Source organism: Lates calcarifer, linkage group LG3 (genome assembly GCF_001640805.2).
Source record: "Lates calcarifer isolate ASB-BC8 linkage group LG3, TLL_Latcal_v3, whole genome shotgun sequence".
Lineage (NCBI taxonomy): Eukaryota > Metazoa > Chordata > Actinopteri > Centropomidae > Lates > Lates calcarifer.
In genome coordinates this window covers 9804577-9926472 of record NC_066835.1, presented here as the reverse complement: position 1 = coordinate 9926472, position 121896 = coordinate 9804577, and the positions used below count along the sequence as shown (strand labels likewise).

General features: G+C 41.0%; 8 protein-coding genes across 14 annotated transcripts in view; 3 read left to right on the top strand and 5 right to left on the bottom strand.

The window, feature by feature from the left end:
• The first annotated feature begins 367 nt into the window (after positions 1–367).
• Positions 368–46938, top strand: ctnnal1 (catenin (cadherin-associated protein), alpha-like 1). 2 transcript variants are annotated; one of them, XM_018697574.2, is made up of 19 exons: positions 368–740; positions 27168–27357; positions 30988–31175; positions 31989–32108; positions 33558–33647; positions 33921–34091; positions 34931–35131; positions 36130–36216; positions 36562–36720; positions 37379–37471; positions 38907–39057; positions 40118–40182; positions 40272–40322; positions 40680–40834; positions 41184–41232; positions 41858–41914; positions 43320–43439; positions 44194–44277; positions 45213–46938. In XM_018697574.2, the coding sequence occupies exons 1-19, from the start codon at positions 645–647 to the stop codon at positions 45381–45383; spliced, it is 2298 nt and encodes a 765-aa protein (XP_018553090.1). In that variant the 5' UTR covers positions 368–644; the 3' UTR covers positions 45384–46938. The 2 variants fall into 2 exon arrangements, with proteins under 2 accessions (XP_018553090.1, XP_018553091.1); XM_018697575.2 differs by having other exon boundaries at positions 369–740; positions 40145–40182.
• abitram (actin binding transcription modulator) lies at positions 46769–49531 on the bottom strand. Its single transcript, XM_018697576.2, has 6 exons — positions 49180–49531; positions 48961–49012; positions 47944–48073; positions 47734–47801; positions 47581–47650; positions 46769–47475 (listed from the first exon to the last, which is right to left on the bottom strand). The coding sequence occupies exons 1-6, from the start codon at positions 49259–49261 to the stop codon at positions 47338–47340; spliced, it is 540 nt and encodes a 179-aa protein (XP_018553092.1). The 5' UTR covers positions 49262–49531; the 3' UTR covers positions 46769–47337.
• An 8720-nt stretch (positions 49532–58251) lies between these two features.
• On the bottom strand, positions 58252–62713 carry sla1a (Src like adaptor 1a). 2 transcript variants are annotated; one of them, XM_018697634.2, is made up of 8 exons: positions 62525–62713; positions 61916–62012; positions 61441–61543; positions 61150–61236; positions 60912–61015; positions 59742–59873; positions 59181–59310; positions 58252–58877 (listed from the first exon to the last, which is right to left on the bottom strand). In XM_018697634.2, exons 2-8 carry the CDS (start codon positions 61986–61988, stop codon positions 58676–58678), a joined length of 831 nt encoding a protein of 276 aa, XP_018553150.1. In that variant the 5' UTR covers positions 61989–62012; positions 62525–62713; the 3' UTR covers positions 58252–58675. The 2 variants fall into 2 exon arrangements, with proteins under 2 accessions (XP_018553150.1, XP_018553151.1); XM_018697635.2 differs by having other exon boundaries at positions 61441–61540; positions 62525–62712.
• Positions 62714–78086: 15373 nt separating this feature from the next.
• ccn4a (cellular communication network factor 4a) lies at positions 78087–85734 on the top strand. Its single transcript, XM_018697573.2, has 5 exons — positions 78087–78393; positions 81790–82078; positions 83328–83582; positions 84609–84802; positions 84894–85734. Exons 1-5 carry the CDS (start codon positions 78346–78348, stop codon positions 85191–85193), a joined length of 1086 nt encoding a protein of 361 aa, XP_018553089.1. The 5' UTR covers positions 78087–78345; the 3' UTR covers positions 85194–85734.
• Positions 85735–85736: 2 nt separating this feature from the next.
• ndrg1a (N-myc downstream regulated 1a) lies at positions 85737–99486 on the bottom strand. Its single transcript, XM_018697572.2, has 16 exons — positions 99322–99486; positions 94978–95052; positions 94146–94181; positions 91710–91815; positions 91256–91376; positions 90836–90898; positions 90673–90733; positions 90056–90142; positions 89850–89906; positions 89628–89731; positions 89379–89435; positions 89227–89278; positions 88813–88860; positions 88276–88311; positions 87862–87913; positions 85737–87399 (listed from the first exon to the last, which is right to left on the bottom strand). The coding sequence occupies exons 2-16, from the start codon at positions 95032–95034 to the stop codon at positions 87140–87142; spliced, it is 1197 nt and encodes a 398-aa protein (XP_018553088.1). The 5' UTR covers positions 95035–95052; positions 99322–99486; the 3' UTR covers positions 85737–87139.
• Positions 99487–109215: 9729 nt separating this feature from the next.
• On the bottom strand, positions 109216–111682 carry si:rp71-45k5.2 (uncharacterized protein LOC560783 homolog). Of its 3 annotated transcripts, XM_051066348.1 has the most exons (5): positions 111566–111682; positions 111291–111356; positions 110411–110635; positions 110210–110305; positions 109216–110086 (listed from the first exon to the last, which is right to left on the bottom strand). In XM_051066348.1, the coding sequence occupies exons 3-5, from the start codon at positions 110540–110542 to the stop codon at positions 109478–109480; spliced, it is 837 nt and encodes a 278-aa protein (XP_050922305.1). In that variant the 5' UTR covers positions 110543–110635; positions 111291–111356; positions 111566–111682; the 3' UTR covers positions 109216–109477. The 3 variants fall into 3 exon arrangements, with proteins under 3 accessions (XP_050922305.1, XP_050922303.1, XP_050922311.1); XM_051066346.1 differs by lacking the exon at positions 111291–111356; XM_051066354.1 differs by lacking the exon at positions 111566–111682 and having other exon boundaries at positions 111291–111558.
• A 1894-nt stretch (positions 111683–113576) lies between these two features.
• LOC108897841 (forkhead box protein H1) lies at positions 113577–115059 on the top strand. The gene is made up of 3 exons (XM_018697640.2): positions 113577–114008; positions 114115–114210; positions 114334–115059. The coding sequence occupies exons 1-3, from the start codon at positions 113877–113879 to the stop codon at positions 114961–114963; spliced, it is 858 nt and encodes a 285-aa protein (XP_018553156.1). The 5' UTR covers positions 113577–113876; the 3' UTR covers positions 114964–115059.
• Positions 115060–119292: 4233 nt separating this feature from the next.
• Positions 119293–121896, bottom strand: part of LOC108897809 (catenin beta-1) — an 8902-nt gene continuing 6298 nt past the window's right edge. For all 3 annotated transcript variants that reach the window (XM_018697599.2, XM_018697600.2, XM_018697601.2), the window contains exons 11-17: positions 121825–121896; positions 121610–121729; positions 121333–121483; positions 121121–121242; positions 120820–120880; positions 120347–120542; positions 119293–120238 (exon numbers count right to left, since the gene is read on the bottom strand). The exon at positions 121825–121896 is cut by the window's right edge and continues 87 nt beyond it. In XM_018697599.2, the coding sequence (XP_018553115.1) occupies positions 120352–120542; positions 120820–120880; positions 121121–121242; positions 121333–121483; positions 121610–121729; positions 121825–121896 (717 nt within the window). In that variant the 3' untranslated portion in view covers positions 119293–120238; positions 120347–120351. The remainder of the gene's footprint in view (positions 120239–120346; positions 120543–120819; positions 120881–121120; positions 121243–121332; positions 121484–121609; positions 121730–121824) is intronic.

The window sequence follows — 121896 nt, the reverse complement described above, 5'->3', positions numbered from 1 at the left end:
CAAAACTCCTGTATAAAATCCTCTAAAATTTGCATGAATGGGTGACACATTTTTAAACTCCTATCAACATCAAATCTTCTTTTTTGCACACTGTAGTCTAAGTGATAGATGAATTGTAGACCACTGGTGTTTTTTCAAAAACTGTATCCAGATGTGTTTTTGCTTTGGCTCATACTGTTTTGACTTGATTTGTATAACTGCTGTAGTGAGTAAACAGAGCGATTAAATGAAAGTAATCATCCTGGTTGTCACTGTGCAAAAAATAAATAATAATAAATAAAAAAGATGAACCACAGCCAGCAGCTAAACCTCAAGGTGTGTGTGCGTGCTGTGGTGCGTGTGTGTGGTTGCCCACAGTGGTGTGCTGCAGTCCGCTCCCTGCCGTAGTTGAGTAAACTACATGGACATTAGCGGGCGCAGCGGCACAACCACCGAGCCAGAGTGGATTAAAGCGGCGTGCGTGTGTGGAGAGCCACTTCGTTGAACGACTGGGTAACCGAGTGAAAAACCCCCGGTGTGTAATAGCAAGTCTATCACGCCAGTTTTGCAGCTGCGAAACGGCAAAGGAAAAACAAAAAGGGGGGATCTCGGTGAACTCAGTTAGTGCCGTGTATTGTGTGTCAGGCAGGGAGAGCTCGGCGGGAATGGCTTCATCTCCGTGCGGCAACAGTAACTTTGATTCCGGTCTGGAAATCAAAACTCGCTCGGTGGAGCAGACGCTTATTCCTTTAGTATCGCAGGTGAGTACCCCGTTAACGCAAAACAAGACCGCACATTGTATTTTCTGAATCTATTGTACTTTTAAAACATACTTTGGCTACCACAGTAGCTGCCGGGTTCGGACTCGTGGGACTAACTTTGATTCTCGTGTTTACCTGTTTGTATGCAGGTGATTGCGTGTTTCCTTCTCGTGCTGTGGTTAAAGACTGTCCCGTGTGGACAATTTCACAACGAGTTGCTACATAGTAACTACTATGGTGTAGCTGATACCAATAATAGTACTGCGTTATAGCCTATTACTTCCAAGTCAACTTGTTATACACTGCACCCAGCAGAGTCTGTGGAACATAAATGACTCAAACTTTGAACATGTAAGGCATCCACAGAGATACACATGAGAGTCAAGACACTGATTTTGTTGTTGTTAGGCAGAAGTTGGTAGGCTACAGAATTACATAACAGGCTACACTGTACTGTAAAAGGAGAAATCAAAATGGGAACAATTAAGCCCATGACCAGCCATCCATAAAATAATGAAATAATCTGCATGTTAATCTTCTTATTTTGCTGGAGATCACTAGAAACTCTCCTTAAAGTCCTCAGATTCCACTCTGAGAAAATCAAGAGAGCATTTAAAAGTTTTCCCACAAGGTTTTATGCATGCTCCCCTTTTGCCAGTCCTGAGCTACACAGTGACTCCCACTTCTTTAATTGGGCCACTTTGTGGCACGTGTTTTGTTTTTCAATAAACAGAAGAAGATGAAAGACCCACTTAAAGCCACTGCACTCTTTCAGCAGCCCCTCTCCTGCACATTCAAAACAGTAGTCCCAGCTTTAAAAGAAAGGAGTTTAGGTCAATGAGTTAATTCATCATGTTGCTGTGTAGTGCAACAAAGTAACAGAGTAATGACAAACTCCAAGGTGTTTTTGTTATTCTTTTTAAACATTAATGCCATTTTAGGCAGTAAATTTCCATTTTAGGAAAAATAACAGATGATTCATTTAAAGCTTCTGCTTTGAACATGAGTATGACTGTTTTTCCACTGTCGCTTTTTGCATGGTCACATAGGGGTGGGAGGGGGGTTGCATGTCCTGAATAGAAGAATGACCACCAGTCTTATAAATGCTAATATCCTCTCGTTGTGCAGGAGGCTGAAGTGGCAGAGACCTGTAAATATTCTGTTGTTTCCACTGAGAGACAGTGGAAGAGAGAGGCACCTCATCAGTGGCTTAACAGAGTCTGGACAATGCCATGATGGAAGGTCCCTGACACTGCCCCCCTCCACCCCCACCCCCCTTGTGAATGCTGAAAGCCTGCTTCCTCCCTCTCATTGCACTGGCTCATTTGAAAGATATAAGGTCACGCTGTACTGAATGGATATGGGTTTGTTATCAGAAAAGAACATCTGTTAAGGGCTGTGCTCTTCATGTCAGCTGTTCATTTTAAATGATTTTGACTCTCAGTCATGCGTAAGTACACCAAAAAGAAAATTTAGTAGTTTGGCTGTACTGTATGAAAACTCAAGGGTATATCTGTGTAAGCTTTAACCTTTGATTCAAACAGTCACTGTAAGAATATTTATAGTAAGCACTGCTGTTATATTGAGCAAAATCATACAGTAAATCTGCTGCACTCTGCTTTATCTTAATAATATTTAGGCTGCAGCAAACTTATTGTGCACCCCTGCCCGCTGTGAAAGACTGGCTGTGCTCCAGTCTATAGCATAGACGAATGTGCTGTATACTGTAACGGGATTCAGCATATTTCAGTCCACTGTTGAATAGCAGGCCTCAAGGACAATGTTTCCTAACTTTTTTTTTCTCAGTGTGAGGCATGTCCCCATAGCAACGGAGCTCTGCAATGCTGAAAGAATTTCCAAGGACCGTTACCTCCATATATAACGTTTTGTTGTTGTTGTTGTGATGTCATCAGAAGGACAAGGCCAGTCAGGGCTGACCGCTACATTAGTTTTATTTGCTGTGAATACTTTTCATCCAGCATGGTTACACGCACACACATAACTTCATTTTGGCAAATATGCAGAGCTTGTAGAGCTGAAACAAATGGGCGATTAATAAGTTAGTTGACTGACATGTACAGCAGCAATTGTGATAATTTATTCATTTAGAAAATAATTTATCAGGAAAAATGCTTAAAGTTGGTGGTTCCAGCTGCTCAAATGTGAATAGACCTCACTATTAACTATTAACTTTGGGAGCATGAAATGAACCTTTTTTGCTGTTTGTGGAAATTCTATAGACCAAACAATTAACTGCTTAATCTCTTAATCCAGAAAATAATTGGTAGATTATTTAATAATATATATAATAAGTGTTAGTTGTAGCACCTAATGGATTTAACATAATAATAAAGTACAGGAGTTGTATGATACTGGCTATGGAATATAATAGGAAAACAGAGGGACTTTGCTGGTATTTACTGTTTTTTGCATCTACAAAATCAATCTATCAATTGATCAAATCTTCAAAAAGGAAATCTGTCTGACTCTGCCAGTAGTCATTAGCAAGACTGACGTTAAAGCAAGCGGTGGTGCCCTGGTTACTGCCTTAATGTGAGAAAGATAACTCAGTTAGAAGGTTTATGTGGTGGCGGTTCCGAGAATCAGTATTGCATTACATGGGTTTTAATTGAATTATTAAGGTCAGTGTAAACACACGACTGTGTGGGCTGCGTTGTGTGGATTTTCTTAAGGAGCTTTATATGTATTGTGTGTGTTTGTGTGCGTATATGCATGCTCATGTGTTGTAGGGGTCTTTAGATAACTATCAAGGAGGAAATGAAAAAGCAGTGTCAGTGGGAAAAGCTGGTGTCTGATAAGGTATCATGTTGTTCACTATCCCCTTCTTTTATTATGTATCTCCTTCCTCTCCTCTCCTCTCCTCTCCTCCCTCTACTCTCCTCGCTATGACGTTGTTATCCTCAGGCCTCTGTTATCAGCTTCACTCCCACCAGGGTGTAATTATAGGCCTTGGAGACTCCCAGCCTTGCACTGCCACACACACACACACACACACACACACACACACTAAACAGACACATGCACACAGTCCCACCCACATCTTTTCATGCTTATATGTTCACCTGTCATACTGATTCCTTGTGTATGCATTTATCTGTTTGACAGCAAGTCTGAATGTCAACTTCATTCCCAAAGTTACTGCTGCTCTGAGTTTTTGCAATTTAAATTCTGTTTAAATGTGTCTGAGTACTGTTTTCATAATGTGGCCACCTGGATGTTTTCTAGCTGCATCCTCCATCATTCTGACCATTCACTTCACTCTTTTTCGAAACAGAAGGGGCCTTTTCCTAATTTAGCGGAAGCACTTTCCTCAGCTAGGAATTTGCTAATGTGCTTTACTTCACCTTTTCTCCTACTGCCATCTCCATACCAATGGACTTGCATTGTGAGGGTAATGAATTGCTCCGGTGGTGGTCAAAAATGTAATGGGCATCAAGCAGAGAGAAGGGAACCTAAGCAAAATGTGTCTGCTGTTGTGCATGTTCTACCTGCGACATGGTTTGCAGCCAGCTGGAAGGCAATTAGTGATAATCTGGCCGCTTTTTCCTTGAGATGTGATTCCTGTTTTGAAGTTGTAATTAGTGAAATAACAGTCCTTCCTTTATAATTGAGGTGTGTTCCTAGTAAAAACACAGCAGCCCTGTCTGGGTACGGACATGGTGGTCCTCAGACTGACGAGGTGTAAGGTTGTTGTTTTGAGGGAAAGATGTGTGGGAACGAATAAGGGGCGAGGAAGTATTATCTGAGACTTTGATCAAATCGGTGAACCTTTAAACACTTGTGACACACCGGCCTCGTGATTACGTAGCTATGCCGGCTCCATCATTTTTCTGCAAGAACAAGCCAGGAGTTTTGTAAAAGATTTTCAGCTATAATTGGGCTTGGAAAATCAGTTCTCTGTCCAAGTTTGTTAGCATCGACGTTGTCATGCTTCCAGGGGTTCTGTGGTGCTTGCAGTTTTGCCTTTGGATGTGTTAAAAAGGACTGGGTAAAAGAAGCTTTTCCCTGTTCACTTTACTCAAAATTGGATTGAAATGGCATATTCATTACCCAAACAAAAGCTCAGTGGCAGGTTTGCGGATGTGATTTGCTCAGAACATTAGCATTTTGTCACATAAATTCCACGTTAAACAAAACGCTGACAAAAAAGCTCTCCAGAAACACACTCCTCACTTAACAGCTCGGTAAGCACGGCCATCAGTCAGATTTTCATCCCTCTTTCTGGAAATATTGGGAAATGGATCTTTATTGAGGTAAGAGGCACTATTTCCCTCTTAATGTTCCTGATCCTTCGGTGGGGGTGACATGACAAACGTCCAGGTAGTGAAGCTGTTTTTTATACCCAGACAGAGAGGCATTACCGTTGCCACGAGCCCTAACAGATCCGCTTCCTCCAGTCGTATGATGATAATGAAGACAAATGGGTCCCTGGCATGAAGGTGAAACCACATGAGGATTACAGTGCGCCACAAGCATGCACACACACTCACAGAGCAAAATATATTTACCTCCTGGAAATGGGACAAAATAAGCCTTTATTGTCTGTATTAGCGTGTGTGCTCGGGAGAAGGGTGGGGGATTCCCGTGTGATTTGTAGGCCTTTGTATCAGCACACTTTGGTATGTGTGATTGTTTGCTTGCGGATGACAGAAACTAAACAAATCTGTGGTGCCAGTGTTAAACGTGCAGTCACCTGCATTTTTTGTGGCCACCGAGACTTGTCACCTTATCAGCCTTCAAGCCTTTGAGGCCCCGACCAAAACAACACAGAGTCCGATAACACTGTTTCAGCGCAGGTCAGACTGGCACCAAGGGGCCACCCTTTTTCCCTGTTGTGCCATTATCAGTGGAAGATTTTGAAGACTGGCCAATGTTTACACCAACACACACTGTCTCATTTGCCAACAGCATATTTATCTTTCTTCCTCTTAAGTGTGAGACAGGCAGAGCAGGCGTTTTAGTGTTTTGTTTCAGTGGATAGCCCCTGGTTCAAACATCACATACTGTATATGAATCACAGTGAGCCTGACTCACTTTATTGTTGAGAAAATGGGGGTCTGAAGCAAGCTCTCGCTCAGTGTTAGTTTACACAGGCAGTCAACAATGTTGTGTCATCAAATTGAAATGAGATGTAATTCCACTCAACTACCCTTATTTTCTAGTAGAGTGGTTGCATTAGTCAGTTAACTTCATCAGTTTAAAGAATTCATATTCTCTCTTTTGATGATTGCACTTCTTAAACCTCCCACCTTCCCTCATTCTCTCTCAGTCCATTTTTTGTGTATCTCTCTGACACACACACACACACACACACACACACACACACAAAACCCCACACGTGCAAGGCTTGCATGACCACTGTTCACCCCTTCTCCTCCCTCCTTCGCTCTTCTCACTATTGCCATCAGGGGAGTCATTACAGATCGCTGTTCTCTGTAAGTGCCGATAAAAGGGTCTGTCTCACATGTCGATCCATTGACCTCTCCCTGGCTAATATACTTCCAGATGAGAAAGGTGTGTATTTGTGTGTGTGTGGTTGCCGAGGGGGGGGCCGAAACCTCTGAATAACCCATGCATCCCCTAAAGGGATCAGTCACCTAGAGAGAACTGCAGAGTTAACTTAATGGTGAAAAAAGCTATCTCAACCTCTCGCCATTTAAGTTGTCTGACGGCTGTTGCTAATAGTGATAACCGCTTTTAATTGTCTCAAGGAAAGGTTCTGTCTCGCACTGAGATGTATTGCTATAGCTGGGAGGTTGATAATGTATTGATTAAACATCCCCACCATTAACAGAGTGGCATTACCTGCACTCACATAGCTCAAAGTCATGCATTCTCTGTCAACTGAAAATGGAAAGCAATTCCAGGGACCTGTTCCCTAGAAGGTCCTTTAGCAGTGTTCAGTCAGGAAATAGTTTGGTTTTGAGATATCTAGCACTAAGATTTCTGACAAAGAAATAGTCCCTAAAAACTGAGTGAGTGAGTTCTTATCCTAACTTACCAGAACATTATCTCTGTAAAGATATGACTCAATTTTGTAATGTTTTGTTAATTCTGATTTTGATTCTGTTATCGCATCAAACAGAATTCAGTTCACCTCAGCTCCCTGCTAAAATAATCCTTTAGCCCATATGTATCTATATGTGAAAGGCCCTCCAAACCCTGCAAAGGCTATTAGAGGCTCAGCATTCTTGTGAAGTATTAGATGGCTCTCTGGCCCATTACCAGCCTGTGTTTACAGTATATTCTTAGTTTATGATGATGAGATAGTGATGAGACGTTTCATAAGTGTTGGCACATGGGAAAAGATTTCTATCAGTGGGGATGTGGTGACTAATGTAGCGTGGTGTTTTGTGTTGTCCAGCTTCACTGGAAGCACCCTGTGGATTAAAAGAGATGCATAAACACACGCCCAGAAGCACAGACAAGGACATACTTATTGACATGAATTACTCTGTAGGCGCACAGAGGCCATCTGCAAACTTATGGGAAAACAGAACAACAGTTTCCCTGCCTATCCCTCTATCCCTCTGTGGTTGTACATGATGTACCTTACATATGGACGTTTTTATGAAAGTAATGAGTATTGTGTCTTTATCTGGTGTCCTCTCTACAGCACTGAAAGCAGGTACAGAGATAAAAAGATGGACAGAAACATTAGGTGTCACTGTTCGTCCTGTCAGAACAGAGGAGACAGAAGAGCGTGACAGGACAGCCCACTTGCTATAATCTTGCAGGCATGTACTCACCCACTCCTCTTGTCATGTATTGCCAGAGATATCACTCGATGGATCTATATTGTCTGCTGCCTGGACAACCGCAGGTAAACAGATCAGTGTTTGGCAGGCAGCTGTTTGTCTCCCATTGCTTTTCTGTTGGTGGCTTCTTGGCTCGGTGTAGTGATAATTCCAGTCTTGAGCACATGACATTGACTGTGACAGTTGTTTGTGATGTGGGGTCCAGGCCTTACTAGGGAAAGCTCACAAATCCTGACAAAGACAGGAAACCTCGCCAATTGTGAGGATGCCTGAAAAAAAGAGTCACAACACAGCAGTAACCTAATTACTATGTGATTTACGGGATAATAATTCTCGAAATCTTGGAACTGCAGTTCCCATAATGCTTTGGGAGGCATGAATAGAAAGTATAAGGTTGCCATGGAGTCAGCTAATTAGCAGGCTTCAACTAGGGCCCTGATTCTTAGTCTAGATTGGTTTACTTTTTGGCAAATTGCCACCATTAGAAGCATAGCTGTTATTGTTAGCAGTTTCTGTTTACAAAGTAGACATGCATGTACATATAATTATCACTGAATTACTTCAATACTGAAGAAAACGTAAAAACATAATGGAGGATTTATGGATATCTGATCGCAATGAACATCAGATATAATCCTTGTCACGCTGAATCTAAAAATCTGTGTATCATACCTGTGTAGTCACATTTCACCAAGTTATGATTCTGGCAAGAAGTTCAAATTTTGACAATATTGCAGCAGTTGCTAAGGGTTTTAGTACCTAAATTGCCTTTCACTGCACGCACTATCTTTGCCTCACATCTCTCTGTTGTTGGATACTGTTGCTGTGGATCTGACTACTGTATGAATTCAAAGTGTCGCTGTCTAATGATTTCCATCTTTTAAGGTCATACAAAACAGGAATATCTGACGTACATCCCGAAGCTCTCCAAGTTGTCATGTTTGCTCTTTGTTCCCTCTCCAGCAGCAACATTGCTGACTGTACCACCGAGGAATCCTTCAGTCTGGCTTGTATGTGTTAATTGCTTTCTTCGAGCGACTTTGAACTTCTCCCCTCTCGATAATGAGTTCTTTTAAAGAGATGAGGTTTGACATGACAGAACAAAAAGAGTGTGAAGGACACAGAGAACACGGAATACCAAACATTTCTTATCTTTTCTAATTCAGAATAGTCAGAAATTTCAAATATTCAACATTTACAATGTCACTGTCAAATATGAAGGCACTCCAATCCTCTGCGCATTGTATGACTTACAGTATCTGCTGTATATGAGAATGTATTGTTTCTATTCTATTTCTATTACAAAGTTTACCAAAATAGTTTGATTAGCAGTTATCTGATAAATTATACATCACAGTGTCACCTTTGACCTGTCAGTGCAATAGTTCAGTTTCAGGCCATAAAACCCATGCCAGGAATCTTTTACCTTATGATGTGAGTTCAAGATTTTGGTGTGAGGAAGTATCAGTATGTAAGATACTATAGCACCTTCTTTGTATGCCCTCCACCCTTTCTCTGTTGCACTACCCAATTTCACGATTCTGTTTTCCTGTCACACACCTTACTCTCTTGCTCTTTCATTCTCTGTCTTCAGCCTAGTGCTCAGTTTCTCCCCATCTCTCTCCACTTACCCCCCCCCCCCCCCGTTTTCTCACTTTTAATCTCAACCTCTCCAGAGAGTCCAGTGTCCCTGGATCACCTCATTAATTATGCAGCCTACTGAAAACCTAGCCAGGCTACAGGTACTGCACAAAGCTGAAAAGCCCAGCCTCACTATTTCTCGTAGGTACTTTTCCTTTTTCTTCTGTGTTGTAAACTGAGACATAATCCTTGGACCTGCACCTATTCTGAACAGTAACGGGAACAGCATGTAACTAGCTGAGCCAGATTTGGCTGTCCCTTTCTTTGACACAATATACCCGAGGGTGATCAAGATGATGGTATTCTTGCTGTCTTTTGTCTGACCGTCACATATCTTCAGGGGAAATGTTTTTGGAAGCCAGTGCAATGTTGAAAGCACAATTGTAAGCAGATAGGATCTTAAACATTGTGAAAAGACTTAGTGTCCAAGAATAGGACAATATCATTTTAACTTGGTACTGATAAGAATACACAGAGGTTGTATGCTGTTTCTGGAAAACTTGTTTTTGCTCAAATGCCCTGTCAGGATGAAGCTGTATTTAAAGCAGTCAGATTCACAGGCTATTTTAAAGTTGTATTTTCAAATGATAGCTTTAGTAGGGGTATAAGTAACAGGTCAGTAACTGGGAAGAAAAGATGAAGCATCACAAATCCTCTTAAGATTGTCAAAAAAATATGAATTAATTCACCAGTTTTTCTTGCAGAGATTCTTTGCGTTTGCATTTTATGGTTTAAATGCTGATGAGGCAGAAATATAAAGACCAGGCCTGACCCCAGTGATTCTCATTCCTGATCAATAACCTGAAAGTAACCAGATACCTAGCCCTATCAGTATGGGAAGGGCGTTCTCATCTTGTCACTGCTTCTGGTTGACTGGAGCCAGTGGGTGACAGCTGGGGGCCAGCCAGCTGGGAAACACAGCCCAATGTGTGTGTGTATTTAAACACACACACACACGCAGTGCTAACCCCTATAAATAAGTTAAAGTCACTCACCTACTATAAATAAAGTTCCGGTTGTTCTGGATGTTCAAGCGTGTCTGTTATCTGAAGGGCTTGAAGGAGCTTTTTGAGGTGCTGATGATAGGAAAAGTTTACTTGTGTTTGAATGTGAGAACTTACTGATTAGAATAATATGAGTATTTATTATGGGTGGGACTTTATTTTTGTGTTTACATTGGATTGCTGCTTATGTATGTAGAGCCAAGCACAGCTAAAATAATGGTTTTGAGTGTTAATAAAAGACTAATACAACTCCAAACACTTCAAGACATAAATATGTGCCATGTAGTGAAGGCATGTTCCCTAAGCCCTCATGAATGTGTTAGAAAGAGTCAGAGGAGTGTCACAACACAGGCCATTATGCAGTCTAAAGTCAGGGGGGCTGCATTCCTTCAAGGGTTCATGTTTCGAGCTCCTACAATGTGTATCGGTGTGAGCACTGTCTGAAATTGTGTCTATGTATTCTTTATAGGGGCATTGCGGCTAGGGTCAAAAGTCAAAGTCTCAAAGGGTCAGACCTTTACGCACTCTATACTGGCTGGTATGCATGAGTTAGTCCCCCCCCCGAAGGCTTGAACTTCGCCTCGCTCCACTCACTTACCACTTTCATCAGTGAATCATCCTTCTCAGCCACTATCTCTCTGCATTGAGGGTTTTGATGTTTGCTTTGACACGCTTCATTGATTTATTAATGCAGTCATTCACTTTTTAAATCCCTTTCTTCTCAAATGTCAAACCTCCAAGACCACATTCTTAGAAATGCCTTTTTTTCTGCTTCTGGGTGAGGATTTGTCTCACTCTGAGGGTAGTTTGCAGTCATGTTGACTTTCTTCCACACCTGACGTCTTATCTTCCCATCTCCCTCCTTTCATCTGCAAAGAATTTTCAGGGGCTTGGAACCTGGGAGGGCAAAAATCCTAAAGGTAGCTTGTGAGAATCATTTCGGCACTTTCATCAGACACTTGTGTTTGTATTTGATTCAAACCTCAATAGGTGACTCAGAAACAAAACCCATTTTTCTTTGTCACTTTTCTTCTTCATTCAACAAAAACAAGCCGTATTAGTTTAGAGGCAAGCCAGTGCATTTGTGTCAGGTGTATTTGGTCAGGGTCCTCCCAGCAGCCACTGCAGTCGTTTCTTTATTCTCCTAACAGAACATGCCACCGCTGTGGGAGGCTGTCACAGAGCCTGGTTAAGCCACTTTCACACGCTGTTCACCACACACTATTATTTGTCCATTACTTGTAATTACCCATCATGATGACTGATGGAATGTTTTCGAGGCTCAGTTGGCAAGCAGTTAGGATTATCCTGTTGAGGACTTTATATAATTAGCCAGTCATTAAACACAGCTCAGTGTGAAGTCAACCTGAGGGGGGCGTCTTACAAATGGCTCGGATGTTGCGTTCGTACCTCCAGGTTGTTGGGGCAGCCTCTTGTCACGCTATGTTGCATCCAAGAAAGTGACTTGGGGACAGATGTTGTTTGAGCAATGGCTGTAGTCCACAGTCATCAAGACCAGACTGACTGAATGCTTTTCTTTGGAGTTAAAAAATCTGTGACACTGGTATTTCACTCTCAGGATAATGCTTTGCAAGGCCTGTTTTACAAACTAAGCTGATGATGATGAGGAGGAGAGGATGTAAGCTCTAATTGTCTTGATTGCTTTGGATCCGGCTTGTGATTTCATTTGAATGAAGCTGGGTGATGATAGATCTGGGGATAGTCCTCCGACAGGTTGCATTGACTTACAGTTCCGCCTCTTTGGGTTTGGCCCAGGTACTCATCAGTCTTTACTGACGACCTAGAGCAGTCTTACTGAGATAATTGAGAAACAGAATGAAAAATACAATAAGGGAACATCAGGAGCTGCAGTCTGCCCTTTTCAAGTGCTTTCATATCAAGTTTCAACAACACAAAGAAATCGTTGAGGGGCACAATCAAAGTTTGGAGTCAGATAGCAATAGCAGTATGAACAGTGCTCTGGGCCACATTGTGTGTATTTGGCAGGGTCCAGGGGTTTCAAAGAGAAAGATTTGTTACAGCATATGTAAATTTTTTACTGTTTTTTCTTGTTTCTTTTGAAGGTACTTCATGTCACGAGGTGAGACTGATCTAAATTATTCAAAAATTGAATTTCATTGCTGAAAATTGCTTTCATGGTTGACTTTGTGGATCTTGTGTCTGTTCTTATACCCAATACAGAATGTCATGCGCCTTGTGATTGTAGGATTTAGTCTCTCATTAATTGCAAATTTTGGTCTGTTTATGCGACCTAACAACAGGCCATGTCAGCAAATGAACCCTCCACTGAAATGTTTTTGTTTGTTTTCTTCGCCTCTTCTCTTCCTGGAATGGGACCACTTGCCTAACACAATTATATGAATATTCTATTACAGAGCTGCAAGTCTTATTCAATTAGTGAAACGAAATATGACTTCAGTATCCAGGCAAAGGCTTTCTTATGAGGCATTCTGCTTGGAAGTTATAAACTTTCCCCTGAATGTTGCCAGCAGCCGAATCAGATGGAGAGATTGGAGACCTCACATATAGATGTAATATGTGATGTCTCAGTGTTTTCTCCTGCTGTGTTTTGCTTCCTTTGTTAGTTTCCCTTGCCAAATTAAACAACTGCCATCTCCTTGTAAAAGGGAGAAGTATGAAGCATACGTCCCTATGAAATAACTGGGGCTTCTATGGAACAAAGAGCCCAGTGTAGCCTGGAGAAATTTGTAACTGCATACGGTGTATATTTCCAAATGGGTGGGATCTCATCTGCATTGCCCCGCTGCCTGGGCCAGAGATGTCTTTGATATTTTGTCTTGGATGTTTTGCAAAAACTTGCTTAGATCAAAGATGAGCTGTCAGACTGGCTGCCTTGGTTTCACTATTATAACGGTTTATATCCATGTTAAAACAGATCAAAGTAAAAAAAATTCTGCGTGGTGTCAGTATTCTCTGTTCAATCTGTCTATTTTGTATTTGTTACAAGCTGACATGACTCTAAGACCCTGATAATCTCCCCCTGACTATGGCTACTATGATTTACCTCCTGTGCGGAGCTTTTTACGGTATTACATGGTATTTTACTGAACTATTTGTTACACCCTCAATTGAGACGTTGTCAGTGGTATTCAGCTGCCAGCAGATGCCCACCATTCCAGGTGCTTCATTATTATCATCACCCACACACTGGTAGGAAGCATATAGGCTGGAACTACACTAATGAAACACTGAGGGAAATGTGTTTGATTTAATGATTTATCATTTATTTGACAGCAGAATCGACCCTGTTTGGTGTTTTGCTGTTTTGTGTGGTTCATGTGTACATCTTGAACTAAACAATCGTACATCCCTGTTTAACTCCAGATAAATCTATTCACTTTTCACACTTCATTCTACATCTGCTGCTTTGTGTAAGATACTGCAGAGATGTTACTAGATTATGTCACAGAAGAGGTAGTTTGACATTTTGGAAAATGTACCATTTTAAATATATTTATTTTCTGCCAAGCGTTAGGTAAGTATTGATACCACTCTCATCTCTCTCTGGTAAATGTGAAGGGTTGATCTAGTGAATTTTGTTATCTTTGAGCATAGCAAGGGTTACTGTTACCCCCTGTTTCCAGTCTTTTTGCTAAGCTAACTGGATGCAGTGATGCAGTTCTGCGGTTCCGTCTTCCTGTTTTTTAGAACAAGATTGTGGACGTTTGTATCACAGTTTCAGTCTCGTTTTCAGACTCATGGCTCTTCAATCATGCTCATGTGTGCTTCACCTTTGCATTCCTCTTGTGTTTAGTTCATAACTATTAGATTAGACATAATCAGATTTTTTAATTCACTATCCTCCCACCAGCAACTGTAAAGGGTTTTTATAGAGAAACAAGGTTGGTGAACCACAACAGTAGTTTGGGTCATGGTCTGGTGCTCTCCAAACAGTGGATCGATTCCCTCTGCTCCCCCTCTCATCTTAGTTAACCTTGGCTTGTGGTTAACAGAGCAAAAATTGATCCACAGCCATGTTGTGTTTGTCTACCCCCCAGCAAGGACCATTGAATCAGAGGTCAGTCTCACTCACACAGTCTCATCTCGTATCCCTAACGTCCCTCTTAACTGAAAGAGAGCAATTTCTTTAAGAGTTCTTAGATACAGTAAAGTGAGCTGGTAAAGACTCATTTTCCTTTGTTTCCTGCGTAGCTCCTCTTAGCTGTGCCCTCTGATTTTCTCCATCTCAGCTGTCCTCCCTCTTTCCTTATTTACTGTATGCCCTCTGCCATTCTCCCGTCTATCTCTCCATCACAGCTGTCTGTCTGTTTTTCTCCCAGGTTTATCATTCTCTCTTATCAGCTGCTGCTGGTTCCTCTAGGCTTCCTGCACCTCATATCAGTCTGACTGATTACACTGTAGCAATGCTCTACTTTCAAGAGAGATTATATGTTATTGTCACTGCACTAACAAACCAGGTCAGCAGGGTCATATAATGCGATTTTTATTTAAATGAATAATACTTCCAGTCAAATATGAAGTAAGGCGTTCATGCACATGAGAACCAAACATTTAAATGAAAGCACACTGTGCATTAGTAATAAAAGATGAATGTTTAGATAAAGATTGATTTGATTTGGCTTGTCAGAATTTGTCATACGGTATACTACACCTGGCTCAGGTCAGAGTGACACTGGAGAGCTCTCTGCTCAGCACACTCAGTGGGCCCACTTAAGACTTGATAGATTTCCCATTATTTTTAGACAGCCATGATGGAGCACCAGGTAGCACACAGCCTGTCCTGTTTTCCTTTCAGCTTCTACTTCCTGAGTGGAAACACTAGCCTGCTATGGCATACGAATGGTAAACCAGCCTGCTACCAAGCCCTGGAGATGAATACCTCTCTTCATGTGAAACAATCACAAAAATGTAATCTGGAAACCCTGGGCCATGTTTCCATCCCTCTGTTTGGAAATCTGTCTCGGAGAGGTTTCAAAGAGGCTGTGAACACTTGAACCATGGCAGAGCACCAAGGATCGATGCCAAGCCGTAATACCAGGCAATAAGTGGGATTATATTTGTCGTTTATTTGACAGCGAATGGTCCCTTGGAAAATATGAGCTGAGTTTATTGGTTTGTCTACTGTGTGCCAACCTTACAATCTATTCTGTTGTGTCGTCTTGGCCTCTCTGCATACACGTGGGTAAACAGAGCAGACTGATGGTTAGATTGCTGTAATATGGAGCCAACTGCCCTTCACAATCACAGCAGTTGCAAAAGAAGCATCTGAAGGCCTCAGAACAGATTTACAATATATTTATTTCTAACATTTGACTTACTGTCATTTTTCTATTATTTATATACCCCTCAAAGAAATCAACTTTTGACATTGTTCTAAAGTCTGAGCCAGAAAAAGTTAGGGCATTAGTCTCCATTGTCAGCATTAAACATATTTTGATTGATGTACTCATTGCTAAATTGGTTTAAGTGCTTTGTCCAGTGAAACAAATCTGCATTTCCCATTATTTTCAAAGGGGCTCCCTGGTGAGTCAGCTAATCTGGCCAAGCTTGGGTTCCTCACACAAAAAAATGATGATGCACGCTGCAGCAGTACTGGCCGCTGTGCCACGGTGCGACAAAAGCTGGAACCGGAGAGAAAAGAGTATAGCGTTTGACACGTTGCCGCGCCATGAGTCAAACAAGGAGCCCGGAGCAAACATTTCAGTTGACTACTCAAGGGTTAGATGCCACCTCAGCTTTAATGGGGGGAAAGTCACAATCACCTGTAGAGATTTAACTGCAAAGAGAACAGATGTGACAGTTTAGTTTACAAATTGTGCTATTCCTATGACTGCACAGTGAGAGCTGCTGAAATCTCAGTTCCTATACCAGAATAGTGATTAAAAAGTTTCTTCACTTTGTCCTTGGGGTGTCATGGCTGTGACTCTGATTAGCACCTCAACACCTCGAGTCCTCACCAAAACGTGTCCAATTTTGAAAACTGCCAAATATCTAACGCATGGCCAGATTTTCAGGAACAGTTGCTAATTTTAGACTTTGACTTGGTCTTGATTGGTTGTCTGTGCTAAATAGACTTTGAGAAAGTATACAGTACATAATGCACCAGTGGGTCAGATTCTTCAGTAGAGTAAATGCTTAGGGCACAGAGGAGACGCTGTTAGAGCATAAAGAGCTCAGAGCATGTAGGTGTCAAGGCCCAGGTGAGCCACTGCCTCGGGGTGCTCTGTATCTGATGATGACCCCGACAGTATATTCCAGTATGCGTCCCCAGGTACTCCGCAGATGGGGCAGGTGAACAGTGGAGACAACCAGAGGGAGTTTGACCCGGCAGTCACGTTGCGTTCAGGGCTCTCTATCTCTCCTCTCCTTGGTTGACCCCCTCTCTGACTTTCTCTTTGTCTCTCTCTGTCTGTGTCTCTCTCTGTCTCCCTCCCACCTACTATCCAGAGAATTACGTGAGCAAGAAGGAATGAAAAGAGGTATTGTGCTCTGTTGAATGCAAGCTGTGTGTGTGTGTGCGTGCGTGTCAGTGGCTGTATTTTCTCTACCCTGGTGCTGTGTAACTATGCAGACATCACAGCCTTGGCGTGCCACAGTGGTCAGAGGAGCAAGGAGCATGTTTTTACCAGCATCATATTTACCGTCTTTTCCATATTTCAGAATCCAACCTCAACATACACAAAGCAGGTTTCTACAACATCAGCTCCAATGAAAAAGTTGATTTCCAGAAGTCAGAGAAAGTTGTAACATTCTTACTTGTACACAAATATTTTTACTCTCTGAATAATACTCAGCGGTAGAATGTAGCCTAGTAAAACTGCACTGTACATAATTTCCACATAGTACTGGCCCTTCATAATGTTTTGGAACAGAGCCCAGTATCACAATACCGTGTCCACTAACACACTATTTAGATAGCAGTGCCCATGTGTGGCCTCTTTCTGTAGAGCACGCAAGTAGAGACATGTGACTGTTCACAGTGAGAATGAAGACTTATTTCATTATACCCCCCAACATGAGTCTGAATAGAGGAAGAATACAGATCAAAGGTTGTGTGTTCCTAACCCAAAAACTTTTTTTGAGTAAGAAAATATGAATAGCATGGACTAGTGGGGCTGGGTATTAAAATCCTCTATACTCATTTGGTACTGAAAAAATGGTAAATAAAAAACAGTTAAAATAAAAACTAATACAGTTTATGTATGACTATTTTATGTCGGGAATGTGCTTGTGTGGCTGTTTGTGTTCACACAACATTGCACTTTTAAGAAAATGGATTTCTTTTGTTGAATAAAAAGAAACACTGCGCTGCCATAACTGGCACAAGTCATCACTGTGCTGATATTGACTAGTTTTGACTGAAATTTCTTTCGGCTCTTTCTGAAAGGCCTCTACAGTGCATCTAAGAGACTCACTGTGTATTATTCAGAGTCACTAAAAGAGACGTGATACTTGTTGGTCATTGTCCCTTTTGAGTAGTTGGTTGTACGCAGCGGGACACAGCTAGTTATTATTCATCAGCGATAACCTTTCTCGCTGATGTTTGCCGTGGATTCAATCTGCCTGTCCACATATTCAAATGTCATCTCTGATTGCTGAGCCAGAGCTCGAAGGCCAAACAGTGCCCTTTTCTCGTACGACTCCAATGGGGTACAATCTGATAAAAATCCCAAACTCATTCAGCTGCTAGCACGTATGCCATTCAGGCTGTCTTTACTGTCCATCAGCCCTTCTCTCTGTTTGCCTCCGTGTGCCTGCTAGCCAGAGCGCCTGCTTACACACCCCCACTTCCCTCTGTCTACCTCCATCAGCGTCCGCCTGCTTGTCTGTCTCATCGGCTGCGTGTCTGTTGGTGCACACAAGCGAGTGGGCTAAGGTTCATGTCATGTGCTCGTAGTCTGATCTGTAACCTTTGTCACATGTCGCCCTCTTCCTCACGCACCATGTTTGTCGTGTCTGTCCGCTGTCCGGACTTTAGTCGAACAAAGTGAAAACTTGCCCAGAACATTAGATAGTCACAAAATGTAAAATGACCTGAGGCCTCAGGAAACAAAAATCTGTAATGTAATGTAATCAAATTCTTAATCTGAGGGTTTATAGGTTTACAGTTTTCATGTGGAAATTAGTTTAGTAGTAGTTTAGTAGTTTAGTATTGGTTTCAATGCTGCAATAATTATGACAAAGAAGAGAAAACCTGAAAAACTAAAAGCAGTGTTCTCATGCAACTAGAGTTAAAGTTCAATAAGCAGCCAATGAAAATCTTACAAGCACACGGAGATGCTTGCCCTTTGGGCATAAATACACCAGAATGCTAATCTGTTTGTTGGCTACACGACATGTCTGTCAGCTTGCCTGTCTGTTGGCCTCTGCAGTCTTCCCACATCCATCACCTCCTCTGTGTGCTGTGGCCTTCTCTCACTTCCCCACCTCCACCACCACCCCTCTGCTTCTCTCTTTGGAAATCAGCTGGTATTATCCCTGTCATCTTGTGGCTGTATAGGCACGGACTGATTTGACTATCTTTTCTCTGGAATTATCTGCCTTACTGGGTAAAACCATCTGTGTTCAATCATCTGCAGCGGCTGTTACTGCCAAATCACTGCACTCTCTATCTTTATCTCTGGGAAATTTGGTGCTTCAGCTAGATACTAGGTGTGTGTGTATGTGTGTGTGTGTGTGTGTGTGCACAAGAAAAAGACAGAGAGAAAGGGTGTTTCACTAGTTGGATGTAGACTTAGAATGTCTTTGCAAGCATCCCCCAAATCAGAGTGATCTAAGGTCGGTTTGTCCCAGGAAAAGGTTTCAAAGAGCCCAAAGCTGGCGCTCTCTGTGTGACCCACATAAGTTCATTACAACAACCATAGCCTCTCTACTGATAAGATATAACTTTCTCTCTCACTTTCTATTCCTCTGTCACTCTGCCTTCTCTCCCCACACATACTCACTAGTTGACCAGAGGGTAACCTCTCTAAAAAACTTTTTGTGTATCTTTACTGTGTGTGTTAAAGACTGTGTGTGTGTCTAATGTCTTGTGTATAAGTGAGAAAATAACGGCATATCACATAAATAACAGCAAACTTGCCTTTAGGATGTCTCATGTTTGATTCTCGGGGTTGTTTGCTTCCTTAAGCAGGCGACTTCTTCACTTTCTGCTTTTTTTCTGTTACTTCCCAGAATTCATAAGTGGTGCTGGCATGGTGTCAATGCCTATAAGTTTTTAGAAACTGTATAAAGATTAAAATTTACACTTATTCCTCAGGGTGGCAGCCCAAATGGATCTGTGCTGGGTGTGAATATTTCTGAAGGTATATATATATATATATATATATATATATATATATATATATATATATATGTGTGTGTGTGTGTGTGTGAGAGAGAGAGAGAGAGAGAGAGAGAGAGAGAGAAAGAGAGGGAGGGAGTGCCGAATGAAAAATAACTGCATATGCAATCTAATTCCTAAAGAATGCATGACCAGTCAAGGCTGCATATGAATGTGGTTCAGCTTATAGCAACTAAATTGAGCTGCTGCCTTGTGGTTCTAATTTAACAAGGTACACCAGAAAACGTGCATTCTGCTCCCATTAGCTGACTCATTGTGTCTGTAGGCAGCTGAAAGAGCATAAAACGAGTTCAGCTTACATTTGCTAGATGAGGGCATGACACATTGTTGTAGGATATGGCTGTAAATTGGCTGCTGGCCCAGTATGTTTTACTAATGTTTTTGTTTGGTAATGACCAACTGGTGTACAACTTTGCATCCAGAGAACTGGCCAATTTCAGTCTGGACCAATTTGTCAATTCGTTCAAGTTAGGACCCTTGAACTTTATTCATTTCACTGGGGAATGAAATGGCATATGTTCTCTGATTAATAAGTTTTTGCAGTGTAAGAGTTGGATGGTGCAGCAGCTCTACTCTTTCATATTTCTGCTGGTCTGTGCACACACTCGTACAGTATACCCTAAAGGATGCAGCTTAAACATCACAAGCTGTTACTGTACTATACCACGCTGTGCTGTACTGCAGCAGCCTGGCTCAAGGGACAAACTTGAATCACTTACCACACATAGAAGAATGCTAGAGGAGAGGTGGATAAAGGTAGGAGAGGAGATGGAAACTGCTAAAGTCACAAGGGAGGGAAGTTTGAAAGAGAGAAGGACGACGCTAAGATACACAGTGAGGAAGAAACAAGACATGGTAAAGTGTGATGTAGATGACATGTCCTATTCTTTCTTCTCTCCCTCCTTTCACCTCTCCTTATCTTTCTGTATCTCCTAACTCCCTCGTTTCTCTTTTCATCTCCTTGTATCACTTCTCCAGTCTGGCTGTCAACCAGCGCGGCATCGAACTCCCTGTCTGCTCGGGCCAATTTGGAAGGAATTTGCTCGCCCATTAAAGTGCATGTTCAGTGCTACTTTCATCCTTTTCCTCTTATGTTTTTTTTTTTCTCGCGCAGTCCCCCAGCGAACACCCCGCCACTTCTCGCCTCGCATCAATAAAGAACAAACAGAAACTCTACTTTTTCAAGGGCACCACAGTTCAGATTTCTGTGGAAGACAAAAATAATGTCTGGAAACCTCCAGGAGAAACTCACATGGATAAGACAAACATCCAGACTGTCCTTTTTTTGGGGGGGGGGCCTTTCTCCCTGCGACAATGATCCCTTTGTGCTGTAATGGGCCAAGACCTGGAAGTGTTCCTTTTCCCTGTTCCCTGTTTAACAAAGTGATCCATATGCTGTAGAGTTTGTGTAATGAGAGGGACAATCTGATGTACACACAAACAGGAGGCGAGCAAAGTTAACACAGACGGAGATTTTTCTTTTTCATGCTAACAAGGACAAACATGAAAACTCACATGCACGCACAAAATAATGCTGACAGTTTTCATCTGAACGCGACCAAGACATTAAACCTCCCTTTTTCTTTCTCTTTGCCTTCTCTTTCACACTGCCCAATTATTCCCTGCCCATACACAGAACAATTATTCAAACACATTTACACAGCAGCTCTGCAGTAAAGTAAAAATTTGTATCTCTGCACAGACACACACTTAAATAGACAAAAAAAATGAGCTGTGCTGTCACCATAGATGGATGGATAAAGCCTCTTCTTTGATTTACACCCCCAAGTTCACACATATGAAATCCTTGTCCTTGACTACTGATGGATGAATGTGACTCTAGTTCCTTTGCTTGGATTCTGTTTCTAATCTAAACTCTACATTCAGTCTTTTTGCTCCTGAGGGGGTGGGGGGTCAGTTTGAGTTGTTACTCTCGTCAGCAGGCCAAGTCAAGCTTAAAAGGAATCAGAGATATAAATTAGACAAATAAGCAGGCCAACGTAACACTTGCCAAGCAAGTAATTATAGTGATGAATGGTCACAATGTGTGTTTAATAAAAGCCCCATCAGGCCTCTAGGATGAGCTCGTTTCACACTCGCTTTTATTTCGCTGGCTTTGTGTTGATTTTTTGCAGTTATTAAATGACGGGAATGTTGCAAATTTGCCTCCGGAAAAAAGACTTGATCTGTATAGATTTTTCTTCCACAAACACAATAATTTATCCGCACATTTATACAACCGTACACTACCAGAATCAGAGAGAGAGAGAGAGAGAGAGAGAGAGGCAGAGAAAGAATGACTCTGATAATGTCAAACTTTCCCTCAGCGTTGCCATTCAGTCAAACTGAGTCAGTAGCCATGGGAGGCAGCCACAAATGTTTCCAGCTTTTGTTACCCGCTGATTTATAGTCGGTCACTGTGTCCTTGAGGTGTTAGTCTAGATTTCCTGCTAACCAATGGGTGGGCTCAGTTTGTGTATTGTGTTGCTCAGAGTAAGCTGCTGATGCGATTTTTATGGCCTTGTAATTGTCCTCCTAATTATGGACAACAAAGAGATGCGAGGTGAATGGTTGGGAATTGACTGGTTGTGTGCCAGGGGAGAAAGTAACAAGGAGGGGATGGGCAGCACGATGGGGCCTCTGCTGTGCCTCAAGTATGAGCAAAAAAGAGATACTGACACATTGTGATATTACATATAAGACTGCAAATGTAGAAGCGGGGTTCCCGCAGGGTCAGCGCGTTTGATAAATTCGTCTTCAGAACGTAAAGGAGTAACTGGGACAAATGGGCCACTTCACAAACATGTACCTCCACTGTACATTCCAACTTGGCTCCTGCATTCATCACATTAGATAGAGGTAGATTAAACCATTTTTCTCCAGAGGAAACCCTTCTGCGTCCAAGTTGATATACTATAGGGGACACAAGCAAACCAGGAGGGAGTAAGGCTTTATTTAGGTTGTGGAAGCGTTTGGTTTGTCCTGTCAATAAATAAATCTGTTGGAGGTCCGACTTTGCATCTAAAGCAAATGTGCTTATTTCACGGATTTCACATCATATGTAAATCCTCAGTGGGTTTTGGAGGTTTTGGGCCGGATGCTGCTTAGTTGGTAATGCTCATTGGCATTCAAACACTGCTGGAGTGCAACAGAGCACAGCAGCCTGGTATAGAGAGTGTGTGTGTGTGTGTGTGTGAAACAGAGAAATGAAGAATGACCAAAGATAAGACATTTTAAATAGACAGACTGTGGTGAAATACAGAGTAAATTCCTAACCTCTGGCCTGAAGGCAGCATCAATTATTGAGCAGCTGTCTATAAGGAGTAGAGCAGGGTATTGAACCTCTGTACTTTGATAGTATCAGTATTGATGACAGTATTGTATCAGCAGTCTTGTATGCTGTATGTATTCACTGATCAGATATTTCTTGATTTAATTAGTTATTTAACCATTTAGGCAGAGTTTCTGAAAAGTTGTTGTTGTGTACACCCAGCAAAGCAGGGACCTATTGGAAAAAAACATAGTGCTACTAGTACCTTTAAATGAAAAAGGTTTTGCAGACAAAGACATTTTTTGATCAAGAAACTCGGGTATTATCTTGGCAGGCCTATTTGAAAAATTTCCATCAATAGTTCCATAAAAAGTTATGAATGGTGTTATGATGTTATGTGTGTGTTATGATATGGTGTTAAAATCTTAAGGGGTTATCACAAATGTAGAATGACTGTGCACTTTTCTCTGTTTCTGCACAATAAGACTGACACAAGTTCCTTTCCTATGCACACAAACACAAAGTCCTGTCTCTAGTGATGGCACTGTATCAGTATTATGTTCTCTCCACCCTGCTCTGTTCCTGTTTGCACAGCCCAGTAAATGTACCCACCTAGTAATTCCTCATGGAGGAAATCCCAGGCAGTGGTTATTCTCTTCTCTTCTCTCTCTCTCTTTCTTTCTCTCCCCTGCTCTCTCTTTGTAATTCACAGGGACTCTTTCTCTCTGTTTGTCTTTCACAGGCAGGTCGTCTTCAACTTGTTAAACTAACTTCACCCTCATCAGCTGTCGCAGTGTAGAAGAAGCCTTTTCACACAGGAAGAGCTGTAATTAGGTTTTCTCTTGGTGTCACTTTTGACCCTCTTCTGTTTCTCTGCCTCTGCCTCTGATGCAATCTCTGTCACTTTCTCTTCCTCTCCTCTCTTGGCAAGACTTTTTTTCTTTTTTTTTTTTTTTTGGTGCTGGTGTTTGTATACCTACACACATGCACACACTTAACAGGCTAGCTTCTTCCCTCATGGTCTCACCCAACCTTGGACACTGCCAGCCTGTGAGTGTTCATGAGTGTCACCATTTGCTTGCACAAGTCCCATGGGAAAACATGAATTTAGCTTTCTCTGCAATCAGACTTGCAGGCACCCAGCAAACATAAAAAAACAAACATGTGCAATGCCTTGCATATACACTTACATTTGTACAAACACCCACACAAGAGAGGACAAATGCTTTGGTCATCAGAAACATATGCGTCATGTCTGAGAAATGTTAATCAGGTCTGTTGTATAACCTGAGCACCACCTGACAATGAACAGTCCATTTATGACGTAGGTCTGAATCATGTTTCTCAGTGCCCTAATTCCTTCTGTTCTGCTACATAATGTCCAGCCAGCCGGGATTGGTGTTTTCTAAGGAGTACCCTACTCAGTGCAGATGAGTCAGTGAAATGGAGGGAGGGAGGGAAGCTCTTAATACTGAGATAATAAAGACAGAGTGATACATTAAGTGACGAGTGACAGACCAAAAGAACTGCTTCATGAGCGCTTTCAAGGCCATGATCTCACTGCAGAACAATAGTCTGTCAGAGTATGTAGAGCAGGAAGAAACAACGTATTTCAACACATTAGGGAAAAATGGTGTCAGACAAAAACTGACAAAGGGGGTATGGAGAGGAGAAGAGAGAGAGCAACAGGGGTGTAGTAAATTTAGTTAAACCATGTGTTTGTGCCATTGAAGCAACTTCTCATCAGTGCAACCAGTGCCATTCACAAGTCTGAATCTGACATATATATTCTCACAACTACCGTCTTTCATTATGCCTCTGAGTGCTGATGTAGAATCAAACATCCCCCTTCATTCACTACTTTATTTTTTCTTTTTCAATATTTTCTTTTGCCTGTGTCTATCTCAACCTTTTCTTCATATCTGGTTCTTCCTTAAGTGTCTTTTCTCACGCTTTATATAAAAGAAGTAGATACTTGACAAAGTAACATAATTCATGTTATTTTATAGAAAGGAAAAGTACGACCTGCATGTTAATAATAATGACTAAAGTGATTTTCTTTTGTGAATGACCTTCATCATTCCCAGGATTTCAGAAGGGCTGCAACTAACAAGTATTAAAATATATTATTATATTAAATAATTATAAAATGCACTCACAGTTTCGTAGAGATCATGGTAATTCTTCATTTTGCTTGTTTCCTCTATGGAACAGTTCAAAATTGAAAGATTTTCAATTTACTAAAATAAAGCAGCAAACACTTTTCATCTCAGAAGCTACATTTTTCTGTGTTGTGCAGAATTCATTCTGTCACAGTTAAGTTGAAATTTCTCAGCAATTTGAAGATGGAGAATCTGACCTAATATTACATTTTCTCTGTACCCATCCTTGGCATAACCTTTTACACTTGTAAGTTTCTTACCTTTTGTTGAATTACCTAGTGCATTGTGCAGTGTGAAACACCTTTAGCAGTGTTAAACAGGTTGTCAGAGATACTTGACAAGACTGTCAGTGAGGATGATGTGTAATGTATAGTTTTAATGTGGGTCATGTCTCACAGGGCAGCACTTGAGGAGGTTTGCTGACTCAGCCTAATTTAGGCTTTAGCTTTGTGGTGTACACAGTGAAGAGGTAATGGTTGGAGGTTTATGGTCCAACTTTTGAGCCTGCATTTGAAAAACATGAACTGTGTTTAGCAAAAATTTAAAAAGTCAGCCTTTGGTAGCCATGTGTAGGAGCTAAGATAACAAAAAAATGTCAGCGTCTTGTCAGGGCATGCTTTTTTCTGTAGAAGTGTGTTTTGTTTCCTGGGAAGTGCTGATCTGTAACAATCCCTGTTCAATTTTTATCGCCTCTGGTGGTTAAATTATATCTTTAAATATATTCTAATGTGTCTGGATGCTGCTTGCTCAAACAGCCATCTGAGCTCAGCAGAACCAGTGTTCAGTAACCCACAAAGACTTAACTGTAAAAGATTCCCCACTTGGACCACCTGCAGCTATGGACCAATTAAAATCACCACCCACCACTCCCTGACCCAAATGGTTTGGCACACACAGACAAACATATGCAACTTTGCGCAGCTACCTTTGTAGGACATCGCATTAACTTCCATTCATTGTGGACAGCCAAACCCTGTGCCTAACCATAACCAATTCATGCTTAGCCCTAACATTAACCTGACCTCAATTCACACCTTGCCCCTTAACCTTAACCAGGACCTCAGAAATGGTATTTTACCTCATTAGCACTAGACTTTGGTCCTTATAAGGACTTCTGGTCCCAACAATCTCGGTGTTAATACCTGGAAAAGGTCCCAGAGAGGTAACAAAAACACACTCTCTCACAAATCGACAATGATAACAGCTGGAGAGAGTGGAAGCAATCAATAAATAATTGATGATAATTGGCTCTACCCATGCATAATTGATCCCCTCAATTATCACTAAGAAGCCCCACCTGAGTGTGTGTTTCTGTGTACCCAGCAGTGGACTGTCTTGTATATGTCACAGAAGACACGCATGCCTTTCCCCAATCTGCTGTGTCTGTTGCTGTTCTCCTTTCACATTTTATGAAATATTGTGCAAGAGATGTTGGGGTGGGCCTTTGTGCTGTAGACATGCTATCACTCTCTCTGACACGCACAGTAGGTTATCCACATGCTGTATCCCAAAATGTTATCTCCACTTGTAGCGTACTGGCAGGAAACTCCTCTCTCCAGATAAGCAAATGGAGTGCGTGCTCCAGACTCAGTACGCTTCCCTTATCGAAGATGTTCTTTGGATACAATCACAGCTTACTTTCACTATTATGTTAGTTATGATTCTAGTTTTGCAACCATGCAACATTTGTATTCATTTATCTTTCCCCCAGGCTTAGATCAGTGGAAGTCAATGGAAGTATCTAGACATAACTATGCCAGGTACAACAGAGAATACCAGATGCTTGATTGTCATTCTTCTTTGTTTTTCTTCCTAAATTTTAGTATTTTATTGGTGCTGAAATTATTCATCAGGTTATTTTAATGATTAATTGTTTAATTTATAAAACAAAAATGTCAAACATTGTCTGGTTCCAGCCTCATAAATGTGAGGAACTGCTGCTTTTTTCTGTTTAAAATCATAAGCTGAATATTGTTGGGTGTTGAATTGTTGGGTGGACAAAACACACAAACCAAAGACTTTTTTAAACAGTAAATAAAAAAAATAATAATATGAGACTAATCTAAAAGAAAATAATTGTTAGATACAGTCCAACATAAAGCATAAGCATAGGGTCTGTGTTTGGGAACCTATTAGTAAACCTTGCTACTAAAAGTTTTGAATTTTGACTTTAAAGATAATAATGCCCTGCTTTTCCCTTTTCTTCCTCCACACATTCCTGCAGATCACTACTCTGATCAACCATAAAGACAAGCCAAAGAAGTCTGAGCGCACCCTGGCAGCCATACACAGGGTGGGTCAGGCAGTGAGCGTGGCAGTGGGACGTTTTGTTGCTGTCGGTGAAGCCATCGCCGCAGAGAATCAAGAGCTGAAGGATGAGATGGGTCAAGCCTGCTTCGAGGCACGCAGAGCAGGTAGGCTACTTTGGTTCAGACTCATTATGTACTTGACATTTCACTGAATTGCTGCACTTAAACTTCAACATTATGTCAAGTGTTTCTCTTCTGGACGAGACACAGGGTGTCTTTTATTTCGTAGTTTATAGGTTTATGCTGTAAAACTATGTGAGGGTTCTTCATCATGGATACTGTATTTTGCTGTCATGAGCACGTCCATGGCTTTGTGATGTTTGGAAATTGCCACAGTGGGATATAGCTGGTCAGCCATTAAGGCTTAAGTTATTGTCTTCTCGTCAGTGCTTATTTGCTTAGACAAAGTGTGACAGTTTCATAAAGCATTAGGCATCACCTTCAGGCTTCACAGTGTTATCAAATTTTAGCAAATTTCGATTAGTCTGGGCGGCTTGGCTGTCAAACAGTATTACACCAGAGGACCTCCAGAGTGCTCTAAAGATGTTGTTGTTATTAGGTTGGAAGTAAAGGCTGAAAAAAACATTTCTTCACCCAAGGGTGCTGTGTGGAATGAGGGAATGAATGTGTCTGTAGTGTGCTGGAAAGCACTGCATAATAGATTGTGATAGAAAGGCTCTTGGAGACTTTATGCATCAGGCTGCCAGCAAAATTGAAGGAGTTGTAGTTTTCTCAATATTCACTGCCTCATAGATTGCTTCTGTGTTATGTAGAGAAGTGCGACTCAACCTAAGGTCAGGACTCATCATTTTCTACAGGGTTTGAATTCTCTGGCTGGCCAGGCCTTTCAGCGTGGAGCTTAAACTAAAACATCCAAGTTAGGGGGTAGACTGGCAATCTGTCCAGGGCATAGTCTGGCTCTCGCCTGATGCAGACTGCAAGAGGCTCCATCAGCCTGTGAACCTGAACACAGGTATAAACGGAGAGTTTCAGGGGGCGGCGGAAACAGTGACAGCCAGTGTGAAGAAACAAGAAAGTGCAGATCACTCTTATGGGACTGTCAGCTTTTATTGAACCCGAGAAACAAGAGGTGATGTTTTTGTCAGAAATTTGTTTTTCTCAGTGTCTCTACGCTTTCTTGTAATATTGTCTAAAAATACACACTCAAGAAGACTCACATCGGCCCTGTATCCTCCTGTCACTCTAAACTTTCTTACCACTCTTTGTTTAGACAGTTGCCACCACTTGCTTGAGGAAAACACTTTATATCTGGCAATTTAAGTTCTTATCGGGCAAAACAAGGACCTCATTTAGCCTTCTACAGAGCAGACCGGAAACAATATCACACCGGATAAGAATTTAGACACAACACTGTGATAATAGGTTTATGTGGGGGGGACCAGTTTGTGTAGCAAAGCATTTAATCCTCACACAGCGACTGATTTGTAAAGACAGCTAAAACTCAGACAAAGAGAGTGCTGGTGGGAGGAGGAGAATAGACTGATGAGAAAATGTGCACGCGAATGCATGCATGCTCATAGGTAAGACCAACTGAAGTGTATGTGCGTACTTGCGCGTGCGTGTGTGTGTGTGTGTGCGTGCGTGTATGTCTGGATGTGTGCGTTACCCACTGTGACTAATTTATTCCAGTTCTCACTTTCCTCTTAGGGAGGTGTTTTCACAGTTTTCCCTCGCACTTCTCCTGACAGACACTGTACAACTGTTCCCTGATTTTTAAAAAAATTGTTTTTTTTGTCTGATCATATTTTGTCTGTTCATATTTAAAAAATGATGGAGACATCTTCAGGGATAAAAAAGAAAGTCTTTTTAGACTCTTTAAGTCTCTGGGAGAGAGAAGGGCTAGTTAGTGAAGGATTGACATTTTCTCTAATACCTAGCCGCAGGGAGAGTTTAATCAGGCAGGCTTCAGCCTTGTGTGCTATAATGAATGAAATAAAGGCAGGCTGAAAGCACTAGTTTAATTAGATGCTACCCATCATCAGAGCAGGTGGAGAGATCCAATGAGGCAGGTCAGTGAAGGCAATCTGTGTTGGATCTCTGTCTCTGTCTCTTTCACTCAGTCTCTCAGTGTCATTCTCACATTTGTGTGCTTTCTGTCTGACTCTCTCTTTCTTCCTCATGAAAGACTCACAGTGCCTGAGACTAGGATCTAGTTAGGATCAAGATAAATTCAAAGCAGATACAGTATTTTAGTGTTTTAGGTACTGGTTTACACATGGATTACAGGTACAGGGAAATAGCTTAGAAAAAATAAGGAGTAAGACTGCAGTGTTTTACCAATACAACAAGGATTGGCCTTTCAAGTTTTCACTTATGAATAGAAATCTTAAATGGATCAGAAAGAAAAAAGTCATTCATTAGAACTGATGCATGATTTTTACAGTGAACAGAAGATATGAAGGGCCTAAATACATATAGACAATAACTAAAGGACCAGTGGGATTTCTGTTTAACATTTAAGGTCAAGAGAATCCATACTCCACACAATTTATATTCTGGCACTGAAGACGGGTATTTGAGAGGGGTGAGCTGGCTCAGGCCTCTACTTTCCACCCTGCTAGTGTCATGGGGGTTGAGCAGCATTCTTTGTGAGCCAGGCCTCGATGCTTTAACTGGTTAGCAGAGCTGGCACTGAAAGGCAGCCTGTCGGATGCAATCAGTTCGTCTGTGCTGCTTCTTTTAAAGGACCAGCCAAACCAAATAGACAGCCAAGCTGCATGACCCGATAGAGACCTATCTCCCCCTTCCCCCTCCTCAGAGCTCTTCGTTGAGATTTCTCTCCCCCTCCCTTTTCGCTCTTAACTCTGGACATTTTCCTCTTGATAGAGACCATTCTGGTGATGGACTTTCAGCCTAAAAAAGACCTTGCATTCTTCCCCTTTTGGGGATAGTATGAGGTTAGAAAGGTTAGAAAGATAGAAAAAGGGAAAGTTGGACTAGTTTTGCATTTGCATTTTCAGTGCATGTATGAGTTTGCCCTCTGTGTTTGAGGGCCTAAGTTGTCTCCTCGAGAAAAGGCTCACACCATACAGAAAGCATGCCAGCAGTGTTTGGGTCAGGTTGACATAACTGCCATACCACTGTGCTGAATATAGGGCAGTTATGTTTCATTCTGTCCAGGACAATGTGTTCTCCCAGAGGTGAAGAGCGGCAGATTGGAAGAACATTATGCCATAGTGTTTTCTGAGGTCTGAACTAACTTAAAGGGCATTTAGAAAATTCAGTTAACCATCCATCCTTTCATTTTCTGCTTCTCATCTGGGTCCACATCTCAGGGGCAGCAGGCAAAACAAAGTAGCCTGGAGGTCTTTCTGCCCAGCCACATCCCTGCAGCTCTTCCTGGGGGATCCCAAGGCACTCCCAGGACAGAATGGATATGTAAACCCTCTAGTTTGTTCCGGGTCTGCATACCCAACTGGGAGAAGACTCTTTCTGAATTGTCTGCCAGTTAGCCAGAAAGTCTTCAAGCCCGAGCAAAAGTCATTTTCCACAGCCCCCGCTTCAAACTAAACTATTGGTTCTGCAGAAGCTGCAGACCCTCTCACCTCCTGATACCTGTTTGTTGATTCAGGAGCCTGAAAAACAAGATACTTGTGCCAAGCGATCTCATCTAGCTGATTCAGATTGTTCTTTTCTCTGTGTAAAATGAGTCCACAAAAAAAAAAAACAACCAACTGCCGCATCAACACTGTGCCATTCTCTCCCTTCTTTAAGGTGATGCAATAGCCCAGCTGACAGATGTGGGATCAGCTTTGCCATCCCAGTCAGACGGACGTGTCACAGTGTTCAGTGATAGGACAGGGATGGTGAAAGCTGCACGCTTGCTCCTCTCTTCAGTCACGAAAGTCCTGGTCTTAGCTGATCGCATCGTCATCAAACAGATAATCACATCACGGAACAAGGTGAGACATGTTAATGTAAAATGGCGCAGCCCTTATGGATACACATAAACTCTCTTGCTTAGTCTCTCATGCACACACACATGCACACAGTAGACCATTTTAGTACACTCACACCTTAGCAAACTCCATTCTGAGTCCTTTATTTCCAAATAGATAAGCACTGGCTCTCTGGAGGACTACTCTGGAGGCAACTGAAGGAAAGCAGCGCATTTAGCAGCCATATAAAAACAGAGCCAGAGATTGTCTTCCTCCCATCGTACCTGGCTATGCTCTTAGCCAGACAGTGTGATATGGATGTAGCTGTAGACTGAGCCAAGAATGGAAACAGGGGGCCTAATCATGACTGGTTAGCCTCGTTTAGACAGGCAGTCGACAGTCCCCTGTTCTCCATTACTGGCAAACACAATTACATCTCATCCTCCTCTTTGTCTGGCGTGGATAAAAGCTGCTGCGTTAGCACTGCCAGCTAGCCTGCCCCCAGCAGCTAAATTAGCAGCTACATGGACTACTATTAACTAAAATGCTGGTTAGGAACTACTTAATTTGCTGGTTTTATTTTAGGATATTACTGGTATGATTGCATCACACTGAGCCAATAATACCACAAAGGGAGCGCTGGAATTAACACAGAAATAGAACATAAAAATCTGAAACATATATTGATATATTTGTTCAATAAATTATATAAACATGTCTTCTCCTGCTGATATTCTGCTTTATCAGAAATAGGTCGTTACAGTGTGGATGGACCAGAGGAACACAAACCATATGTTTCTGTTCACTGTGCCACTCTGATCTTCTCTCTCCTCTCAGGTCCTGGTAACCCTCGACCATCTGGAAAGAGTCAGCACCTTCCAGGAATTTGTACAGATTTTCAGCCAGTTTGGCAATGAGATGGTGGAGTTTGCTCACCTCACAGGAGACAGACAGAACGTGAGTAGCATGCAAAGGAACCACATCTCTCCTTTTATGATTCAAGAATGTCAGAATGATCAGCTCACTTTTAAATACAGTATCTTTCAGTAAGTGAAATGTGTGTGTGGTCGAACTTGGCCAAAAAAAAAAGAGCTGCATATGGATATGGTGTAATTTGTCTCTTTGTTTCTGCAACTCTGAGCACAGAGTTTGTTTATTCATGTAGATGTAATCTTCTAACAAGCTGCAATTTTACAAATATGGTATTTTGAATGTGCAAGCAGGTAATGCAATTAGACAGTGAAACCTGCAGAACTTACACTATGTGTCTGCAGACAGAATCAGTGCAAATCAATAATTCAAGCTTCAAATATTTACAAAAAAGTCAAACAATGAAGTAACAAGGTTTCCTAAAGCTCCTTTTGTTTCTGCATAGTTTCCTTATCTCTCTCCATATCTATTCATTTTTCCAATCCGCGTCTCAATCCGTTAAAGAAATGCACAGGTCAGTAATGACTCATGTTCCTCAAAGGCCGCTTACATCACGATTCAGTGTTGATACAAACTGACCTATGCTCTCAACGATCCATTCTCTCTGCAGTGTATTTGTAGCAAATTTGCAAAACAAAACTTTTGCTCGAACCTTCAGAAGAACAGTGCAACTTAGGGGCTCTAACTTTGTACTGTCAAAGTACTGCTAATCCCACTTTGATGCATACATTCAGCCTCTGCAGCTAAAGCGCTTTGCCTGCAGAAGCTGATGTAAAGTGCAACGGCTGCGATATCAAGACAGGGAGGGAGGATCGACCATCCCTCTTTTCTGGATTTCACCAGGGCCAGTGTTTTGACACACACGTCACGTCTCTCTCCAACGCGCCTCGTTGCAGCTAATGCTCTCTCTGCTCATTTCCCACCCTGTTTTCTCTATCTGTTTTTGTTGTATTCACCTCCCACTCGTGTGCTCCCATGCGCACACATGCACAAGCACAAGCACTTTAGAAAATCTACTATCTTCATCTATTGAAGTCAGGCGAGCACAGTCAGGCAAAAATAATGACAGATAATCATATCGTCTTTGTAATCTATGGCGAAGTGCCGGGAGAGGAGTTGATTCAGCTGCCTTTTCCAAATCCTGTATCTACCTAATTCCAGCTATCTATTTCTGTTTGGAATACAGGGAGATGGATGCAGCAAGTCATACACACTGTATCTGGTAGCATCTCTTTCTATTAGATGACAATTAACCTAGGAAGTTGTGTGTCGTGTGTGTGTGTGTGTGTGTGTGTCTGTACACTTGGAGAGGAATTTGTGCCACATTTGTGTGTCCCCTCACACCAACATGAAAGAGATTTGTGGAATATTTTTGATGCTTCATGTCCCTCGGACACCCGGGGAGCTCTAAGAAGTTGTAACTGGAGTAAAGCCACCCATTACCATCTGGTGTATGTGTGTGTGTTTGTGCTGTAGGACTTGAAGGATGAGAAGAAGAAAGCGCGGATGGCAGCAGCCAGAGCAGTGCTGGAGAAGTGCACCATGATGCTCCTCACAGCCTCCAAGGTAAACTGCTGGTGCGCCAACACCAGATCTCTGGGCAGGGCTTATGGATGGTTTATGAAAGATTAAAGATTTATGGCCTTCTCAAGTTTATTTAATTTAAAGGTCTCTCACAAGCTGCTATCAATATTAATATGCAAGCCTAAGTCACACAAACATAAAAAAAATGAGGGGAGTGAATCACTGTGGTTGAAAAACATAGAAAAAAATGATAGCAGTTGAATAGGGTAGATGAGGCCACAAGCTTTGACATTTCACATTGAATTCTTTCCAAAGACTTGCCTGAGGCACCCAGATTGCGAGTCTGCGCGAATCAACAAAGACGCCGTGTTCCACCGAATGCGCTGTGCCCTGGAGCAGGTCATCGAGATAGTCACCGAGGCACGGAGCTGTGGGGAGAACAAGATCCTTCCTGCCAGCATCTACAACGGCATCAAGGACTTCAAGGTACGATCAGAAATTAGACTCGGGGAAGAAGTCAATGTATATCGTCACGGTAAAGGCTCGAGATTAGCGACGCTCGTCTGAAAAAAGGAATGGTCCTCTTGTGCTGAACAAGTTTTTTTTTTAAGCTGTTTAAAAACCACTGTAGCACAGTTTATTCAGAAAATGACATTTTTGAATTCTCTGTTTGCTGCAGCAGTTTCAGATGTGACTCAGACAATCGACATGAAAGACCAGACCTATTTATTTTATAATTCGGTTAATATGGTTGTGTGAATCACAGTTAAACCTACATCTCTCTGACTAATTTTCTCTCTCCTCCTTGTGCACTGGCAAATGACAGAAATGAACGTTTGTGGGAAAAATAAAAATAAACATTTAGAAGGGGTCTTCTAAGACAAAGAAAGTATTTTAATGAAAGGACTTAGAGATGCTTATTGGTCTTAATAAATGGCTTTGTTGTACTTAATGGCAGAGTTTAACTAAAAGCTTATGTAAACCTCATCTCAGGAGATGTAATTAGAGACCATTACTCCTTGTACAAAACATACATTTGTTGAAGAAAAAGAAAAGATAAAATAGGCAAAATGCATCAGCTTTTATGCTGTTTTGCTGAATTTATTGTGCCCCTTTGATGGCCTGAGGTGAGTCTAAGGCTACACCTATTACCCACACTAAATGAGGTCAAGTGCTTAATGATAATAAGATAGTAAATTATGTTTATTTCCCCTCAGCACACTTATTAGTAAACCTCTTGCTTGAGTCTTTATCATTTCTCCTCTCTCCTTCCCCTCACATCCACCATTTCCCAACCCTCCTCCTACTCCTCCCCGCTCGAGCAGTCCAGCGTGGAGTGCCTGCGGGAGAACCTGCACTCCTTGTCACCCCAGAACGTGGACAGCCAGCTGGAGGCGCTGGTGGAGCGGACGGAGGACTTCACTGACTCGGCCTACACCAGCCACGAGCAGCGGCAGGCCATCCTGAGCCTGTGCCAGCTGGCGCGCCAAGACACCCAGCAGCTGATGCACGCCTGGGTCGAGGCGGTATGTTGGCACAGGCGGGAAACACTTGCACAGATGCACGCACACACACCTACAGGAATATTCATTAAAAACATATGCTAGTACCTCACCTGTAAGATGCCTCGTGAAAGCAAAGTTTGATAATAAGCAAGAAAGAGCTATCCGAGCAAAGTAGATGAGATGTGGGTTAGGTTGGGCACACAGACGCAGCATACTACACAGGCAGACCCACACAAATTAAGACTCCCTCCCTGGCTCAATCAGCCATTCACTTTGCCTACTCACTTTCTTTTCACACATCCCTGCTGGAACAACAGAGCATAATAACCCACCTGAACAACAGTTGTTACTAAGGCTTGTTTGGCCGAGAGAGAAACATCACGTGTCCACGTCTTGTAGCCATTCAGCCAAGTCTCCTTGACCTTCAGAATGGATGGACTTACGAAACACAAGTCATTATGTTGTAGTTTCTCATTGTCAACTTTTTTTCCCCAGTGTGGTCAAACTACAAAGAGACTGCTGCCACATAATTGTACAGTAGCACCTCATCTAGCCTTTGCAATTGAAGGTTGTAGGGAGAATAGAAAAGTTGAACCCTGCAGTGTTATGAAATTCCAGAGGGAGCTTCTGAATGTGCAAGTAATCATGGGTGTTCTTCTATTTCAATTTGCACTCTTGATTCTTATTGTGGCTAGTTTAGCAGAATATACATTTGTTTTTTTTATTCCAACTAGTCTGAAATTTGGAAGGATTGTTGTGTAATATTGAAATGATTTGTTTAAATCATTTTATTTTGATTACTCAAACTTTCATGTTGGAATGCCTGACTCATAACATGGTCACAAACGTAATTGGAAAGTCAAAAACCACGCTATTAAGACTAAATTTTCCTCTTTTTTCAGGTGTAGTCTTTCAGATAACAGTGTTGGTTTGTGTGTGTGTGTGTAACTGTAAAACCGTACTGTGTCTCATGCTCTGTTGCATGCTCTCTCTGCCTTCTTTGTCTTCCCCCGGAGCAGCAGTCTGTCCACGCCAAAGAGGCCACAGAGGACATGGAGGTGGCCATCCTCAAGACATGCCAGAGCGTCAGTGACCTCAGACGTGAGGTGAGCAGCAGTCTGTCTCCATTCTGCCCGTCTGCCCTCTCAGTCTGAATAGATGTACTCAGTTACAGGAACAGACAGACCTGACTTGGATGTCTCTCACTTGCTGTTCTGCTTCTGTAGCTGGTTTCCCACTTTTCTTTTCCACATCACTCCTCAGCTCACTTGCTGCTGCTGCTGCTGTCTCTCTGTCAACTCAGCTGTGTCACCTCTTCTTTTTTCCTCTGCCTCCTCAAAATCTGTCTTCTTTCTTTCTCTTGTACTTTTCTCCCCCCCCCCAATAACTCCCTCCTGTTATCATTCAACAGTTTCATCTTTGAATTCTTCTCTCTCCCCTCCCTCCTGCAGCTCCATAAGGTGGCAGTCGGTCGTGCCTCAGACTTGCTTAAAGTTCATGGAGAGCAGTTGCCTCTGCGGGCTCTCAAAGCTGCTGGCGCCGAGGGAAACCTGGAGGCAGTGGCGGAGTACTCACGCACACTCACAGAGCAGAAGGAGCAGCTGGTGGAGGTAGGTGGGGACAGGGGCAAACCGAGCAGGGAGACTGGGAGAGGGTTGACAGTGGTGTCACATAGTAGAGGAGTTCAAAAAAATTAAAATTATTTTCAAAAACAACAGTAGATATCAGTAATGAAGTTTAGATTTTTCCATATATTTTTCCAGGGTTCAGTCTATCTGGCTATCTAGCTGGCTTCAGAGGAAAAACCTTGTTCATCATGAGTTGCAAAGTTGCTAAAAGCACATTGAAATTCCTGTGCTATTTGCATTATGCCACAAGCACTTGTTTATGCTAGAAAACACATACTGCTGGAGATGAATGAAAATGCAGCGCACACTCCAGATCCTCAACCAAAGGAAAGCCAGTATGTGGTTTTGTTATGCAAATATTAAGCAGAGAAGAGCCATGCAGGCTTTGTCATGTCTTTGCTATTGGTCCAAACAAACAAATGGTACAGTACGGTTTAATCAGGGACACTGTATGAGGCTTAAGATTTTCTCAGGATTATATTACCTTTTTCTAAAGATGCAGCCTAAATATTCACTCATCATCCATGCACACTAAAAAAATCTCCATTGAAGCTTTTATAGTCAAAGTAGTCATACTAGTAGTATTTAACTAATCTCAGAAGCACCTCCAGTCAACTAACTTTGCCTCTTGTCACCTCAGACCTGTCGGCTGTTGTGCCACGTGTCGGGGACAGAGCCTTTGGAGATTACCTGTATACACGCTGAGGAGACCTTCCATGTCATTGGTCCACAGGTAATTAATTAATCGTCCAAACATTTTCTGTATAGATTGTCGTTTTTGTTTCTTAATATTATGGCCCATTGACAGGGGAAAGGGGAGAAATGCATACAGGTGAACCTTAATTAAAACAGAGATACACTATAGTCAATTCAATAGTTTTGTATGCCAGAAAAGTCAAACTGGTTTCACAAACATCTGGGAGTGAAATCAAACCTGAGGAATATTCTACACAGATGCAAGTGTGGATTACCTCACGTCTCCACTGTCTACCTCCTACACCTGCCATCCATTCAAGATAGCTGAGGACATGCTGTCCACCTAGTCCCCCTATCCCAGATCTAATTATGTTTGCTCTTGGAAATCATCCATGCCAGTAATTATCCAGCAATGTAGAATGTTCCTGTCCTGCGGCGCTAATGTCAGGCCCCGCATGACTCTGCAGTAATGACTCCGCTCCTAAGTTCAAAGGTCAACCAATCAATAACTCTGCAGTGCAGGGAGGCAGTGGTGATATCCCTCTGGCTGCCCAAAGTAATAGAGGGTGGCCCAGAGGGTAATTGGCTATTAAATACCACACTATAGGAGATGGGCGTGGGATATGTGTGTGTGTGTCTGTGATTACATACATGTTTGTTAAAGTGTGTGTCCGTTTAGTAAAGTTATATTTGTCAAATTCATCTAAAATCTTATTTCCATTCAGTCTGGAGACCAGACTTGATGACAGATATTATAAGTTCTGTAACAAATCAGAACATCTGCAATTCAACTTTTTTTCAAACGCACTCCAACAGGTGGTATTCCATCATAATTTACAGCATGGTAATGTTATTGTTTGTATAACATATAAGTTGCTTAATAATGTCCCTTGCATCTGGGTCATTTTAGTTCCTATCTGCCTTTGTTTTATGGGGGACAGCTGTAATAGTAATGGGTGTAATGAGAGCAGCAGTGGAGTAGAGGCTCTGATATGAGCCCCAAGAGAGTAAAGTTGGGTATTTCATGGTCTTGCTGTGTTTTTGTTGATTAAAGATTATTCCAAAAGAACTGTAGCTCACTTATTACCCAGAGACCAGAGAGAATGGAGAATGCTCCTCATAAAGAAAACAGGGTTACAATGCTTTTAACATTGTTAATAGATATATTAATTAATTAGGTTTAGTTACTGTCTAGTATTAGTGCCTGTATTAAAGGACCTGATTATCAGTTTGAAAAGAATAGCAGCTTCTAGTCTTTTTTTAAATTTTAGATGGCTTACATTTACATCACTAGTTGCTTCTAATAGAATTGAAAATCACCACAGTCAGTGTCCTAGTTTCCCAGTTCTGGGCAAGAATTACAGCACATTTTGTTCCTCTCTCTTTTTCTGCAGATTTTCAGATTTTTTCTCTGGTAATAGACAAACATGATTGAATGATTCCCTTTCTCCTGTCTTCCCACTCCTGCTCAGATCATCTCAGCAGCTCAGACGCTGGCCCTCCATCCGTCCAGTAAGATTGCTAAAGAGAACCTGGAGGTATTCTGCGAGGCCTGGGAGTCGCAGCTCTGCGACATGGCCCTGCTCCTGAGAGAGATCAATGACGTCTTTGAGGGCAGGCGAGGTGTGTGTGTGTGTGGTTTTTTTTTTTCCTTGTGTTAACGATGTTTGTGTGCACTTGGGTGGGTTTGGCGTGGCAGGACAGACAGCACACACACAAGTCTATTTTGGAGAGAGTGAAAAGCAGAAGCGAAAATGTGCTGTCTGTGTCATTTTACCCTGATAGAATCAAATTCTCTAATAACACCTCAGTGAATCATTTTGCACCTGAAAACTTCAACAGCCTTAATGAAAGTTAAAGTCGAGGGAAAGCAAGCAGCATGAACATATCTTTTGAAAAATTAATCATCACAGACCGTGGGAAGGATTTTGTGAAAAGAACAACGTCAATGCCATTAAACACCCATGCATTCATTCCTCCTCTGTACTGAAGCTTTATTCACTATTGTGCCAGTTACCTGAAGTGTCCAAGTCATGGACAGCCCCTCTTACAAACTCAGCTGTTTGTATCTCGCTGACAGAGAGTCAGACAGAAAGTACAAGCCTATGTGACTCTACATATTTAAATCTACTGCTCATCCATATATGCACAGATGTTTGTATCAGGGAGTGCTGGGTGTTCTTTCAAGTCTGAGAGGTCTCAAAGACAGGCAGAAGCTGGTTTGGCATGATTTCAAGACGTGGCTGCCCTCACGAATGTGACTCTCACATAAAGTGCAGTAAATATTTTGAAGTGCAGCTCAGTAGGGTGAAAGGATCACATCCATCACACTATTGTATTATCATGAAGCAAAAACGCTCTGTTAAAATGTTATATGGGCACTGTGGAGAGATTCGCTTTTAATATTTTCTCCTAATCTTCCCCATAAACATGACAGAGGAGTTTATCGTCCTTGTAGTTGAGTGAAATGAACCGTGTCGTTCGCGTTTATGATGAAAGATAAAAATGTGTCAAAGGTGGACTGTGATAAAAGCAAAACAATTCCATTACCATAATTACTGAATAACCAATAATTGCTCATCCTAATTGTCTGGAAAAGTCTGGATATCGCAGCCATCACTAAAATGTGAGATGTAATTATCTAACATTTGTTTTGTTTTTTAACTTGTGATCTTATGTTCAGATAATCACAAGAGCTCTCTATCCCTAGGAGACAAAAGACCTTATTTGTCACTTCCCAGACCCGGGGTGAGTATCACACCACTCGTCCTCATTAATATTGCAATGATACAATGGTTTGTAATTGTCTGATTAATGTCATTCTCTTTTCCACACAGAAACACTCAGCTAACTTGAAGACTGCCAAGGCTGTCAAGCTGGATGCAGAGGTAGTATACACCATAAACTTCTCTGGCTTTCAGCACAATACATCACGTCACGTCTTGCACCCTGTTCTGACAGCGGTATATTCATCTTCAGGAAACATTGTGTCACTTGCTCCAAGAATTGATGGTGTTTGTATTCTAACAGGCTGCATTTTTGCCGGCCAGCAGTTTTACACATGCTGTACCACCACAGGAAAGCAGGATTATGCTGATTAGAGAACTTGAGAGTGTGTTAACAAATGAAAATATCCCTGTTTGCTAATGTACATTTCTAGACTGACATCCATTATACTTGAATGTTTCCCATATAGAATTACTTTGTAAGTGTGTTTCTTTCTTTGTGTGTGTGTGCGCACGCAGGAGCAGACAAGCATGGCCAAGCTGGGTCTGGAGCTCCGTCTGCTGTCGTCAGACGTGGACACAGAGGTGGAAAAGTGGGAGGAACAAGAACACGACATTGTCCGGCAGAGCCAGAGCCTGGCCAGCATGGCCTACAACATGTACCTTTTCACCAGGTACCATACACTGCACAGACACACACACATGTTCAGATTTTCTATTTGCAGCTTGCTGAACTGTTACATTCATTTCAGAGCTTAACATTGTAAAGCCTCTTAAGAACCCACATGAATCTCTTTAGAGGCTCAGTGTTAATGAGATTCTTGAGCCCACCAGCTATCAATATACAGTATCCCTGGAATAGTTGAGATTATGAGGCATTGACAAAGTTGACGCGACAATGACTCATTCTGACAATAAAATCGGCGAGTTACAGTTTTTGTTGATTGCTCTGGATGTATTTTGTCCTGATCCATCTTTCCCATTCATGTCTCCCTTCCTCATTTCCCAATATTGATTCCCCAGAGGGGAGGGGTTGCTGAAAACAACACTGGATCTTTTTCATCAAGCTGAGGTATGTACATCCATATCCGCTAATCTCTCCCTTTCTCTACCTCTCTCTACCTTCTGCTCTATTTTTCTTCCTGTTTTATCGAAGTTGCAAATGAATGCATCTGTTGTTTCATTAAGCCAAAGATTCTGCAGCTGGCGGATCAATAGTTTAGCAAATGCCAGTTTCCCTTCATTCACTACCCTCTCGCAGATGGACAGCATGGACAAACAGATAGAGCATGACAAGGACATATCATTATGATGGAAAATATCGTGCGATGTTTTCCAGGCCCACCTCGGACACACAGGGTGATAACAAACAAGGGTGCTCAGAGGGGTGTATCCCATTGAATTGGGACCATTGCCAATAATGTGTGGCGCTTTGTAGAATCAGGGCCCGAAAATGTCAGCCTGGATTTATTCCATTTGTGGTTAGCAGGAGAGATAAGAGAGGAAGAGGAACGAGAGGGGAAAGTGACGGGAAAGGAATACTGATAAGAAGCAGAAAAAAAAGTCAAATCTCATATTTACTGACTGCGCTTTTTTTGCCATTGAATGGCTTCTTGGTGGAAGATAAAAGAACTGCAGTTTTGCCTGTATTTGTTTAAGTTTTTTTATATTTGTCTTTTTTGTGACTCACTCTTCAGGTTCTTTCTGAAGAGGGGCTCCAGCTGTGCTCATCTCTCCGCACTTTTTCCACTCAGGTATATACTAATGTAATAAATCTCTCTGTCACACACACACACACACACACACACACACACTCTGGAGTACACACACGCACACACAAAAGGCTGAATACCAAATCACAGTGCACTCACATAATACCATTTCAAAATATTTTTGCACATTAAGCACTTCAGAAAAAAGAAATCTAATGTGTATTATATAAGAGAAAGGGGATATGCTACTTTTTGTATAAGCAGCAGTAAAATAAGTGCAGTGGAATATATAAAAAAAAGAAATATTTTTTTACAATATGCTGTTTCCACTGGAATCTGACTACAGTACACTGATAGGAAGCTGTAAAACTCAGGAAGTAAACAATAGTTAAAATAATGCTAAAGAGAAAAGACTGAATAGGGTGAGCTGCTAACCCATCTGTATGCAGACACACACACACACACACACTCTGGCACCTGTGCCCCCACCCACGTTACGCCTCTCTCTCTCACACACACATGGTGCCAGGCCCGCCTTATAAATCACACAGCGAGAGGCAGGAAATTAAGGCTGTCACACACTTTCACCATCCTCTTTTCCTCCTGAGTTGAGATCCAGCAAACAAACTTAGCCTCAGTGCCTTCCTTCCTCTTGCCCTCCACCAACTTCTTCCCCCGGTCCTCCAAAGTTTAATTAAATGGCTCTTTTTGACAGCCATTAACGACTGCCATTTGTCACTGCTGTGTCTGTGGGTGTGTATGTTTGTGCACATGTGTGCAGGGGACGGGGGTGGAGGGGAGTTGACTGCGACCGCCCAGGACTAATTCATAATCAGGAGGCCCAGCTCTTCAACTTGCCTCACGCTTTCTGATTAATTACATCAAACAAACTGATGCTAATGGAGTCCCCCTCTCTCACCCTCCACTCCCATAGTTTTGGCACCTTACACACTTGTAGCACATCTGTGCTGCTCTCATTGAAAATTATGAACCTATTTATGCAAATGAGCTTGAGCATTTTTAAGCGAGGTTTAAGAGGTTTTATGTACTTTTGTCAGTCATGAATAGTGCTGCCCTGAATTTAAGAGCTCGAGTTTTTAGGTCATTGGTGGCCATGTGCACGCACATAACTGAAGTAGATTGATGGCCCCCGTGACTGAGATCTGGGGATTAACTCAGCTGGACAGACTTAAGCAGTAGATCATGACCTGGCTGTTGCTGATGGATTACATCAAGCAAACACTAAATTTTAATTCATTTCATCCTTCCTTTTCCTTTTTATGATGTGTAATTTGTGTTTGACAAAGAGCATTGTAAATTCAGTCTAGTAAATCTATCAACGTCCGCACATATTAACCCCGTCTCCTTGGATAACACCAATCATAAAACATCTCTGCTGTCCTAAAAGATATTTGCCTCTCTTTCTCCGTCTTTCCCTCTGTTCCAGCTGGTTGATGAGGAAAAGTCTGTGGTGATGACAGAGATGGAGAAACTGGTGGCATTATGCCAACAGCTGCAGATGGGGGCCAAGACTCCTGTGCAGGGCAAGACTGCCACCTTCCAGAAGGTACCCATACTACGCCTGTGTGTGTATGTGTGTGTGTCCCTCTTTGCCCCCCTTTCGTTGTTTGTGTGTACAGTTATAAAATGAATCAATGACTTGTTTGTGCCCTGAGTCTGCTCTGTTTGATACACATTAAATGAGAACTATCACAGAACAGACTCACTGCAGTTTTTTTCCAATAGTGGTAATTAGCTTTGACAGTATCAAAACTACATCCCCAACAACAGACGGGCATCAGTGAAGCACTGAGCGCACAATAGAGCATGACTAACCGTGTTACTTCATTACTGGCTGCTGCATAATCTTTGAGTGATCTGCGAGTAACACCATTATCGAACACAGGGCACTAGATTAATGAATGTCTATGAGGAATTAATGAGCATCTTGGGCAGGGACTAGCCGCCTTAGATCACCTTGTAATAAAGGCGAAGGTTGGAATCAAAAGGACAGGATGAAGAATAGCACGTCCTCTGCTGATGAATGAGCGTCTCTTTGATATGTATTGGCTCCCATCTCTCTGTCTAGCCATCCTGATGTTCACTTTATCATTCATCACAGCAGAGGGTGTGTGTGTTGGGAGTTGGTGGAGCACTGATGAAGAAATGTTAATTTATACGCCAAACACATTTTAGATGGTGATGTGTGTATGGTTTGTCAAACTGCTGGCTTGTGTTTGTATACTTGTGCATTTGCATCTAATGTGTATCTGTGCTAACCTCTAAAGTAGTGATGTAAAATTTTATTTCTTCGTCTCTAGGTGGACTCATCCATTCAGACAACCAGAGGCATTCTGACTGTGGTCCTCTCCCTCCTCCCATTCTGTAACAAGCTTAACAAAAAGGTGATAGGCACTGAACAGGTCTCATGACTGAATGACTAAGTAACAACAGGCAAGCTAAATGGAAATTACCAACATAGAGAGAAAGAGCTCAGCTCTTCACATAGACCAAGAAAGTATGATTAAACCTGCAGTAACTTATTTTTTTGGCCACTTGGGGGCAGCAGATACAAGGTGTACACAGCACTGACGTCTTAAAGCTACAGTATGACACTTCTTTCTAATATTTTTCAGTTGAAATATCCTCCATAACATATCTTAATGTGGAAAGTTGCTATCAAAGGCTTTTGTCACCTTCGAGACCCATTGTAGAATAAGGCAGTGCTTTCTACAAAGTTGCCAAACAGGCAAATTACTGCCAACTGTCAACTATGGTGAAGAACCTAAAATGCTTCCTCACACTCTTAGATGCTTCAGAGTTGACATTATCAGATTAGCATGGTGTTGCTCACTATTGTCTTTTGTTTTACTGATAAAGCAACAGGGCAACAATACATAAAGCTGACAGTGAATTTTAAGAATGCCTCTCCTGGACCACAAGGTGGACAAATTCATCACAGTTAGAATATTTATTTTTCTCCTGCGTTCAAACAAATGTTTGAATTGCAAATATAAAGTGATAGCCCTAGTACAGCACCAGTGTCTTAATATGATACTGATGAGAGCGGTGAGATTAAACCAAGGCATTAAAGTTGCAGGCTGTAAAACCAAAACAATGAGCTGAAAGATGCTAAAACACTGAATTGAGCTGAGGGAAACTGCAGCCAGGACATAATTCTCTCCCCAAGAACAAACCCTTTGACATATATGTAATAAGTGATCCAGTTAATGTGAAAATTATTTACCTACATTAATTACAGAAGCTAAAAATTTGTTGTATCTGCTTTTCATATCATGTATCGTTCCATTCATTGTCTGCCGATGCTGTCCAATTCCAGTACAAGTCAGAAAGGAGTAGCCTAGGTTCCCCGCATGACTGGAGAGAAAGACAGGATGCATCCACGCCTGTCAAAGAGGAGGGAGCTCTCAACAGCAAGAACACCAACGGCTTTGGTGTCAAATCCTTGGAGCAGCACATGGCCGGTCTCAACCTGCTGGAGAGCAAATAATCCAGGAAATAGCCACCTCCCTTTTTTGTTCGCTATTCTCCGTCGGAGCAGCACATAGCCAACCTCACCTCACTGGAAAACATGTAATCCAGGAAATACTTCACTCCCCTCATCCTCACAACACCCACCATAGAGTGGGCCAGAGCCGTGGGGTGAAGATGGTTGCCTTGGGTCAGTCAGAGTTTGTATTTGCTATCTGGATGGTGAATGAAAAGGTTTACAGAGGAAAAAGCAGATCCAAGCTCTCTGTGCCAAGGGGCAATTTTACCCCAGGGTAGCTTGTTACCTGAAGTACTAGTTCCTCCCCAGTCCACAAGATGGAGACAATCAGCCAACACTAAGACTTTGCCATTAGCAGTGAGCCTCATTAAAGAGAGGCCTGGCACAAGCCTGATTTCTGAATCACTTTTACCACTTCTCTGGATATTGAGTTGAAAAACTGATCACAAATCAGAAAAAATTCCACTCAGTGCTCAGTTCTGCCATACATCTGTCTTCACTATGTGCCTCTGCGTAACAAACCTACTCTCTCTGTGGTGTACTATAAACGTGTTGCACAAATGAAAAAAACAAACAAACAAAAAAAGTGAAATGGCTGAAAACCCACAGTGCATGATGCCATCATCACCAAACCCTTGTGTTCGAGTCTCCTATGCCATAGGCATGTAATGTTAACACTTGTTATGTAAAGTTAGCCACTGTGGTACATTCTGTCCTTGATCACTGGCACTGTATTTAGCATCTCTCTACATAATTAAATATTTTAAGTCAACCATACCAAATGATAGTGTCTAATTTCCATGGGATCTGCTATGGAACGTTCTCCATGTGCCACATTTGCAACAAAACAAAAAAATAAATAAATAAAAAAAAAAAAACACATTTTAACACCAAATATGATTGTCCTCATGAAGATGCTGTGATCTTCAGCTTGCTACTAGTATGAAATATAAAGCTCTTAGTCCTCTAGTGTTAATTACTGGAGACATATTTTTATTTGGGCCAGGTTTCTCCAAAATGTCAGCTGGTTAAGATTATTAATCTTATCACTGAGATGCTTTTGGGAAATCTGGACCTTAACGTCCCAAGTATTATCAAACCATAATCTGTGTATCCTGTTATACTCTGACTTTTTCTTTCCTCATAAAAGAAATGATGGTTAATTCTGAACTGGCACCTGTGTGAAATGGAGCCTTGAAGTGTACTTGTTATGAAGACTATCATTGTGAAGCTGCCTAGTAGGCCAATATGTATTAAATGGTATATGGTATGTATAATCTGGTACTTGAATCATAGATATATATCTATATATACAGTATGTATTCTAAGGTCAATACTTTGGTACTGGGTGAGGGTGTGATAATGACTGAAATGAATAACAAACATTGAGCTTTAGAGATTCTTTGTATTGTGTGAGAGCAGCTAAGGATGCTGGGTATTGTAGTGGTTCAACAGATGTGAAGAAATCATAGATCTAGTTTTGGATCATCTATTCTTTTGACAATTTAAAGGTTAAAAAGGTTACACATAAAAAATAAACAATATTTTTCTTAAATCTGTGTTGGTCGTTTTTAATGATGTTCTACAAAAATAACTAACTGAAGGCTTTTTTTGGAGTATGTAATTACAAGATTCAAATAACATAATGCTTTCCTCGATTTCCTTGCTCTTCAAGTTACAAAACAACAGAACAATAAATAAAGCACTTCAAAGAAGAGTGCTTCCTGAAACCTTCAAATTCTTAAACACTGAAAAACAATGAATAATCTAGAGGCACAGTGCAATTCTTGTATTAAATGAGAGTGTCCTTTAGAAGAACCACATATAAGTGTCACCTTATATGTGGTTACTGCTATCCTAACCCACAGTTTTTACCCTACCTGGTGGGACTTGAAGGAAGGTAAGGTCTTCCAAAATAGTTCTGACTTGACCAAGGCAAGAATGTGGAGCCTTGTCAAGAGGGTTGTGACTCAGCAGCACTTCGTTTGGAGACAACACTCTCAAACTCCTCTCTGCTCAGAAGATTTTCTGTTATCCTCTTGCTCTCCTCAAACTTTGGCAGGATGACAGCGATGTATCCCTCAGTGGATGGCTGTTCAGATTTGATAGACAAAGCAAGACTGAAACATTTCAAACTTTTGATAAGCCAAGGTGCATCACTGTTTAACAGTTTACAGTGTTAAACTATATTATTTACCTTTTCCAGCAAGAGAGAAGGTGTTTCTAAAATATTCTCATTGACCTCAAGAAGACGGCCCCGGATGCAGCTGAAAAGATGATAACTTTCTGTAAGCCATCATGACAACAAGCATGCAAAATGTATGCCTAGAGAAACAGACTGCTGACTCACCTGTAGATTGTGTATTCAGTTTCATCTGTGCAAGTTATTCTGCACAAAGGTGCAAAATCAGTAAGGAACTGGACCGCCCTATAATGGGGGACAAAAAAGAATTGTGAAGCATTTATGGTCAAGCTTGCCTCTTACAAATGTGTGAAACTAAGATATAGAAGAACAACTTTATGCACACAGACCAAAATCACATTTAGCTGTATGAGTTACCCGCTTGGACTTTCCAGACACTTTATTGTTCAGCCGACTGCAGGCATTACTGATCTGGTAATTGATGTTTTTGATTGTCCGTCCATTCTGAAGGATAGGGTGAGTCTCTGCTAATGTGACAACACATATCCTGCAATCACAAATTTAAAAGTGAACCTTTAAAAGGAATACCAACAGTTAACAGTATCAGTGTGTAAATAACTTCAATTGAACATGACTTAACCCAGCTAAAACAGTGTGGCAAAGACGTTTACACTCCCCCTATTTACATTTTAATAACAGGTATCAACATATATATGAACATATTCAGGAAAAAACATCAACTGAATACAGTGGGTGACCTCAAAAATACTACACTGTAACAGGTAAATCAACTGTCCTGTGATTGTATCACCTGTGTTGTCAATCTTTTTTTTTTAAATTAACATTTTTTGTTGATTATTCAACATTTTAACATACACAATTTTCCAACATTTACAAAACATTCCTATACTCTCCACCAGGTAGCAGAGACGTAGATAGTCATACATTCTCCAAGAAATGAATTAAAAAAAAAAAAAAAAAACACTTTATACTCCCGTCCTTTTTTCCCACCTCTCTTACATTGTCCCTTTTCCCCTGTTGGAGGGTAAACATAATAAACATATGACTCAATGAACAAGTTTGTAGCCTGAACCAAGGGGATCAGTAATCTTTGTTGTGAATCTTATATTTTTTAGAAGCTTTACTTTGTGTTTTTGTTTTATTGTTTTGCTTAAATACTTAGGGACGGTGCCCTTATTAGCATTCCAGAAATTTCTCAATATAAAGCAACCTTACTGAAGCAATACACAAAGTAGCCACAGCAGAACAGACACTGAACAATTCAACTGTGGTAGTTATTCTTCTAGGGCATTACAGCATTACAGTGTCTCAATAGTAATGGTCACCAAATGTAAACTAAACCGTTCAAAATCACGGCTATTTGTTTAGCTGGTAATTATCACCACTTGGTGTTGATTAGCACATGTCTGTTACCTGTTTGAATGCTGCAGGATGCAGTGGTCCTCACACGGTTTCCCCTTCATATCTGGATAAAATAAAATAACTACAATAATTTCAACGTATTCATGACATTTTCAATTAAATTATGCTGACTAAACCAACTATTTTGTGCTCTCTCCTACCGAACTAGCAAGTTTAACTTAGCCACACAACAGCTAACATCAGGAGAATTTTTAGTCAGGTTTTACTTACCGGCTCTGTACCACCGTGTGTAATATCGGTCGATAACTGAAGGCGCATTTTCTTCTGTTTCTTTCTGCTCTGTGCCGTCCATCAAAACTTTTCACAACACAGGCATGTAACAAAAGCACTTGTTTGCAATAATGTCTTTTCTAGTTCACGAATTTTCTTGACGGACGGTTAATTGTGTGACACTATAGTTGTCCGTCAGTTAAACGCATCCGAAAGCTTCAGAGGCAAAGGGTTCCGGAGATTATTATTTTTTTACCGCTTCTTTGGGGATTTAGAAGGGGAATTTGACACGTTACGAAAGCACAGTACATTAAAGTAAATCCTTTCAAGTTCATGAACGAACTAAAAAAATTGAAATGGTTATTTTCGTGAGAAGAAGCTGGCTGTTGATCTGAAGTGATGATGATAGTGGTACAACCAGCCCAGCTATTAGTACTCTCCCTAGGTCCTTCATAACAGCACTAGCATCATCTTATATGATCAGTAATGGGTCCGAAACTCTTCACAGCACCATCTCTCTTCTCTGGGCAGTAAACAGTAATCTGCAAAATTTTAAACAGTGGTGAAGTTTCCTGATGTACACATTGTCACTATAGTTTTCATAAACTTATTTCACACAGAACATGCTCAAAACTGCATGGGCTCCGAATGTCAAAAACCCCATATTTATCGTATTTAATTTGTGTTTATTTGATTAAGTGCAAATCTGTTATGCAAAAGGTGGTTTTACACTAAGGATGCATTATTAGACTTTGTCTGGTCAACCAGTTTTGTGGAGGGGTCCTGTGTCAAAAAACATTCCTAAATGATTTTGTGTTTCAATAAAATATCACAAACACAAATGTCAAAGCAATTTATTCACTAATTATTTGCATTTTGTAGTTTTGGGCCCTACAGCAGGTTTATCTGTCAGTGCACAAGCTAAACTATAACTCAGGACACTTTGTGACAACAGCTTTTCACATTGCCCACTAGATGTCAGGCTACTGCTAACAACTAAAGGTACAGTCAGTGTGAATTAAAAGTATAGAAATCCTCAGATAAGATCAAAGTTGAACCAACCCTAAACTAAAGAAATATCTTCAGGTTAACATTTTCATATTTAATTAGGCTGACATTACTATGTGTAAACCAGTTAAGCAATGTACTATTCTTGTGTCACCTCATTGTGCCTGTGATCATCTGTTCAATTTCCATGCTTTGATTTGTCTTTTATTTTCACTTGGCTCTAATGATTTTCACATGATGACAGATAGACACAGATGTATAGTGAGTCTGCGTCCCAGTGGATTATGTAATGAAGACGTCTGAGAGAGAATGGAAGCTGGAATGAAGGAATGTTCCCCTCCCTGGATCTGACAAATAGCCCCTCTCTGACCCAGACCAATCACATACCGAACATATCTGGCACAATGTGCTACTTGCAGAGTGTGGACAATGCTGAGGGAACATTTTTTGGGGATTGGCATCGGCACGAGACAGATTAAGTAATGATGACTTCATCTTAGTCATACAATTGAGAGAAAGAGAGCGCGCAAGAACGAGAGAGACTATGCTGACAGTTGGGGTGCAATGGGCACAATGACTTTTCCATGTATCTACTCACCACTACCAGGACTTGGAAAGTTTTGCTGTCAAGACCCATCGTAATGAGATTTTCCATTACTCCTCTGTCTGTGGTAGGCCGAAGTCTGCAATTAATTCAGAGATGAAACACAACACCATTGTGGAAACAGTGGACACAAGGGGAGTATCCCATAGATATGCAATCTTGCATCAGGCTTAAAATGCATTCATGTCCAACAAACAAAGCCATCAATAATATGATTTAACAGCTTGAGATCCTTTATTTACCACAGAAAACTATATCTGTAACAGCTGCGATAAGAGCAACAAATAGATGCTCAAGTCCTGAATCCATGCAGCAGGATTTGTCACAGACTGTAAATCTTCAGAATATGCAATAAATCTCATACAGTAGATTCTCAGTCACAATAGATGGCATCATGAGATGTATGACAATTGCATCAGAGGGAAAAGAGCCCATCCTGTTATCCAGCAGATTTCCTCACAGGATGTTGGTATTTGCAAGAGTGTGTATGAGTGTGTTTGCATACGTGTTTATCAGTCTGTTCATTGCCTATATGTATCTGTCAGTCTGTGTACATTCCTGACTGTTTAACTACTGCATATTGTTGGAATGAAACACACTCCGTCTCCCACTTTTCAAGACCCGACTTTGAGGTTCACTAGCTGGCTGTCAGACAGGCATCTCGAGTGTCTCCAGCTGCACAGGCAGTTGTGTGTGTGTGTGTGTGTGTGTGTGTGCGTGTGATGCACGCGTACCGTAGCTCCACGTCAGCTACTGCTGCAGTGAGTTGCTCGTCTTCTCTGGCCCGCTGTTTGGCAGTTTAACTTCAGCAGTCTCTCGGTCCACATGGAGGATGTCCAGCTTTCTTCTGTAGATGGTCCTCCCTGCCAGAAGAGAGCCTGATAAGGGAAGAGACAAGCTCTGACCAAGAGAGGGAGGGGGGAGATGGGGGGTGCCTGCGTGGCTCACATAAAACCTGTGGCTTTCATCTTCTTATTAGGATTGGACTCACCTAAGTAAATTTGCGGACCAGAAAATCAAGGATTTCCTGAATCGTGGCACAGTTATCTGAGTTTGTCAACAAGAGAGACAGATGAGATATTTTGCTGTTATAATGCAGATGGAGAGAATTATTGCAAGAAAGAAGATTTCTTTTGTCTAAGTGGTTCATGCAGACAGGCTATCCATAACACTTTCAGCAAGTCAGTGTTTAGAAGGAGAGTTGCGTGCAACACAAGCTCGCCTTCAGTATCTCATCATTTCATAAATATCTAGGAAAATAGAGAGAGGTCTGCTGCAGTTAGACCCGTCTTTTTCCTGGAAAGCACAGAGACACACACCTGCATATATCATTAAACAGAGCCATATGCTGCCAAAATGCACATTTAAATCCTTGATTCACTGGTATGTACAGTGAGTGTCAGTGAAAGGAAAGTGTAATTTCAGGGTGACGCTTGTATTTTTTAAAGGGCTGCTTGTGTGTCAGAGAATTTTAGCAAGAGCACATTTGATGCTGTAATGAAAGGACTGATCAACAACAAGAGGGACACTTAACGTACTTGTAAACTGCTTTTCCCCTTAAAAGGTTTAGACGGCATGAAGCCGTCACTCTGCTGTCACTGAACGGGCTAACATGCAACAGCACAGAGAGAACTCTCAGCTGTTGATTTGAATCTGGTCCTCAGGAGGATTCAGTGAGCTTTTACAAAATGTCATGTCTGAGGAGGAGCCATATCACTCTGATAAGCTGGTCCCATATCAAGTTATTAATAGCTTTCTCTGTGGTAATCAGCAGTCAAAAGTGCGGTCAATCATGTCAGAACTTATCTGTTATTTCTGGCCTCTCTCCAAAGGCTGTGATGGCTTCAGGCACTAAAAATATGTGTGTGTTTATTTGTCTATGTCAACTTTATGATCAGTCCCTTTAGTCAAAACATATTTCATCAGAGAACTGTTTCACATCAAGCATCAAGGCTCCCTCTCTTTACAGTGGTGACAGTAAATTGAACAGGATACAACTAATTAAATTCCAACTGAAAAGATCAGACTGAATATTGAGGAAGAAATCACAACATTTTACTTTGTTTGGATTTCCAGTGGGTTTATTGTTACCATGGCAACAATACAGATGTCATTAACAGCTAGGCCCTGTTATTTTTTTCCCTTGATCTTTTTGCTCCTTTGTTCTGTTGTTGGGTTTTTAGCAATAACAACAACAAAAAAAAAATCATGTGCAAGTGGAGATGCGACTGTGACTTAAAGGAATAGTTCCACATTTTGGGAAAGACACATGGAGAATCATTTGTGCATTTACCAAAATGCACAAACGATTATTCCTTTAACAACTCATTCGTTTGCATGAGCAACACAGTGACTGACATAGAGCATGACCAGAATCAGTTACATCAACATCTGCTTCAGATAAAGGATAAAAAAGATATCAGTATTTTAGATGTGAGTGTGTGTGTGTGAGAGAGAACAGGATTAAATGTCCCTGGCAGCAGTTGCAGGGACGTCTCTCCTCTCATTCATCACTGTTGTGTACTGTTGTGTGTGGAAACATTATAGCACAAAACTGCACAGAGGTCAAACAAGTTTTTCCTAAAAATTAGTTTTAGAGCGATGCTAGGTTTTTGCCCCACCAGTGACATCATCATTCTGCTTTGACCTCGAAAGTGCAAAAAACAAAAACAAAATGGTGAACAAAACAAAATGGTCTAAACTGGTTTGTTTGTTTCATCATATTTTCATCTTACTTCCTTGCGTACTTTGTAAGGGCAGAGTAGGATACAAGCAAATGTGTTGTGAATCATTTGAATGTCCAGCCTGAGAGATCACAGGCTAGTCTGAAAAATGAGTGTTCCAGTAATTGACTCACTGGTGTCATTAATCACATATTAGTTTCTGTCTCTGTGACACATCAATTTTATGTCGACTTTTTGACCTGGAGCCCATCCGTCTTTATTTCCCTCCTTTACTCCTTCATTTCGCTGACAACGAAGTGCTTCAGACTCATTCCTGACGCTAATTTGTTCACGCCTGTCATCCTGACTGTCATCCTCCAGAGACAAACGGGGTTCAACGGGAGCTGAGGGCAATGGAAAGAACATGCGTGCTGCCAGGTAATACACAAAATCCTCACACACAGTCAAGGAATAATTTACAGGTATTAAGAGGTCTCAGCTTTTGGATTCTTACCACATGCTTTCTCTTGCCAAAGCAGTAAAATTTAACAAGACTGTTTTTATGAGATGCTGAAAGGGATATATGCATGTATATAAAGACACCAACTGGGCTTATTTAGGTTTACCAACAGCTGAATTTCTAATCAGACACTACAGTGCTCTGCGTTAATTATTTGTAAGGAGCCACGTGGCAAACAGCTGCTTAGACTTCTCCTCATGGAAAATGAGGAACTTTTCTCCAAGAGGAACTCTCCACCTCTTGTGTTTGCTTGTAGCGCAGCAGCAGCAGCAGCAGCAGCAGTAGCATGATGCTCTGGGCTCTAACTCAGCTGGCACTTGAATGACAGCAGAGCCAGGTTGTTCCTTTTCATCCAAATATCTATCCTTCAAGTGCTTCCCAGAAAAACTCATTTATGCCTCTGCCTGACTGAAGCTTTCCAGATCCAAATGTTGTTTTCTTTTCTTCTCTATTCTTTCAGGTTTTTCCCAACTTCTTGGCATTTCATTAAGGTGTGGAAATGTTCCTGTATTGTTATGGTGTTAGGTAGAAAACGCCAAGCACACCTAACTATTAGCTTTAAACAGGAACACTCAAGTCCAGCTAATAAAGCAGCAGTTACAAGCAAAGTAAAAGTTTCCTTATGCAAAACTTACAAAGGTCATTGCACTAATGTGTTCACTCACAAGTAACATTTCAATGAAAGCACACAAAGTATTTTTCATATTTTTCCCTTTTATTTGATACGGAACATGAAAAAAGAAACTTTATGAGCACGATGAACGTCACTTCCTCATTCAGTAGTATTTATGAGAAAAGTGTTTAAGCAATGGGAGCAGAAATAGATTCCCTAGCAGGCCGCATAAGAGCAGCCCGTTCCCTGGCAAAGATGTGGACCTTTGGAGCTTTTTTGTTCGGGTTTTTGTTTGTTTTCCCCTGGCTTGCTGGATAGCCTTGGACATGGTTGTGTGTGTTGGCTGAGGCCCTTGCTTTGACATTAGGGGACATGTTCTCATGTGCTGTTTCTGAAGCGAAACGCTCACTGGTGATGACAATGTTCTTTGGGAGAGGTTATTTCACAGGTGTGGCGAAAATTGTCCAAAGCAGCCTCACTTTGCGAAAGTGAAGTTGTTGTTTTTCTTTGGGTAATTTTACCATCACTGTAATTTTGGCACAAGTAGGCTGTCATTATTATCTTTCAGGCTGCAGCTGCCGTGTTTGTGTCCATTCTGGGGCTAGATTGAGACAGAGACTCATTTCTTCTCTACATCTAGAGGAAGTGGTCAGAGTTAGACTTAGAATGACATGTCAGTTTTAGCACCAAAATAAGCTGAAACTATCCACAGCTCATAGTGTGGGGTGTCTTTAACAGGAACTAAACAATAAAACTATATGTGTTTTCTAAGGGAGAAAAACTAATATGAACTCATATTTAATATTAGACCAGGTCTGAAAACCCCTTTAAAAAGTTGCTCTTCAAGATGATCTCTGAGAAGTGTCGACTTCAAGAATGAGCCACTGTTCCATGTAATAAAAGCAATGATACGTAAAGGGGAAGCAGCAGCTTTAATTAAAGTATGGAGTGCGTTTTTGATTGAGCAAAGCAAACATTTATCTGGATTTTCTTTGCAGCTAACCAGCGAACGTCCAGGCCTGAAGTGGTGAAGTCAGAGGTTTGGACAGCTGGGCCTCGGGCTAGAGGGGAGGATGTGGCGAGATTAGAAGAACCTGATTAACAGAAAACAGGCTGTAGGAAGAGGAATCTCCCTCCATCCCTTCATTTCCTTCACTTATCCCCCCATTTTCTCTACGAACCTTGATCCCCACTCCCAGAGACAGAGACATGGACGGGCCTCAACTCTCCTTCCTCTTCTTGTTTTTGTTCAGGGGAAAAAACTGAAAAAGCCCAGGGAGCACTGTTCAAGTGTTTTCCTTGGTGCTTGCATCCTCGGTAACATCAAACAACATTCAGATGGAGAACAAGGGACTCGACTCAGAATCCCCTTTGTCTCGATATAAAGTCATCCTGAACCAGGGGGGTTTTCTCATAAGACAACATGCTCTGTGCGGGTGTCTGGTTTTGTTAAGTTTGAGCTGTACCTCTTCCGCTCTTCACCTCACTGAGAGCCTTTGTTTCCACCATGTACACGCACAGATGTGTGATGATTGGCGGGGTGATGGGATATTGTCTTTCTTATCTGCATTGGTGGTTACAGTAAATTCTCACATGATCTCAGGGAACAGTTGTTTTTTGTTGAATGTTCACTGCAGTGAATATGGATGAACAGATAGGCCAGAGGGAAAGTTAAGTTTACTTTGAATATATCAGTGGCCTTTGATGAACTGTTTTTTCCAGAACTTTGCCTTCACTCTGATTCACACATGAACATCTTGACCTTCACCTCTTGCTAGCTGTAATGCGCACATCTGACTAAAACTGTCAGTGAATCATGTAGTCATTAATCAACGCACGTTCACTCAGAGCACGTTCCTCCACTGGTTCCATCTCCAGTCTTTTCCATACTGGTTCCACGTGGTCTGGAGGAGGCAGTCTGATGTGAGGAGTGAGTAATGCTGACTGGACGGCAGTCTCTGCATGGTGCAGCAGTAGGCCACCAGATGTGTGTGTTTGTATCACTGATTATTCCACTCAACATACACACACACACACACACACACACACACACACACTCTGCTCCACTTCCCAAACGTTTACTTGCAGTTATTTTATAAGACTTTAAAACCAGGCAACACAACTATTTGATCCTTCTCTGTAGCTGAGACCAAAGTGCTGAGCTGGTCTTGACTGGTCACACACAGTTGGCTCGTAAATTTAATGAAAAATAAGATTGGCTTGGCTGCCAGCTTTGCAGTACTTTGGTTTGGGGATGTACACCTTATTTAGACTTCCTGAAACCGGTCTTAGACAGCATAAGGTTTCTGTCAATGTTCCCAGGGAAGTTAACAGCAGCGTTGCAGTTTCACATCAACTGATGTTTACTGCACGATGATGATGAAAATGGCACAAGGATCCTGTAACCAGTGCAATTAGAACTGTCCACTATTTCACACATATAGCAAATATTAGAGAAAAATAAGCATGCAATTCGTGTAGCAAAATTTTACTTTTCTTATTTCCTACCCTAGTGATCATTCAGTCAATCAATGATTTTGCAGTCATGTGTGCATGGCCTGAAACCTGTGCTTTAAACTAGAACTCTCCTGTACTGTACTGACCTTACCTCACTTAACAACTGACTAACTTGGCTGTGCTTCTGCTTACTTTAGTTCTTAGTTCTTCTGTTTTTTGGTTTGAGTGGTTAAAACTGTGTAGGTCAAGTTGTTAAATATGGTAGAGGAAGTTGGTCAATCACAAATACTAATATTAGAGGGGAGTTTGTTTTTTTCTTTTTCTGGCACAAATAATTCCACTGTAGTCTAAATATCTTGTGTTTGCGTGTCTTTTATAAACATTTGCTGTTGTTTTTTCATCATATTAAATTGCAATTTGTCAGTCAGCCTGTCATATGGTCACCACGCAGAATTAGTGAGACCGTTGCACGGGCAATAACATCCACGGCTCAACAGAGGAAGTTCAATACATATCAGTAATTTCGCCAGATGTTTGTGAGGAAATTTGAATTTAGGAAGTTTCAGGACTTCTCAGAACATTTGGCCATTGTTGTCACTGGAGCTATTAACCCTGGAATATGTTCATAAAAACATAAATTTTTCCCAAATGCTTAAAATGACATGTCATGCTAAGGTGTATATTAGTGAACTAAAAACATTGTTCAGAGTCGTACAATACAGTTGTACAATAATAAATACCTGCTTGTCCAGTGCCAATTATCTTATATAATCTTGCAAATTAAAGCTGCTCTAATCTATATTTTTTTATATAAACAATGGATCAAATGTTTACGTGTATGTGAAAGAAGTCAAACCCACAGAGAATTATCATCGTTTCTGTAGGCAGCTTTCTATGGTATTTTAAGTAACAGTTCTGGTTTTCTCACCTGCAACTTTGATGTCAGGCAGCTGCTTTTCACAAAAAAGCTCTGATAAACCCACGGTGTACTACCTGCCCGGCACTAAACAGCAAACAGACAAAGTTAGCAACTGACTGATAAATATAGTGGAACTTTTAGCTGCTAAAGATCCACATATTTCCCTCTGGAGTTGGTGGAAACCAAAACAGAACTAAAAGGAGGCCGAAGACTGGTGGACAGTTATTAGTGGACATAAACATGCCTCCAAGTTATTGCTAATGCTGCTCTGTAACGCTGCTCACAATATGATCATTCAACATTTATTAACAAAGCAAGAGTAGTTTGAAAGCCACTAATACTCATATACACGTTAATATTGCCAAACAATACCCATAGCATTCAAGTCTTATTTTTACTATCATAATGGCAGGCTGTTTGTTTTTCCGGCTCGTGTGCAGAATACACTCCACAGTTCAATTGCACCATCATCCAGTTCAACATACGGTCATACGGTTCTTTCTTATCAGCAGAGTCAACGTGTAAGTGGTCATGCAATTTGTGTTATTGTTAAGGTACTTCAAAGTGCTCACATTAGAGACTACAACACACTTCGATGCTTGGGATGCTTCAGATCAGTGTCAGTTCAGCACAGTCCTCTGCTGACATTAGAAATGTGGTGGATGTCCTCCACTTGAAGGTATTCCAGTATTTTAAATCCCCAGTGCTGTCTCTAGAGGTCATCTTCATAGTCAAGGTTTGAGATGCTGTTTTCAGGGAGAGCATAAACAGATTTGCTTTTCTTCTTCCTGCTCTCTGCTCTTATTTGTGCAGAGTCTTGATTCCCAGAAAAGGACAGATAGGCAGCGATGCTGTTTCTGACACCGTAGCTCACCATGTTGTCACTGCAGCTGTCTGTGCTGACCAGCTCTTTCCTGTAATAAGAGGTGAAAAAGAAAGTGGAGCATTTTAGCATCACAATTTTCTTCCTCCTCTGTGAAAAACTTAAGAAAAAAGTAGCCAACTGAAACTAAACGACCAGATGAACTTGATCAACTTGAGTATCTATGTTAGACTTGTTGATAAAAATCGTTAGTTGGAGTCCTAATCTGTATTCTTACATCTGCTGTTTCAGCATCAGGTGACACCAAACAAGCTGGAATCTGCCAGAATCATTATGTGCTGTCATGCTGACACAATTAAAGCTGCTAAAAATCATCACCAAGCCTCTATTTTACCTGTCCACTTTCTTCCAGTCAAAGTTGCGGCGCATGACTACGGGTGGAGCTCCAGGATTTGCATCTGATTGCAGGGTCATGCCCGACAGACAGGGAGAAGTTAACACACAACATAGGCCATCTGCAGAGTCTGAAAAGGCAAAGGTAGGGGAAGTATAATACTGTATGTTATGTTGCACAATTTGCATTAACCACTCTCACACTCTGCTGCTCAAGTGCGCACACACAAACCAAACTTGTGAAGGGGCTGGGCTGGGGATACATACATTCGGACAGAATAACTGCACTACAGCAAATAATGTTAGCACATTTTTCACTTTGTACGCACCGGTGGTCATTATCAAGCACACATATTGTATCTCATTTCCTGTTTTGTTCCAAAAATGATCTCTCAGAGCAGGAAATATATAACCTGATAAGAAACCATTCTATATTAAGAACTTGATAAATTATTTTCAGTGTTTAAGTACATGTGATAGTAAAAGCCTGTTTGCGTAGTTGTGTTTATTTTTAGGCCTACATCTGTCTACTTTGTGTCCAAATGTTTGCACATCTACCCACCAGAGTAGTGGTTGATCATATCCTCAAGGCACTGGAAAGTGAGGCGTGGGGAGATGTAGTACCAGCTGTTGTCCAGCCTGAAGATACGATAGTGCTTTATGATCCTGTGCCTCACCGAGAGTGAATACAGACCTAGGAAACGACAAACACCATACACTTAATAAAAGAGGCTTTCCATTATAACACCAAGCACATTATGATATATATATATACTCCAATTCTGCCAGAAACTGAAGAACATCAATGACTATTGATGAACTTATGCTGAAAATTTGAGACAAAGCAAAAGCAGAGATAGCTTAAACCAACAGGCAATTCCCTTAAAACCTGTTTTGATGTACAGAGATACATTTCAAAAAATATGCTTATTCACATTAGATATGAAGACTGATACTTATATTTTGTTAAGCTTCAGCCACCAGCCAGTCAGCTTAGTTTAGCAAAAGACTGAAGATTGAAACAGCTAGCCTAGCTTTGTTTAAAAAAATCCTATCAGCACTAACTACTTTATCTTAAGAATGACACACTCTGGTTTTACAAGGGGGGGGGGGGGACTATTTCTCAGCTAGGAGCAGTAGGCTAACTCCACTTTGCCTGGCCAAGAACTACCCAGATTGATCAAACAAGATCTAATTTATTACCTTGTTACCCTATTTACAATTGTTTGTGCTAAGCTGGTAGGTGTTTTTTTCTTCTTCTTGTCATTGAGGTCTTTAAATAGTAAGACTATTTTCCTGAAATTTACCTTTACAGAAAGTATGGGTAAATGGGTGGGAGGTGTGGGCAATAGATATATATATACAGATAATTTTAGCCAACAGCCTTCTACTGTTTTAACTTAAACCAAAAAGGTATATTGAAAATTTTTCAATCTTCATTACAAGTCAGTTAAGAATTCATATATTCAGGTAGCTACTGCTATCAGCTACTATCATTTCACAATCTTGTTTTTCATGACTTGGATCTGACTAGATCTGATCTTGGCTTCCCTTTTACTCTGTCACACTTGTTTTAACATCTTCCTGATCTAATCTTGGCACATATTTACTTGTTGACAAGTATTTTATTTCCTCCTTTGCAGGACTTTACATTCTTACCATCACTGAAAACCAAAGGTTGTCCCAAATTAAAAGGGGTTTATTATACACTCTGCTGAGTAAACGCTCTCACCTCTCTCCCTGGTACTTTCCCGCACCAGAAAGGATCCCACTCTGTTCCCAGGTAGAAGCAGCAGCTCTTCGGCCTTTTGCCTCTCTACCCCCTCAAACAGCCAACTAACAGAACAAAAACAAGCTCTGGGTTATAGAATTTTTTTTCAAATTAAATACTTCTATCTTTGATAGAGGAGGCAAGCTCAAACAGACCTAGGGCAAATACTATATAATAGCGTCAGTATAATTTTACTTACCCGTGGTACACTTTTGCCACATGACTGTTGGGTATGTAGTTCTCCTTCCCAGTTTGGACAGAGCGGACTCTCCACCAATAGGCCTCCCTGGCCACCAGAAAGAAGCAAAGAGGAATCAACAACTGACCTTTAGTGTGAGCACTTCTCCATACTGTAAACTTGATGAATCAAGCGATTATTTCTTTCTGTTAGACTATATTTCCTCATAGTTATTTGTGATCTTCTGTCAAACAAATGCGCGTCTGGAATGGAATACTGGATTGTTTTCAAGAATGCGAAACATGATCGTACTGTGCGATGATTCTGAGCTTCTCCCCCATTGTGTAGATGGGCTCGCTGATTTCAGGAGACGGGTAGTCCTGAAGCACCACCACCATGTCATCTTCGGAATCTGCTAAGAACAATATTTACAACACTTACAAACAGCCAAATGCTGATGCACAGACATCATGATCTGGAAATGTCCAAAAATGTCCAAGAACAGAGCTCAGTCAGAAACTACTGCCAATTAATTATATTTGAAAGTTTGTTTTAAATTCGTTCAAGTGTAGCATACTATATCATGACATTTGCTGGCAGAATAACATACTGTAACATGCAAATAAATAGTTCCCGGCAACCAAGAAATCAGCGAGCTTCAGCACAGAGATCAGTGCGTAACAACTTGTTAAGCAATAGCAGTGGAGAAATCTTCCGCTCTGCACATTTGAAATACTTAAATTACAAAACAGCTAATGTTAGTTAGTAAGTAGCAGCGAGATCTTACTCTTCTGAGAGCTGTCATAGTTTTCAGTGTTGACCTTGTCCCTGGCACTCACACTTCTCATCATATTACCCATCCTCCAGATGGACCAGGCTCCGGCCTGAAGTGAGGATAGAAAGAGAAAGAGATGTAAATGTACTTTTCAAGTCCTTAAATATGCCACTCATGTGCCATTCTGGATTTTTTCACTAACTTCTCTCTGCCGCTGCACCACACAGTTTGTAACTTCCTATAAGCTGACCATTGAACTATCTCAACTCACAGACTCACTGCAAAATGGGGAAGCTGAGTCTAGATGCTATCGGACTCAATTTTCCATTACAGCATCTAGCTCTGTGTGCTCAAGCCTAACAGTGATTAACAATATTGAATTCATATATTGCAAAATCCTGCTCCAAAGCACAAATAATTTCACAAAATTGACATTATGATTAATGAAAAATACATATTTGTGTGCATGTATGTCAACAGATTCTGTGTATGTGACATCTGTTATTAAGTTACATCACACAAGGTTCAGTTGACCAGAATGGAGAAATAACAGTTCCCACTGTACAGCAGCTTTGACCGAGCCAAAGCAGAAGCAGTAGATGTGAAGTACAGTACACCCACCTGTAGGATCTGTAGTTCGCCTGCAGTGATGGCATCAAGTGTGGTTCGAGAGATGATCGCCCAAACAGGGCATGGTGGCAGTGGCGGAGTCTGACATTAGAGATGTACCATGTTCACAACAGTTTACAGGAATGACCCGTCACAGAATGCGGCGCCAGCTCTGCTTCTGACTGCAAACTCACTTCCTGTACTGAAATGAGGAAGAGGGCCAGCAAAAATGTTGCTGAAACACACGCAGCACATTATGAAAGCAGAGCGCACACAACAGAACACTACAGGTAGTTGCTTAGAGTAGCTGAAAGCACTCTTGTAGGTTACTGTGGTTGTTTTTTTTTTTTTCAACATTCATGATTCCTCTGGGTGTTTTTACTCTGTGAATTATATGTCAGAACGTTTTGTCTTTGTTCCACTAGAGATCATCATCATTTTATGGCTGTTACAGTCCAATAATCTGTTATTTACTGCCAAGTTTTGTTGTTCTGGAAACTATGGAGAGGATTGTAAAATAAATTTTAGCTGAAATGACTCGGCAGAAAGTCCACTGACAGAAAATGAATCATTTTTCAATTTATCATTTGACTCATTTATCAAGCAAGACCACCAAGCATCACTGTGTACCACCTTCTCCATCATAAAGATTTCATGCTTTTCTTTGTCTTATTTGATAGAAAATTAAATATTTTTTAGACTCTTGGTTGGACATAACAAGATAAGTAAAATGAAAATAATCATTAGTTACAGCTCTACAATACATTAAAAAGTGAATATGTGAGCACATTGTCACCATCACTGTCTCTGTAGCACATAACTTGAATTCTGAACTTGTATTCAGAGACCTTGTCAATCAAATGAGAACTTCACATCTGTGTTTAGTGACTGTACTTAAACCATGCGTATTATACAGTAAAACAAAACTGAGTTCCTCTTTTCATAATGGCCTTCAGAAAGGAAGACAAGATAATTATTCAAATAACTGTACTAAACTGGAGCTGTCATGATGTGGTTTATAATACGCAAAAGTTATTTTTAGTCAGACAGCCAATCAGTGGTGGGACAGGCAAAGGTTTTACGTTAGAAACTGTCACTGTGGTGTAGCAAAGGTTAGAGTTAACCAAAAAAATAATAAAATTGACTGGTTTTATGAAAGATGATACACTATATTTCCTTTAGTGAGAGGGACAATCAAAGATGGTCTGTCTACAGAAGGGAAACTGCAAATTGGTTGGTGTTATCATTAGCTGTTGTGTTAATCTTGTATCGGAAAGTATCCTTGAACGACATGGTCAAGTTTCAAATTAGAGAAGCCAAACCTTCCAGTTTCAGATCACTGACTTTTTGAGATAGTAAATTCTCGTAAGCACAGTCTATATGAAGTTTATGTGTTTATACTATATGTGTCTGTCGTGTGCCTCACAAATGTAAAACTATGGTATTATGGTATTGTAAGGTTTCTGACCAACTGTTGCTGATTGACAAAAAATTACGTGGCAGTTTTCTTTCAGGGCTGCACGTCTGATGCAGAAAATCTGCAAAAAAAAAAAAAAAAAAAAAAAATCATTCCATTTTTTTCCTCTTTCGCTTCTTGGATAAAATAAAACACAGACACAGACACACACTTTCACTCCCAGTCTTACTCCTACTTGTCTCATGATTCATTATTTGTTATTAATTTCTGTACACTGCCGAAGCCAAAGCTGAAAAAATGTCATCTTATTTTGACAAAACACACAGCACTCTGAAAATCTAAGTCTGTGACAGCTCAGAGGAGCAGGCCCGCTGCTGCTGTGCTGATATTCCAGAACCAAGATGTCGATCAAAATGTCACTCTGTTTACTATTTATCAAGTTCAACCTTTACATAAGGACAGACTGAGTATATCTGAAGCCTAAGATCCCTGGTTACATAACAATATTTCTCTGTGCCACACTTTATTATTCTCAAGACATCTTAGCTCATGTATTTTCCATATTAAAACCTGGATTAGTCTGCTGCAGACCATTAGGCTTCTTTCTCCTGCCACCTTTCCCTCTCTGAATGCAGAACTGTGATGCAATAAAAACAAAAATGGAGACAGAAGAGATCAGCCTCAAAGTTAAAGTAAATCTTATCTTAAACTTTGACAGGTATTTTTAAAAGCAGACATATAGGGGTGTCATGAAAAGCCTTCATATCTGCGTCACTGTAGAGTTATTAAAGTCTTGGCAGATAATAACTGTAGACAGAAAACACTGAGCTGTCAGTTCCTTTTGTTGGCTTCTTGGTGTGTGTGCCTATGTGTATGTGAGAGGAGAGTCATTTCAGAGAGATAAATATTCCTTAGAGGAAATACACAGGAACCGTATGTCACATCACATCTAAATTGAGCTGCTGCAGCTAAACTGCTAGGCGTAGAAAAAAAAAGCACCTACTGCGGCTTGGTGGGTGGTGTCTGGTGTCAGATGCCAGGACTTGAACTGTTGTGGCTGCAAGGAAGGAAGGAAGTCTTCATCGCCTTTAGATGGAAATAAATACAAGGTCAACATGTAGTTTGTGTGGTGTAAAGATCTCACAGTTTAAGTTTTAGAGTAGAATTCGCAGCATTGTGGCCACTTTTAAACTTTTTTTTTTGTTTCAAAGTAGACATAACTTGCATTTAGAATTTAGCCTCAGCTTACAGGGTTTTTTATGATCGATGGTCTCTTAAAGGGTTGTTTCAACCAAATTACTTGAAAAAAAGTTGTCTTACTAAGTCTAGTGTAACAGTGTCGCTGTTACACTAATTAATACTTCTTGTCAACAGCTTTAACTGAAAAAATTGTCTCTGTGTGAAGGTGTATCATCAGTGTGCTATAAGACAATGTAAAGGCCAACTGTCATGGGTATATGTAACAATGGTTAACATAAATAGCTATATAATAAATCAATGACAAATATAGGAAAAAAATGCATCTGTAACAAAGGTTCAAAAAACATATGCAAGAGAAGCGTTGACAGTATAGACAAAAAGGAAAAGGATAAGCATGTGACATAACTGTAGCTACCAGACACTGATGTTTTTCAAGTACACTGCACTCAAGGATATTAAGCAACCAGTCTCTTCACTCTGGAACATTTTCTTCCTTAGTTACACAGCTTTTTTTATTTTCTGTTTTTCTATTTAGGTCCTGGCTCTTGTCACTGAAAGTACCAGGACCATGTGTGTCTTTGAATGAGTCACCAGCAGACATAACACAGGTGGAACTCAACCAGTGGGGCCGTCCACGTTGACCTCCACCTCAATGGACTCTTTGTTGGATGAAGATGAGAAACTTGTTCCCCAGTTATTTGACGTAATTAATCAAGACTCCTTCGCATCTGAGCTGCCTCTATTAATAGCCTTTGTCTGAAATTGAATTAGTCTGGTGTTTATTTGGCAAGTCACATGATTAACATCTAACAGACTTGTGCGGTTGAGAAAAATGAAGAAATGCAAAAAGGAAGAGTTCAAACATTATCCCTCTTTATAGATCCATGTTTTGAGTGAATACAAAAAGACACATTCATTCACAAAAGGCTCATAAAAGCAGTCTAACAGGTGTTTGCAGGTGTTACACCAGTTGTAAGGCTGATATTTGACTGCCAGAGACTTTCCTCACATGGGTAATTGTTAAAGAGCCCTGCATGATTGATGTCCCAGTGCCCGTTTATAACACGTGCTGGGGAGGTTGTAAGCTCAAACTTTGAAAATGGTCAGTGATTTGTAAGCACTTTTTCTGGCCCAATACACAAGGACACATGCTCTCTGTCCGTGGCTGGCATTGGCCACGGTTCACCGGCGGCTGCTGCGTCTGAGTCTGCATGTGTTTGAACATTTCAAGGAGAAGTGACTTCCACGCCCTCTGTCTAAAATTACAAAATTACTGACTGTAAGGAATTTCCATCATAATTTATTTTTTCTACAAGTCTAAATCAAGACGTGTTCATATGGCTTGAGGCTCTCTGGTTGGGAGTGGAAGCAAGAGGTGAGTGTTGCTATAATGAATCTCTCCACAGTTCCTCTTTTCCTAAAAACAATACACATTCCCACTTGCTCGGACACCGGTAGTTAGCCCTCATGCGGTTGTTGTGTTCTCTCACTGTAATGAGCAGTATCTAAATACAGAAGCAAGGCTGACCCCACCGGACGTGAAACCACAGGATTGACAGTAACGGGGCGTGTGTTGGCTGTGCATGTGAATGTATCTGCATCTTTTTGAGCCACAGTTTTATCCACAGACTTTATAGGTTTGAAACACTTGGAACCAAAAATACTTACATAAAGAACCCTAAATCCTCGACCAGTTAGCCTGTAATCATTAATGTAACGCGGTTACTGTATGTGGGTCATTCAGGCATCTGGAGCATCTTATCCACCAAACCATCTGCACAAGCAATCAGCCCTCCCTGCTTCTCACATCCATTAATGCATTCCTCCGAGCTTTCAAAAATATTCTTCTGAATAATCCTCTGATGAATTTCGGCAGCAGTGTTATTTCTCTATGCTTATTTTAGTGATTAGCGATTTGAAATAGCTATAATAACATAGCATTTTATCCCCAAGCACACTTCAGCAGAATCATTTTGGTGATTTTAATGGTAACATAAGTGGCTGAAATTGCATTAAGAAATCTGAGCCTGTATTTGCAAACCACTGCATAATTATCACAGAGTTTGTGAAGAGAGAGAGCACAGTGTTACAAAGTCATCCTCTGTTTAGTCTTCTCTGGCAGCAAAGCACAAGCTATGCTCCTCAGTGAATCAACAACAACAACTTCTAGACCTAAAAACCTTTCCAGACCTGAAACATTCATTCCAGTCCTCTACAATAAATGAGACCTAACTTAATGGCTTAGGAAAGAATTACTCATAAGAATTACATCATTGACATTACTTTGAACCGCGACCACCATTAAAAAAAATCCATGTGATGGCACTTAGTTAAGTAGAGGTTCTCATGAGAACTGTGGCTGGACCCTCAAACTAACTGAAGCTGCAGTGATGAATAACACAGAAGTGGTGCTGGGATGCAACTCTTCCACCTTATTCATATACTGAATGATTTTCATAAAATCAAACCTGTTTGATACTGTTCATGGTTGGGTTTTTTTCAGCAATAGCTATTCCATGTATTCACAGTCTGTAATTAACTAACTATATAATTGTTTTCATTGTTTGTGGCGGAGTCCGCCACTCCTGCTTTGGATTTAAATTATTCTCATATGCACAAGTGAGTCACAGGAAATGATACAGCTTGTAATAAGAGCTACTATTTTTAATTTATCTCACTGATATTAGCCTCACTAAATTCTTTTCTCTTTCCCACAGCTGTATCAGAAAGCTACTACCACTGATAATGCTAATAACTATTAAAACAGCATGAATTTGTGCAGCTGCACTGTAAATAGATACATCAGAGTGAGTCACTGTTGTAGTATTCAGCAAACAGCAAACAGACAGACAGCAAACACAAGCGAAAAAGATGTATTTACCATGTTCATTGCTGGAGTACCCCTTTAAGCCCTCTTAAAGGGGTACTTGAGCAATTTAGTAGCATGCCTCCCTAAAGTTGAGGGACTTGCAAGAAACAGACTGACCTCCAAAAACGCTCCTCCTACATTTCCCACAATGCAGCTCAATAACATCCTTTGTTAAGCCCTGTATGAATGATGACTTCTCAGCTCCAAGCCCAAGCTGAGAAGTCATCAGGGTTATTTTCTCAGACTTTACAGAGCTTACTCCAGAGCCACAGGAGACATTATACAACTGTTTTCACAGGCTGAGCAGCACTGACGAGATGACGAGTAACCCGACTCTGAAATCTGTGGAGTGCCAATTTAATTCTCAAAGGTAGTAATGTCACCTTAGGTTGTTCCAGGACAAATTTGACATCATGCATCCATTAGTGGATGAGGTGTAATCTTGCTCTAATTGTGCCATAAAGCTAATAAGTTTTCCTGCAGTTTAATCCTCAAAGGTGTGCTCTGCAAAGAGGGAAAGTGTTCCTAATGTCAGGGCGTCATTCAAGCTCTGTAATCAGTGATTCCATGAGGGCCACCTGTGTATTCTGGCAGCCCCGCCCTCCACCTCCACATGCACGACTCACGCACGCACACATCAGACATAATGCCAGGCTTCACATCCAGGGCAGGGTAACTATCGGTTACCTTGCCAGCCAGCCCTGCCAAGCCCATAATGAGAGTCTGCATCAGTGGACGCAGTCGCTCCCTTCAGCGATCCAGATGGGAGTTTACCGTTTATCGCTGCGTCATCATCTATTACCTAGTCATTACAGGCCAGTGAGCTATTTTCATGATGCATGTTTTCACTGTGCACCTGCAAACATACCGGCACGCTGCTGTTTTAAAGACATGTACATCCCAAAAAAGCCCCAAAGCCAGATCTGATAAAGACTTTAATGCTGTTGTCAGCTGTGGTGTAAGCATGTGTTTGCTGACTGGAAACATGTAATGACTGATATATAACTGTGTGGAATGTAATAATTCTCTGTCCTGAGCAGATACTGTCATGTAGATGTCATGTTTGTTGACTATCTTGACAGAAGGTTGTATTTTCTAAGGTGCTGTTTGTAAAAATTTGCCACCCATTCATTTAGTTGAGATAAATCTCAATATTTGACATCCAATGAAATCTTACTCATTCAGTTTAGTTAAAAGCAAGGAATGTGTGCTTAAGCAATGTTCCTGTGAACAAGCACAAGCATATTGAACTGTTTCAGTAATATTAGGTGGGCCCTGACCAGCTGATACTCATGTACCTTTTCAGAAAAACTGAAGCCAAGCAACCGTTACATAACAAAGGATACTAAACACACTTTTCCACTGACTGGATTATAAAATCACTCAGCTTCTGCTGGCACTGCAGGCAGATTATTTACTTTATTATTCTGAGAACAGTCCACAATGGAACTGTGAAAATTAATCACCAACAATTATGAAATTTATGGTCCATTTACTTCTTAACCGTAGCTGTCTTAGCTTTATGGCTTACTAGAACATACTATATATATATCCTGTCATGGATTCAGACAGGAGAAAAAGGCTATGTTTGAAGTGAAAGTGAACAAATTGAAATACAGACTGTGATAATGGACATACGGCTGGCAGGGCTGAAAGGACATATATGTGTGAGATAAATGTCTTTTTTAAGAGCACACTCAAGCCTTTGTAGGTATAACTTAACAGTTAAAGCATAGTGTTTCTTTAGAGTGAGACTGTTTAACTTCGGAGAGAAGAAATTACACAATCACAGTACACAAATGAAAAGATGAATTCATAAGAAGGAAAACACACATTTGATTCAGTACACTCTGGTGTTTTCTAAGGGTTGCTAATGCTAGCTAATTTTAGGAAACATTTACCAGACATTGTTGTTTAAGATTACTGAGTTACTTTGTTGACTTTATGACTCCTTTCTTCTCTACTTCTGCTATTGCTTGTGCTTTACACTGTGTTGTAGCATTTTAGCATTGGCAACTGTTTAGCAAAGGATACACAAGATAGTCTTTGTAGCCTTTGAGTTGATCTCAAAGACTAATAGTTATCTCCTGAACATATTTATTTATCCATCACAAGATAATGGTGATATGGTTATTCAATGTAACAGTTACAACAACAACTGACGAAAATGTAACATAGTTTTTAGTTTGTAAGGACTCTTATAATGTGTCAAGTGAGGTGTAGGCGTCCTCTGGATCTACACTGGTGTTATTCTTTTGATGACCTTTGACTTTCTGTGTAACACCATCAGCAACTTTATATAGCCAAAAACTGGACAGTTGTGCATTACATCTATTCATTGAAAACTCAAAAGCTTTGTGCTTTTACAAGTGATCTAACAAATGATAATAAAGCACAACAATGTTCCATTTCTGTATTTCAGTAAGGGAGCAAATGCTTCATGGTGTTCATTCCACAAATCACTGAATACATGTAATGTGATTCCTGTCACTGCCCTCGTTCCTGACATTCCTGACTGATGTTTTTAACTTTGGAATTCACCTCGTCATCTGTGTTCAAGGTAACTGACCAGCACCCACTCACTTTCCCTCATCAGAGTCCAGGAGAAGACGTTTTCATATTTCTGATATCAAAAAGTGGTTGTATTTTATTTCAGCGTCGACAGCCTTCAACTTTAACCTTGTCTTTTTTTCTTAAATGGTAAACTGCAGTTTTATAAGGTCAAACTGATGAAAACCATTAGGTGTTTTCAATAGCAAGACTTTGTCCATGACCAGAACAATTTGTACTGATAAAAGAGAAAACACTTGAGGCTGTGCTTCACCTGTTAGCAGCCACAAGCGTTGGGGAGAATCTGACCCCAGGTCACAACTATATACTGACTTAGTGTTTCGCTATTAACTGCTGTGTAAGAACATATTTCATGGTTGAGTGCAGATGCTATTGAGGAGACATCCACTGTGTGCAGGCTTTGTTTCATCCCAACTGGCACTCATTCACTCCTATTAACAAACTTCACAGAGAAGGAAAGGTCGAAGGAAAAAGACTGGAGCTATCTGGAATGATTGCTTGCAGATTTCCAGTCCTCTTACGTAAACAAGTGTATGAAAATGGAGCAAAAAAAAGAGAACAAGAAAGAGAAAGAAAGAATGAAACCCTGTCATGCCATTTCACCTTTGGATTTGTGATTACATAAACCACACAGACATTTAAAGTGTGGTTTTAGCTGTGGCAGGTTCTCTGGGGATGTTCTCAGCTCCAAATCCCGTTTACGACTTCACCTCTGTTTGAGAAAATCCATTTCAGCCACGACGGCTCCAAATTCCCCCAAACCTTTTGAATTTCACAACAGATGCAGCAGATAAGGTAGCCTGGACCCTTACACTGATTATAATCTTTTTTTCCTCCTCTACTTTTCCTTGTGCTCCTGATGGCACATCAGATTCTTTTGGCTTTCGTAAGCCTATTTAAAATTAAGCATTCAACTCTAAAACCTACAGTGGCATTTTCATAATAATATGGATGGCTTTACATTTGAATCTACCCAAACTTTTCTCATTTTCAAGCCACAGACTTGATAGTATCTCAATGAAGGTAAATACCTGCAAAAATGTCAATGGCTGATTCCATGAATGCTAAAGGGGATTAGTTGCTAATGTAAGAGATCTGGCTGAGAATGCCACAAAGTAATTTAACCTTGTCAATCATTTGGATACGCATGGGATCCAGATAGACTGTGATAAATAGCTGCTGAAAGGCCCCTGCAGAGTCGTGGTCTCTGTGCCGCGTACCCATCCGTAAGTCAGATAGCACTTTGTGCCAATCCTTGGCTGCATACGTCTACAAAATCAGATATCCTGAGACTTGTCCTTCAGAGATAACAGGTCAGCCAGGATAAACACCCTCAAGACAAAGCATTCCTACTCTGGGCTGGGCTCATGCAATCAAGAAATGCCAGGACCTCAACAAGTCAGCCATTTAACACAAAGGCATATCCAAAAAAGCCACTTGTTTGTGTTTTTGAAATATATCAGTCAGTGCCTACACAAAGCATCAGGGAATTTGAGCCAGTGTTTAGTTTGAATTACAGCCAAGACCATACTAAGCTGAGACATATACGCCTCACTGGGCTGCTTATTGTTAACCCCCCCCCCCCCCCACCACACACACACACACACACACATACACACATACACACACACATGCTCTAAAAGACAGCTTTTGTTTAAAGTCACAGTCTTGAGAGCAGTTGGGATCTCGAGGCATCCTAAATCTCTGGCTTTGTCTACATGTCAACTCTGGCCTTGCCAAAAGCCAAACAAATGAACAAAGCCTGAAGTAGACGCAGTGAGTCAGGGGCTGATGAGAAGCTCCATGACAGCTGCCCCTTCAATTCATGGATGAGATGCAAACCCCAACCTGTGGAGAAGGGTGTGTTTGAGTTTTTGCACACACATTCATACTCACTACATGCAATAAAGGCCAACTGCACATGTACATCTCCTCTGTCATTGTCACATACACACACTAGAATATTATATAATGCTTGAAGGCTGGCACAGTACCAGTATGTGGAATACATTAACAGAAGACATGTCTGAGCTTGGACTTAAGTCACAGGACAAGGCTGACATGAGGTGAGGAATTTCATCTTAAGTTACCCGCACAGTAAAGCTACTGTATATCCACACAGAACGTTTGATAACATGAAACTCAGCACAGTACTGAAATGTTCCTCTGTAAAACATTTATCAAACTTATGGAAGTCAGCTGGTGTTAATGTCATACACACACACACACACACACACACACACACTAAAAGAAACTTGGACAGATGTGTCTAAAAATGTGACACAAGCATCAAACCAAAAGCTGACACAAACCAGATTCAAAACTACAGCAAAATAAACCTTTCATAACGTGAACTAAAGATCGTATCCCTAAACGTCTTGTTTCAGTTTTTTAGTTTCACCAGTATTATCCTGATTGATCTGTTATTGTCTTGGGTAGCTGCAGACAGTTAAAGAGGGAATAAAGCAGGTCTGATAGGAAAAGGAAATGTCACACAAAAACGTTTCATCAAAGATATAAATCTAGCTCTGTTGGAACAGGCAGTGGAAATATGCTTCTGAGAGAGAAGAACAAAAGACATTAAAAGCCAGTAGTGTAAATCATTTTAATCATAAGCAAATTATTATTTCATTTTTATTACTTGTGTATAGAAACGTGTGCATGCATTTGCACATACAGAGCAGTGCACCACTTCTCATACAAAGCCTATTATACAGAGCTTGACAGCGTTGGACCAACAACAAAAATAAAAGTTGTTTTTGGCCAGGAACTAAATGTTTGCAAAGCCTGTTGGGATTTTCCACTTAACAACAAACACGGGCATGAATGGAAACTTGATTTTCATATAAACATCTCAAGAACTTTAGTTACTAAAAGCAGAGGATCATTTACAATGTTGTGCGACGACAGAAGAATAACATGTCAATTATTAACGTATATTTCCACCAGGTTTGTATTGTACACCCTTCTTACAGAGAACGTTCTAATAAAAGAATTATATATTATAAATCAGAAGTTTAAACAGCTGGAGAGTTTGGTTTTGTTTGAAGTGTATCTGTGTCATTGACTTAAGAGGCCGACAATGTTATATCTATCAATACATGGTAAACAGTGTTAACAAATACCTATAACACAGCAAGTTACACTATTAAACTGCTTCAAGTTCATGTAGGTTTACATCTGTGGAGCTCAGCAGATGTTTTTCTCGGTCCATGAGTTTCAGACCACAGCTATATAAAGACAGGATAATTACTGGACTGGTCTCAGCACAGCCTACCATGCTGTTTCTCTGTCACACACACACACACACATACACACAAACAAACAAGCCACTCATATAGCTCAAGCACGTAGGCCGTATGGCTGGCAAAGTTCAGGCGAGTTTAAAAGAACAGTTTGAGATTTCTCACAAAAGCTCACAAACTATCGCGTTATATCTTTAATCTGTACAAGAGCTGACATATAAAAACAACACCTTGTGGTTTTAAGGGCCCGTGTATGGCAGAGTGCAGACACTTCCTGGAGACCCCCCACCCCACCCCCCACCCCCAAAACCACAGTGTGTTGTCTTTACTCTTTGGTTTTCATATGAAACACACAAACAAGATATAACATTTAGATTTTTCAGCTTTAGGTGTGCTGGTAGGTGGATTTTGTTAGCGTGAAACACAGCCAGGCTAGCTGCTCCTCTGTTTTCAGTTTATGCTAAGCTAAGTGCTCTGCTGGTGGAAGTTTTAGATTTACCATACAGACATAAGAGTAGTATGAATCTCCTCATCTAACTTTGTTTTCTAACAAGAAAACAACTAAGTATATTTGCAAAAATGTCAGACTTTCTTTTAAGTGTCTTTGTCACAGTTATTGTCTGATTTGGACATGAATTGTTGTTCAAGTTTTACTTATTTTTGATCATTTAAGGGATATTCTAATCATTTCGGTATATTATATTTAACACAGTACCTAATTTAACTTTCAAACTTCCCTTTAAGTAAAGTCTGCATGTTTTTGCAGCAAGGCAGATTTTTCTGATCTATTTCAAGCTGCAGAGAAAACACACTGTGCTGTTTAAAGCAGCTTACAGGCCACTAGCTGCAGAAGAATGATCTGATGTTGAGAATATTTTCCCACACTAGTGCTGTGCTTTGAAGAAACTTTTTTTTTTTTCATGTATCACCTCAGCAGTTTTTGGTCGCCTCAAGGTGTTGTAAACTCATTCTCCCATTTTAAGAAGGATTACCGACTCCACTTGACTTTGAAGCTCGAAGATTTCCAAAACATGGTTTGACTTCAAGGCTTCTCTGTGAGTTGAGGGGATTTTAATGAGGGGATTTTCAGTTTGACCAGCTATGCAAGACTCGAGTCATAGGTGGTTGGCTCAGGCCATCTATCACAGTTTTATACCTGGAGCGCAGCTTCACTCCCACAGCACTGATGCTGCACAATAATCAGGGGGTGCTGGGTTTTATTCTGCCTCACACACAGGGATGTGATGCACCCACAGAATCAAGGGTGCACATGCTAATATAGGGTGACACAGTGGGTCAGTGATTAGCATTGTTGACCTCTGGTTTGATCCTGTTTGGGTTGGCTTGCATGTCTCTGCCCTGGCTTTCAGTATGTGAAAATCATGGAGAGACTTTTATCTCACCATTAACATAAATGAATGAGTGATGGGAACTCATCTGCACTGTTTCCAGCTACTCACCCAATGCATGCTGGGATATTCTTAAGGCCTCAAGAGGATCAAAGGAATAGTTCAAATTTTGGAAAATACACACATTTATTTTCTTACCAAGAGTTAGATGAGAAGTTGATACCACTCTGTGTGGTAAATATAAAGCCATTGCCAATAGCCTTTTTTGCTTAGCTTAGCATAAAGACTGGAAATTGGGTAAAACAGTTAGCGTGGCTCTGTCAAGCTATCCCACTGTGAAGAGGCATGAAGCCAGCACTCTTTGTCTTTGCCCTAACTTTCTCTGTTACGCCTTTCCAACAACATTTAACTTAAAACTTTAATCACTAAACACCCAGAATTCAGGTCAGCTGACAAACTGAGCTCTATATCCACTTCATGGGAGAGCAAAGCAGTACTCGCCTCAGACCTGGTTTTCATTACAAGATATTTCTGCTAGATGCACCACCACAACTGATATGAGAAGAACACAGATATGTTCGCATGCAGCACTGCTTTGATTGACATCAACTACTGATGCATATGTCCATGTAAAGCAGCTCAGCTAACACTAATGACTGCTATTGTATCAGGCCAGAACATGGAGGACAGATGCAGACATGAGCATGAATGATAGCATGTGTGGTTTGAAATGTGTCTTTCCTGTGTTTGCTTTATTCCAGTGGAGAAGGGTCTTCTGGTGTGTGAAAAAGCCAGTTTGAGACAGACGAGCAGAAAAGATTAGATGATTGTAGAGAGAAGGGAAGAGACAGACTGAGAAAGTAAGTTATGCACAGAAAATGTATTTAAAAATGATCCTCTAAGAACAGCTACTTTTCAAGTTAGTTTCACAAATTTCTGGTTGCCTAAAAATCAGCAGACTGTACTTTTAAATAGATTTCTTGCTGATCATCTGATTGTTATCAATCTGTCTTAATTTTTATTTCAGCCACTTAAAAATAGCTCATTTGACCAATTTTAGCTTGTTTTTTTTTTAATGTGCACCATCACCTAATTTCTGTGTGTTTTGTCTTTAATCATATCATGTTGAGCAATGGAAACATTCTATGCCCCACCGGACTCAAAACACTGCTCAGTTTCTCTTTGTACAGACATTTCAGTCAGACTCAAGTGTGTATCAATGAATAATACTGGACTAACAATACATCACAAATTAGTACTGTGCACACCAGGAATCATCAGGAGACTATCAACAATGGAAAAAAGAATCATATAAGGTGAATTAAATCCAGAGTGCACAGACGAAGATAAAGTCTGAAAACTGATGCTGTCTAAACCACACAATGGGTTTATTGGTTCAACATTTAGTCCTAGAGGGTTCCTAGTTTGCATACATGGCAAATCATCAAAACCATTACAATAGGAACGCTTCAAGAATAATTTAAAAACCAAATATCACTAAGGAAATCCTGGGATCAAATACAGAGAAAGATGCTCAGATGGCACAGAACAGGTTACATATGATAAAAATCTAAAGTGTTCTACCGAACTGAACTGAGATGGATGGGAATGGGCGAGAAGAAAAGAGAGCAACACAGAGTGACTGAAAGGGAAAACTAAAGATGGAGAGAAATTAAGCATGAGAGAAAAGAAGCACCAGAGGCACACAGAGAGACAGAGAGAGAGTGGGTACATTGTGCTGTGGAGGGGTCGGGTCGTCCCGGTCAGAGCAGAGAGAGAGAGAGAAGCTCTGCTCAGATCAGCTCAGAGGCTGACAGCTCTCTGACAGGGATTAGAGGACTGCCTGTAAATAATAGGGGTTCAGACCTGGGGCACCTTTGCTCCTTGACAAAGTGCTCATTTCTCAACTATCACTCTTTCTCCCTCTGTGTTGCCTGCGGAGCCTAACTCTCACTGAGATTGTGATATTTTCATCAGCAGTGTTAGAGTGAGAGGTCCAGCATAACTGAAATAAAAGACATTTTCCATATGGCTGCAGCGGCGGCGTAAAGCGGAATTTTTTTGGCCCTCATCTGCGTCTTCTCAATTTCCAGGAAAATGAAAAGAAAGCAAAGTAGCAGACTTTGAGATAGATGACATCATTGATTTAAACTGAACATCTGTGGGCCAGACTCCGGGCCCACCCTTAAAATACCGTAGATCCTGTAGGTAGGAAGTAGGCGACCTGCACGGTGTATTTATTCACCCCTGTTAACAGCAAGGGATTGTTTCGACTATTTTTGAGCAGTAAGATCATTTTTTCATTTTCTTGGAACAGTCACAGCTGAGATGAGATCAGATCAGATGAGATACTGCTAAATGAATCATCAGTAGGAACACTTTGGAGCATGGTTTGAGTTTAATAATCCCAAGTGAACAGTACTCAAAAATAAAATGTTGTGTATTAAATATAATGTAGTAAATTGGGCTGAACAAGTAGCATGTTTGGCTCTGATATTAAACAGTTATACAGAGCATGGAGGAATGTAAACCTGATGTATAAAATGTTAACTAGAAAAGACTTTCACTCCACAATGTGACAGTGGGATCTGAATGATGGTGTGTAAACTGTGCAGATGTGCATCTCGCACACACATAAGATGTTTGGTTATGTGATACTGAGACTGCTGAAGCCTCCTGTTAACATGAGTGAGGATTGGATCTTATCTCCCACAGGTTCTCCTTATGGTCAGCACCGAGAGGAGAAATGATTGTAGAACATATGGACATAAGACAGCTATTTAAAGATGGAGCTGTCCTTTAATCTCAAATGAAGCAACAGCTGGGTCAAAGGGACCTCTGCCTGGCCCACGAGCGTCTTCGGGGTTTCCAGACACGCCCTAACCACCGGGCCTGCCAGCGCTCCGAAAGGAGGAGGATCGGGTGAAAGTGGAGCGGGAGGGAGAGAAGGAATCATCCCCTTGTCAGAAAGAATGCGGGGCTCGTCCTTTCAGACCTTACGTCAGCCCGGACTCTTTAACAGGCTGTCAGATTCCGGGGACGCAGGCAGACCGGAGGGTGCGCGGAGGAGATGACAGCGGCGGGGACGAGGATGTAGCACACCTGCGGAGAGCGGCGTGCAAAGCGTGCGTTTAAAACGGGACTAATTCTGGATTCAATGCATTTGCAGTTCTCCACCAGTGATGAGTTGGCTCCTGTTGTGGATTCTAACAGCAGGCGGGATTCAACAGGTGGGATGGAGGATAAACTTCTTTTTCAAAAGTTTTTTTTTTTTCAACGTGCAAGCTGCATATGTGTCTCTGTTTTATACAGCAGGAGAGCGGTCATGTAAATTTATTTAATTCTGAAAATATGCATCTGTGTTGAGTAATACTCCTTCTTACACCATGAAAAGAATATTAACGTCATGTGTGGGTTCACAGTGTGTGTGCAGTACTTCACAGTAAGTTTTAGTGACCTCCTACAGGTTTTCCCAGCCCCTGCTACAATGACTATATAGTGTTTGTATAGCCTATATTTTGACATGTCTTTGACGTCCTCAACAGTGAGTTTGTAATCACGTCGTTTTTAAGGCACCTAAGTTATTGCAATGACAAACTTAGTTTGGCTGTTCCTGCAGGGGCTTGTGCTTGATGTTTAATTATGAATCTAAAGTGACCATAACTTGTTTTTTCCTCTTTAAGTTGCAGCCTAATAGACAGCATCCTGCTGATACTTTCCTCCTATTGTAGGATTCCTGCTTTTACTCATGTGGGTTATCTGTAGATGTGGCCCCCAAAAAAGATAAGCCAACACTGACAGTGGCAAGCTTTCTTGACTTGTGGGTTGAGAGTAAGCTTGATTGAATAGACTGACTGACCTGAAGCTCATTAATCCCTCCAAACCTCTCTGGTATCTATGAAGAGAGAGGTCATTATTGTCCTCAATCATCCTGCTGTTAAACTTGCAATGTGAGATAGCAAAAGCTGCCACCCTGCAGCTTCTCTCTCTGACTTATAATTTAGTGCCACCTCGTGGTTATATGGTAAACAGCTTTTTTAAAAATGCTCCATTAGTGTTTTCCTGTTCCCCCGTTTCCCAGAGTCCTTCCTCATCTTGAACTCATCAGCACAGCTATTCAGCTTTTGGAAACTTGGTGCTTGGGTAAAAGGCAACATATTGATCTGGTGTCAGTATTTGTTGGATCTATATCATTCTATGATGTTTTTAAAAGAAATAGCAGGCTTCTGAGTTTAACACAGGTTTATGAGTAGTTTAAAACCCATTTAGCAACTGTTGGTATAATGACTGCACTAATGATCAGATTATACTTGGATATTACTCCAAAAGGAATTACTTTCTGATAAAAAACTTAATATTAAAATCAAGTCATAAGTGCTCATTATTTCACATAGGATGCTGTTGATATAGTTTTGGCTGATATTGTAATAGAAATATCCTAGGTAAGTTTAAGGTCATGCTGCCTCTCTTCAGAGCTGCAAACCTTTGGAGGGAAATTAAAAAACAACAACGCCTGAGTGACGGTTGCTTCTCTGCCCTCTGGCATTATTTGGGAAACGTTTTCTTTTTCAAATGCTTTCCTCTTCCCTGAGGAAAGGATTGTCCGTGCCTGTGCGCAGTGCTCCCAGAGGTCATCTGATGTGACCAGAAGCTGACAGGGAGAAAAGATCAAACCAGCAGAGCAGAGAAGGGTCAGTCCCTGTCACCTCTCCCAAAAGAGAAAACAACGCTCTTTATTAGCTGTCCATCACCAAAACACTACAGCTATTTGAGGTCACACTGGAAAACAATTGGAAGAGATGATTTTGAAGGCTTGTGTGACATGCACTTGAGCCTAGATGTATCAAACCTGATCATTTTGAGATCACCAAATTATTTCTGCATCTTTCTCTGCCTGTACAAGTTCTCTTAAGTATCTGCTTCTCTAATTAACCTAGTGCTTGTTTATGCAGCCCTTTCTTGACAGTGATTAAATACCTTTTAAATAAAATCATGGTAGATTTAGTCAACAAAGATGAACCGTTTCAGAACAATCATTGCATTAGACCTATACCAAATTTTCATAATTAACTTATTAAACCCCCCACCTTTCTCTGCTCTCCTTTCTTTGTTAGGGTAATGGACAGGTCTGTGTGTGTGGATTTTTTTTTTTTTTTTTTTTTTTTTGTAAATTAGCCTGATAGTTGCAGGCTAAATGAACTCCTCTGAGGAATGGCTTGGTGGCACGGCTGTGATTAAAACTCATTTATCTGCATTAGCTTTCAACACCGTACACAGCAGTTATTAATATGAGCATAATTCCATTCCAAGTGCTGAGAACAAGCTCAGGGAAACGATGACATAGGGTACACCATGCATAAGACGATTAAGCATGTTTTCTCACAATTAATTGCAGATTAAGTGTGTATATGTGTGTACATGTGTATGTGTGTCTTTCATGGATCAGAAGCTTCTTCTCTGCCAAGTATATGGACCATGTTATTATTTATGAGGGTACAGATAATATTGGACCTCCAATCAAATGTTTCACTCCCTGTCTAGACCCAGGCACATTGTGGCAATTATGATGGACATGGCAGCTGCTACAGCGTCAGTGTGTTACCGCACTTGAGCACCATCGTTAATCAGAGCATTTGTAGCAAATGTATTGCAACTTGCCTTTGCCTGAGAAGCAAATCTCAGCCTCTCACTCACTGAGCAATCACCCAGAGATCATCTTCTCGCATTTTCTCCTGCCCAACCACATTCTCAAAATAAGCAGAGTTTAATTTCAACTCTAAAACGTCCTGTTTGTTTTCAGAAAAACACACTCTAAATCAAAAAGACAAGTTTCCTCTACAGACATCCATCCAGTGTCCAAAAAGAACCTCCAAGCACCGGGCTGTTAATGTGCCTCGTGTGGCCTGTTTCAGTGAGAACATCTGCTTTTAAGAGCTGCAGAGCTCTTTACTGTGTGATCTTGGCTTCACAAAGCAGCTCGTAACAGTCAAAACACACTGAGGAGGGAGAGCTTGATTATGTTTCTTTGGCAGGATTTTGTAACTGTTTAGCACACTTGTAGATTTAAATATGATGCTGGAACACTTCCAAAGTGTTAAGTACATCAAGACTTTGTCATTGATTTAATAGGATTATCTCCACTGGATGTTTAAATCATTTTTATAGGCTTATTTAATTTATTGCACAGCATGACCACACATTAGCAGGCTGCCATGCACTTCATCCATGTAAGCAGTGAAGCAGAGGTGTACAAATAAGGGATTTGAGACCTTTTTGGAACAATGACTTACTGAGACAGGGTTACCAAAGAGGACTGGATATGAAAGAATTCCGGATTAAGGATATTAAAAATACTGCCACGCTACAGGAGGTGAAATACCTTTCATGTAATAAAAGATGGCATTTTTGCACAAACAGAGAGAAACAGTTGCTGCTAAAGCCCAGGGGTTTGTGTGACCAAAGCTAGTACTGTATATTCAGTGTAATAAAAGCACATTAATTATATAATTAAAAAGAAATTAGTCAGGCTATGAAAAATGTACTGTATTTTATGAATATTGATGCACATCAGAAAGTTGTTCTGAACCTTGCTTATAGGCTTAATTTGTCCACCTTCCTCTCTCCAGGCCTACTCCCAGAATTCCACTGCCATGCCGCCTGCCATAGCTGTCACATCCCCACCTGCGGAGCAGTACAACCGGACGCAGTACTGCAAGTGGCCCTGCGAATGTCCCGCGGTCACCCCTAAGTGTCCGTTGGGCGTGAGCCTCCTCATGGACGGCTGTGACTGCTGCAAGACCTGTGCCCGGCAGGTGGGCGAAGTGTGCAACGAGGCAGATACATGTGACTACCATAAGGGACTGTACTGTGATTACAGCTCGGACATGCCTAGGTACGAAAAAGGAGTGTGTGCATGTAAGTGTCACTCACCAAAACCGACAAAACAAATAAGTGTTCTTGCACAGCAGGAAAGTCTTAGTTTATTTCCTAATGTCATATGTTGTTCACTGTCCATACTGCATTACAGGCTGGGAGAGAAGCAGACTGGACTTGAATATAGCAGGTGTTTGCTACTACATCAACACTGGTTGTCGTAGTAACAACACAGGCAGTCATTGGCAGAGTTTTGTTCATTTTAGTAGTTTGTGGTTGCATGAAACACTTTGACAGCTTTAGCAAAGCGTAGGTTTATGAGCTTCATCATCTGTTGAACCTTAATCACTTTGAATGCAGTGACAGCAGTTGAATGTCAACAAATGTGATTGTGAATCATACTGCAAACCCCATATGGAAGGGCCTTTTTGACATTAAAGGTGCTATATGTAAGCTTCTATTATTGCTACACAGCCAATGTTAGCATTAACAGCTGTCTACTTACCAGTTTTAAAGAAACATTGTGAGTTCATCAGCAAACTCACTCACCAAGAGCTGTCCCCAGTGGTCAAAAGCAATGCTTACATTAAGTCTTGTTTTGCTATCAATTATTTACCACTTTGCAATAGTGAGTCACTGTAGCATCCAGTATGGTCATGCTTTAGTAAGTAAACAATTATAAATGCTACATAGGCTATGTAGCGGTAGCAAAAATAGTACCAGAATAATAGAACCAGAATTGTGCATGTTCTGGGAAAGTGCACATACTACTGTGAGAAGAGATTTTTGGGTTGTCATTTGACAAAAAAGCAACACTCATGGTTCAAAACTATAATAATATAATCATTTCATGTGTATTTTATTTTATTGCTTTTTTTCTTCACAGCATCTTTTTAATTTTTTTTTTTGTGTGTGTGGATACAGTTGAGCCTTTTTTGTCTGTTCTATCACAGTGACCATTGCCACTCATGCTAATTATATTTATGTCACACTGTGGAGAAAAAATATATTACACTGATATTATGCTATTGCTTGTGGAAAAAAACTTTCTTTAACTGGTTTGAGTTTTGAATCACTATTATGTGATACCAGCCATCAACAGAAAGTAGAAAACCAGACTGTTATTTATCCTAAAATGTCACAAATGTCTACTTCTAAGAATGTGTGCATTCATAAGTGTTTGGATTATAAATGCCATGACATTCGTGCAGCTTCCAAGTGTTTGCATTTTTCCCTGTATGTCTCTACAATACAGTATGTGACTGCTTGTCATTCCTCTCTGTGACAACAGATATGGTGGGAACAGGCTGTGAACATGACGGTGTGATCTACCGTAATGGGCAGAGCTTCAAGCCCAGCTGCAAATACCAGTGTGTGTGTGTGAACGGTGCCATCGGCTGTGTGTCACTGTGCACGGAGTCCCAACCTCCACGGGTGTGGTGCCAAACCCCACGTCGGGTCAAAGTACGGGGACAATGCTGTGAGCAATGGATCTGTGATGAACCCAAGAGAGGGCGCAAGACGGCCCCGCGACACGCAGTAGAGGGTAGGGCGCCTTGGATGTATTTACTAAGAGTGGGGTAGTATATTGTTTTGCTTTGTGAAGTTAGGCTTTATCTTGCAAGCACTCCTTGAATTTTTATTACAGCTCCCAATATCACTGCCAAATTCCTAATTTCCTTCCAGCTGACTGAAACGCAACACAGGTCTTTGTTGAGTTTGAACTAAATCAAAAGAGATGCTTGTAAGAGAGAATAAAATCTTGGTAATTGTAGGGAATAAACTTTTAAAAAATGACTTGTTATTACTCAAACATATTGTAATTGCTTTATAAGTATAGTTATGTAAACTAATGATCATGTTAAATTTTAAGTAACTTGTGTAATCTGGAGGATAGTTCATTTTTACATGAGTAGGTGGAGGTCTGTTGATACATATAACAAAGGTCATAGGAGGCATGGGAATGCAGAAGTATGACAACCTCTCCTACGACCTAATTTTTGAGTTCATATAGTTTCACATTTCAAAAATAACATTTATAGAAGAATAGTCAATAGAGGTTGTGATTGGACTAGAGAAATAAAATAGTAGCAGCTGTCTTTGAAATTGGCAGAAGTCTGAAGTCTGTAGTTACTGAGTATAGTTTGGAGTCCAGGAGGATCATGAGGTTTGTGTGTGTGTGTGTGTGTGTGTGTGTGTGTGTGTGTGTGTGCAGGGACAGGCCAATCCTTTCCTGTGGAAGCCCTCACACTGTTTTTGGGTAACATCCAGTTTCCAGTCATTTAGTGCAGCGGCGCTGTGAGCCATGGAGGGAAGAATGTGAACGAAGATCTCCTTGTGTTGCATAAGGAAACAAATTAGGTCCAGACTACTAGGAAAGCACAAGTTAAGGGTTTAGACTAAAAAACAAATACAGACCCAGGGGATGCAGAGCTCCTTTGCTTCTTCTAGTAAAATATTACAAATGTAGGAACAACTAGTTCTTGATGAAAATGATAAACAGGGAACCAAAGAAGTGTGTATAATCATGGCATGACCTATTTATCTCTTTTCTGTTTCTACGTTAATTCAGCTTTTCCAGCCGAGACCAGGAGCTGGCACAAGAACTGCATTACCCAGACTACCTCATGGAGCCCCTGCTCAAAGACCTGTGGCCGCGGCCTGTCCATGAGGATCTCCAACGCCAACGAGCAATGTGAGCTGGTCAAAGAGTCCCGCCTCTGCAACCTGCGGCCCTGCGAGGTTGACATCACCAAACACATCAAGGTAGCAGCTCTGTTTACTATCTCTGGCAGTCAAACAAGAACTGCATGAGGAAAACTGACTTAACTTCTTTTCTCTTCTCTTCCTCCCTCAGCCAGGAAAGAAATGTCTGAACATCTACAGGGAAGATCTGCCTTCCAACCTCACTATCTCTGGCTGCACTAGCAAGAAGCAGTACAGGCCCAAATACTGCGGCGTCTGCACAGACGAGCGCTGCTGCATCCCCTACAAGTCCAAGACCATCGACGTGGAGTTCGAGTGCCCTAATGGGGCAGGGTTCACCTGGAAGATGATGTGGGTCCAGGCCTGTTTCTGCAACCTCAGCTGCAAAAACCCCAACGACATCTTCGCTGATCTGGAGAGTTACTATGGTTACCCAGAGATCGTGAACTAGAGAAGTGACACGTCAGTCATGCTCTCTGCCTTGAGGAGCCTCTTGACTTAGTTCTGACTTCTTTTACTTATGCAATGTTTTGTATTTGTTATGTGATTATGTACAAGGGATTTTTTTATGGTCTTTTTTCCTATTGGAAAAATCTGTAAATATGGAATATATATATATGTGTCTCCAGAATGGATTCATAAAGCATGATGTGTTTTTTAAGAATATTTGAAAAAGTGCTTCGCAAATGAAAATATTCAGCCAGTGAGTGTGTGAAATATGGAAGGCTTAATTTATTTATGTAGCTTCTGGCATATGTAGTAACATCTGTGATGCTCTTGAGCTGCTTTCAATAACTGTCAAACATTGTTTTTAGACTCACAAGCCAACTTTAGGTCATAAGGCTTTACTGTAGATATTTTCCTTTATTTTTCATAAGAAATTCTTCTTATAAGAGATCAACTGATATGCCAAAGACAAAGCCTTACTTATAAGACTGTTTTTCTTTTATAAATGACCACATTTTTAAATAAAAAAAGACACAATCAGGGAAGATCTGTTACAAGGTTTTTATTGTAATTTTTTTAATAAATACAAACTGTTATGTCATTTTAATGCTTTTCTACAGCATTAGACGGTTGTGCATCGCATCTTTACAAAGCCGTGTGTGTGTTCTACGAAGCAAAAATGTTGCTGTAGTGCAAGTAAAATACGGGAGTAGAAGGTGTCAGGTAAGTTCTATGGCTATCCTCATGTTAACATGTGGACCTATCATTTTCACTCACCCAAAAAAATCCACAACCACATAGGAGCATCACGTCTAAAAAGTGAACAATTCCATGGCACATCTTTGTTCCGTTGTGCTTGATTGCATAGAAATCATCATAAAAAAAGAGAGAATAAACCTCTTTGTCTGAGGCCATGATCCATTAATGAAGCATAAGATGTAAAAGCTTTTGAATTTGCGTTTGAGAGAGTGTTTTTGATTAATGGCAAAGCTTACAGTCTCATTGGAATGTACTAAAAATGATCATTTGATTCCTGAAAATATTCACAACAGATGTGTAACATATAGAAAATTGTTAAAATAACAGATGATGTTTTGAAAAAATGGACACTGGCAAGATGAAAGGTATTATTTGCTGTATATACATGATATACTTGAAATCTGTCCCTTAATTTTAAAAGTTACATTTGCAATTTGTGAAGGAAACTCACTTTTTTTTTTTTTTTCCATTTATCCAAGTGCCTCCCCATTCTCCCTCCACATCTACACATCTGCTCCTACGTACAAACGACAACACTTCAGACATTGAAAATAAAAGAATAAATGATCAAACAATTACAGTGAGAACAGAAAACAGTCATTTACAGTCACGTATATTTGAGAAAGCTGTGTCAATATGGTAAAAATGGATAAAAACAGGATGAGGGAATGCAGAAATGGAAATTAAAACACTTTTTTATACGTATGAGAGATTATGAGCGATACATGTACAAGCTGGTGTACTCGCAGCCACAGCTTTCTCCGACATTCTCTGCTTCGGTTGTCCCCAGATGCTGCGTTGCCCCTGACTACACACTCACCTGACTCAGGAGCTCAGAGCTTTTACTGTTCAGATATGTTTGACTCTCTCAGAATGACAAAACAGGCATACAGTTGACCCTTGACCTCCCACTCAAAAGACATCATATTTTCAAATTAGGCCATCTCAGCTGCACTGAATACTCTGCAGGTGAGCGTCCGTTGTGCGTTTTAACAAATCCAGGTATGCTATCTTAGTGTCCCTCTCCACATCAATGTGTATGTGCATAGGAATGTGTGTGTGTGTGTGTGTGTGTGTGTGGTGTGTGTGTGTGTGTGTGTCAGTTAGAGGCAGCGCAGCATGAACCGAAGGGACCTTGAGAGGGTTTCTTTTTTTTGTTTTTTGTGGGGTGTCCAGGGAGCAGAGGCTCGCTTAGCAGGACACTTCGGTGGACTTGGGCACGGCCTGGTCCACGTTGCTGTTGGCCGAGCCGTCCATGGAGCCGTCCGTGTGGGAGCGGCCGCGCTGGTTCTCGGTCGTCTGGCTGCGGCTGCGGCTGCCCTCATTGGTGTGAGAGCGGGAGCGGTTGCCCTCACTGGTGTGGGAGCGGGAGCGGTTGCCGTCGAAGGAGGTGACGCTGGAGCCGGAGGCCGTGCGGGAGCGGACCAGGCGGGTCATGCTGGCAGAGGGCACTGAGGAGGAGGAATTAGTAAATGCACTGTTTTCATGGCAGCTTGTTCTAGAGCAGTTGTGAGACACAGGTGTAGAGTAACTGAAGCATTTACCCAAATTCATGTTACTCTAAACCTCTTCTTGGACACAAATTCTGTTTACACATCAATGCATCAGTAAAAGTTATCAAATGATGTAATAAATACTGTAACTATGTAACTTTGATGAAGCTATTTAACCTGAATAGTGGATAATAACTGCATTCAAAACTGTACATTAAGTACGACCAAACCCCAGCTGGAACAGGAGTCATTTATTAGCCAACACTAAGGAGTGAAGAGTAAGATGCTAAACTTTGTCTCACCACAAGGTGGCAGAAAATTCATCTTTTCTGAATTCAACAAGTAGAAAGTGTTTTCTGGTAGCTGTACAATTGAGCAATTTCAGCTTCAACATAAACACTGCATATCTTGAATACTTACTGTATCCCATGCCCTGAATGAAGTACTTGAAAGCCTCTGTCAGTTTTCCAGGCTGAAGAGAAAGAGAACACAAAGGAGGGGGTTCGGGGAGGGGGGTGGATTATTAGTCCTCTTGTCATTAATTATCATACTTGTTTACATAACATTGACAGACTCAATCTCTCATCCAACAGCTCAGGGTCTGAGATATGACAGCTGCTATGAGCAGGTGCTGTGTATGGTGGAGGATTACAACTTGACAAATGTGGTTCTTGTCTGCTACTTGCTAATAGCTCTTAGGTGCATCCTTCTTATGCCATCCACCCTTCCACCTGACCCTCTGCGCTGATTATCCAGCCCTGTCCTGCCTGTCTACAACATTAATGGCCGTCTCTGCCAAAGCCGTTTCTGTCACACAAACACAGACATACACACCTGGTCAACTTGGGGCATGCCACCGCAGTCTGCCATCTGGAGAGAGGAGAGAAAACACAAAAGAGGCCATTAGCATTTAGCACGTCGGCGCTTGTACATTCGCGGAGCGGCCGACACACACCATTACCCCCACCCATTACGTTTGGCACGTCCCAGTTGAACAAGCTTGAACACCTTGCCCCTGCTATCTCCAGTCAGTGTTCCTCTAGACCCTTGAACAGTTTAACCCCAATAAATGGCACCCATTTTAGCTGGAACAGCCATTAGGTTTCAGTTGCGGATCATAAAAATGCTGCCATAGGCCAACACAAGTAGGTCAGTTACAGAAGATTGAGGCGACGTGCGTATGCATGAGGACGCATTCAGCTGTCCTAACTCTGGTTAATATGTGACCAGGTAAATGCTGAGCCACTGGAATCTTATCAGCCGATGCATTTCCATCAAGGCTATTATAATCTAAACCGAGGATATAGGACAGAAGGTGGAGAGGGAGGGGAAGCAGGGCTATGACGGAGAAAGAGAAACAGGTTCCTTTACCTTAAGCAGGGTAGTCTTTGTTGGGTCCAGCTTGGTGTTGCACTCAACCTGTAGGTACACATAAAACAAATGTATTAAGTAATATAACTGTATATTGCATATTATAAAAAATGCCAAAGCTGGAAAACTACATTATTTGCACTGCCAATGGTTAATAAAAGGCAACAAAGCAGCAACAGTGAAACTTAACTTTAATAGATTAAAAACTACTCTGTGTCTCGCCTAAGTCATGTTAGACTGCCGTCCCTGAGCGTTATATCTTGCATATCTCTGGGCTTAAAGAGGTGACCGGAGCGAACGGAAAACACGTCTGGCGCAAGTTAGCTGGGTTATAGCGGTGAGAAGTCTAATCCATTAGCATAAGGGCCTTGTTTTTAATGGCTATGTGTGATCAATGATTGTGCCTCAACTCACCACAGCCTCCACGGCAGGAGAGCTGTCACCAACCACCAGCAAAGAAGGGCACCTGGATAAGGGAAACACAAACAATTGCACATTAAACATATGTCAAATAATATACATTATATTGAAATTTGAAACATATACAGCAAGTTATGTTTTCTTACTTGAGGGTTCTGACATTGCTTCCAGGGACCGGCCTCTCAACTTCCAGATCCCTCCGGCTGTCAAGACAGATATAAGCATGTTATGGAAAAGTCTGACACAAATTCTGCTTTTTGTTAATGAAAAGTAAAGATTCTATACCCTGTTGCAACTCAGGCTGTACTTTATTTAGTGTATTTCTTAGCCTTGAATGCCCACTTAGAAATTACGACCTGCCAAGGCAACAGGTAGACTGACTTTGATGTGTTTACCTTTCATAGGACTTGACAAAGAGATGCAGGTTAAACTGGTTCATGTCGTTTAAGATGTGGTGACGGTATGTTGCAATCAGGTCCTGGTTGTGGTGGATCTCCTCCTGTGGTGACCAAACACAAAAATCAGTTAAACTCAGTGACACTTTAAGACCAAAAAAAGCTAGAAAACAACATACTAGCCCATTCAGGCAAGAAATCCTTCCAAATTTGAATCTGTACCTTTCCAAACAGGTGGGTGATGATCATGTCGGGCATGGCATGGGTCCAGCCGCTGATCTGAAATTAGACATTACATTTCATTTTAATGCAGTATTTACATTTTTGTTAGCTCTGCAAGCCCAATATTCACAGTTACCAGTCAGTGATGTTTCAGACAGTAATATATGTGTATGTATGAGCTGTTAATGTGGGTTTGTGGGTGTTACCTTGTGTGCAGCCCAGTCCATCCATCCCTCAGCGCATGGGTTGATGTTGATAAGCAGCAGGCCCTCTACCATGTTGGGGTAGTCCAGCTGAAACACACATAACATAAAATTAGTGTTTTATTATTGTAACACAAACTGTTGGATTTAGCGAAAACATATGTGATTGGTCTTAGTTCATTTTTATGGTCCTAGAATATGTTTGGGTTGTTTTAAGGTGCCATTGAAGTCGTTTTTGGATGAAATCTGTTAAATGATTTTAATATGGATTTTGTGGGATACTTTGTGTTTTGTGGTTAAATAAATGTTAGACAAAAAAATATATAATGCAATAATTCACACTTAGTTGACGAGAAGGCTGCAGTAAGGAGTTAAATGCTGTATCTCTGTCAGCCTTGTGTCAACAGAGTGGGGCCTCCTACTGAGCAGAGTGTTAGTGTTGAGCTGATCTGGAACATTCCTGAGGCTTTTATGGCTCAGCAGGCTCAAGCAATAAGCAGCGCTATATTGCCAAAAATCAGCAAAAAGTAGAAACACATTAGCTGGTTCTGCTAATCCAAGATTGATTAAAACTCATAATTATAAAGCCCGAGGGTAGGGGTGGGGTGGGCCAAACTTACAGCGAATCTGGTCAGAATGTAGGCCCCAGCTCCAATGCCCATTCCAATAACACTCTTCAGCCTGGTGTACACATAGATATATGGATACTGTTAGAACAACAGGTTAGAAAATATCTTAAATTTAAGAGTGAGCAGTCAGTGTGAAAATTGCAGCTCAACTTACCCAAAGTGCTTCAGCACCAGGGGGAGTGTCTCAGAGAGTTGGTCCATGGAGGGGTACTCATATCTGGAAAAACAAAAAACACATATTGTTATAAACCTTTAGTTAGCAATTTTATAACAACAACCGCTATCTAATCACTGCCCTATATTGCTCCTTATTCTTGATATCAGCCCATAGCATTCATCTGTGTTTCACCATCTGCTTTCATGTCATGTTCAGGTAGCGTTAACAGTGAGGCAAAGTCCCACCATCAAAGCAGAGATTAGGCTGAACGAGATAAACACCTGTCCCTGCAACACACTTGGCAAATTAGGTCGCCCTTAAGTACATCCGCAGTGATCTACCTGTCGATGTCAAAGGTCACAGACTGCTTGACATACAGGAAGCACGAGTGAGTGCATGTTTGTGTGTCTGGCTCACCCAGTGGAAAAGGTGTTAGCTCCCTCGTGCTGCCCGGGGGCATCAACGTGACACACGGCAAAGTGCTGCATGATCTCTGACATGTCCTCATGGTTGAAGAGCGTGTCCCAGCAGGTTTTGTCTGGGGGGAAAAAAGGGAGGTGGAGGTGGATAAATGATACTTGGCTAAGAAATAGAAATGACCTAAAGTAACCTGAGAAGCACAACACTTGCAGAGTTTGAATAACATGCAGGTGTTGTTCCTCATCATCGCGCAAAATTTGACACGGTCACAAAAATCTGTTCATAACCTTGGAAGAGTTTAGATACTATAATGCAATAGACTTAACACTATAAAGTTAGCTGGGTGAACCTAATCTGGTCCCACGTGGTACAGTAATTCAAAACACCCCAGGCTTTAGGCACAACAACAGATGTTTCACCTAGATTGAGCTGAATAAGGAGCCAGGCTTACGGTTCAGTCCAATGTCATGGAAGGTTAGGATGACTGGTCTGTCCCCCTTAGGAGCCCCCTTCATCGTACAGTGGATTCTTCCATGAGGAGTCTCCACATCATGCTCCTATAGATGCAAAAACAGGATGACCAAGCTTAGCTTAAAATGTGTGGGTAAAAAATATTTACAATGCTGTGTAAAAATAGTAAGGAATTCAATCGCAGTTAAACAGCATTTGTTACACTGTGTAAAATTACCAAATTACATGACCTTCATTCTTGCATTTTGTAATAATTCATGCACACAATCCTGCATTACTGCCTCATCTAGTTATGACAAACCATTTCAAAGACAATCTACTGATTAAAATCTGGTCCATTCTTTCTTATGAGCCACAAAAGTCAAATCAAACTATTGTCCATCCAGCAATGAACCCAATGCACCAACTCCAACTGCAGAGGCTACAGTCCAGCAGGCACCATAATCCAACAAATCCACTGGAAGCTACTCAGTGCAAACACTTCAATGCAGCCTTCAGTCTACTTACGCTGACTTCTATCTCAGCGACTATCATTTCCACATCCTCAGAATCCTCCAGAACCATGTTTGCAGGAGGGGACTCCAACACTGCTCGCTAATGGAAAACGAAGTATAGATGCAATGGCTCTCTGAGATATAGATCCAACAGTTGGTTGAGACTCTGAGGTTGCTTAGCTCTGCACTGCTCTGTTTTATACCCCCGCTGCTTACCAGTTGGCCTAAGCTCCTGGCCTCCCATGGTGCCTTGCAGGCTGGTCAAAACAAGCTAATTCTAGATGAAGAGATCCCTAAATTGGATCAGCCAATGTCAGACAGAAGGCCATCAGCTACTGTATTGACATGATGAGTAAGTATGGGTGCGGGACCAGTTGGAAAACATGTTGAATGAATGAGTGCAGGGACGTCAGCAGCAATTATTCAGCAAATATTTAACACCAGATTTTAATAATATGATATACATTTTTACAGCACTGACCATGACAGTAAACTGTCTCTCAAGGCTAGAAACATCCAAACAAAGACATTTGATGACCGCCATAAACAGTCAATGGCTGGGTGGATATCTGGTATGATTTAATAGGCCTATATAACCTGAAGCAATACAGACAGAATGAAATACATTTCAGTGTCTCTTCCTAGAGAGATCACTTTCGAGAAAACATACTGCTGAATATGTCAGAACAGCCATGTGCAGCCATAAATTTTATATTTTTACCAAAATATAATTTAGAAATCAAATAGTTTCAATTTGAAAACAATTAGAAAAAAATAATAAAAAGCTGCCTCACAGTGACCTGACCTGTACTATAGGCCTAGTCAACAGTACAAGACGGCCTGTTGTGTTGTTGTCAAACCAGTTTTGACTGGATGGATCTGCATGTGATCTCCTCTAGAGGAACATCCAAGGCGGCGTCTAACCTATTTACCCGGACGTAATGTACACGTAAACATCAAGGGATTCACCGCTCCTTGCTCCGCCCACCCTCTTGCCTCTGCAAAACACACTCGAGCATGTAAGCCATACAGCCAAGATAATCCTGCCAGGCAATACATCGTGCGCTCATGCACGTATAGGCACCTATGAAACTCAAAGTGAAAAAGACGGTGGATTAGCGTGTCTATGTTTATGCATTTACAATCAGTGCTTAGGGGTAAATCCCCAATATTGACACTTACCCTGTGTCACTTATTGTTAAGCTCAGTCACTGCAGAGATACCAAGGATACTTAAGGTCATCAGTGTGACACCAAAGTAAGCCAAAACAGCTTTAAAGGCACTTTAGCTCTGTGTTGGTGCCAAAAAATCTCAGGTAAAGATCTTTGCCCACTAACCTGACTACCTGACCAGAAGACCCAGAACCGAACAGACACTGAAAACACAGATTGGAGCAATCATGTTTAAGGTGAGGCTACATTACTGCTGAATATGAACTTCATACTAAGCCTTTGCCTTTAAGGCTAACAACTTCTTTCACATGTAAGTGGGATGGTTTCAGCCATGACTCAGCAGCACCCACATACTAACCAAAATGTGTGAGTGTGTGAAAGGGTTGATGCACTGTGGCTACATTATCTTACAAACCCAGTCCAAAGTGCGTTTCATCACTTTCAGTAGCAGACTAAATTAGCGGAGACTCAATTAGATTTTAGGCCTAATAAAATCACAGTGGATGAAAGGTCATCACTGAGATAGATGAACCACGGCAACCACTGTTGGTCTGTGGCTGAGTATTTCTTTTCATCTACCACTAGATGGTACTAGATAAGCTAAAACAATAAAACGTAGAGTAAAACCGTCTGTGTATACAACTGTTAATTGGTATCATCTGTCAACACAAGCTTCAAATAAAAGAGCTGGGTTTACAGCTGCTGGGAATGATAAATACAGGATCTAATTTCTTGTATGTGCAAACGTACCTTGATAACGAGCTGCTGCACAGCCTCCCTCAGACCCTGCAAGGAAAGAACAGAGTGATGAAAATATATAAGACTAATGCAATTACAGTGTGACATGCTATAATCCAATATCCTGAGGGCGTCATCCTGTCGCTGCATGCATTTTCACATCCATATGACCACACGCCATATGAGGCAGTAGGTTCAGTTTCAACTGTATAACTTATTTACTCTTAGACTGATATGGGCTTGACTGATATCCCCTTTCTTTGCCACATCTTCTTAGATTATGTTTTCAATCCTGTTTCTTTATTAGTTATAATTAGTGGGATACTTAGTGGGATTTGGTAAGTTCTTATTGTAAGATAAGCCATTTTTGTATATTTTTACAAACTTAATTGAATAAGAAAAAAATAACTGGCACACATTTCCTCCATAACTGTCACTGTGTTTGCATATACACATATGTATGTGTATATATATATATGTGTGTGTGTGTGTGTGTGTGTGTGTGTGTGTGTGTGTGTGTGTGGATTAAGATATTTCTATCATGGATCAAAACTAATTTAGAGGTTTGTGCAACTCTGGTGACGGTATGTGAGTGCTTTAATGTTTCAAAGATGCTAATATAAGTTTGTTCTCTATTATTTATATTTTTTTCACTTTCTTACTAAAAAAACATTTTTACATTATAACAATAATTAATTCATTTATCTTACTTTCTGGACTAAACAGTGTCACAAAGTGATACAGTTCAGTTAGAGCTATGCTGTGTACTACTTAACCAGGCCAAAACACATTTCTGACAAGTATTTATAATATTATTTGATTTGGCTCTGTTCAGAATACATACCGGCAGCTCCCTGTCAACCAGCAGGGGTTTGGACTCAACAACCTGGATGTCATCCATTTCAAAGAGCTGTAGAGCCTGAGGAGGAATCAGAGAGAATAGTTGGTGAGTGACTGGTTCAGTCTGTGTTTCTGAGATTTCCAGCCTTTCAAATGAAATATGCTTCAGGTTATGAGACAGAAAAGATGTGCTTAGAAAATGTGCGGGATAAATCACATGGTAAAATATTGGGCTTTCCCAAATTCCAGAAACTAAGTGTGTTCGTCTCAGTGAACTAAGGTATTATCATTTTCTCACTGATCTCACAGCTCTTTTTAAAAAGGTGCAGAAAAGGTTGGCAAACTATAGGTGGCTGACCTGCAGACAGTAAAATGACAGACTGCTTGAACTTTGGGGTGGGTGTGTTTGTTAGCTTTGTGTTTCTTCACAAAGCTGATAAAAGAGACTACTAGAGACCTGAATGCACTCACCTACACACAGGTGTACAGGCACAGGAACATGCAGAGACTGGCACCTTGGTCTGCACTAACACGCCAACCACATAACAGGCCACACCCGTAAAATGCCCACAACAGATACACACAGACACAGAGACAGAAAGTCTCATGCACAACCTGACAGGCAGAGTACACAGGTAGGAAGACTGATAGCTGACGGATAAAGGGGACGGTCTAGTGAAGAGAAAAAGAGGAAATGTGATTTCTGAGTAATTCCCACCCCCCACTGCCTACAAATACTAAGTTGTAGCCAAAAAAACTACTGAAAACAGAAGCTGTCCCTTTTGCAGACAATAATTTCAAGACAGGGAGGCCTTGTTTGAGAAAGATTCAGGAGAAAGAATGAAGAAAAGAGGGACAGAGACAGACAGAGAGAAAGAGACTGAGGAAGGCAGGCAGAAAAGGACAGAGAAAGGAAAAGGGGGGACGTGTAAAAAGAAGTCAGGCTGTGTGTATCATGGAGCTGTGTTGGAGGAGAGCGGTCAGGCCGCGGCTCTGCATGCAAATCGAATTAGCCAGTTAAGAGAGCTCTTTGTCCACTGGCCCCGGTGGCTCCTGAGAGCCAGGGGCCTGCCCTCTTCTTCTCTCCCCCTTCACTGACACCAACCCCCCACCCACCCACACACACAGACACAGGAAGCAACAGACACCCCCGGTTCCCATCGATACCATCCTGGCCTCTGTTCAGCTCTCCACTGGCTTCCTAGCTCTCTGCATTCTGCCACTTCTCTCTGTTTGTCTTGGTTTCTGCTTGGTTGCAATCACTATGTTTGCTCTTTCCAGGCTCCATCCATCTGTTTTGTGCTCTCTGTCTCTCTGTTTGTCTTTGTATTAAAGGCACAGCAGAAAAATTAATTAACGTCAACCTACTGGGCTGCGATGAGGCCATAGGAGCGAGATGCTCTTTTAGAGGAAGTGATTCATTGCATTTCAAATGTGGAGATGACGGTTGTCCGGTAGAATACGCCCTGGACACACACAAATTCACACATACACACATGCTCCTCTGACTTGGAGACCGGAGCCAGCCGGACCTCACAATAGCACAGAGGAAGAGGAGTATCAAACAACAGGTTCATTTTTCTGCTGAGGCCTTCAAAAACATGGCCGCCATCGCACTGCAGGAGCTTTGTTGAGGGAGGACAAGAGATCAGCCCCCGCCGAGATTCCACAGCCATGTGAGAGAGGGCACGTTTGTGTGATCATCAAGACTTTGAGAAATGAAGTAACTCAGGCCGTTTCAGTGTAGAAAACAGGAAAAATCAGTTTAAGAGTCAACGCATGTGGGGGAATCCCCTAAGCTTATTTTCAAGCTTATTTGCAAACACAGCGACGTAAAACCAGACTCAGTGAGCTCATTAACCAAAAAAATCTGAGTGCAGGCTCCCTCTGAGCTTGGCCGCCATCGCCACCTGTTAGTGAGGCTGGCAGCAGAGCAAGGGAGAGAGAGAAAACGAGAGTCTGGCTGGACAGCAGGCCGAAACAAGTAGGTCACCTGCTGTTTACACCAGTGGTGCGCCTCTGACTGTTCACCTTGCTGAGCTAATGTTTCACCTGGCCGAGAGAAGCGCACTGAGGGAGCAGTTTCAGTTTAATCCCACAGCACCCTGACCCCAAGCAACAAGATAGGAGAGCTGCTGCCTTGACATTTCTTATGCGATGGATTGTCAAAGTTAATTCTGACTTTTTCAAATGACTCTTGTTTCTCTGATTTTCAGTAAGTAGCCAACTGCCTGAACCAGTGTATTAAAAAGGGAAGTGATGTTTCTGCGGCGTATCTTTTTCTCACAGGGATTCTATGTTGCTGCTACAGCAGGGGGGTGGGTTTCTTTAAACTGGCATCACTCCAAAATGGTGTAATTGGCAACAGTCACACATTGTTTCTAACCAAGTAAAACCAGTTCCTATGTGTTCCAATGTGCATATTCCCTATGGAAACTTGTGTGTGTGTGTGGGGGGGGGGTTCCCCCTTTCTTTCTTTCTTTCTTTCTTTTTTTTTGAAAATGACAGGCTGTAGGGAAAAAAAACAAACTATTCACTAAAACAGCTTTTGGCCTGGCAGAAGTGAGACTGTATTATGCAATCACGAACAGGAAACTGTGGGAGGATATAGGCTTGTGATGATCAAAAATGTGTAGCTCAGAATCAGCTGTACAACAAAGAACACAAACACTACGGTTTTTAGTGGAACACTGGATGGTACACATTCAAAACAAAGATTTGGAAATGTTAACTGAGAGTCAGATGACAACATACACTGCAATAAAACCTCTAGGTGACTGTATCATCCTGCTCTTATGCAACTGATAATCCATTACTTTTGAGTTTGGACAGTAAACATGATTTGAATGATTAGGTTTTAAGTGTCAGTTCTTGAAAAGCAGGATTTTTGAAAATGCAATGTTTTCACTTGACAGTGAAATAATGTGGTTAAAGCTTCAGAGGAAAACAACAACAGCACCGATGCAGGCCTACATAGCACATCAGTGCTTGCTCTCCACAGTAAATCCACTGATGCGACACACTACTTTAAGCCAGAACATCCAAGTTACAAAACAGCGCTGAGCTCAAAGTCTCTCTCTGTTCGCTGAGGGAGAGAGAGAAACATATGTACTGATTAGATTTGGACGGCCAGTCTCGATTTTTAGGGGGCCGGAATCAAGGCCAGGCCATCCTCCCCTCCCATCGCCTCCATATAGTTTTAAATCCACGAGTCAGCAGCATCCATCTGCAGAAACAATGATTGCTTCCCTAATCTTTGGGAACTCGCTTAATCTGTCAAATCCCTGGTTCTGAAATATCAGCACAGCAGCAGCAGCAGGCCTACTGAACTAAGCTGTCACAGACCTACATTTTCAGATTGTAAAACATATCAAAAAGTGGGTGTCTCCACAACAGTACAGTAAGTTGGTGATTGGGGGGGGTGGTGGCTTGAGGGGATCACCAGCAAGGAAAAAAAACAACACTTTAACACACACACACACACACACACACACACACACACACAGCTGCTGCTGTTTATTCTGACATGTACTCCTGAGACCAGGTTCATAATCTTTTAGACTGGGTTGGTGACTGGATATGTCAACATAAGAATGGACTGGAAGACACTGCCTACAAAACAGGTCTGAATGCAGCCATATGTTTATACTTTGGCAGACTGCCATTAATGCCTTAAGTAAACAGACAACACTTATTTTCTGATTTAGCCAGTTACAAGCATCATCCCCTTCACCTCCACCTCCACCCATGTTTTTGTTTGTTTTCGTAATATTAAGGCTAGAAAGCAAAGAGGATTTGTTACGCAACTATTGCCCTGGTAATATTTGCAGCATTTGACATAAAAGCCTCCTGCTCCGCGCGCGTGTGCGTGCTCCCAGAGGTCACGTGTGAAAAGCATGTTGACCTGCGAAAAAGTTCCCCCACCTGTTTCCACACCATACGCGCTGGCAGTAGCGCCCTCCTTCCTCCACCCTTTAATATCGGAATGCATTGTGGAAATTGTGGAGATGTTTTAAATACTATATATACTGCATTTATATTATAACACATTCTGCATGTTAATATGTGGGAAAACAGAAAAGGCAGAACTAAAAAATAACGCACTAAAGTGTCCGAAATGCCTCATTCTCTGTCGAATAACACTGGCGCACGTCCCAAAGACTGCAGCTTTCAGTTCAGTTCAGCTTATCAGTATTGTATCTGAACGCAGTTGCACCGTGTAACAGGAACAACAACGTGTTCAGACATGCTCGAGGGAAAAAAAAAAACTAGCAAGTAAGCGCTCAATTCCCCATAAAACAATTTAAAAAACGTTAAAATAGCTGTCTTCTCTGGAGCAGAAACCTACCTTAGGATCTCACTTGATTGTCTGATTATCCTGAGATGAACACTCCCAAAAAATGTCCACAAAACTTTTCTTTTCTTTTTTTCAAACAGCGCAAAAAAAACGCAGCAGTGACAGAAGCGTCGCTTTGTTTATTACGTGTAAGCACCAAGGCGGGTGTATGAGGGAATTTTTATAAAGCCTTGGAGGGCGTGCGGTCCGGCCCACTTTCCCCCCGGCCGCTCTCTCTATTGGGCAACAGCAGCTGTGGGACTGATAACGCAGTTTGAGTCTTTCCAGCGGTTGCATGATGAAGGAGCTGGTGACGGTGAGTCATTAGTTGAGTTGCAGGCGAAAAGATTTACTCCCTAGTCGAGTTGCCCCCCCCCCCCAAGTGATATATCACTTATGCTCTGACAGGATTACCAAACCGCCTGTGATAATGCAATCGCTGATTTACAGTAACTTCCAAAAAAAAAAAAAAACTTCCTTTAAGGACTCACTTTTGCTTTTCTCTTTTTTAATAATATTTCTGTGAGGTTTGGTAGTTGTTTTTTTCCGTGTTGATGCTGACAAAACAGTCAAGCTGGTTGTGAGATGTATCACATTTCATGCTACTCTACCACCTCTTAGTGCATTGTCACTGTGCCATCAATATGCCCACCCATGTGACACATTTGATAGTTTACTTTGATAATCAGGTGGTAATTATTTTGAAATTGACAGAGCTCCCTTTCCCCACCATGTGCTGACAGGGTGTGCACAGGAATCTAGTCTTCTTCAAACCATAACTCTTCTCACTTTAAGAGGGGTGGGATTCATGAAGGGTTTTTTTTTTTTTACACACACATGCAATCCCATCAGCTGACATATTCTAATAGATCTGTTTGGGCCATTGTCAGTATGAGGCTGAAGGGCTAGGAATGCAGCCAGGCCTGCAACCTTGATTTGAGGCCAAAAGGAGATATGTCTGTACAAAGGGAAGCCCTTCCCTCGCCTTGGATCATACAGCCTTTCCTTGATAGCATGCTGCTATTGTCTAATCAGAGTTAGCTTGTCCTACAGAAGCAACTATCAATACTACAAAAGAGAGACACTTTGCTCCTGTGCTAGCTGCTGTGCAGATGTTACTGTGATGAGAAACCATGAAAGGAATCTTATCTGGCAGCAATCCCCTCTTACAAGTGTCTTCACACCAATATCTAACCAGGAATAATGCCTGTGTTGATTGTCCTCCTTGTGGTGTGACACCTTCTAAGAGCACACACTACACATGTAATCTGAGTGCCGACGTTTGCGTGTGTAAACACATGCCTCAGCATCTTACAAGCATGTTGTTTGTGATTCCAGATCAGTTCGTTTCACTTGCAAAGCGTGTGGTACAGTGCAGGGGTCCTCATGGAAATTTCCACACCTGCAAGAGCCTTAACTGTCACACTGTGAATCTGCCAATAAGTGCTAGTATTGGCAATGAGTGTGTGAAAGGTCCTTGTCAAGATACAATAGCTGCACTGTGGGCTTGTAATGTGAGGCCCTCAATAGGAACACATCGAACAATGGCCGCATTGGAAGGGGAAAAATATAACCACTATTCTAATTTCAGGTCACTCACTTAGTACACTGCAAACTGGATGCAAAAAATATACCCTTACATATCTGGCCATTAATAAAAACACTACATAGCAGTAGCATGCGTGTGTGTGATTACACATGTCTGACTCCACAACTCCTGTCCAATTATCATTGTGAAACAAAGATAGCATCCGCGAGCCTGCCAACTGCGAGATTTAGTGCAGCATATGTGGGTCGTGGAGTGTCTCAATACTTGATAAAACCTGTGGACTTTCACCTGGCTGATTACAGTGTTTGTGGGAGCAGGTGGCAGCCTCTACGAAGAAAACAAGGGCCAGAGCTCTTCAGGCAATGGGCTCCACCCCTTCACTCATCTCAGGACTGTTAACACACTTTTGACATTTTTATTATTCTATTTTAATCATGCTTTATTTCCATATTGATTTTATGCCTTTGGTTATGTGCTGTATGTTGCAACTTCTTATTGTTTCATTTTAAACTCGTCAACCACTTTTCTGACTTATTTAATGTTTTAATGCCATACAAACAAATTAATTATTCTTATTCTTATTCTTAATAATGGTATGTACTGGGAATTCTGGGAGCTTGGTGTTATGTCATTAGATGAGGTAGTGTAAGGACACAGCATGTAAGATCTGTCATACTAAGAAAGGCTGAAAGAGGAATATACTGTTTTGAATGTTGAATTCTGAATGTTGAACATAACAAATTAGATCCTGATTTTTGTTTTGTTCATTCTTCTTGTTCCACTTTCTTCTTTTCCTTCTGGGTATTCCACCACAACACAATGAAACAGTAGGCCTATGCTGTCTATACTCTAACCTACCCTATCCTCTGTTATATGCCAGCCAAGGGTCTCCCAGGTGAAGTGTGTCCAATCTTTAAGTTCATGACCGCAATGCACTGCAAACAGAGCAGATTATAAAAGAGAGAGTATGTAGAGCTGAAGGTCAGAGGTCATCCACCTCACTGACTTCTTCTGAATCCTGCACAGCATAAGTATGCACGTAAAATACGATATGATCACGGGGTGTTTCCTGATATCTTGTTAGCTCGTCACCTCAGGTTTCTTTCACTACACACACCCATCCCAGAGCCTTTGTGAGACTCTCTAAGCTGGATTCAACCAGTCATGGCAACTACTGTGATGCAACAGGCTTCAAAAGAATGAGTGATTCAGACGCATGTGACACGAACTATGTCTGTAAGTCACGTAGTAAAAGGTTTGTAAAGTGGTGTAAATTTGTGACCAGTGTAGAAAAATGTGTCCACATTGTGTTTTTGGTGAGAAGGAAGTTTTGACGCTGATAGTCTGTTGACCTCAGTGGTAAATCTTTACTTTATGTAAAACTATCAGAGAAGTTGAAAAGTTACTCTTCAAAGTTTCCTACAATGTTCCAGCTAAATCATTTCATGCAGCCTGTGGCCCAGTTTGGTTTCCTGTTGGTCAGGAAGAGCATTAAAGGAATAGTTCAAATTTTTTGGGAAACATATTTGTTGTCGAGAATTAGATGAGAAGATTGATACCACTGTTGTGTCTACTCAACTGTTGTAGCCTGTTTTTAAACATGACAGCTATATCCAGCAGTCAGTTAGCGTAGCTTAGCATAATAACTGGGGACTGAGGAAACAGCAAGCCTGGCTCTGTCCTGGCATAACAAAAATTCATCTACTAGCACCTTTGAATGAGGAACATGTTGAATATAATGTGTTTTTATATTATTACTATTATTACTAACTATTTTAATAAAAACAGAGAACATTTGTCTAATATACATTGTTTTTTTAATCAGTGAATGAATATGAATGCTTAGTTTAACAAAATATTTCTTGTTCCCATCACTAATATTAACTATGGTATCAAATTAGTATAGAGTACTTTGTTTTGTATCCTAGAAAGAGATTTTTACTAGCAAGCACCCAGGTGTTTTATGAAAGTATGCTGCCTGTCATTATCACAGCTTATGATAGGTCAGCAAACAAACAAACCTTGTGGCTTTTTATTTGGCTGTAAAGGGATTTTACCAGCCTTGTTCTGATGTGATGTTTTCCTTAACTTGACCTGTATTCAATACTGATTATCTCAATAAGGGCCAGTTACTGCTATGATAAGACTGTCCTCTTTTCTCTTGATGTTGATAAGGTTGTTACTTAGTGACTAAGCCAGGCTGAGTAGATGTTACTGACAGGTAAGCCTTAATAATGTTGTTTGTTTGGTCTATGAGCTCTTGGGGGGGGGGGGGGGCAGAGGTTAAACTTCCTGGACACCTACAAAATGTGAACACACTCCTGAGGTGTTTACTGTCGACTGAATCTTAGTGCAGGTGGCACCGTTGACGCTTTGTAAGTTGCTTTGGATAAAAGTCACCTGCCAAATGATTAAATGTAATATGAATTTAAAAAGCTGTATGTGAATGATGATAAAGAAATGAAATCTGTCTCTTCTTAATTGTTATCAGCTATTTATTGGAGTTGTTGTTTTAATGAAAGCAGTTTAGAGGAACATAATCACTAAAAGCCATAGTCACACTGACAGTCAGCTGACTTATTCTCAAAGGAGTGAGACAAACAAGTCTGTGTAATTATTAAAGACCATATCTTAATCAGTCATGAATAACATTTTGCCCTTTCTGAGAAAAACAAAGGCACAAGACCAGTAACAAATGAAAAGTGTGTTTATTCATGTTTTCACACTGTCTAACCCATTAAGTCCAATTTGTTATGTACAATGCAGGCATGTGACAATCTGATATGCATAGTTGTCCATTAATACCAATCCAGAATTCAGCCAATTACTTGGAGAAAAGGAAATAGCCACTGTCCAGCGATGCAACTGAATACAAAGGTTGTGGCAGTTGTATGAACGATGAACATGTATCTAGACTGAGTGTGTTCTGTGTTGCATAAGAAAACAAGATAAACAAACAGTGAGCTCACCTAATCCTCTCAGAGCCACAGTCACTGTTCATCGAGTTCTCAACCATAGCACTAATATCTTTATCACCAGCACCAAGTTTAGACACAGTAAACATGCCAAGGCACAGTGGGTACTGATGACACAGCTGAACAAAGCTGTGGTAGCACTCTCAGTGGGGTTTTTTTTAATGCTGTGCCATTTGCAAGTCGCTGATGTACAAGCTGAGGTTTGGTATTCACCAGGAATCCCTTTGCTACACAATGTGCAAAGCTACAAACTGGATATTCTGTTGCTTCATCCACATTCATCACCCTCTCATGCATGTAGAAATCCCACCTAATTACAAAGTTAATTTTCTGCATTTAGGCCTGGCAGGAGCAATACATTCCAGCAGCAGCAGGTCAGCCTCTGTAGATAAAGTTGGACTACTTACCATAGTGGAAACAGCATCCAACAAGCCACTGTTTTGATTCCTGAGGAAAGTATGTGAGGTCAGGATGACAGGATGTTAGTTGCTGGGTGAGATTGCACTTTAGATTCAGACATCATGGAATCACCAGGGCCTAATAGTAAAATTGAAAATCTAATCCAGTCTGTGTCCTGTGACATACAGAGGAGAGACTGTGATAATAGCCCCTGCTGTGTTGCAGGTGGGATTGAGTTGATGTACTGCAGCTTTTAGCTTTTCTCTCCTGTTTTCACTCTTTATGCTAAGATAAGCTAACCGGCTGCTGACTGTGGCCATGTATTTAATGCACAGATATGAGAGTGACATTGATGTTCTCGTCCATGTTCACATTTCTCATCTGACTTTCTGCATTAAAACAAACTGAGCTATTTCCCAAAATGTTGAACTACTGCTTTAACAGATATCTGAGGGGTGATACAGAGGACAGACAAGCCTCTTGGAAGGAAGTTGAAGGATGTTTTGACTGGCCACGTGTCCTCAAAGTCACATATTCATTCACAACCAAGGAAAATTTACAGCTGATTAACTCAGTGCAGTGCTCAAAGGAATGGATACTGTGCCCATATTTTCAAATCAATGATTGATGGCTTGTTTTGGACCACAAAACTTGGGACGCTGTGATGCTGTGTTACATACTTCACTGTCTGTGTTGTTGTTAATAGTTAGACTCATTAGTTGGTGGCCCAGATTGCTCAGCTGTTAATGATTTTTTATTAACTTTATACACTCCTCAAAAGCACGTAATATAATCCCACAATGTCACTGTTGTAAATCAAAGGTCATTCTCATGATAAAACATTCTCAGTGTTGCTACTAAAAGTTATATTTAGAAAAAGTGCTCTAAAGTGAAGTAGCACCTATACAGATATTGAAAATGTGTATTAGCATATGTAAAGGGATCATCAGTGTCTGACTGAGATGTCCCTATCAGAACAGAAAATAACTGCAAAGGAACTTTTAGGTCAACACACACACTTTTCAAAGCACTTTCAAAGTAAAAACTACAAGACTCTTATTCATTATATGTAATGTTGCTTTCAGGTGCTTCTGTAAATATTGCTCCTGTAATTAGACATGAACATTTAATGAGGTAGGGAAAGGGCAGTGATGGAGGAGTTAAGGTGTTTTGCTTGTAACAGTATCACACTGTTAAAATATGCCATTACACTGATTTCAAAAGGTCCCTTGAATAAAAGTACACAATGATTACTAACAATATGTACTTGAAGTTTCAAAAGTAGAAGTGCTCAACACAGAAAGATGGCTGATGATAGAAGAATTCTGTGCACTTACAATCGTAAAATGACTATTTTTATTTACTGAATAAAGATTATTTTGACATCCTGGAAGATTTTACAACATTCCTATATCGTTTCTTTTGAGTTACCGGCTCACAAAGTGCCTTCCAAAATAAAACAAACGGACACAAGAAAAACGGTCATCAACAGAAGACCCAAATATTGCACGTGTTGTGTTGTTTTTTTATACGGGGCGCCTGAAGGCAGCACAGGCTGTAATGATGATATAGTAGTTTCGGGATGACAGCAGCGGCTGTGGGAGGTGCAAGGCGGGATCGGGACAAGGAAGACGAGCGAGACGTGACTGTCGCGATTGTTGTTTGTTGTGAACGGAAGTCGACGCAGACGAATGTTTATCCTCTTACGTCCGCGTGCCACGCCTTTTGGACACCTCCAGTACGTACAGGGAGTTCAATGCTTTAATGAGTTCGGTTTCAGGCTAAGATTTTTAGAGCCTACCTAACAGGTCACATCTGTAGTAGTTAACTGATGTAAACACATAGCCTACTGTATATATTTAATGCATGTATTTCTGGTTTATAGCCTACTTTTTCATGATATTTGCATTGATCATGGGTGTTACCAATGGTGTTACGTCACTAAGTGCGTCAATTTAAAGTTCAAATTTGAGGTAGCCTACCTATTTTCGTATAGTATAACTATACTATTCTGCTTTCTACTCCAGTACACTTATGTGTTATTATAGTCATCTTACATATTGAGACTTTACACATAGAATATACACTATTTTTTATGATATAGTGTATTGTTATCAGGTTAAACTACCCAACAGTATATAAAGTAGTTAAATCAGCCTTACCATGACTCAACTCAGACATATATGAGAATGTAACTGAGTATATGTATGCTGTTTTGAAAAAGAAAGCATGAGACATAGATGACAGAAACTTGTCATTACTCCAGAGACTTAAAAGTCAAATGAGAGGAAATGGAAGTTTGAGAGCTAAAATTAGCGCATTTGTCCTCAGTACAGCAAGGCTCCCATGGTGTCACCCAGCCTACGCGTAAACAAGCTGCAGAACAACTGTCTGGAGATTAGTCTGAAACATACACATGCTTATACAGTAGATCATGCTGGGAGGCGAAGGCCAATGACAACCAGGCAAACTCCTCTGCAACAGTGACTTTATTACTCTAACACATCACCAAAATAACAGGATCAGAACATTTAAATGTGACCTGTGCACATGCTTGTGTTATTGACTGAAGGTCTAATTTGATTAATTGTTATTTGAAGGTGTGGGCACTTTTTCATTCAGTGGCAAGGCAGAACCCTGTGATAGTCTGCCCCCCATCCCCATCCTTCCTGCTCCAATGACCATCCAAGGATAAGTGGTATAGCTAATGGATAGATGAATGGGAAAACATACAGAACAGAGACACACTTGCACAGGGTAAGGTCAGGAGATCTGTGATATCCAGAGCAGTACACTGCCCTGTACAGCAAATCATACATTGAGGATCGTCTGTACAATATATCATTCAGGGGGGATTAATGCTTGAACCAGTCAGTTACACAATCAGTAAATACAAACCAGCAACTGAGGTTAATCCTTAACAGTAGACAGGCAAGCTCCAGTTTCCTCTGACTGTGCAATTAAAAGGAAATCTCATCAGTTTGACCTCCTGGAATCATTTTATCATCATTCCAATGAAAGTTTGCCTCTCACTGTAAAATGTTGGGATTGTCAACATTCAAAACAAAGCGGTTTGTGTGCCCATTCTATCCCGAGAGAGGGGGCTTTGAAAAGTAACCCTGTTCTGTTCTGGAGGCTGAAAGGCAATTTGTAAATGACACAAAATAAGGAATAAATGAGAGGGAAAAAAATAGAAACAGTGAAGAAAAGGAAAGAAAGTGTCTTTTTTTTGTCTCCCGTCCCTCAGTGTGTCACTCAGTCAGTCACATGCTGAGCCATTTTGTCTGACTGCCAGGCTCTGCTCTCTGAGTGTAATCTCTGTTGACCAGTCAGCAGAGTGAAAGAAGGAGGGAGGGAGGCAGGGGAAAAAAAAAGATGGAGGGCAGGAGGGCTGCATTCGCAATCTAGGTCGTCCACCAGTAATCCCACAGGGTGGAAGTATGTCGTGGGCATGCAATGGCAAATGCTGAGCTCACCCAACTCCTCTTCCATGCCCTCTGTCCAGCCGAGCTTTTGTCTCATGACAGACTTCCCTCAGAGTGACTGTAAGACTCACATGCTCTGATGTTATCTGCAAAAAATTCTTGACCCTGATAAAGGATGTCAAGTAGGGGGGTAAAATGAATTAGAATTGACATCTAAACTTCAGATCACTGTTAAGATATCACTATTTATTAAGGTATTTGTCTAACAACTCAAGAGTGCTGCCTAGCAAAGGAAATGAAATCTCCTCTTAACCGACACACTTTTCAGGTAGTTTAAATGCAAAATACCCAAAAATGGTGAAGAGTTCGCACTGGTGTGCAAGGACAGTATCATCTTTATTTACATATTTTCAGTCCAGTCAAACTGGATTTAGTGAGTTCTTCGCAATAAATATTTCAGGTAATCCCCAGTACCTGCACACTCTTGACCGTCTTGATGAGCTTTACATGTCTTGTGTTGACTGACTGAGCCATAAATTGGGCCATGAATTGCCACCTGTCTTGTCTGTTCTCAATGAACAGAATGTGATGAGTACCTCCCAGTGCATTCTTTAACGTATGAACTGTGTTGTTTAAGTGTTTGCACTGTGTGAGGGTGTGTCAGAACACTATGTAAGACTGTGCTGTACAAGTTAATGTACTTTATGTTATGATTTTTCCATCACATGTGATTCTCAGCCTCTGTATTCTACACACTAAATCCTATATGGTTGAACAATACAGTAATGTGACTCAACCTTCATCCACCAGCCGTCACATTTAGAACATTTGACTCTCTGTTATTTTCTTGCTAATAACAGCAAACCTTTGCGTACCCTCCCAAATTTTCATCTAACTATGATAGTACTACTTCCAAGTGGTAGAGTACTGACCACTAACTTTCAATGTGACCCGTAACTATGGATGGAATAACCCACTTAGTCCTATGGAAGGACTAAGGAATGGAAGGACCCGCTTAGTCCTATGGAAGGACTAAGTGGGTTATGGGTCAGACCAGACAATCTACACTGTGCCTCTGATATGCTGCAAATAGAAAAGCAAACAGATTTCATCTGCTACATATTTGCTCAGCTCAACCTCGCCACCGTGGTCAGTCAACTCAGCATTATGTTACCCACTTACAGAGTGACTGCCACTTCAGGTAACAAGGTTCAAATGTTCAAATTAAACAAACAACTTTGAGCCATTTTGAGTGATTAAATGTTTGTAGTTTCTGGTGTGTGGCTTCACAGGTCTGTTGTTGTCTCCTTACAGCTTCAGCAAAATAGCATGACCCATATTTTCAGGTGAGTCTCTGTCTCCCAAATACCAAGTATGAGAAATGAAACTGCTCATTAACAGAATGCCACAGTGTCAGACAAAGAACCAGGATGGTGATAAACATTTAATCATTTTTGAGTCTGTTGACAATTACTGTTCCAAGCTCAGCTTTGATGTACTGTTGTGCCCTCTTGTGGTCATATTACACTGACCTCAAAAACAAAAGAAATCTTGCCTGTTTAACAGACTAATTCAAATCTTTAATCAGGACTACATCTACATCTACTTTCAACCATCAAAATACAGCCACAAATAAGTGAAATACTTCTTGACACAATGTAACACACGTGAGACCATTTAGGGGCTAAGTGTGCTTTGAAAGTGTGTCTGACCTAAAAGAAAAACCACTCTTAAGTGTATGTTCCACTCAAAAACATAAAAAACATAAAAGTGCAGTTTGGAAGATGGAAAAACTTTTTCACAAACGAAAACGGAGAGCATCATGGGTAAATGCTGGCACAGAGTAAGTGATGTAACTGCTGTGTGAGCTGGATGAAATGAGGAGCAGCTCTAGTGTAGGCAGGGAATGAAGGCTCTATGCTCACATGCATCCTCTTGATGGGTTTAGCAGCTCCATCAGCAGTAAATCCATGGTGTGTGCTGCCCCCTGTTGAGCAGATGGGGGAACTTCCAGCTGAAACCTGAAGGTGAACAGGCTCCTCAGAGTCCCAGCTGAGGCTCCTCTTCGTCCCGACTATGTGTCTGTGTGTGGGCCGAGGCTGCTGCTCCGCTCTGACCTGCACACTGGACAGAGGAGAAGGTCTGGACGGCCGAGGCGAGAGGCCGTCTCTCTTCAGGAGGGATTCGATGGAGAAAGGACTGCTGAACTTCACCTCACATCTGATCTGAACAGCTTTGCAGGCTGCAGCTTCAGGAGAGTGGAGAGCTGACGGCCTGCTCCCGTTCTCTGTTTCCAGTTTGGAGGCCAACTCAGGGAAGAGATGCAGGATTCCTTTAAAGTGACGACGCACCATCTTTACTGTGATCTGACTGGAGTCCAGTTTCCAGTAGTTCCTCTTACTGTCCAGTGAGTGTGGGGCCACTGGAATCTGAAACACAACACAACTGAGTTAAGACTTCATACAGACAGATGACATGTGTTCCTTTAAAAATGTAATGAATATGTTCACTGGGAATATTAAAACTTCACTTTTTTTTTTATCAATACTTACTTTGACAAAACATGCGTGGGTTGATAAACAGACTCTGATGTTGTTCTCAATAGATTTTCTCTCTTCACAGATGAGTGTTGTCAGCCTGTCCATCAACTAGAAAACAATCAGGTTGAAATTTTAGTTTTAAGACAACAGTTTGTGTTTCACATCAAAACATTTTTAAACATGATCACTGAAACTGGTTTAGCAGTTCCTTACCTGAGTAAAAGTGAGCATCTTCTCCGGAGCATCTTGGAGAACAACAGCGATCTTGGCCAGGTACGTGGTGCTCTTCCTGAACAGACCTCGCTGATGCAGCTGAGTCCCAAACTTCTCAGTCCTGTTCTGCATCTTGTTTGTTGGAGAGTCTCACACAGAGTAGTGCTATCACAGCTTCACTGAGTGCAGATGTGGACCTGAGGTGGCCAACCCTGGATATAAGTCCTGTGGAGACAATAGGACATTAGAGGGTGTGCACTGCAGGTTAATGAGAACCTTTTCATGAGCAGATGAGGCGTTAATGCTGGAGGTGGAGCCAGTGATCACAGTAAGAATCATTTCCAAAAGGCAATCAGCATATCTGAGTGTTTGCCTCTGTGTTGCTTTACCAAATACTTTGATCTCTATTTTCAATAAAGCCACTAATTTTATAATGAAATAAAATGTTTATTTTTCGATAATATGTGACTCTTAGCCTTTTGTACTCTACACACTAAATCCTTTGCAGCTGAATGGTACAGTGATGTGATTCCAACCTCCATAGCCCACAAACATATTGTACTTTACATTACCAGCCTTCATCCACCAGTCTTCACATTTAGTTAAAAAAACATTTAACTCTCTCTCTCTGCATTTTTCTTGCTAATAACAGCAAATCTTTGCTTACCCTCCTTAATTTCCATTTAACTCTATGATACTACTACTTCTGAGTAGTAGAGTCAGCAAATTTAGACAGTGTACTTCTATTACCAGTGATTCTAAGCATTAAGTCTGGTTTGGTTTTGAGGGCTCAGCAGCAGTGGTATACCACAGAAACAGAGGGAATATAAACAAAACATTGTGCTGTTAGTCAAATATTAGAGAAAATGACTCAACTCACCTCAGTGTGACACTGTGGAACGTAATTACTACAAACACTTTGTGGACACCCTTATTTCTTAAGTTGCTGTAAGACACAGTATAAACACAGTGTTTTCTCCTCCTCAAAGACCAGCATAATACACACTGCTCACATTCCAATGAGCAATCTAATCACATTCCAACACTTTGCACGTCGCTCATCAGCCCTTTAAAGTCAAACCTATTGTCTATTGATGTCTAATGATGACAGTGATTTGCATCAGTGATCCTCATTCAGATGCATGAACACATTACCTGTGCTGAATGCTTCATGTAAGAAAAACCTCAGAGATGAATGGATGTCTGCAGGATTCCATTTTGACCAAACACAACACCAGCTGACTTCACTTGTCGCTGATTGAAGGCATGTTACTCAGCTGCTCTGGGGTCTGTTCAAAGAGTCATGTTTAGTTATGTCTGAACTTGGGAAAAGTCCAGATTTTAGGGTTTTGCTCAGGAACTTAATTGGATGACAGAGATTGACATACACGCTGTCAGTCCATTAGATGCATTCAAGTAGGTTTTGGTGTATAGTGATAAAAGAAAAAGACCTAATTTAAACTAAAGTTAGCAGGAATGAATGAATTCTATTAAAATAAAATAGGATCCCCACAGAGAAACTAATCATCTCTCAGCTTGATTCTAGTCAGCTAATTAACATTTTTGAGAGTCAGTTATTCATTTAGTAATGAAGATGCAGTCATTTAGTTTTCAGTGACATTTTATTTCTAGAACAGCAAATTAGATACAATGCAGATGCTGCCTTTGATTAAAAGAGAAAGTTGCACAGCAGGCTCAGTAGTTCTGGATTCAGGTACATTTTATTAAAAAGGTTATTATCTCATGTCATGTAAATACAGTGATTCTCTAACATATGATATACAATATAAAATACAATATTACTTATTATCATATTACTTTTCAACCACACTCATTGAGTGTAGTTAAAATGGAAATGTTGGCCTATATACATTATTATATTACAGTATTACATTCAGTGGACTGAGTTCACAGCTGGAGTATTACATTAACACACAGTTAACAGTCTTTTAGTTTTCAATTTTTCAAGATAATGATGCAATCATCCTTTAGGCCAACATTTCCATTTTAACTACACTTGTTGCATGTATAGAATATACATTTACAAAAGAAAAAGGCAGAAACACAATGTTCTTTTTTTAAAAACCCCACTCCTTACCCTGCACCTCACTACTGAATGTAAACTGTGTGAAGCTCAGATGAGGTGAAAATCACTGGAATGTGACTAAAGACTTCTCTGTTTGTTGTAATTGTCACATTCCAGTGTTTGTCACCTCATTTATTACAGCCTTTGTCTATGTGTGTGACTTATTTGTGAGGTTAAAACTACTAAATATTCATCATTTGTTTTTTAATTCAGCTCTGTACAACATATTACAATAAGTCAATATATTGCCTTATAAATTCAGAACTGTCTATAAATAGTAGGAGTTATATTAGACTCTGTAAATAGTCATTGTTTGATAAGGAATATCCAACAAGCTTAGTTAATCAATTCACTGTTAAACCCTGATGCAGCACCGGTTTGAATATCAGTAAATGACGCATGTTTATACTTATCACATGTTTCACATCAGTGAAGGATCTGCTAGCTGTATTATGACTATGATGTGGAAAATGCTGAGGTGTCCATTTGGACCTGAGACCCTGTAATACAATATCTTTAATTACAATTTTTCAGTGGACATTTATTTGATATTTATCTTCAGATTTTGGCTCTGTTTTGTCCCAAACATAAAACAGACATGGGCCAATTCTGGTATAGATGCAGCACAGTTGATACTGGCTTATCTGGACGTGAGCCTGACTGTCCAACATATGATGGAAAATATGACCCACATATTTCACAACAGATTTTGGCTACTTTTGGCAAGTTTGCTGCACAGTCAGCACTGGCTAATCTGGGTGTGAGCCTAAAGTAGAGTACATTTAAAATTCTTACCATGGTCCAAATATTCTTGAGCGGTACTGGGACACTTTTGGCACTAATCTGGATGTGAGTCTGAAGAGGCCTACATGTGACACTCCAATTGTGGATTGGCTGATAACAATAGTAAAAAAAAAGTAAAAGTTAATTATGCCTCATAACAATATTGGACTAAATGCCTTGAGCAGCAACCACATGCAGAAAAATGAAATCAATTCAAAGCTAGCTTTACAGTAATTTGATTTCCATGTAAGAGAAGAAAAAACAACACATACACAATAACTTTTAATCTTGTTTTATTTAATGTTTAGGGAGTAAATAGAGACATGTGTCTCCTCTCATGAACAAAGGTGCAGATAAAACTCTCAGAGCATCCTGATGAACTTTATGAAATGGACTATTACTGTGATCACTGGCTCCACCTCCAGCATTAACGCCTCATCTGCTCATGAAAAGGTTCTCATTAACCTGCAGTGCACACCCTCTAATGTCCTATTGTCTCCACAGGACTTATATCCAGGGTTGGCCACCTCAGGTCCACATCTGCACTCAGTGAAGCTGTGATAGCACTACTCTGTGTGAGACTCTCCAACAAACAAGATGCAGAACAGGACTGAGAAGTTTGGGACTCAGCTGCATCAGCGAGGTCTGTTCAGGAAGAGCACCACGTACCTGGCCAAGATCGCTGTCGTTCTCCAAGATGCTCCAGACAAGATGCTCACTTTTACTCAGGTAAGGAACTGCTAAACCAGTTTCAGTGATCATGTTTAAAAATGTTTTGCAATGTGAAACACAAACTGTTGTCTTAAAACTAAAATTTCAACCTGTTGTTTTCTAGTTGATGGACAGGCTGACAACACTCATCTGTGAAGAGAGAAAATCTATTGAGAACAACATCAGAGTCTGTTTATCAACCCACGCATGTTTTGTCAAAGTAAGTATTGATTAAAAAAAAGTGAAGTTTTAATATTCCCAGTGAACATATTCATTACATTTTTAAAGGAACACATGTCATCTGTCTGTATGAAGTCTTAACTCAGTTGTGTTGTGTTTTCAGATTCCAGTGGCCCCACACTCACTGGACAGTAAGAGGAACTACTGGAAACTGGACTCCAGTCAGATCACAGTAAAGATGGTGCGTCGTCACTTTAAAGGAATCCTGCATCTCTTCCCTGAGTTGGCCTCCAAACTGGAAACAGAGAACGGGAGCAGGCCGTCAGCTCTCCACTCTCCTGAAGCTGCAGCCTGCAAAGCTGTTCAGATCAGATGTGAGGTGAAGTTCAGCAGTCCTTTCTCCATCGAATCCCTCCTGAAGAGAGACGGCCTCTCGCCTCGGCCGTCCAGACCTTCTCCTCTGTCCAGTGTGCAGGTCAGAGCGGAGCAGCAGCCTCGGCCCACACACAGACACATAGTCGGGACGAAGAGGAGCCTCAGCTGGGACTCTGAGGAGCCTGTTCACCTTCAGGTTTCAGCTGGAAGTTCCCCCATCTGCTCAACAGGGGGCAGCACACACCATGGATTTACTGCTGATGGAGCTGCTAAACCCATCAAGAGGATGCATGTGAGCATAGAGCCTTCATTCCCTGCCTACACTAGAGCTGCTCCTCATTTCACCAGCTCACACAGCAGTTACATCACTTACTCTGTGCCAGCATTTACCCATGATGCTCTCCGTTTATGGCTGTAATGGGTTTTATACCTGACATGACATGGCACTTTATGTTTTCAATAAAACATCAAAAGAAGTTATTCTTGTGGTTGTCTTCAGTAAGAGTCCAAAGTGAAACTGCACCTCAACAATTGTTTATTTGAAATAAAAAAACAACAGAATGCTAATCTATGCTAAGATCTTTAAAGTATTAGTAGCATAAGCCTCTATTAATAACATGTTCAGTTATATCCTATCCTATATTATATCCTAATATATTCTGCTCTCTTTAAAGTGGCTGAAGTAAGCTTTTCAGACTAATCCCAGAATTTATTCAAGCTGAATTTACTTTTCTCAGTTTTTCAGAACAAATACACATTTTCCACAGCAAACCTGTAGGTCTAAGTGAAAATGACAAAGACTGTAACAAATGAGGTGTCAAACATTGGAATGTGAGTGATTTAACAAGAACAATACAGGTAATTGAAGTTTTTAACTCGAAAGCTCTTGGCCACAATCCAGTGATTTTCACCCTCGCCACACTATATCCATATCTCCCTGATAGGAGAAGCATTTTAATGGAGGTTGTTGTTGTTAAATAGTTGTCCTTGTTCAGTTTTTGCAGTACTTCATAGCTGCAACCATCTGATCTGTAAGCTCAGTCTGTTACTCTCTGTTCAAACATGTGCTGGATTAATTTCGATCAGTAAATATTACTGCTCCTCAGCAGTGGAATAAAAACTCAGATTCAAGTAAAATTCACAGATTAAGTAAAAGTAGTAATGACACCCTGTAAAAGCATACTATTAAAAGGATAAGTCTTGCACTGAAGTTTCACTGAAGTACAAAAGTCTAAGAAAATGTACAAAATGAGTTGCCCCTTGTTATGATACAGTAATAGCTACTGTAGTAGTTTGTTGAGGTGGAGCTAAATCAGATGCTTTATTAATATGCAATAATTCTATTAACCAATGTGTGTGTTTTACTTAAAATTTTAATCACTCTCTAGTAACTGTATCTGTCAGTTAGTCTAATGGAGTAAAGAGTACAGTGTACAGTCTACAGCAGAATAGTATAAAATAGAAATACTCTAGAATTACTAGAATTAACAATTGTATGTTACTTTCCACCACTGTTGCTCCTCTACCTGTGCAAATATGCATTATATATATTTATACTGACATTCATATTGAGTCTAAATCAGTGTAATACAGTTCAGTGCTCCTATCTACATGTTGTCATCCCAACAACACAGCACAGACTGAGATAAGACAATACTGTTAAATCATACATGTTTACTGTGATACAGTGTAAAAACATAAAGTGCCATGTCATGTCAGGTTTAAAACACATTACAGCCATAAGCGGAGAGCATCATGGGTAAATGCTGGCACAGAGTAAGTGATGTAACTGCTGTGTGAGCTGGTGAAATGAGGAGCAGCTCCAGTGTAGGCAGGGAATGAAGTCTCTATGCTCACATGCATCCTCTTGATGGGTTTAGCAGCTCCATCAGCAGTAAATCCATGGTGTGTGCTGCCCCCTGTTGAGCAGATGGGGGAACTTCCAGCTGAAACCTGAAGGTGAACAGGCTCCTCAGAGTCCCAGCTGAGGCTCCTCTTCGTCCCGACTATGTGTCTGTGTGTGGGCCGAGGCTGCTGCTCCGCTCTGACCTGCACACTGGACAGAGGAGAAGGTCTGGACGGCCGAGGCGAGGGGCCGTCTCTCTTCAGGAGGGATTCGATGGAGAAAGGACTGCTGAACTTCACCTCACATCTGATCTGAACAGCTTTGCAGGCTGCAGCTTCAGGAGAGTGGAGAGCTGACGGCCTGCTCCCGTTCTCTGTTTCCAGTTTGGAGGCCAACTCAGGGAAGAGATGCAGGATTCCTTTAAAGTGACGACGCACCATCTTTACTGTGATCTGACAGTCCAGTAGTTCCTCTTACTGTCCAGTGAGTGTGGGGCCACTGGAATCTGAAACACAACACAACTGAGTTAAGACTTCATACAGACAGATGGACATGTGTTCCTTTAAAAATGTAATGAATATGTTCACTGGGAATATTAAAACTTCACTTTTTTTTATCAATACTTACTTTGACAAAACATGCATTTCTTGATAAACAGACTCTGATGCTGTTCTCAGCAGATTTTCTGTCTTCACTGATGAGTGGCTCCAGCCAATCCATCAACTAGAAAACATCAAATAGAAATTTAAGACAACAGTTGGTGTTTCACATTGCAACATTGTTAAACATAATCACTGAAACTGGTTTAGCAGTTCCTTACCTGAGTAAAAGTGAGCATCTTGTCTGGAGCGTCTTGGAGAACGACAGCGATCTTGGCCACTTTGCTGGTGCCCCTCAGACCTCACTGATGCAGCTGAGTCCCAAACTGCATATTGTTTGTTGGAGAGTCTCACACAGAGTAGTGCTATCACAGCTTCACTGAGTGCAGATGTGGACCTGAGGTGGCCAACCCTGGATATAAGTCCTGTGGAGACAATAGGACATTAGAGGGTGTGCACTGCAGGTTAATGAGATACATGCAATATGCCGAGTATTTTTCAGCATAAGGTTTCTAAATTATTTTTGTATAACATTCAATGAATGCAATAACAGAAGCTCTAACCTCAAGGCAGTTAGAGTTTAACCTTAAATAGCTTACAAGTGAGAATGCAGATATACGTATTTACTGAAAATAATACTTTATGTAAATATTTGCAGATACAAAATACAGACTTTGAATTTTGTTCCTTCCGATTCCAGACACTGACTAACCCCGAATCTTGCAAAAAGTCAGAATTCAGTTTTTGAAATTTGAGATGAGACCCATACTATGAAGCAAAAAACAAAACAAAGTCAGTGCTGATGCTTCAGGTTAGTCCCTGTAGTTAAGGCTGTTATAAACTGTTGAATCCTGCTGGTTTGAAGCCTTTAGGCCCATGGCGTATCAGTTAATCCTGTAGATGTAGACATAATATACAAACTAAACTGAGAGAGATTACTGTTACAAAGCCATTGAACTTCCAGGTGAGCCACTGGACTGGATCTATTATTATGTACACAGCCCCACCCAATGATTCAGGCCTTACTCACTTTGAAAAGGTCTTCATTAACATGAAATACACACTCTGATCCTAATGTCCTACTGAGCCTAAAGGTCTGTCTGAACGGCCTGTAACAATAGATCATTTCCAAAGCAGCTGTGAAAGCCTACATATTAACAACAGCAACAACAGCTCTTTTTTCAAGTATTTTTTTTTTTACACCTTTTTTTCTTATTTAAGTATGAAAATATTGTTGAAGCTCTGTGAACATGAAATTTGCTTGAAACTGGTGTTTGGGGGTGATTAGATGATTTAGATTATTATAATTTTCTTAGCTTTTCCACCTCCTCACATTTTAAGTTATACAAGAGTAACAGCTAAATGTCAAAAAACAAGCATGCCCTTTAGATGAATTTGTCAAGTGCTTGTTATAAGATATGAAAAACCTTCCATCAGTTGAACAAATACCACAAGGCTGCTTGTGTCATTCATTCTTGTGTTTCTGAAATACAAAACAGGAGGAAAAACTGCAGGAACCATGACCATGACACCACAGCACTGAGCTCTTCTCCTGACTTATAACAAAGCTGCTGTCCACACTTCACAACCAGAACAGCCTGTGTGATATGCTGTGTCTATGAGAGCTGCAGTGATGATGGATTCGATCAAATGTGTTGCCTTTAGGCACATGGTACTTAGTATGTGACAGCTGTGACTCTTTGAGCTCAATATACTGTGGCCCAGCATTTTTTGGTGGTATGTAATATTGGTGAGATCCAATGAAAAGCTCTTCAGTTGTACTTATTGGATGCTCCCGACGTCAACTGTAAATGCAGGAACAGCTTTTATAAATATTTTTATGACTATAACTGATAACACACAAAGAAGCAAATAAGTCATTCACAACAGACATGACGGAAGCACAATCTTTATGACAGCTTTCAACAGTTACCCTTGATCTTCCTAGTAACAAGAGAGCAAAATTATGATCACTTCATATACTTCCTTAAAAAAAATCCATTAACATTGTCTTGTGTCCAGGCTTATATCCAGTGACATCCCTAGCACAGGTTTTTGATTCAGTATGCTTAAACTTGTATTATATATTTTTTTAATTTCATCTGATTATTCAATTGACCTCACCATTTAAATGTGGAGGACACAAACATTGAGTTGAGTGTAAACCATGGACAAAAACCATGAACAATAACCATATCCTCTTCATACTGTAAAAGCCTTTGAAAACGTAGGTCTGTCTCTTCAAGAGCTAAACATTAACTTCATCACATGGAGGAACAGAAGACACAGGACAGAGACTAAATGAAATAAAATGCCATTTTATTGTTCAGCCGTGTCATAACCTCGTCTCCAAAATAAGCACAGCAGGACTACAACTGTTTCGTCAACCTAGCTACCCTTGATAGCACATAAAACTGGGTTTTATTAGACCACCAACGATAGCGTTAAAGACTTTTCTATCAGACATCCAATGATAGCATACAAAATAGTTGTTAACCTACCAGTGATACTGTATATAAAACACTTGTCTCTAGATTTATCCCCAACCCACCCTCAATTTCACCCATATCCCTCTTTAGAACATTTGTGACACTGACATATTTTATGCTTAAACAAGCACATATTAAGAATGCATAATTCTCCATTTCTGAGATTATAAAAAAAAACTACACAATGTTACACTTTAAGTCAGAGTACAATTCAACTGATTATTAGTGTTCTACACATTCGGCCATAAACCAAAGGAACATTGTATAATATCACTATAACTTAACACTACATGTAATATACGTTTAAAAAAAAAATTACAAATGATTAGCATTGAAGAGAAAATGAAGATGGCTAGTGCGAAGGCAAGCTGGGTCAGTACCATAACAGAGAATGAGTAATACAAAAAGAAATAAAAAAATAGAATAAGAAAAATAGAAACAAAAAACTGATAAGAATACAGGCAAGGCTAAAACATATGTGTTTCAAACTTTTAAGATCCACCTCATGTGCACTCATCCATATAGGTAACCTGCTCCAAGACCTCCATTGTGTGATTCCACATCTGATACTTTAACCCTTTCTTTCCCCCCATTACAACTTGCTTTAACATTCCCGTGGCAACCATCTTTGTTTTCTTGTGTCAGGCACTTTCCAAGACCCCTTATTCCTCTCTTTACCTTCAACAACTCTACAGGCCAATCATAATGCTGCTTCAGACAATACAGGCCGATCACAATGCAGGTTCTATCAGAATACAACTGCAAAAGAGCACAGGACAAAAACATGGATCAATGTGTTGTCGTTTATATCAGTATTGCTTTTACAATTAACTTGTCAGTTAGTTGTTTTGTGGAAGTCTGTCTCACCAATCCTACAGGTCGGTGTCAAACCAGGCCAGCTGGTTGCTGTCCATCAGGTCCTGGGTGTGACCAAGGTCTGGCAGCGGGTCAGTATGGTGGCCCAGGTCAGGCAGAGTGTCAGCATGGTAGTCAGCACCTTCCATCATGGGGTCCAAGAGAGTGTCCTGGCCATAAGCTGCTGGGTAGGCCCGGTAGGCTCCATCTGAAAGGCAAAGACCTTTATGGCTGGTGCAAAACAATCTGTCACAGAGATACACATTATATATTCTGTGTGTATTTCTTGACACAAGTTTTCCCTTTGAAGCTCTCGACAGGGGAAAAAAAAAATGCTGGTGTACAGTAACAGATACAGTGATACTGCGCTTATCACATTAAAATGAAACCACTAAAACCGATCAGGTGCTTTTAAAGATCAAATTACATAAATAAGAGGTGAGAGACAGAGTGAGGATTTCATTAGAGATAAAGCAGTTACTTACCATCCTGCCTGTAAGCCAGAGGATCTCCCTGAGCACCCATATCCAGTCCCAGGTCTCCAGTCTATAAAAAGGCACAAGAGTGATGAGTATAGTCTGTTATAAACCAGCCTATGTGGAGGAGTTATTGTCTTTCTTCCAGTTCTATATCACATACTAACTTTATACCATATATACTATATAAGATGATGACAGTGGTGAGTATACTTATTCAGTGTGAAGACGCTGCATGCTCAAAACCTGCCAAGAAGGGTATGTTGTACCTGGTTATAGCTTATTTGCTTGGTTACTAATGTATGTGTACCTCATTCCAGGCCATAGGCTCAGTTCTGAACAAAGAGCTGGTCAGCTCCACTGACAGACGCTTCTTGTAGTCCTGGGGCTTGTCCTCAGACATGCGGAACAGGACAGCTGCAGCATAAGTTGCTACAGGAGAGAACGCACAGCAGCACAAGTCAAGTAACTCATTGACAATGACCATCAGAAATGTGGGCAGTCTGTTTTATGTTTACTCACCAACGCCCTCATTGCGGGAGTGCAGCAGCTCAGTGAGCGGTGCAGTGGCTCCCTCAGCTTCAATTGCCTCAGCAGCCTCCTTGTCCTGTGCCAGTTCACACAGCACACCTGCTGCCACACGCTGGATATTCTCCACTGGAGAATACAGTAACTGCAAATGCCAGAATGAGATAAAGAGAAAATGTAGTCAACAATATACGTATTGTTGTAAAGAACACTGTATAAAACTATTAAGCTGATAAAATAAAAAGTTACACATTTAAGGGTTTAGTTTTACCTGGACAAAGAGTGGAATGGTGTTGAGCCCTCTGATGACAATTCTGTTGTGGACATCCCGGGCCAGGATGTGCAGAGCTCCTGTGCAGCCTTCTACTATTTCCTCCATACGCACACCCTCCTGTATGAGTTTGAGTGAGAAAAAAGGAGATTAAACACACAAATTCAGAATGTTCAAATAATGCAAGTTTGAGGGATGTTGCCTTGGTTACTCACCACAAACTGCTGCTGGTTGCCTCCCATACTGGTGCGCCTCTGGGTGTCCTGGTGAGCCCTGACAAGCAGTTG

What these genes read in the sequence shown, in the direction of transcription:
- ndrg1a (XM_018697572.2), bottom strand. Translation starts at nt 95,034, where the DNA reads ATGGATGACATCCAGGTTGTTGAGTCCAAACCCCTGCTGGTTGACAGG. An exon ending in TGCAGCAGCTCGTTATCAAG is followed by an intron (nt 91,816 to 94,145) that starts GTACGTTTGCAC and finishes TTGCATCTATAG; the next exon opens with GAGCATGATGTGGAGACTCC. An exon ending in CTGGTGCTGAAGCACTTTGG is followed by an intron (nt 90,734 to 90,835) that starts GTAAGTTGAGCT and finishes TGTGTACACCAG; the next exon opens with GCTGAAGAGTGTTATTGGAA.
- abitram (XM_018697576.2), bottom strand. Translation starts at nt 49,261, where the DNA reads ATGGACGGCACAGAGCAGAAAGAAACAGAAGAAAATGCGCCTTCAGTT. An exon ending in CACACGGTGGTACAGAGCCG is followed by an intron (nt 49,013 to 49,179) that starts GTAAGTAAAACC and finishes TATTTTATCCAG; the next exon opens with ATATGAAGGGGAAACCGTGT. An exon ending in TGTCTGGAAAGTCCAAGCGG is followed by an intron (nt 47,802 to 47,943) that starts GTAACTCATACA and finishes AGGGCGGTCCAG; the next exon opens with TTCCTTACTGATTTTGCACC.
- ctnnal1 (XM_018697574.2), top strand. Translation starts at nt 645, where the DNA reads ATGGCTTCATCTCCGTGCGGCAACAGTAACTTTGATTCCGGTCTGGAA. An exon ending in CTTCGAGGCACGCAGAGCAG is followed by an intron (nt 27,358 to 30,987) that starts GTAGGCTACTTT and finishes CCCTTCTTTAAG; the next exon opens with GTGATGCAATAGCCCAGCTG. An exon ending in ATCTTTTTCATCAAGCTGAG is followed by an intron (nt 41,233 to 41,857) that starts GTATGTACATCC and finishes CTCACTCTTCAG; the next exon opens with GTTCTTTCTGAAGAGGGGCT.
- ccn4a (XM_018697573.2), top strand. Translation starts at nt 78,346, where the DNA reads ATGAGTTGGCTCCTGTTGTGGATTCTAACAGCAGGCGGGATTCAACAG. An exon ending in CGAAAAAGGAGTGTGTGCAT is followed by an intron (nt 82,079 to 83,327) that starts GTAAGTGTCACT and finishes CTGTGACAACAG; the next exon opens with ATATGGTGGGAACAGGCTGT. An exon ending in ACATCACCAAACACATCAAG is followed by an intron (nt 84,803 to 84,893) that starts GTAGCAGCTCTG and finishes TTCCTCCCTCAG; the next exon opens with CCAGGAAAGAAATGTCTGAA.
- si:rp71-45k5.2 (XM_051066348.1), bottom strand. Translation starts at nt 110,542, where the DNA reads ATGCAGAACAGGACTGAGAAGTTTGGGACTCAGCTGCATCAGCGAGGT. An exon ending in AGATGCTCACTTTTACTCAG is followed by an intron (nt 110,306 to 110,410) that starts GTAAGGAACTGC and finishes ATTGTTTTCTAG; the next exon opens with TTGATGGACAGGCTGACAAC. An exon ending in CCCACGCATGTTTTGTCAAA is followed by an intron (nt 110,087 to 110,209) that starts GTAAGTATTGAT and finishes GTTGTGTTTCAG; the next exon opens with ATTCCAGTGGCCCCACACTC.
- LOC108897841 (XM_018697640.2), top strand. Translation starts at nt 113,877, where the DNA reads ATGCAGAACAGGACTGAGAAGTTTGGGACTCAGCTGCATCAGCGAGGT. An exon ending in AGATGCTCACTTTTACTCAG is followed by an intron (nt 114,009 to 114,114) that starts GTAAGGAACTGC and finishes GTTGTTTTCTAG; the next exon opens with TTGATGGACAGGCTGACAAC. An exon ending in CCCACGCATGTTTTGTCAAA is followed by an intron (nt 114,211 to 114,333) that starts GTAAGTATTGAT and finishes TTGTGTTTTCAG; the next exon opens with ATTCCAGTGGCCCCACACTC.
- sla1a (XM_018697634.2), bottom strand. Translation starts at nt 61,988, where the DNA reads ATGGGTAATATGATGAGAAGTGTGAGTGCCAGGGACAAGGTCAACACT. An exon ending in TATGATCAACCACTACTCTG is followed by an intron (nt 59,311 to 59,741) that starts GTGGGTAGATGT and finishes TTGCCTTTTCAG; the next exon opens with ACTCTGCAGATGGCCTATGT. An exon ending in GACTGGAAGAAAGTGGACAG is followed by an intron (nt 58,878 to 59,180) that starts GTAAAATAGAGG and finishes CTCTTATTACAG; the next exon opens with GAAAGAGCTGGTCAGCACAG.